The sequence below is a fragment of the Varroa destructor genome, unplaced genomic scaffold (genome assembly GCF_002443255.2).
Source record: "Varroa destructor unplaced genomic scaffold, Vdes_3.0 BEIS01000001.1, whole genome shotgun sequence".
Lineage (NCBI taxonomy): Eukaryota > Metazoa > Arthropoda > Arachnida > Mesostigmata > Varroidae > Varroa > Varroa destructor.
Genome location: NW_019211454.1, coordinates 2892165 through 3036343, shown reverse-complemented (window position 1 = coordinate 3036343; position 144179 = coordinate 2892165). Strand labels below are relative to the sequence as shown.

Here is a 144179-nt window from a genome sequence, read left to right as displayed (position 1 = left end):
AATATTTGACAACTAGAACTAAATGTGACTAAATATATGCAGGTACCTGTCCTACGCGTCTTCGGAATCGATGTAGAGAATAAAGGTCGGAAGGTCTGTGTGCACATACATCGGGTCTACCCATATTTGTGCATAGCCATGGGATCCGATGTGCCCGACGATCGGCGCAAGAACACCTTTGTGGAGGCTTTGGAGAAAGCTCTTAATGAACATGCGAAAGTGGCCAGGCACCGTGTTGTCGAAGCTACCTTCTTTAAGGGACGAAAATTTTATGGGTAGGCAAAGCATAGTTAAGCTACTTATCTCAGGTAGACGGTAAAAATGACTGTGGGATGTTCACTATGGGCGCACAAAATCAATACAAATACACTATGTTTGCGACAAGTAGCCTTTTATTGTTATTTTCAAATGCAAAACTGTTCAAGCCGCATTGATTATCTATAACATGTAAGTACACAATATGCCCATCGAAAACTCTTCAATGAAAAACAATTATTTTGAAGCTTCAACGTTCTTCAGATAAATTTACATTTCGTATTTGATTCACATTGTATAAGTGCCAATAGTCCATGTCTATTCGTGGATGCAAAAATGATTAGTGAAGAGCCTCTTTTCCCTCGACTGGTTGACAATGCTGAATAACCTATAATTGATCTAATTGAGTCATCCTCTTCGTATTACAGCTACCACGCTGATGAAGAAGTTTTCCTTCAGATAGCGTTCAGTGATCCCCGTACTATCAAACGTGCATCAGAGGTTATTACTTCTGGACAAGTAGGAAGTCCCATGCCTGTTTTCGAGGCTCACATTCCCTTTAATCTACAATTTATGATAGACAATCAAATACAGGGTATGAATCTTTTGCATATCGGTAAATGCCAATTTCGAATTAATAGTGAAAAACCAACAGGAAGTGCAAGTTCTACACTTACAAAGCAAACGTGCTGCCAAGTGGAAGTTGATTGCGTCATCGAGGACATCTTGAATCAGGTGGAGGAGGTGGAAATGAACCCGGGTTTACAGGCAATTTGGCAGGATCCGCGACTCAGCGAAGTCGCACAGTTGGATACAACAATAATACAACGCGTTATAGTCCCAAGCGAGAGGGAACTTTCGTATAGAAAACTGTTGTGGAAATTTCTCGGTATACCGATTGAAGAACAAGAAAATCTTGCTGAGGGCATAAAAAATGAATCATTTGATGCACCCGATAAGGCCGAACATGAGATTGATGCAAAGAAAGGCTTATCTCAAGAAAGCCAGGTGAAGTTTCAGGATACTCTCCTTGATGCTGCGGCAGATTTGCTTAATGGAGAAGCTGATTCAGTACTTTTTCAGGGACCAAGCGCTGATGATGATGAATCGTACGAGCGAGAATCAGCTGAAATGTCTCAGATTATTTCGGAGGATATACTGCAAGATACTAACAGCTTAGAAGATTCATCAGTATCAGAAAAAACACCTGTCTCTACATTATTTTCGGATACTGAAAGCACACATACAGAAAATTCTACCCAGTCGTTTCTGGCGGAGCTTGCTGCAATGCGTGAGGACACGGAAGGTTCGCCAGTCAGGCACGAACAACAGGTACAGATTCAAAGTGACAGTAGTGTTATCTTCTCTGATGAAGAGACTCTTATCGAGGTGCCCGCGAGTGATGAAGAGAGTGTCAAAGAAGAAGTAAAGACTAAGGAGCCTTCGATATGCGGAAAAGTAAGGCTTCTTGATTTTTTTCTATATCCTTTTCACACAACGTTTGAAGTGAATTTAGCACGAATATTAACGTTTTTATTTTGTTGAGCCCTAAGCCTTTCCATATTGATACTCGTCCCGAAAATATAAACCCTAATTGCGAGATCCGATAGCTGAGTATGCCTTCAGGTTGAGACCTTTTTTTAGATCGAATTATTGTACTAACTGTCTTCTATGTATGAAGGAAATTTGAGTGTCTTTACTATGATGATCGACATTAAAGCACACCGTAAGTACGTGGTTTTTGCAAGAACTTTAAAAGATAGTACAGCACTACGAGTTCACTTGTGCTATCTCATCATTGAATTTTTTGCTTAAGTAGTTTATTTAGCGATTGAAGAAAAATATGCAAGGTGTCTCTTTTAAACAATTAACAGAATGTATCGATAGCAGCGCAAAAATCTGTAATATATAGCAAGGATGGCTAACAATGTTGGTGTAAAAGGCGTTGGATATCCAAAGAAACTCCATGTAAATTGAATTTTTTTTTCGCAAATTAATGTATTTCAGATTGAGCAACCATCGACTTCGGGAATTAGCCACTTGACGACCTCGACTGCTCCTCCCAGTGCTTCCCTCAGACAATCGGAAACAGCATTGGTAAAGCTCATAGATAACGACGTCTCCTCTGATGAAGAAGCTATGGTTGGCAATATTACTATAGCCACAATTAATGAGGACCAAGAGACTCCCACAAGGTCACCTAAAAGGTGGGACGTTCTAAAAGACTTGCCGCAGAAAAAACGTTCTGCAGCCGTTGAGGAGATCCTGCAGTGGTTACGACGTAAGAAAAGTCGAACTTTCGGGAATACTGAAGGAACAAAGCCAGATCAAACTATTAGTCAGCATTCATCAAACGACACGCTCACGCAAGACCTTCGGTTTGCGTATAGTTTTGGGGGGACTCCAGAAACGACTGAGAGATACTACGAGATGATTACATCGTTAGTGTGTGAGGTTCATTGTGCGACAAGGGGTAACCTAAAACCGGATCCTGCGTTCGATCGGATACTGGCAGTAATTTTCGCACTACACAAAGACTTCCCGGGAGAAAGTGACGTTATACAAATAAAAATTATCTATGACGGGTGCGTTAGTGACACAGCATTACGAAGATCGTTACTTGCAGAGATTGGCATAGTTAACAGTGTAGAGTTGTTTAGGTGTTCCAGTGAAATTAACCTGATTATGAAGCTTACGGAACAACTGGCTAAATGGGATCCAGATATTATTCTTGGGTACGAAACTGATACTCTATCGTGGGGTTTCCTTATTGAACGGTGTCTAGCTCTACAGATGAATCCGAAATTACTTCTGTCTAGGGTAGCCGTTGAAGTATCAACTGAGGAGTCTGCCTGTCAGCCACAAGCACAACCGCCAGAGTTAACAGCTGGCGTAAGGTTCGATTCAGATAAGGAACGCTACTTTGAGTCTTGGGAGTATCGACTCACTGGCCGAGTCTTGTTAAATGTGTGGCGAATTTTACGAAAAGAACTGTCACTAACAAGTTATAGTTTTGAAAATGTGTACTTCCATATACTACATCGGAGAGAATCTAGAATTGCTTGGAGAACGCTTCGAGAATGGTACGAAGACGAATTACTTGCTAGTCGCAGTCTTGCGTATTATGTAAAAAGATGCGTCGGATGCCTGGAAATGTTATCCAAGCTTGAGATTTACACAAAGACCTGTGAAATGGCTCGAATTTATGGCATCCAGTTTTATGAAGTACTAAGTCGGGGCTCACAATTTCGAGTAGAGTCCATGATGCTCCGGTCAACGAGACGGGATGGCTTCATTGCTTTGTCACCTACAGTACTTGACAGAAACCTGCAGCGATCGATGGAGTGGATTCCATTGGTTATGGAGCCGCATTCAAATTTCTACACAGACCCAGTGGTAGTGCTAGACTTTCAGTCACTTTATCCATCTGTGATGATCGCTTACAATTACTGTTTCTCTACATGTCTTGGAAAAGTTCAGGATATAGTGAAGGGAACCCAGTCAATCAAGTTTGGTTGTTCAGATCTTTTAGTTGATAAGAACAAGCTATTACAGCTTAAAGATGATCTTATTATTTCACCCTCAGGGTCTATTTTTGCAAAACATCACATCAGAAAAGGCATCTTACCTCAATTGGTCGAGGAAATTCTTAATACCCGTATTATGGTTAAGAAGGGTATGAAGAAATGTAAAAGCAAGTCGTTTCATCGCATACTTGACGCGCGTCAACTCGGACTAAAGTCGATTGCCAATGTCACGTATGGTTATACTGCGGCTGGCTATTCAGGCCGGATGCCGTTGGTTGAATTGGCTGATTCTATTGTAAGCAAAGGTAAAGAGTCTCTTGAGACCGCTATCAAAATTGTCAATACAACGCCGGAATGGGGCGCCGATGTCCTTTACGGTGATACAGATAGTATGTTTATCTTGTTAAGGGGTCGTGACAAAGCTGAAGCCTTTAGAATCGGCAGGGATATCGCAGATCGCGTTTCAGCTATGTTCCCGGATCCGATGAAGCTCAAGTTTGAAAAAGTCTATTTGCCTTGTATATTGGAGACTAAGAAGCGTTATTTTGGATACATGTTTGAAAGCGAAGATCAGAACGAGCCAGTGCTTGACGCCAAGGGGATTGAGCTCGTTCGCCGTGACGGCTGCAAGGCTCAACAAGTAATTTTGGACAAAGCCATTAAAACGCTGTTCGATACAAAAAACTTCGATGCGGTTAAGAAGACAGTACAGAAAAGCTTTGAGCTAATGCTAAAGGGACATTTTGGGCTTCATCGATACATTTTTGCAAAAGAATACAATGGCGCTAAGTACTACCAGAAAAACAGCTGTGTACCCGTTCTAAAGGTGGCGCGTCTGCTAAAGATGGATGACCCACGTGCCGAACCTTTAGTTGGCGAACGAGTTCCGTACATCGTGACGCAAGGTTGGGATAAATCGCGGATAATAGATCTGGTATCGCATCCGGATCGTCTGATCCAAGATTGTCGATTGAGACCAAATATAACGTACTATATTCTGCGAGTAGTATGCCCTGCACTGGATCGTGCCCTGCTCAAAGTCCGAACAGCGGAATGGTATCACCAACTACCTAAAAATCTCCGAGTGCCGTCAAGTAAGGAAGGCGTAAAAAAAACTATGGTTCATGAATACTTTGACGTAAACCGCTGTATTATATGCGATCGTTCAGAACCGTGTGTGAATCGGATCTGCGAGGGCTGCCAGTCAGATAGTCAGAGGGCTGTGTATGTGAGCCAGAGCAAAATGCGTGACCTAGAAGATGATTTTAATCGAATACTAGCCATTTGCCAAGGGTGCACGGGACGGCAGGACGTAGAGAATTGCATCTCGCTTGACTGTCCAATTTTCTTCCGAAGAATCAATCTTCGTCATCGCCTTGAAGCTGTTGAACAGCTCAAACTAGTACAGTACATGTTTTAAAGTTGAACATTCGGATCTCGGGTTTTTTTATGCGCTGCAATACACACTATATTGTTAATACTGAATCGTAATAACTGGGTGTCTGCACGATCTTTTAGATATAGATTTTGCTAAACTGAACTGTACTTCAAGTTGTTGAGTGGTCAACTAGATTAAAAACTGCGTGAATGTTTTACGTTTCTACTTACTGCTCCAGATGCTTGGAAATTACCTTTGTTCTTCTGAATGAAACGCGTAAACCTTTATCTTGGCCTACCTCAGTTATGGGCCGCGTAATGTATAGTCGGTCACGAGTAGACAACTGTCACTGTTTCTTCGGTTTTGGGAATCCTTTTATTACGTTTATTCTTTTGGGATCTCTTCTTTCTGATAGGCAAAAACCTCGTTAGCTTCAACAAATTGAACAGTTTATCAGATTGGCTATACTTTTCCTCGACTGCAAAGTTCGGCAATTTCGCAACAAATTACCTCGGGTCGCTAAAACTTGGTACTTATATCTTCAATAACTTTTTTTTATTGCCTTTTTGCCTCAATGATATTTTTGTAAATAGCATATCAAATACCCTAGTAAGTCGAATATGTAAATAGGCTAGGTTCGTGTATAAAGATAACGTCTGTGTAGAGAATAAATCATTTTTGTATTGACTCTGTTTGTTTTAATGTATTGCAGAATATAACGTTTATGGCACCAATTAATGTTTTGCAAAATATTTGCATTGCATGCGCTTCCTACATATTGAAATGCAGCGACAGTTTTCGTGTTTAATTTGTTACTTTTACCGAATCTTATCGTCTATAAATATAGCATTCATTTGGTGGCTTTGAAATAATGCTTTTGATAACTACTAGAGTTAAACAATGCTGTCAACCGAAATGTTTCTATTGCAAGGATAGTGATAAAATTGTTGAGCGCTGTTCAATTTATTTTATTAGTAAAAAGAGCAAAAAACAAGACAAAGGATGAACCACGTGGTCTACCTGCTTAGTGTAAAATGAAATGCCGCACAATATTCCGGGTAGATTTTTTAAATGTCATTCATTTTATGCACGCGGCAATCATACTACTGCGGCGTATGCGTATTTTTTTTTATCTTTCCTGTAGGAATTATATGAAGAATTAGAAAAGTATAGAAAACTGATATTATCTTAATCAATTGAGTATCTGCTAACTGGTACACCTCTAAACGGATATAGATCACCTCTAGACCTTCTTCATCAAAGCATAGCTACAACTACTCTGCTGTATATATGACAAGGTTTTATGTTTAGGTTATGGCATTTCACGAAACGCTGCACGCACTATAGATGGGCTCTATCCACTAAAATGGTTCTTTGCAAAATGGCTTGTTCTATTAGTTTACGGCATCCTTCCGAATATCTCATGTGTGATTTTTTCTAACATTTGGCTCCCCATTATACATTTTTATGAATGAGGTATTGCAAAACCTTTTCAGCAGTATCAACTTCTTTTGTCGTCGTAAATGATACCATAGAAGCAGGATATTTTTTATCTGCTCTATGTCAACCTGGCACAGTCAACAGCAGATGGTTTTATTGAAAAATTTCTTTTCAATAATACTGTCGACTAGTCTCTGTTACCTTCATACCTTTTTTGAGCGATAGAACGTATTTTATTTTTTTAAGGGCAATGTGGCTGTGGATTATGTATCCCTCGCTATACCTTTCGGTTGTTGTGATCTTACAAATACAGTGTCTGACGGAAGTTGTCTATATGATTCATTTATTAAAACTAGACAGGCAGCAAATATACTAAATATGCTCTCCACACGTAATAAGCTTCCTTGTTTATTAGGCCAGTAGATGAAATCAATTTTACTATAACGTACGCTGTTAAAATAACTGAAAGCGCATTCCAGGTTTATCGCTTACAATTGAATAAAGTTAATTTACTAACACAATAATTACGTCAATTACGGTGCGCTCAACAGTAAGTAGAGGCGTTATATATAATATTATATGATATATATAATATATTATATATACAATATTGTAGTGTATAGTGCGTTACGTATTATATGGTCTCACTCAATATTCGATGCGGTAAACCGAGCGTGATTGATAATAGGCGTAAAGTGCGGCAGAAATCATCATTTTTTTTATTAAGTGTACCTTAAAATTAGCAAATTAAACAACTTAAATACTTGTCACTGAGTTCCGGCTGCGTATAAAGAAGCAACCAAACGTGCGATTTTGTGGAGAAATATAGCTGTCACCACTGATCAAGCTAATTCAGAAAAATACCGGAAAGACAGCTTCCAGCCTAGGACTGTCTAGGTGTCTTATCGTTTTGCGAAGGTACTAATAGCCTGAAAGGCACACGTGCGTTTAGGTCGAACTCAGGGCGTGTCACCTAGATGCTAATGAAGAGCTCAGAACTGGACGATCAGAAACGTTGAACGTAACACTGACGTTGCTGGTCAAAGCGTGTTAGAATTGAATGAATTGCACTCGTTTCATTTTGCCTTATTGTCATTGATCTTGAATAATTGTAATAATATTATAATAATAATAGTCGTATGTCACAACACACAATCTCTCGACTAACTTCTATTAATAAAATTATTTAGGGTGCCAAATATCGTCCTTCCTTTATTTATTCTGAATTCAGTAAATAATTAAGTGTCTAGATTTCCTTTAATTTTCGAGCTTCACATAAGGAGAGATTTGCTTCGAGTGGCATGGGACGTGCGTTTCTAAAGCGAGGAATGTCGTGATTAACGGGTATACTGTAAGAGTGTTACGCAAAGAAGGGATCAGTAAAATTCATAAACCTTCCTTACAACCAAAGACTACAACGATGCCAAAAAAATGTCAAGTGAGCATAGTTTGATATACTGCACCACTGAGTAAATCCAATTACAAACGTAAAGCTTACTTTTCTCAATACGTTAAATGGCGTCATGATTGGCACCGTGGCCTTAATATATGTGATTATGCATTTCCTGTTTATCTAGAAAACCCTTCGATGCGTACTCATCATTACAGCTTTGAGCAAACTGTTGAGACTTCTTATAAATTTTTTATCATTTGTTATGGTGACATAACTACACTTCCATAATTAAGTGCGCACAACTTGGATTTCGACAACGATCCGCGGTTAGCCAAGTATGATTTATCAACGCCATGATAGTAAATGGCACTTGACAGGAGTACTGCCGCTATTTAACTATCGTATACATGTCTGTCGTATACAATATGCTGTACTATACATATTGTGTATTAGCTATTGTACTAGTGTTCATAGTTGTCAACGTTTGATCTCGTCTGTCTAGTCGGTTTTTGGTGGGTATAACGACTGCCACTGCAGCCGTACGGTGCTCTTTGTGTACTGTGGTCCCCTTTGTATGCGAATTTTCAATTACCATTGTTTTGCTACAAGTTTTTATTATCAAAATATTAGTTCGTGAAAATTGTTTAGTTCAGAGTTTACTTGCTGAGGAATTGATTTTTGTCTCGATGATTACCTCATGTATTTTTACTCGGGTCGTGAAAACGAGAGTTTCAAGTATCGCAAAACCTTCAGCAATACTATTTCACAAAATTGTATACGCTTTAGGCAAAACAATTGAAAGTGCTATTTTAATTAGAAAATGTCTTTTTCTTTAACTAACATTGGGTATTTATTGCAAGCTTGTTAAGACCAAGCACTTTATTCGCGTAAACATTTAGTACACATCGTGTCAAGCTCTAATCAAATCTGGTTGCTCTGGGTATCTCGTAGACAACATACGTTAGCTAAGGCTTTATACCTTCCGTCTTTATTTTCTTCTACAGAAGACCAATTTTCTGCTTTAGGATTGAGGGTACTTATGTTCTTTGCTTTGCTCCCTTTGGTGATTCTTATCTGCGATTAATGACGCTGCGTCAAAGCCAATAAAAAAAAGTAAAACCAAAAATTATACTAATAAGTATTCCTCTCTCACGAAATCAAACAAATTGGGTTTAATCTTTTGGAATGCGTCCTACATATGTTAGCGAGAAACGATATCCACTTGTCTTTCAAACGTGTATTGAGAAAGCGTGTGTTCCGAGTGTAGATGATTTTCGAATTGGACACATTTTTAATATTACTTGCACGTTGTTTATAAGCATAGGAGGGACCTTGAGCTCGCGCCTGAACGTCAATAAAACCGACTATTTAGTGTATTTTATTTCCTTAGGAAAAGTATTTGTTGCGTAGGAATTCGAATAATGAAATAAAAACATTTCAAGGTTTTTAGAAACATTTACAAAGAGAGAAATTGGCTATTTAGTCTAAATCCTATTCTAACTTTCAAGTCTTATAGATTCGCTTCTGATTTTCAAAGGGTACCGCACAGGGAAGAAAAAATACTGGCCTTATTAGTTCACTTTAATGCAAACGCAGTGCTAATGATATACCTAAGCACCGTAGACGAAAACGCACACGTTCGGCGTAACGGCTATTGTACACCCCGTATCGTTAAAATGGACAAAAACTGGCTTCATTTATACTGATGAGCAGGCTCATCCGATAGTAAATAATGTTCTATGGGTTGCTATTTTGTACTGTGTTATTCAAATTTCAAAGGAAATGCATTAGACGAATCAAATGACGTTGAGCCGACGTCAGGATTCGGTGTTCAAACGCCCGCATTATATGTTACGTTTTAAGTGAGTGAAAATTGATTTAAGCACCTCAATTAAACAACAATTAGCTGTACTCTCGGAACAATATCTACGTGGTAAGAGATCATTCTGTTTTCTATACTTATACAATGACCAATGTTAAATATTTGTATAATTAGTTTTATATTTTAGCTGGTTACACCAAAAATTAACAAAACTGCATATTCTTCAATAGTGCTTATAACTGGACAACCGATATCGGCTACGCAGACCTCTAGTCTTATCGATTTTGCAACAAAACGTGCTGATATATGAAGTTCGATTGGAAGTCGTCACCTGAAAAAGCTAATCGTTGCGTAATTCATAATTGCAAATGACAATTTTCAAGATAACGGAAAGCTGTCGGCAAACGCAATAACAGAGGGAAAAGTTTGACAGAAACATTTCTAGTGTTTGAAGAAAAGACTTCGGATCAAAAATACGTACGCTTCATAGAAGATACGGATAAGGACGTGGAGCAGTAGCTGTTTATAGCAACAAGCGATTTCCCATGAAAAATCACTTTATATATAGATTTCTATAAATGATGTACAGCTTTTCATATTTAGTAATGCGAGACTATTAGGCTAATACATCTGTCTAGCATTGGTCCCAAACTGGGATATTTGCTCAAGTGGAAAATGGAGCGGAAGATCTGTAGATGAGATACATATGAGACTATCAACTTAACTTCTTGTCGGAAAAGTAGTATTAAAAAATACATTGAAAAATTTTATCACAAATATTTTGATGGTTAAAGTGATTCACAAAAATTGTAAATCTATTAAAGTCGTTGCTTGGTTTCCAATGAATGTAAGTCCAATTCAGCATTCGGCGATGAGAAGCAATCCAATGCAATACCCAAAAGTGGTTACTCTTCGAACGTTTGCTGTGTTATATATGCATCTGTTCTGTATCTTCCAGCTAATCACAATAAGATTGTGCATTACCTATTTAGTCTGTGCTAAATAGGCATATAAAAGTGTACGGTATTTACGTTTCCCATGCTGATTCTGTGAGAATAAGCAAGTTTGCAAGCGCCGCTGAACTTCTGTATCTAATAGAATGACAATAAATCCAGTTGAAGTATTGATACCAATGAAATGTACGTTTAAAATGTTATTCCATGAATAAATTTGCAGTTTACAAGAAAAAACGAATGTTAAAATGAAAACAAAGGTGGAAGAAATGCTTCGCTAGGTCTAAATTCACTTTTGTACGCGCTCGTTTGTATAAGAACGTTAGGTGGAGCTCATCTGCTGCTGACACAGGTAATTTCTAGATCGGAAACGGTACATCGCACTTGTTAATTTTGATGTAATTCTTGTGTAATTTTTATGTCATTGTGAAATTTTTTCTTAGGATAGGCTCGCTGCTTGTCCACAGTGTGGTCTAGCGACATCTAACGTCAACTACAAAAGGTTTACCTCTGCGCTCAAACACGTTTTTAGCCCAGTTGGTGGTAATTGAACCAGCCTTACGCCATAGACAAAGTGTGAGCGAATTTTTCGTGCCCGATCAACTCAGCCGGGGTCGCAACGCTAAAGCTTAAAAAATTCGTATCAGTACGTCGCGCGTGTGTTTGAGTGAACCGCACACACAATATCCGCAGTATGCTCCTAGCCACACAGCCCCAACCCCCATGAACTGTGCGAAGAAACCACAAGCAAGCTTACAAGGGATGAGAGCCAGCTTCATTGCACCTTTATGTCCCACTTGTATTTATCACACTATAGAATAGTGTCATTTTCTATGTATCTTCCCAGGTTACCTCAATACGGTTAAGTGACGTTAGAAATAATACCACTGATAAAATACTGACGTCAATTACCCTAGGTATTCAGCCATTCTACCTCTTAACCGAGCCATGTACATTGAGTGAACACGTAGCGTTCACGTGTGCTTGGAGCATTTCGCCTTCTCGTTTTCAAGGTACACAGCACGTTCATAGGCGGGTCGATCCGCGACTAAAGAGCTTTTATTCAAACTATTTGTCGCTTCGCAACGTTGTAGCGTATTTGGGATAGGCTTGCCTTAAGGACGCTTTTGTAAAATCGCGTACATTGACCCCCTTCTAGAGCACGTGATTAATGCCAATTTCCATTGAGGAAATCTACGTAAAAAACTCAATCAGCTCGTTGAACTAGTCGGAGATACGTATTCCAAAGAATATACATCGCCTTAACGTTCCTACCTCTGTCCGACCCTGTTCGTGAAGTAACCGGCTGTCATTAGCAGCACCATTAAGTATGAATGGTGATCAAACTAAAAAAACTCATAACTGATCAAATAGATTTCTGTATCATTCACGAATTTCGGTAATGTTAACCCCGCTAAGATTATTTATAATTATGTAGCCATAAAAGGTAAGCGAAAATGGTCGAAGTTCTGTCAAGGATCATCTAGTAGTCGTACGTCTATTTTAGCTACTAGCCGCGGCAAAGTGAGATAACATACAGCCATCCATGACAACAATACGAGTATAACGCTACTGCTCGTCGGGGATGAGGGAAACAGTGGCGGCGATGATCACCTTCAGCATAAGAAAGCGTAAGCGTGCCTTTTATTGTTATTAGATAGCTTTTTGTTATTCGTTGTATCGGGCGGCCTTGTCAAGCTCACACAGAAATATCCGCTTGGATTTTGCTCAAACGTATAATAAACAAGCGAAAAAGATAGAACGCGTATCCGCATAGGAAGGAACCATCGTCAAACAAACCGTAGCAACGAAACTGCATCTCTACCGACAAACCGACTGCCACAATCACCAGCCGTGCCAGCTGACCGGCCAACCGACCGACCGACCGACCCGTGATGGATGATGCTGACGACGACGCCAGTGATGGTTAATAGTCGTCGTAAAGGGGTTCGAAAATGACGTTGTTGTAAAGGTGATCGCGGCGGTAACTAGTCTGTCGATTCGCGCGGCTGCTGTGACAGTAGCAAATTGTGACTGACCGCCCGCCCGCCCCTTAGACCATCAACTCGTACCGGACGCGTACCGTTCAACACATATTCGTGTTATTCCGAAAATTTTTGAAACACATAATGCTGAATAATCCACATAATATTATTGGAGTCAACTGTTTCCTCATGAAAAAATTCACGCATATATGTAATTGCATCCGATTAGTTGTAACGTATATATACACCGTGCTACTTTGCTATACTAAGTAGAAATTTTGTTCGATTTTGCCATTTTGTTTGCGTCAGCTATTACTATTACCATCAATATGTGATTCTTAAAAATGCAAATTGCACACCTGCCGTTCTTGAATGCAAACACAGAAGTACACATAGCAACAGCCCTTTGTTTCTCCTATTTCCTATGGTTTTGCTCACTAGTCGATATTCCGTAGCCTACTATCGATCATTATGATTTGCATGATCAGGGCTTTTCATATAATAGTTCTAAGGCCACACTGTTCTGAATAGGCTCCAATCTGGGCCAACACATGCGCTCGACCTAGTACGCCTTTTCCTTTTTGTCTGAAAAAAAAAACAAATAATTCGTCATTATCGCTTTTTGTGGCAATGCTCAATCTGAAATTCGTATTTCCAAACTGGAAGTGATTATAACGATGTTAATAACGATATTAATAAGAATAATTATTCCTGTCATTATAAACATGTAACTAGAAGTAGAAGGTAAACAGTTATTAGGTTCATTTAATATATAACAGTATTTTGATGAGCAGACATATATCGGTCGTCCCTGTTACCGGTGAGACTTTGATTCAGTTTACCAATTTTGCCGATTTGGTTAATGATAATCTTGTCATTTGAACTGACCAGTGAAAGAGGCAAGAAGTACACGATTTGCGCACGGTGCCTTAACGTTCGATATAACAAAATTTATAGCGGATCCATCTTCAGGATAAGATCTCGTGCGTAAGGTACATTAAGAAAATTCACCTAAACATATCCGATAATTTATATCCGAGAATCTCTGGTAGTGTCTATAAAAATAAATATGTTCATTGCTTGAAATGAAAAAACATGGGGATTCGTTGAATTTTTCAAGTGTTTATGATCGCCAAGGAAAACGCTACCGTATCGCCTTGCTGAGCACGCCATATTAAGCAGTGATGTCTCATGAACTGTATTATATGACAATTAACTGATGAACTAAGCTAAACTGAGAAATGTCTGAGTGAAAGGTTTTCAAAATATGTACGAGCGCTGATACAGCGCGTATTTATTACTCTAGGAAAAAAAAACTTCTCAAATTTTTCACCAATTTTAGTACTAGAAGAAAAAATAAATTTGAGTCCTGCCATGCGTGACAAGTAAAAATATTCTCGTCATCAAAATAAGCCATCAGTGTCTTGATAGTCTCAGAATAATCAAAATAATTCAGCAGGCCTTTCATTATGTCGTCGGTGCACTTATATATCGCACGTTTTTTATAGAACGGTTGGATTTATGATACATCCGTTAGCATATATTCGGACACGGTTACGCTTTCAAGTAACTTCATCGACGTTTTATTCTGCACAAACCTTTCGTTCAAGTTTTTCACCGAATTAAGTAAGCTATAATTATTAATGAGGTTCGATAGGTCGTTTTAGAATCATCGTATATTACCAAAATGCGTAATGCAATCTAATGTTTTCGCATTCGGCTCCCAGCCTCCAACATAAGTCGTACATAAGGCTCAGGAATTCAAACGTGTCACTAAGTTCCATTCTATATTTGTTGATTCAGTTACCTAACCTGAACCAGCCTAAATAGGCATATTCTGACTGATGACTTTGGAAATAAAAATATAATGGAAATTCGCGACAGTATTACGAAATAACACGTTTTACTTCAATTCTACCAAAATTGACTTCAGTCCCACTTTTAGCCATCTCCATAACATCTCATTATACTATTGTGCACTTCAATGACAGACTACAAGCGTTATAAAGAAAAAATACAGCAACGCTAAAAATGAGACTTTTTTTTTTTACCAGAGCTATATAAATAACTTTCTTTATTCACACAAGTTGTCCAGTCTGTCTCGTTAACGAAATTTTACAGTCGGTCGACACCAAACTTTATATAACTAATTGAAGTACGTGTCTCCCGAAAGTAGAAGTCGATCCAAGCCTCGTTGTTTCAACTCTGTTGACATACAATGCAAATACTAATGATTCTACCTCACTTTTGGTAAATTTAATGGCTTTTGCTAGAGCGGACAACAATTTTTACATCTGCACCTCCTCATCGCTTTCAGGGCTCCGAAGTCTTTTTTACGCCATTGGCTTAACCTTTACCTGTTATTCTAACTTGAGCCTCATTTTTTTCAGCGATCTAGATTTCTGCGAGCTCGTGTTATTCGAAAAATCGATTGCAAATTTCGTCTGCACGCACCTAATCGAGCTGGGGGTACAGTTAGTGTGGCCAGCTGATCAGCTGTAAATGCCCGATATTCAACGATATTATTATCATCATCAACGTCACCATTTAGTATGATCACAGAATCGGCAAATGCTCGTGCTTCTAGTTTATAACAGCGCATATACTTCTGCTAACAAAGTACAGAGACCTTTTGAAGCCATAGCTGGTCACTGACTGGTAAATGAATCAAGGATATAATACATAACAGATCGCGTTCGTTCTGCCGTGTTTTTATTTGTGCATGATTCTGGGTTATGTTTGAACGCGATCTAGTACCTTGATCATTGATGCTTGCAGGATTTCTCGTCTCGAGTGCTCGTTATTCGGCTATTGTTTTTCGGTGATTGTTAGGCCACTGCGCTTTGAATTAAGGCATACCAATGGCCGAAGTTGAGTTACGGGTACCTGAAAAGATGGCCTCGGAAGAGGTCAAGATGGATCTAGACGAAGAGCCTCAGGTGATCAAAGAGATACTGAGCGACTATACGAAAGCAAGGCTTGCAGAAAACCGTAAATTAGCCGCGAACGATCTTTACAAAAAGAAAAAATATATCCAAGCCTTGTTACTATACTCTGAAGCTATAAAACTCTGTCCGAATAACGCTACTCTGTACAATAATAGGGCCGCATGCCATCTAATGCTCAATCATTATCAGGAAGCCCTCAAGGACTGCCACAAGGCGTTAACCAATGACTCATCTAACGTGAGGGCCCTAATACGCGAAGCTAAATGTTACCAACTGATTGGAGACGTCTCAGCTGCACTCCGATCGCTAACCCGAATGCGCTTAGTGGAGCCGAACAGCACGGAATTAGCCAAAGAGCAAAAAGCAGTCGAAAAGCTTCAAGATATTATTACCGAAAGTAACAAAGCCTACGCATCGAGTGACTACGAGAGATGTATTTATTTTATGGAACATGCAATTGCTTTGTCCCCAGGTTGTGGCAAGTTTAAATTAGTTCGCGCTGAATGTCTAGCGCATCTTGGGCGACTAACAGAGGCGAGGGAAGCTGCGCTTGAGCAGATGCGGCTAGATACTTCGAATGCCGACGCATGGTATATCCGTGGCCTGGCACTCTACCTTGAGGACAACCTTGACAAAGCGCTGAAGCATTTTCAGCAGGTAACCCGATTGGCTCCGGATCATCCGAAAGCCGCACGCCTATTTAAACTGTGCAAGAACCTTCGTATGGAAAAACAACAGGGTAATAATCTCTTCACAAAAGGAGCGTTTCGGGAGGCATTTGCGGTTTATTCAAACGCACTTAATATCGATCCCACCAACAAACTGACCAATGCAAAAATACACTGTAACCGTGCACAATGTTCAATGCGGTTGGAACGTTATAACGACGCCCTAGTGGACTTCAATAGAGCGATTACCCTCGACGCCAACTACATCAAAGCGTACGTCCGCCGAGCCCAATGCTACCTACAGTTGGATATGTTTGATGAGGCTGTACGAGACCTCGAGCATGCTTATCGGCAAGATAACTCTACCGAAAATAAAAGACTGCTTGAAAATGCCAAATGCGAGCTGCGAAAATCCAAACGTAAAGACTACTACAAAATTCTCGGCATCGGTAGGAACGCCAATCAGGACGAAATTAAAAAGGCGTATAAGAAGGCGGCCCTTAAACACCACCCAGATCGGCACGCTCGTGCCACCGAAATCGAACAACGCGACCAGGAAAAAAAGTTCAAAGAATTAAATGAAGCGTACGGCGTATTATCGGATCCACGAAAGAAGTCACGATATGACAGTGGCGTAGATATGGATGATAATGGTTACGAAGGAAGCCATGTAGTTTCCCCTCATGTGCATTCGTTCCACACTTTCTTTAATAATGGTTTGTTCGCCAATTTCGGGGACTCGTCTGGGGGTTTCCAATTCCACTTCTTTTAGGACCGCCATCGTAATACGTACTGCAAATAAGAACGGTTCTGTTGCATTACTTTGTTTCTTTAACGGCATTTTCCTATTGGAAAAACAGGGATCTCAGGCCACCCTCCAGGGGCTCTTTGGCCTTTAAACTGCGGCTGACGAATGTCCTGATCACCTTAGCTATTTCGAAAAGGCTCGAGTGACGTGCTGATATTTTCGGAGCCTTTTCAGATCATGACGCATCAATCTCTTCGGCCTCAATGGTTAATGATTAACATTCCCTTAATGGGCATTTACGACGAGAGCACTTTCAGCGACGGACGATTTATGTAGTTAAAAAAAAACAGTAGAATTTTGCTTTATATTAAAGGTTTACTACGTAACCATATGGTATGGAAATTTCAATGGACGCAAGCTATTTTGTTGTTGATCAGACTGTTGTTCCAAAGCAGCATTAGTGATTATATCGAGGTAAACATGAAAAAGTTTAAATAATGAACTTACGCAAAACTAGTTACTACCATTAACAATGTATGAACTGATTTCATGGACTTTTCCGTGTTGCAAACAGATCATTGTGGGCGCAAGGTGGATTTTGCAGGTTTGGAACAGCCATCCATCTGCGGTGGGGTTTAACTGATATTTGGGTTAGCAAATCGCTTGGGAGTGTAAGAAATACCTCATCACAGCTACGTCAGTAAGGAATCTTTGTAGAGCCGTTGTTTGTATCATCGGTAAGATTCTAGATCAAGCGAACTGCCGCTCATCATGAGCGTCATCTGCTTTAGCAAACACAAACGCCAATGCGTTCAACGAGGATAATGGTTTTCAATTAACCTGCCAGCAGTACCGCAGGAAGGGTGTCGTACTGGCTACTGAATCTACGTAAATGCGCAGGAGAGACCGAAGCTGTATTGTATAATGTAATCATTCGATCACGTCCAAACGTGATCTCATTTGATCCTATGCATCTGCGTAGTGATGAATATTAACGTTGATGATGGCACTTGGTGCAGTCAGTTCAATTGACTCTAGTTATCCATGAATGATCTTTTATGTTTTTGCTTTTAGTGACTTACGTGGTGACTAGTTATTTTTTTATTCGGTGAGGTTTATTGCGGATGTTTATGGCCGATCGTATCTTTCGTGTGTAAATAATCAATCAGGTTTACTTTGGTCCTATTGTAGGCATCGTCTCGGGCCTGATAACATGAAGCGAATCAATGAATTCGTGATGTACGGCAGCCGAATTTAATCCCGCTTTAACTCTGTCTCATTCCTATGTTTGTTGTGGTAAATACAAAATGAACACTTGTTTTGCTACTCAAGATAGCAATAGCAATGATTCTATATATCAATAAAACGCAAAGGGAACACAAAACCGAGTAGATTACCATCGTAACATGCTATACAACAGGAAACGTCTGTCAGAAACCTGCTCGTTAGGAACGTTCCTAAAATCAAATCAGTAGTTATTATCAATAGCTGTTATCTACCTATAAATAATGATGCTTGCCTCATGCCGCCGCCGTTTCGACAACCTTAACAACAACGACCCTAAATTAGGTGACAGCGATGTTAGCCGAAAGTACGTCGCCTACTCAATCGGTTATGTATGATCGTTATACAGCTCTTGGTCGTTGTCGCTGTTAGCGGTTTTGCGGCCGCCACTATTGCTATCGATTGATAAATGCTTAGTTGAGATTGTAGAAACGACGGTAGCGAGCGACGCAAGGCGACTGGATAAGCGAAATGCGCTACGCAGAACACGGGTCGACAAGCGTCGAGGCGTACAAAAATAAGGTCGACTCAGTATGTGCGAACGTTTTTTAAAACTTAACAACGAAGTTGTGCTATAAGTTGAGCCATCAGGATGTTCACCGGAAAGAGATACGATGACAAACCGTTCGTACTTTACACTAATAACATAAATACACAAGATATGTTGCAGCGACAGGGGTAGGTTACATATTGAGTCATTATATATATAGTCTAGAAATAGAACTTTATCGAGATAGAATTGAATTGAGAAGAAAAGAAATGCGCGTTTATACGGAAGAAATCGGCTGTTTTCAGATGTTTATGGTCGATATCTTGGACGTTGAGGTCGGCTTAATTTTTTTGTTAACATTACATTTCTTACGCACTTTTTTCCCCATAGCTTTACTCGAATATTCTTGAAAGTTTAATAGGTACGAACAAAAGTTATCAGGTTCGCCAATGATAATGCAATTAATTGATATTGAGATGTTAGCAGTAAACGCAATCGGCAAAGAAGACACCAGAACTACCAATAATATCAGTTCCGATACGTAACGGTTCTCACGTATGGCACACGCACCCACGTTTGAAAAAACCCTTTGCTGACGGGACTGATCGCGGATGTGAGCATGCCAAGCCCGACTTGCAGGGAACAAAGCAGAATACATGTGCAGCGCCGTAATCACATGGTGTACGGACCGTCATTGCACCCCTAATACTAACAGCTCCGTATGTGCATAAACACATCCGTTTGTAATAGGGTACCTGTTCTAATCAGCGCGGTACATCTGTTAATAATTACATTCGTTTAATGGATCACATTCGATCTTTTAGAAAACTAATTGGGGTTAGGACGGGGCAAAAGTCATCGCAAGTACGAAAAGAACACGGAAAGCGGAATACAGACGAAAGACGGTTACCGAATGTGTCAAATGCAAGATGGAATTAACTGAATTCATAATTGAGTTAATCAAGCGAATTTATTACTAAATATTGACGAAAGAAAGATTGATCTCCGTGAGCTAGATAGGTAAACCCATCAAGATACGTGCTTATTATGATGTTTTCGTGCATGTGTGAGTAAGATGGGCATGATTTGTTTCCTGTTATTAAATTAACGCGAGTGTTTAGAAATCGATCGGCTGATTTGTCGTTGAAATTAGTAACAGCAATAATAATAAACACAGTTGTGGTAACTGTTTTCGTCGTTATTATTAGTACTACACTTTGATGCAGGTTACAGTGTGAGTGTTTTTCCTAAACATTTACTGATGCTGTCGATGCTAAAGAAGGAATTAGTCTGGTTTCAGAAATAAACTGGTTTCGGTAGAATTTCTCGTGCAGCTACCTGGACATACCATCAAGCCCTTTAGACGATAAACAACCCTGAAAGAACAAGAGAAACAACTCTCGGTTGTTGACGAAGATAAGTCGAGAGTAATGCGCTGGACCAGTATGTGGGGGCCTAAAATACTCTTGTCAGTCGGCTAACAAGCCTCCTTATAAACCGCTTACGAGTATCCGGTCAAACATTACATTTTACCTTTGATCGACCTTATATTTCGCGCGCGGCTTGCATTTGGCATTTAGTAACGTTATGTTAGCGCCTTTTTAGGTAGATATAGCGCGGACACGAGGGCAAAGACGCAATGCTCTATTAGCGGGTAATTATACTATTAAGAAGTTCCCGATGGTCTAACCCGATGGGTTAGACCATAAAAAGTAAAAAAAAAAGATATTTAATTGTAAACAGTGATTTTGTTCGAAGATCCCGGTAAGCACCCGGTAAGCCCGGAAGATCAGGTAAGCACGCAAGCGAAAGGTGTCTACTCGTACCCGTTACATTCTTTACGACAAGTCTTAGATGAAACCTATCTTTAAAATCACATGCGTTAGAACAGGAACATAGCTAACCCTGGTGTGTTTTTGTCCCTTGGCCTATTAGTGACTTTGCGTAATTGAGGTGACTATCTGTGCGGCTCTCGTCGTATCTTGCACAGTTGACAGACTCTGACAGAGGACTGCAACGCTCAATACTGTGGTCTTCGATTCAGGTCAACCATCATCGGAGAAAATCGAGTCTTCCTTTTTAACGGATATATTAAGTATATTTGATAACGATTTCGGCTATGATCACTCTTTCTCGGGCCAGAAGCTATTTACTTTTGACACTAAATGGTTCAGGTTCGATTTACAACCGATCGATGTCAGGTCATGCCTCTCTTGCACCGCTCTATATACATAGGGATACTTTTTTTGGTTAGTTATCTCCTGCTTGTTTTAGCATTGTGGAAAATCTGTTCAGAAATCAAAGGATAAGACCCATTCGACCTGTCACACATAAAGCGACAGCTACATAATCCAATAGAAATCCAATATAACTGAACAGTGTCAAATAAATTTGCATGGTACAATATGTATTTAATCTGCATTAAAACTATTATCATTGTCATGGGTAGATCCGTAAATCAAATATGTAATCATCAGATGTACTACGATACAATGGTCACACGATTTGCGCATATATATATGGGTATAAAACGAGGTGATCAGTGCGTACGCAGTATGTGGCGACAACATTTTCACTATTCGTACTGACCGGCCTATTCATCGTTTGGCCTGAAGGTCTTTTGGCACACAGGTACGGTTCGAGGCAGTAAATTCCACGCTGAAAATTACCTTCGTGTTTCGAAGTCGTAAAATGAACGTTAGCTATTTAGTAAGACAGACGCAGCTATGCTCGTTTATCTATCTGTATATATATATATACATGCCTTTGTTGTTACGTTATCTGAAGCAAAAGGTGAAACATATTATAATTATATAACATATGATTTTTTACCTCGCAAAGGTACCTACTCGCAAAGTAAAAAAGCTTTTTTTAGCCCGTGTTTGTTGACAACACGTCAAACAACTAAGAACCTAATAGGATACGGAATATATTACATATGAGTGTCTGTCGGAGACCTTCTCCGCGGTCACAGTCATGACTACTTCCTCTTTCACAAAGAGCCCATTGACATGAAGGCTGTCTACGAAGTGACGCGGATAGTCGTTTCGTTTAGTAAATATATAATAGCACAATTCGAATATTTATAGGTTTGTGCTGAGGGGCTGCCAAATACCCGTGGCTGTTTCACGCTGGAATCAAGAAACGAATTCAATTAAATCACAGTGTCCTACGTTTCGTACGTCGAGGTCGCTGCGTACTCGCCTCCTGTGGCCTATCTTTTTATCAAATTCGATGCATACTCGTACTTAAATTTGCTGGATTAACGGGCAACGACAATTTGACTCAATGACGATGAGCAAGTAACTTGTTGTTTCTGTAATAATAAAAGGCACACACATGTAGAGGCTGGGAAAATTTCTCTTGGGTGACCATAGATACTGACTTGGTCTTTGGTAGCTAGTGGTCGTACATCGAGTTTCTACACGATTTATTAGCGCTGACTATGATCTAATACCAGCGAACGCCCGTCCGCATGGTGTAACGTTTACGGTGATAACGTTCACAATGAATGGGTAGAAAATCGTATACGAAACTGGTATTGCTTAAGTGGCAATAGAGTGTAGTCCTGTAAGCCATTATTAACCCAAAACAACGAGCCGAATAATTTATATGTCCAGTATGTGGTCCCCGCCGTTCAATATAATAGCGGCACAGTTTTCTTTATCATACAAATATTCAGTACAAGCCGTATAGAGCTGGGTGGTCTTCATTTGTGTGTTTAATTAATTTCATTTTCGGTGTTAATTTGCCTGTTCAAACCGAGCTCGAGGTAAGATCGTCGCTAAAAGCCGACAACTAACGCAGATCAGAATATACCTTTATATTACTGTAAGAGACCATATACAGAGACAGTTAGAGCAAACGATCCTCATTCTGGCTACCTGTTTACCTAACCTATTCTTAGCTGCCGAACAAAGGGCTAGTTTTAAGGCATCGTTAAATCAACAATGCCTAACTAAGGAGTATTACGGCTTCTTTTAGTTGCTCATTGATTCAATCAATTTGCTTATTGAACACTGTTATACTGAAACGGATCGTGTATCTATTTATATCTCTATTATCAGTATCGAGTAATGAAGCAGTCTATCGCCTTAAATTTCCTCTCCGCATCCAATCAGCAGATGACCTTAGCCATTGTCACTACGTAGTAAGTAAGATTGTAGTTTGCCTCCCTTCTAATTTCGGTCGTCTGGAAATAGTTTCATGTAATATCATCCATCGATACAATGTTTTCCTGCCGCTAAAACGGATGCTTTGCCAAAATCTTTACGCTTGACGATTTGATCCCTTTCCTCACACATGGTCGGCTGATGCAGTGACACCATGATTTTTCCTTACACAGACACAGACACGTATATCTATGATTCTTGAATAGAAATATATACGGAACATACAGCTAGTGGTTTCTCACTGCACAGACAGGGATTTTCATGCTGGCTTACTCCTTGCAGGATTCACGTAAACCTATAGTGCCGGACGATTGCGCCTAAACGGATTCTTCGTCTTGTTACCCGTGACGTCATATCAGCATTGTCATTTTTTTTTGACGCGGTTACTGCAAACTCGACAATGACTATATCAATTTTCAGTCGGGCTTTGGCCTATTCATTACGTGTCGAATTTCTGAACCTCTGCGCAACGACAAATATAAATACATTCGGGCGATAGTCAGACAAAATACGATTTCCGGCCTCCGATGTCTCGATATTACAGTGAAACGATAACGTTTACCAGATAAACGATTCGTGGGCCTCAAAAAAAGCATCATTACTAATCAATGTCAATTCTCCTTTATGCCTTTCTTGCTGTCGTTGCTTGTCGAGCAAATACCTATTGCACGTAGGACACGTGGCGTCGGTCGATGATCTTCAGTGGAACAACGAAGCCTTTGGATCACCAACAGACTGACGTGGTCTCGTTCACGAATCCGCACTTGGGTTTCTGGGCATACATTTCCGCTCAGAACTTCCTCGATTTGACTCTTATCAACGCAGCCGTCTAGCCACTACGAATTAAACCCTACCGGACGTATATAGTAACCGTTGCCTAATAGCCCTTTGGTCCAGGCAACGTTTTTCAGCTAACGGTCATTCTAATGAATACCGTTCAGCCGTTAGATAGTGCTTTCATCTATTCATAGTACAAACGACAGATACGATACCTGCGTAGTTTCTTTTCCGTTGACCACACTTTAAAGTTTACACTAACTAACTCAATTATATGTCAATAGGAAATTTAGCTGAACGACGTCGTCGTTTGAAATAGATTGATCTCTGCCTCGAAAGGTAACTTCGCTCTTGTCATTGAAGATAGTACCAGACAGGCGTATACATATTGACGACGATTCTTCTCAGTAACGATATATATTAACTCGAACTGAGGTAGTCCAGTTGCCTGTTTCCAATTAACTGAGAACCTGAACTTAGCTGTATTCAATCCTAACTAATTTTTAATTTTGGTGAATAAATTGCATCCTTAATTAAAATCACCACAAACATTAAGAAAATTCACTGCCTCGTATAACATTCGCTTTCGAACCGTCCATTGCTTCGTCGGGAAATTTGTTTTCTCTACAAATCTCAATTATAACCTGATAATTATATATTAGAATTTACCTCATTCTAGTTAACCATAAACTATAATAGAGTAAACCATTTTAATCATTTATTGGCCCGCTCCCAATGTTCAATACACATGTATAGAAAACTAACATCTACTGAATTAACGATGTCTTAATTGAAAGATGAAAGACCCTTTAGTATCGCTCATAGTAAAGTACATACGAGTACTCAACGCGGCATGCAATTGTTTTAGTCGACTACTTCTCAATTTATCGCCTGCTTTATTAACAGGGTCTTCAATACGGTATACAGTCCAATATAAAATTTGGCTTGGCGGTTTTATAAGTACTTACTAGCATGATGGAATTCATTCTAGAGCAAAAAAAAATAAGGAAAATACAGGAATGTAAGTGGAATTCAAGAGAGAAGGACGTCTAGACTTTGGTTGGACGGTGCGATCACAATATTTTTCAAAATATTGTGAAATCAAAATATTTTTTTTTGAGGATTTCTGTTTTAATAGAAATATCGTCGCCTAAATATATCATCATAGATCGAATAGAAAAAATCAATAACACAGAAAGTGACTTTAATGTCTGTTAAACGCTGACCAATAATTGCCCACTCAGTTAAGTAACTTCCTGAACATTCTGTATTATAAGTTTATAATTTGAAACTAAGTAGTTTAAAAATGTACGCATTACTCGCTTTCCTCTTTGTTCATTGTTTTTTAGTACAAAAAGACATCATATAATTTTAACGCGATTATTGCTCAAAAGATACGGGGTCAACATCCCCAATATTATTTAACATCTCAGACTTTGCTTCTAAGTCGAACCGATAAACAAAAGACTTTGGCCTAATTTACCTTTCGGTCAGAAGTTGCGCATAGGTTAAAATTTTGAAGCTTCTAGGACGTCGCTGCGAAAGGTGCGATGAGGTGCGCAGGCGCCTCTAACTGTCGTTGATAGCTTTTTCCTTTCCTAGGAAAAATGTTTCTCTTCATTTTCAGGCCTCCAATAATACGATGTTTTTGGTCGTGTCCGTGATTTTTTCTATACAAGCTCGTATCGTCTGTATGACTCGCGCCATCGATAAATTTACAACTTAGTAAGCCTTGATTATCTCATCTACCGCCCACGTTTCCGACAACCACACGGTGACCTCCATCAAAAGGATTATCGGGAAGCAAACGAAGACCGTGCAATGATTAAAATCCCTCAGTCAACTGAAACCGGAGTAAGCTTTCTCACAATCTGCTCAAGGAGTTAGTTTTGAAAAGGGTGAATAAGCCTCCTAGTGATGAGTCAACCCAACGTTGGTTTATGAGGTAATAACTTGGATAAGCGCACATAAAAGTCAGCGATGCTTAGACGATGCTTTGCAGCCAGAGCCAGAGGATGCACAGAGCTCACACTTCGTTGCGGGTGGCTAACCTCCCTGAAGCGGTAGGGAACCTGACCAGGGTGACTCCGGCCTGCTGATCCTGCGACACTAGCCGGTTCCTTTTAAGCCTGTGATCCTTAGTGAACCTTGAGCTGAGAAATAGTGGATAACGGTCTCTACGAAAACAAATCTAACTGTCGGGCTGATTCTTACACTTGTCCCACATAAGAGAGACTTAGTGTTTTGGTCGTACATAAACTGTAGCACTCAAACCTTCCATAGAAAAAAACACACATATAGTAACCGATAACTGTTTACATACAAAATTTTTCTTTGATGCCACACGGTCGTTCATACTCCCATCTTTTAGTGTTCAAATAATCTGAACGTTCCGGAGCGTGCACTAAGGAAAATTTCAATACGGTCACTGTTACTATTGTTGTAAATCAGTATCACAATAATGTGGAAAGGTGTAGAACCATAATAAAAAGTTGTTGTACCTGGCACTTCTATCTTCTTTGCGTTTGGCAGAACTGTGATCCATGGAAAGGTTGATGATTGTCTTTAAAGGGAACTTGTTCGTGTTGTTGCATACGAAACGTTCAATAGTATTTGCTGGTTGCACCAGTGGTCTTTACTGGAGCCCTTCGGGAACAAAACTTGCATCAAAAATGTTTATATCATACTTTTTAAAACGTGAAGGTGAGTTAGTTAGCGAAAAATCTCATTCCATCTAAAAAAAAAAATCCACAACAAAAACAATCACTTTGGACGCACCCGAGAACTTCGAAGAAACTCCAGTTTTAACGTTCATTCCTTAATTAGATCGACTGTTTGATTCATCGCACTGACCGTCAAGTCGTGGTAAGAGTAATATTGCACACGGTAACTATTTGGTCCCGAACATGTGGAAATTATGTAACAGGCAGTTGTAATGTTTTACACTAATCGAGCAGCTGAATCACCAGATGCTACCTTCTTATAAAATTAAAAAAAAATCCGTCTACGGCAAAATCAATCAGTAAAATCTTGAAGGTTTTTTTAAGTTGTTTCTAGTAAGATTTACTTTTCTAGACAAATAGTTTTTGTATCAAACCTGTAACTTTACAGAATAATTAGGCAGGCCGTCTGTGTACAAGTGTCAATACTGGAGACCAATAAGTTATGTGACTTGCAAATACACCCCAATTCGTTCAGTTCTATGATAAAAACTCGATGTACTCACTGTGAATTGATCATTGAAAGGTAACTGCAATCTTCTAACTAAGATTGCACCTTGCAGAACATTCAATGGCATTACTTATCCTATTGTGTTTTACCAGAGGAAAACTGGCTCTATGCCACAGCGATGGAGGCACACCTGGTGTTAATTATTTCAATATTAGATATGAAAGTTCCCAAACGGCTTCAAAGCAAATGAAATAAGTTAGATAGAAATCTTAAATGCATATGTCCTATTTCAATCGAATACTTGACTGGCACTACAGAAGAATCATTGAAGAAAGCGTAATCGCTAAGTCTCAAAAATCCGTGCTTGGCTTTAAAACAGTTAAAAAAAATCTCTTTTTTCGAAGTAAATCAATAGTGATGTATACTTGTTCAGAAGTCTCTGATTTTAATGTATGGGTACCCCAGTAATCTTACGGATTTAAATCGGGAGAATAAGCAGGTTGGAGTCAACGCTAGATATTTTTTCACTCGATCTAGAAAGAAGGCCAGCACTGGCAATGAAATCTGGTATTGCTACCAAGTAGCTAGATCGTGTACCTTTTATTGCTGCGCTAACGGTCTATGAATATTCAAGATGACGGGTTCTATTCGTTGTTTCATTTCTGACGAGCATTTCTTAGCAACAGATGTTCCTGATGTCCATTGCAAAGATCACCGTCACTTACCCGACGGTGTCACCAAACTCCCCTGGACGACACCATTCTCTCGCCAGATTCCCTTATGGTCTGGGATAGAGATACCTTTCCTATGGCGATCGTATGTTCCAATCGCATGAATTAATTAAAGTTCTACACATCACACGTGCATTATAGCACACGTATGCTAGATTTGCTTGGATGGGGATGCGCTTTTTACTCAGTTTCCGTATTTTCAGTGTTTGAATTATAATCCTGTAACACATTGTATGTGAAATGCCAATTTTTGGCCGTTAGAGTTTTCAGCCTCTCCGAGTGCGGCAATGTGTCCTTGTCCTGCTGGTCCCGACATCTGGTCATCCACTTGTTCTACACGACAGTCCAATCTGCGTTCTTAAAATACCTACACCATTCACACACTGTGCTTTCGCTCAGAACTTCCTTGGCGAATGTCTTCACCAATCTTCGATAAGATTTTCCAGCGCCGTGTCCTTCGAGGAACGGCCCGATTTATAAATTGAGATTCATTTGCCGAGACAATGCTAAAGTGATGCACTTATTTCAGCAGAAAAACCTTTAGAGAGCTATTGACTAAATACATCACTTGGTACTTTGAAGCAACGTTTATCGAGACCGTGCGTAAAATTCGAAATACGTGTAATACGTGGTAACTACGATGCCTTAGGTTCAATAGAGATTATGGATCGCCAAGCATCCGCAGATAGTTGGCGCATACATAAAGAAATTAACATATTTTTCTTTAAGTGCGATAAATTCTCGGTATAATTTGGGCTTCTTGTAGAACTAAAATGTTTATTTTTTTGATTTTTGGACACCTTACATGTTATGATGACATAGATGACAAACCAATACGAATTCTTACATTGCGATGACATTTATAAACTTGAATCTTAATAGTTTAGTGGTACAAAACTTCTATTTCGTGACATAAGAACACGTCAAATATGTTAAGGTTGTACTGGCTGTCGCGTTACTCTCTAGTTTTACTTCTTTGATGATGACTTTCAAGGTTTCCTTCGCCAGCTTAGTGAGGTTTTTTGGGGTACTGGTTTATCTGATACTCTTTCCATAAGCTTGAGCGTCTGTCTTCCGTGCAACTTCCGTGCAATTTCTGCCTGTACAAAGTATCAGTTTGTTACTATTGGTAAATTTAAAGACAACTACGAAAGTCCCGTATCCTTAGAAAAATATACAGTGGATTCGAAATAATCCACAGTAACTTATTTTAAAGAAACACTTTTAAATAAAATAAAAGCATACATTTTTTATTATCTAATTCTATCGAAAATTCAGTGTCCATGGCAAACACTCATTTTTTTTTGTCATCGACTAGCCCAATTTACGTTCCTAAAGTCATCATGAAGTAACAGGATATTTCAGGCGATTCATTTGTTATCACCGCAAAATGGAACTTTATTCACGTAGTTATTAGTTAATTATTCCACGTAGTTAATTATTCCATAGTTGAGTAATATTTATTAAGTGAATTACTAACAAAGTGCACACGGTGTTCTCTGACGGCAAGGGAGGTTGGAGGTTGCAGTGGTGTTAATCGGCGTTGGAAAAAGCGCTTATTTCTGTAACAGTAAAGTTTAGAAGATGAAAGCCGAAATCTGTGGAGCACCCCAGACCAAGGGCGAGAGCTGAAACATCGCTGTAGATGGTCCTGATTTTTACAGGTCACATCAGATCCCCAACAGTTTATTTAAATCAGTCTTAGTATTGTAATTGTAGTTATAGTTAAGAAAAGTTAATAACCATCGGTATGGCGTGTAGCGCGTCAGTCTCCCGGATGTATATTACGTGTACACTACCTGAAGACACCAGTACCTTTAAAGGATATTCCATGAGAATCGAAGTATAAAGCGAGGGGGCCCGTACCTAGCCATGCAAGGCGGCGATTCGGGTTATCGCCTCTACGCAGAATCCGGTTATCAGTTATAATGGAAAGTTGGATCTCGCCAAAACTTTAGGCTGAATATCTAACTATCACTTAGATAATGGCATAGCCATGGGGAAAAGACTAGCATGCATAGATGATTACATAAGATTATAGAATGTAAAAAATTATTTCCATAAGACTATACATTTAATTCATTGGGCGAACATCAACGGAGTTGACTGGCGCTTTTATTGGCCAGACTCAGTGTGGGCAATAGGAGAATACATATGATAAATCATGTAGCCTTTTATTGCGCACATAATTAATCGTCTGAAAGTCTTCCAACAATTTATTTGAAACAGACATTTTTAATTGCTCCCGCTGTGAACTTCAACGAAGAAGCAGCAGCAGCAGCAGCAGCTTGTACAACAAAAGAAAACTGCTATTAGTAGCCGTCTGACGTGCAGCAAGGCGAGCTACTACGAACGTAGAAGTCCTACTTTGCAAAATGGCCTCATTAGCTAATAGAGAATACGAAACAATTAGATAGCTAACCAAAGTTGGTTCTGTCATCACCGGATCTTAAGATGCTCCGACGCGATCCTTTAGGTCTGGTCAGACACATTCTAAATCAGATAACAACAAGCCCTAGTAGAAAAAAATCGAACGACTTCCAATTTAAATTGTTGTCTTTCACTTACTCGTAATTATCGTATAGTATAGGCCGTTAGCGGGACTTCAACCAGCTACCCCTGACTCAGGCTGGATTCGACACTGCCCAAAACGTGCATAAAATGCGAGGCAGATAACAATTTAATTAGTGAAACTTTTTTCCTTGCTTAGTGCAAAAGTGTTCAATTTGATTTGCACCATGCCCGTTTTTTTTTTCTTTCTTTTGAGAAAAACTTGCTGATTTACCATTAAAACAGTGTGTGTAGAATTTTAATATAATAATATGTAGTGAACTTAACATGATAAATCTTGGAATAACTCTGTCGTCTTTACTATACGCACAAGCTAAGAATTGCTTTTTATATCAGTTTGGCCATATGACATAGTGAACCCCAACAGGTTAGCAAATCGTGCCGTTAAATCAATGGCGGCTCGTTCATTATACCTAATCAAGACTTACGTCATTATTAAAACAAGCGACACTCTAACGGGAATCTATCGATAGACGATTAAAAGAAATACAACTTTTTAGTTATCCGCTTCAGGTGTTTACAGGGGATCGCGGAGACAATGTCAATGTACGACCATTAACCAAAAACCATGAAAATCCGCTAGAGGCCGCAAGGCGTACAACGTTGCGAAGAAAACGACGACGCATCAATTCAAGCTTGGACCAACCCAAAAACGATATGCCTGCAAAGGCGTCCATTGGCTAACACTACTATTATTAACATCGGTCACCTATAAACAACGTTAGGCAAGTAAAATGTGCTCTATTCTTAACTTTTATTACTTAGTGGCTGTTTCTTGGCCGGGTATGAATGCCCTGGGTGAGCGAGCGTTTCGAGAACTTGCCTCATCTACGTCATATATGACAGAAAGCGTGACAAACAACAAAAAGACTTAGACCGTAAAACGATAGGTCTCGCTTAACTTCGACTATTCGCTAACGAGAGTTGTGCACTCACCTCGCTTGTTCGTTCTATCGACTGAATCCGGAACTCGACGGGAGCGACGACGACCTTAGGTAAAACAATATCCGTTTAATAGATTGACTCTAAGCGGTCTCAAAATAGCAACAGCTGTATAAAATGTCGAAATGGAAAAAGGTTGAAGGTATAATAACAAAACCGATATAAATAATAAGCTCATTGAGCGACACCGCTAGTTGACAACGCGTGGCCTTATTGTATGTCAAAAAAAAAAAAAAAAAACATGAAAACGAACAGTTTTAAAAGTAACTAGCTATGGAAAAGTAAGTTTTTCTGCTAATTCTTATCTAATCATGGCTAGTGCTAGTTACATGGTTGTTTCAAGCGAAAAGCAGTTCTATAGCATGGGCGGGTAGAAGGATTGAATGGTATGAACGAAACACAAAAATGAAAAACGGGCTGTTGTTTTTTCAACTCAAAATCGAACAGGTGGAGACCATTTCTCGAGCAATGGCCTACCATGCGAAATTTGACGACAATAAATTAAGCAGTACAATGGCCCGTTGGGTCGAGTTAGAGAATTAGCTGCCAGAAACCGAAAGAGCCAACTTTGCCGAAAGATAAGATAGAATGTACGAATTAGGCTGTAATATGTTCTCAGTGTTAGCCAATAGCCTACGTTCAGCTACGTGAGCTGAGCCATTCTTGAAGATACAAATATGAACAAGGGAAAGGCAAAAGAACATTCTCACATACATTTAACATGTCCACTGAATGCTTCTATACGTTATAGGAGCTGGGTTTTGTCATAGATTTAAATAGCGAAACAATTCGAGAAAATTATTGACTAACTAGTAACTTTTGTCAGTCAGTAGAGTTATGCAATACCTGCTATTAGGGGAACCATTGGTGCGGGGGTACTAATGGTGCCTCACATTATCCTTATTTAATAAGACACCATATGACGAAGTGACCCTTTCGAAGCCAGCTTAACGTTCACGCGAGTTGAATTGAATGCGCAATTGTGAGTGTTCTAAAGAAGCGAAATTTAATTAAAAAGGTCACGACTCATTTGATTCTATAAATCTTCATTATGAAGATGGTGACTATTACGATCGAACTTGTGGGCCATGTTAAAGTTATGATTGAACTTTTGGCACCTTAATTAGCCCTGACTCGTACGGCAGGCCATTTTGCACTGGATTATATCGATATTCTCATACGTATCATTGACAAAATGGCCTTCGGCCTCCATTTTCTCTAATTCTGTCAGTTAAACTAAGACGAAGCGCCTATTCTATTGTAATTACACCCTCAGTCCGTTTGTTTACCTATTTGCATATCGCATGGCGACGCGCGGCACATCCAACGTATGATCGTTGCGGTGATGCTAAATAGCTATAGCTGATTAGATTTTACATCGTCATCATTGAAGCCATTCCTAACCTGAATAAAGTATTGCCTACAGTGGCAATGGCGTGGGCCCGATGTTATGTTGAGGACAATGTACCTATGTGCGTATATCCCCACATAATGAATAAGATGAGATGTAGTTCACGGCGGACGGAAGTAATTGATAGCTTTTCGTCTACTTACGGACTGGCCGGCTAATGTCAGCATATTTGCTCAGTTCTTTACGCTGTCTTCCTTAACCCCACCACCGCCCCCGTTTCCATCGTATGTCCACGCCTCGGTCTTTGCATCTCGACAGGGGTCTAGCGAGCAATGGGTAAGTCGCCTGTCATATTAGCTTGGCCACTAATTGATCGGCAGCAGACTGTTCAGTCGGCCGTTGTCGTTGGATAGCCGCTGCTACGGCATTCTGTCATCATTGTGTTTTGATTGCTCATGCTGACACCTGGTACGACGCTAAAAGATGAGAGGACTAGCTGAGAATCTACCTGAAGGGCAGGACATGTGAAGTGGACAATACATGGTCATTTTTTTTCGTACTACAGTTTTTACGATTCGTACACGTATTCACGTACTGTTTTATGCAGTTCCCCATTCTCAAGGTCGCTGATCACATACGCGACAAATACTAGCTAAACCGGTCCATACATCTACCACTAAACTGCAGTAGATGTATTTAGTAAAGGAACAATCAGATGCTACTTAGTGGAAAGTTCGTATTGGCAATTAGATATCCACGAAAGGCCACAACTTAATCAGCTCAAATGGCGAATTCAGCTGCAGTCAACTACAAGTGTACGTAGGAACCCAATTTTATCATTTTTGCGTATGTATTTATAATGTATCTGCAACGATGCTTAGAGTTTCGTGTAGTGTTCTGCTGCGTCTTCGCCGTGTCATACGAACCCATACGATAGCTTCAGAAGGCGGCAGGCACACTAACAATAAGGTCACAGGTGTCGCAGGACCAGCATATTCTATCCATATAGGCAAGTCATGCTCTCGCTGCTTGACTTCCGCTGAGTCACTAAACCACTTATATGATTGCAATGCTTGCAGCAGGACCCTTAGCAAAGGCCACAGCAGCTGATGATGATGATGAGTTGAAGTGGACTACTTCAGTTGCTGCCGCTGCTGATGTCGTTTACGCTGACCGGATAGCGCTCCATGGCAGCGATGAAGAACAGCGACCAAAGTAAGACGCTCTCCTCCTTTCCCGTAGCAGTGAATTCTCGTGGCATATTCACCAATATTAATAACAACGAGCAGCTACGAGGACGACGGCCCTGGCTGTATGTGAGGGATTAAAAGCTGCGCCCCTGACGGCAACAGGGTAGCACAAAGAAGCGTGAGAGTATCGGGTTTTCTATCGTAAAATCTGCCCTCTTATACCATTCGAACGCCCATATTTCTCTGCCGAATGAAAAGACTGGTTATTGTCAAAAAATTAACTACAATATTGCGGCGCGCCAGAACAGTTGTGGCTAGCTATAGTGTTCAAGTCTCCGTGATAATGCGAAGTTGAGTTTGTTTGAAAACGTACTTTAAACTGTCGCAGCAGATGATCCCATGATGGTTGGATGTATGCTTTTTACTACTTTTGTTGTCTGTTTCAGCCAATACTACCCGGCGGTAGCCCCCGCCGGTACGACGTAACGGAAATATCGTGTAAGAGTGAATGTTGTCGGGCACGCCTGGTTAAAGGCAGGACATAAACACAATATTCCAGTACAAATCGTAAATAAAAGGGATCCAATATTCGACAGCTGGATACGCGCCATTTTAAGTTTAGAATATAAGGTATCTATGCTGTTACAAGAAGATAGCTCGCAGAAAATATCTGAGAAAAAGATTTAAGAAATCGAAATATATTGGCTGGCTTCAAATAAATCTATAAAGTGGTAGTTCCTTCGTAGTTTTGTGCAAACCCTATCTTTCTTTGAATAGAAGACGACTTTTTTCGTTTCTCCATATTTCAGCAACCTTCATTCACCTCGTTGTGATTAAAAATTGTCTTGTATAACCAGGTCGAACCAAGTCCTATTCTTCTTTTTTCTTTCGATCATTATTATCATTTTGTAGTTCACCTTCATTCGAAACCTAAAAATTGTTCCTTAAGAATTAAAAAAAAAAGTGAAACAACTCTGAACGCATTTTCTAAAGAAATCATGCTCATTAGTAAGGGATTAAAACTGTTGGCTAACCGGCAACTTAAGCTACAATCGACCTGCATACCTATTAATACATTTTGTATAGACCTTTGAGAAGCAAAATCCTATACATGAAATTTCTTAGCTAACCTAGCCAAATATGATGATAATAAAAAAAAGAGTACTTCTCGAAATGTCTAGCGTGCTCAGGTAAACAGGACAAGTCAGCAGAATGGAAATATCTGCAAAATAAATAAATATAAAATAAATATAAATACTAAAGAGGGTAGGATAGTACTTGTCCGTAGACTCTTATTATATAATATAGTTGAAATCCCTTGAGAAAGACGCAATTCTTTAAAAATAAATTCCTGAAATTTACTACCATAGTTAGTGTCAGCTGCAAAAGCTTGCTACAGGGAATACCTGAAGTAATTTAGTTACTTGGATGGACTTCAAGATACTTCAAGGATATCTGATTCATGATGCAATATGTGATATTTGGCCACCTGACGACGACGACGACGACGATGATGATGATGATCTGTATCTGCAATGTGTTAATCCAAGAGCGAAAATTCCGTTCAGGGAGAGTACCCTCAAGCCGTACCCAATAGCCGTATCCTATGCCACGTGTCGCAAAGTGTCTGTTTTGTTTCCGTGAGATACTCGTCATTTAACTGCAATCTTGGCCGCTGTCAACTCAAATATTGTAACGTAACACAGGCATACTGCGTCACACGATCTAGAGTAATTTGTCAGCCGGTTTAACTTCCTGAAGAATCGCCTAAAGATCAGCTGAAACTGGATTATCCTGTCGAAAAAGCGCCTTGGCAAATCAATGTGTCACCGTTCGCATGGCTGCATCTTTCTCATGACAAGCAGCGATATTAAGTTTTCGCTAGAATGCAGAAGTACTACGCGCCACCCCTCCTTGGCCTCTTCGGTAAAGGATGCCGTCTTTGAAAATGAATTTGCAACCTCCACTCCGTTGTTACGATTGCCATCACAGGCCTCCGTCAGGACGTGACAGTGTCACCAGATTTTCTCTCTGGGTTGTGATCCCTATTTCACTATCAATAGAGCCAACGCAGCATAGGCCCTGTGTGCTGAATTGCCTTGAGATAGTTATTCTTTCGCTCTTTTGCTTTCCATAGACTGAGAGTTAGATCTGCTCATATCTACTTAACTAGCTCCATTGTGCCAGCATGCACTGCAACTATTATTACACTTTTCGAGCACCATCCTGCCATTCGAATGTTTCCGTGCCCCGTTAGTTTGTAGGGCCAAAGAAGACTGTATGTTTTGGCGAGTTTTAGAAGAGTGTCTGCGCGATATTTTTATTCATTGGGTACAAGTGTCGTTAATCGTATTCCGTTTTCAAAGAGTATCTACCTCTCTAAGCTCTCTGCGTTTTATTAGTAAACCGGCTGATCTACAAGCTGACTTTTCTTTCTCTACAGATTCATGTTAGTCGTAATTATGACCCGTTACAATAATGTCTTTTTTCCACCACTAACAGTTTTCCCCATCTAGCTCATCCTTAACGCTCACCGTATCTGTCGTCGATTCATTCGTCTCGTATAGGAAAAGATGAAACTTATGTCTATAATAGGTGCCTGTCTATAGTTCAATCCATAGCTGTTAGCAATATTGTATAGTATACCGACGTTTCTGCTCAGATCAGCGATGAGTATGATACTGCATCTACAGGGACCTTTCGGTGGCCAACGCCAATAGTTAAATTACGTTTTGATTACGTTTTGTCTAGGAAAGTTCTCTATAGCTTCCCACTCGATATGACAAGTTAGGACGGCGCACTTGCGCCTTCCTTTCAGCCTGCCTGCCTGTCTGCCTGCCTGCCTGCCTACCTGCCTGTGCCAACGATCTGACGACGAGCTTTTGCCTTCGCTACTACAATGGTTACAACATTTTTCAGCCGACATGTAGTATTGATGATGTCTATGGTGATGATGGTAATGGTCATGCTAGTGGTAACAAGGAAGAAGCTGCGGGTTCGTCAGCTTGTAGAACAAGATAGGTCCGAGAACTGCAAAGAACCTTACTTTTTACATCTCTACTAGTAATGTTATAATTACTATTCATTGTAGTTGTCATTGTTGTACTAATGATTCATAAGGTATCAGTCAGGCCTCAGATGAGAAATCGAACAAAGAGGGATCGTCTTATCTGCTTGCGTTATTGTTGCTACCATTGTTGTTATTGTTGTCGTGCTCGTACGCGTAGTTGTAGCTTTCTGGTAAATTGGCAACGGCATCTGCGCTACCTCTGATATAGGCGTACATAATACAGTCTAATATAACAGACAGCGGATGATTCTGAGCCGATTCAATGTTGTATTATTATCATTTGTTGACTGTGTTACTGTCGCTGACATCATTACGAATGGTAGACTGTAAAATTAGGAAAGAAGGCCGATCAACTGCGAGAAAAGTTGTTTTTTTTTTCTCTCATCTAAAATTATTTCATTTTTTCCCGTCCAGTCGATCTCGTCCGTTGCAGTCTGGTTTGGCATTAACTCTTAGTTCGATTTGTTCCTTTCAATAAAGGCTTGGCACTAACGTAAGATCCATTATTGCAGTTTAATTCATACACAAATTATATATAATAAGAGATGGTAACTCGCGGAGTTTTGTCCTTTTTCTTACAGTTTAATTGTTTATCGTTTTACGTCATAAGTTGAGCAGATTTCTGATTGTTGGACCGTTTACCGTAAAGAGCACTATAAGGGTTTGGAATGTATAGTTGCCGCTAGATCATGCGGCTTATATAGTGGAATGCTTTCAAATAAGATTTTCATTGTATTGTTCCTCATTTTCGTATTTCAATATTTGGCTTATTACTTACTTACCCTCGGGATGCGTTTGCAATAAAATATGCTATGGCAAATTGAAAACTGAAGTAGAAGAAAATAGAGATTTTCAGACTAAGCTAAAAAATGTTGTGGCCCGTTCAGTGATTTCCTCGATGGCCTCCCTTTTCTCTTCCGGAAAAACATTTGTTCTGGTGAGTTTTGTATTCACTGTAATCGGTTCATTTTGAAAGAAATCCGTTCAAAGCCGTTGTCAGAAACAGACCCATTTAGTCGTAGGTCGTTGTCCATACGAGAGAGGGTATACACGTCTATCTACCGAGCTTTATGGGCGAAATTTCTTAGTGCCTCATTTATGACTCTTCGGTTTTGCGCCGAAAGCAATTGATTCTTTGTGTCCATTATTTGCGACTCAGAAGAACTCTCGTAACAAATGTATGTCCTCACATATTGATCTCAGCATTGTAATTGTTTTAGATTTTATCCATAAAAGTTGAACTATAAAAGCTATAAAAGACCATAAGAAACTCACGAGTGAAAAACGTGGTTTACCGGGATCTTTGACGATTCTAATTGACTCCTGCTGAAAACTATATATATATATGTATATATAATCTATATATAATTGGTACTACACATAACTGATGATGGTAGCGGATTAAGGCGACGTCCCTTATGTTGTATACAACCTGTGTATATATATATATATATATATATATATATATATATATATATAGCCTGAAAAATCATTTCTATTCCATTTTGAGGCACAATTTTTTAAGTAAAAATGTATTTAATTAGAATTAGTTTAGGACAGTCAACACTCGAGCACTTTTCTATTACCAACATATAAATTTTGAAATTGAAACGCATAAAAAATATTTTTTGCCAATTATTTCCTGGTCAAAATAAATTATCGAATATCGTTAGGAAAAAAGTTCAATGGCAATATGATTATTCACTGAACGTTAGTGATAAGTTTAATTGACAAATATATACATTTATTTCTAATTATCTCCTTACTAATTTAAGGCGATAGGCCCTACTTGTTAATACGATCATTGATAGTACGTGGAGCATTTACATAATGACACGTTCCTGTAAAGCAATTGTCTTCCTTCAGCTGAAGCGTTATCTCATTTGATCCCCTTTAACGCAGCTGACTCCCATAACCTCGAGGTATCCGCGCAACAATACCTTGTCCGAGCGAAAATACGCAGTGAAAAAATTGCACGAGTTGACCGAGTTGGGCTCTAGCCCAGATGGGAACACGAGTCAATGGGAAGTCTTCGTCGGCTTTTGAGCGTTACAGGACCAACAGCAGCTGAGACGCTGCTACCAATATTGGCATTGACTAATCAGCATTACTTAGCATATAATATAATTACTTTATTAATTATTATTATTATTATATTTATTAGTTTATTATATTAATTAACTATTATTCCTATTAATAATTAAAAGAAATTCTTAATGATCTGGCCTGCTGTGCCGTCGCAATTCAAACAACCGCTTGCTTCTATTAAAACGAGACACTTTTTACAGGCGAGTCATCTGATTCTTATGTGGGCGTATTGAGATAAATGTTTCAGCTAATCTATCTATTGAATCATGAATATGGTTCCTACGTTCGGAAAATAGAAAGCTGTCCTCATACGTAGTATTTCACGTCTGCACAAGAAAAAAAATAGTCTGGCTTTTTTCTTTGCCATATACACACATACAATTACTTACGACTTGACCGAGTAGGCGCTCACAGGAGGCGGCGGATATCCCCGTTTTCGACTAAGCTGTACTGGTATTTGCAATTACGTCACCAACGTTTTTATAGACAGTAGTGCCATACACACAAAAATTTCAAGGGCGGTATTCCTTCTTGCAGTTCCGACTCTGAGATATTTAAAAATTTCCCGCTATAGATACGCCTTGCCATGTTCGTAGTGAAAAACTGCCTCAGACACCACGAAAGAAAAGCTTTGACGACAGCAAATCAAATGTGGTAGTCAATTGGATGGCTGGGCTCCTATGAGGATGTGTTATCCACAACGAGTGCGAAACAGTAAGTCCTAAACCAATAGGTCCAACCAATATCCTATTTGTCTTAAATCGTTTACTAGCATTTTCTAGCTATATAAATATTTGCACCCTGGCTTACGTCCAGAACATAGCCATATCTCTGTAATCGAGAACACGTAAGCGTTTATGGGGGAAGGGGGTAATAGATCTTCGTGCCGATCTGCGTTTGTTAGCATCAATCACATTTGCTTATGTAAATTCGGTGCATAGCATCATTACTTTCTAGCTCAGCATCGTCGCGACAATGAACTGGTATGAACGATCCGTTGTCCATATCGTCCGTAATGTCTGCCATATTTCTACTATTCACTTAGCAGACTAATGAAGACCTGTCTCATTGGCGATGATGACGAAAGCTCGCTGTGCACTCTGCATCCGCAATGAAGTGTATCTCACAAAACATACGTCAACAAGCTTAAATAGCCCGACATTATCTTCAGCCCGTGGAGGTCATGTTTAAGTAGAAGCTTAGTCTGCGTAACTAAATGCACAAAGTAATGCAGAGCTTTTACTACATTGCTGTGATAGTAGACACAAATTGTCACCGGTTGGAAGAATGTTTTACCTTAGAATTTCTGCAGAAAAGGCCATAACGCAAAACATTTCACGTAATTATGCCAGGCTAAGAGGAATAAACGCTATGTAGTGCGAAGCATATACTATATTTCTACATATAGATTCTATTTACTGTTAACATTATGTTTACACTCTAGTTTGCATAGAAACGCAAGAAACGCTAACTTGCTTCATAGCAGGAAGCAGCGGTCGCACGAACGGCCATAATAATTAACGTAGAAACAGCTGGATGCAAACCAAAATAAACTCTTCGTTGCGTCTTTGGAGCGTTGTGGTCGCCATGGCGTCTGTCCATTGAATGAGAGAACGCACCGAGGATTCCCTGTTGAAGCAACGAATCGTCCACCGGCATCCGGATCAGTATCGAATGTTTCTGTGTTTGGCGAGTAACTGAGAGACGGATCCGTTGATCGAATCGTCAAGGTCCGCAACCGTCGAAAAGGAAGTTTAATACAACTGTAAACGTCAAAACACAGCTATCAGAAGTATCTTAGGTGACAGCTATAGAGAAAGTTGTGGGTTATTCAAATGGCACACTCATTCCTATACTCAGCTAAAAGCAACTCAACATCAGTCATATACATTTCTACGAATCAAACAATTAACTGAAGTGTACGTATTTTAAGGGAATAGTAATAATAACGCTATCGACAACTCTTTAGATTCGAAAATGTACCTGTCCGGAAAAATATGGCATAAGCCCTATATATATATATATAGGACTAAGAGGGACGTCTGCTCCTTTGAGGAGCGTCAGTACAGACAAGTGCTTGTCCTCCTATGCCATCAAGGTCCTTCTCCAAAGGGAGACCCTAATACGGAAGGGCCTTTGCTCTCATAGAGCATTTGACGTCCTTTAATACGAAGCACTAATTTAAGTTAACTTCTTTATATTTGAAGCGTTTAGAGAACGACTACAATTAATCTCATAGATTACAACAGTTCAATTATTTCGGAGTACATGTTTCAGTAATAAGACTATGTTGTTCTGTGACAATAGGACGCATGCTCGAGTTCCGTGGACGATTCGTCAACAGTTGAACGATAGGGTTAGGTAATCCATCGAGGATAATAATTTTGAAATAAAATTTTCATCATTTACGCCATAACCAACCTTAGGCGAAGGCAAAACTTACGAGTTCATCTACTGAACGGTTTCAACTCGAAAAAAAACAATTGCATGCTTTGAATGTAGTCCAAATATAAGAAATCACTATATTAGATATAGACTGATTGCGCACCCTGTAGCCCACCGATTTGTGATGCATATGAAAGTGGTGACTAAAATACAAAATGGGTTTTTTTTTTCAGTTTAACTCTCCGAACCTCAGCGCTAAAATGCTGGCCAAAACAAAATGCATACGAATATACGTACAGTGGTGTTGAGTCCTTTTTTTTTTTTTACTTTGATAGTGGCCTTTATGGAACGCGCGTAGAGCAACCGTATTTAAGATTTACATATGATGACTATGAAAAGAGAAGACAACGCCCTCGCTTGATGAGCGCCAGCCCTTGACAAAGGACGCTTCGAAATAGGTGGGACGCAATACGTAGATTCCAACGAAACGAACATGTAGTGTCATAAGGCGATTGTTCGATAGTGGTCTTTTCAAAACAATCCACTTAGAAGACACCGTGTCTACATCAGATTGACTATCAACGAGTAACGTCATAAAAATAGCGCTTCGGCTGAGTTTGCAGTTTGGGCTAATTAATGCAAAACGACTCAGATGCTTTTAGTGGCCTTCAAATAAGCCTGAAATGATGCTACGCGTCCGTACCCCAGGCCAAAGTAACCTGTTGTCCGACGAAGTGATTTACTTCAGATCCACTGGCTGAATCGAATTGCGTTAGCAAACCTCAACAGAAATGTGAAGTTCATCTTCAACGTAGCTGAAGACGCTATCGGCCGTATAGCGACTTTATAAGCCATTGTTTCTCGTGCGCACCAGGCAGTTCGGCTATCTAGTCACATTTATCAATTTGTTTATTGGCAAAACTTATTATAATGCTTTCTCTTATCTTGATTAGGATCATGTGTCTGTTGGAAATGGCAGCTATAGAGATATGCACAAGTACTCTGTGCCATCTGCTAGCAGGAGGTTGTGGTTGATGATCAGCACGGAGCGTTCAGACGACCTAAGTACTCGCATCCACTAGTAACCTGCCCATTTCTGAAGATCTTGGCTTCTACCGTTCGCCAGTGACAGAAGGCAAGACCTGAGCGATCTCAGCGAGTCCCCTATATAGCGTACTACCATATTGGCCAACTTGTGCATTTGAACGGTATGATGTAGATGGCATTTCGCAGTCCTAGCCCAGAATAGCATCTAACCATGTATTCATATCTCACTTACCTAAATGAAAAAATATGAAGGGTAAGTACTAAGTCAGCCAGCCCTCAGGCGGCAGACGAAGCAAAAGTCAGCGGTCCACTAGTACCATTTTCTGTAGACACTCTTCTTTTTCCTAACAAGTATTTCTTTATCAGACGAACATCTCGTAGCGATAGTCTTTCAAAAATAAAAATGTCCACTGAACGTTTTTTCAGAAAACGTCATTCGCTTGCTCGCTCCTCTGAACGATGTCTGAGGATGACCTTTTCAACACCCTTTTATACACACTTGGATAATCGAAATAATAAATAGTAGCAGTATATTGCAATTGCCATTTGTGTTCACGCTAACATTAGGGTTTGTTGCCCACTTCGAAGTCGTTGCCATCGACGGACCCGGGTTGTAGATCACAATCAGCTTAGTGCGTGCATGTCTGTGTATGGGCGCGCATCTTTTTCTTGTTACTTCAACCATTGTTATCTGGGTGTTGTAGGCTATTACGAATAGGTCATTATATTAGGATACATAGATTCGTATACAGGACGATTATTCGGCTGCTTCTTGTCATATGACGCAGGGTGAAATGGTTAGACAGACGACCGTCGGATGACGGCCAGGTCACATTGCTAATTTATTGACATTTTGTTGTTGTTGTTGTTGTTATCATTATTGTTATTGTTTAACAATGTAACATGTAATCAGTGTTACCGACTTAAGGTCCCGCCCCCATCGCATTGCTGCTTCCAGACTGTGCAGGTAGGTCCTCAGTTGCCTGTCTGCCTGGCAAGAAAACTTTTGGCTTCAAACAAGAAAGACATCGGACCCTCCGATAAAGTCTGTTAGCTGACTGGCTGACCATCGTATAGCTTGAGTAAGTAAATGATCAGATCGGACCATCTAAATGGCAGTAGGGCGAATGAAAGGCGACAGTTAAACCGAATCTTGTCGACGTTGCTTCCTCCTAAATGGTACAACTAGACCTTTCGATTGTTGTCTACCCAACGCTAGCGCACAGGGAGCGGGATAGGAAGGCATTACAGTGAGTTTTCTTTCGCGTACCAGCTATAATATTATAGAATCTAATGTTATCATTTATGCAGATCTGCTGCTCAGCTGTCGCCCTCTACTTTCCTATTGCCTGCACACTGCGATGTTTGTGTATGTCTATGGTCGCACTGACTAGTGACGATACCGGAAAAGACACATAAAATCAAGCTACAACCAATGATCGTCCTATCCCTAGAATCAAAGGCGTTTTAGTTTTAAACTGGTTTGCAGCAGCAGCAGCTATCAAAAAGGAAACAAGACTAACCAATACGCAAGAGTACAAACGACGCAGTAGATCTTCGGAAGAAGTAACGGCAACACAGTCAAAAACATTACTACTCGTTTTACAGAGCAGGGGGAAGTTTAAGAAAAAATTATAAGCAAAATTCCCAAGCATATTTACATAAACAGATATATGCAAAATGACGATGCTGTATGTCGTCTATGCATAGGGAGAGACGTCCGTGTACGTTAGGATAGAACAGCTCGATTTCCATAAACCGTTCGTCGTCTCTGGGTGCGCTTGGTCTACAGCAGTCCCCTTCTCACTGCGGTAGTCGTTGGGTGTCCAATGGTAGTGTGGTAGGACAGAGTGCCGGCACCTGTTCGTTTTCAGGGAAGTTTTGTCACCTCAGCTCCATGTGTTTTTGTAACAAATTTACCCGTGTCACGCTTCGTAACATTTGTGCTAGCCATCGAGTCGCTGCGAGTGAATAAGGTTGATGGTGATGGCAGTGATCTTATAACTAATTATTTTAGCCAAAGCAAACCAGGCGGGGCACTAACGCTAAATGATCTAGGAGAACGGACTACCGTCTCAGACGCCATCACAACTTGAGGCCAGCGAATATCACCTACTTCGTACATGACGGTAATGTACGCACATCAAAGTACGTTGAAGGTCTGAAGCGTGCTATTCAGGCATCTGCCAATGATGATGACGTTCTCGCGGCTTTGAGATGGCGTGAGGTGACATCGCGCAACGTTTCGTGAACGGAACAGGACTCCACGCGCACGACGATTGTCATATTTACGTTGGACCTGTAGCTGAGATTCATTTTGTCGTGTTTTTTTTTACGTAATGTAAGCGTCGTTCAAAATAGCATAGGGTGACGGCAGTTTTAATCACAGTCTACTTTATAGTAGTCTATAAAATACAACAATGATGTCACTATTGATACTGGACACGGCTGTAACTTCAATCTTTATATAACCTTTGCAACGATATAATGTTAGGTTAGGATTGGACAGCAATAGCTTGACAAACAAAACGAACGGTCGGAAGCAATATGCTTCGTCATTTTTTTTTAGTGGGTCACTAGTTTTATCGCATTAGCTAGAACATGCATGACTCTTAGTTGCCACAACACATTAACGAGTTAGCTTTAGCTGGACAACATTGAAACGTACACAAATATATCGCTTTGTACGTGTGTACGGTACGTAAGTGCCATACCGAAATTTGCGAGATCGTTTTCTTTTTTCCCCTTTATTTTGTAGACTCCACATCTAGCGCATCTGTCCATAATTTTCAAAAATCATGAGTCCTGTGCAAATTTCTCGGCGTTCTCACATTTTTACGTATTCGTTTCCAGCAATCGCTCCGCCGCCCACGACTTTGCTCATCATTGATTGATTGCCAACTGTTACGTGAACATACAATCGGCTAATTCACACTCCATCATTGACCTCTCAACGATAACCTATTCTGTATTGTCACGAGACGAAATACATAGATTACCCGCCTCCCTTCCCATCATCAAGCCCTATTGATTACACTAGATTAGATGTGTTCCATTACATTTGTGTGGAAAGCTTGTAGAACTATGGCACACGTAGAAATAAGTTCAAAAGGATCGAACGGGGAGCGTCAATAGGTCTGCTAGACATTACAAAGTAAATTCTAAGTTGGGCTGTCTAATACGACCAAGTTTCTGAAACAAATTGCATGTATCACGATTCATGGTTAAACGGGACAGTTGTGGGACTTTGTGAAATTGAGGAACATACGATTGAAATGGGGATATCAGTATCGAAATGTCCAAAAATAAGCTGTTTGGGTTAGGTACGGAAATGGTCGAAACTCAAGCTGGACCATTTTTTTCTTGCGTTTCTGTCCATAATTTTGGAATTGGCATTACGTTAGTACGTGAACGGATCAGGTGGAACAGAAAAACATAGGCAAGTGGAGTAAAAGAGTCGAGAAGCCTTCTGGAAGTGTCCAAGAAATAAACCGAATTCGTCCTGCAGGCTAACGGAATTGGTGCGACGGGATAATCGACCGCTGAAGTCGACGAAGGATCATGCAGTCGTAGGATATGAGGTTGATTGAATAAGAGAAACCACCCTCGTTGCAAAAGGATAGCTACATAGATTTTGCTCCCTTCCTGTTGAACGCATTTTATTTCGCTTATATAAATGTATTACATACGTTATTATATATAGTATAGTAGTAACCTTCGACGTATCATGTTGAGCCTATTTTGCAATGGATTCAACTCATCTTGATGTCATACGTCGTATATATATACGGAAAGCTTTGCATTGTCACCTTTTTCCGAATCTATTGAAAACGTCTGTTTTATCGTTTACAACATTCGACTATCCGCAAGACTTCATTTTCCGTTTCTATAACAGACAGACAGACAGACAAGTGCTTATTATATTTTGTTATTGGTTCCTTCGAAGTATATAACGCTATAATTCAATACTTTCAACATGAACTCTTTAACGGTATGAAGTGTGAGTAGTACAATGTTGTGGATAAGCGCCGTCGACCGATGACAGAATGCCCATTTTGTCAGAGTTCCTGTGTCGTGATTAGAGAGATGCCTGATCTCTTCACCATCAGTAGTCACCGATCGAATCCATAATACTAGACTATTATAGAAGGAAGCAATAGGTGGCCATTGATGGGACCGCTCTAGCTACATAATGGCACGCCTGAAGTGAACATTTATCGTTGCTGTTTTTTGTTTGTTGTAGATTTCAGCTAAATATATAAGTGTCGTTCATGACGATTATGTTTTCTTTTCAATCAATCCAATCACTGCGGTTACCTCTTCAATTAAGAATTAAAGCCACTCATTTTCGTCCGAACATGTTTTTCTATCCGTAAATAATTTTCAACAGCGATTGTCCGCTAAGAGGTTTCGCTAGATAATGACTCGTTGAAATATCACTAAATAGCACCACATACAAAAAAAAAGTGCAGCGCAATTAAACTTTAAGCTTACAGTAAGTCTAAAAAGCGAAAACAGTCTCAAAAAGCAGCTTCTCTGTACGACCCAATTAGCATATGGTATTCTCCTTACCAAAACGGTGGGTTAATTTCTGTATCAGGAACCCAGTTGTATAAAAATAGCTATGTCGAAGAATTCTCGAGCTTTTTTTGTCTAAAATTTGTCGAAGGTGTTCAAGTTTGTTCAGATTTTTAGCAGCTGCATAAAAATTAGCAGTAACATCAATCAAAAGTCAACTTCTTGCCAGAAAAGCTTTTTATCTTAGCGGGGATTCATTGAGCTCGGATAGGTAGAATAATAGCTGACTCGCGCTCAAGTCCCCCCAAAGCACCACACCGTTTTCAGCCATCGTAATCTTTTTGCTTTTTTCTAGAAACAACTAACTCTCACCGTATTCAAGGGCAGGGAATGCGCGCAGGCCTTTACGATAAAAAGCCTGTCAAAGCTTGAACGTACATCCTATATAGCCTTATATTCGCGGGCTGCCTAAAATGAAAGTTTTCTAACAGGAGGATTCTAGCTGGGTCGAGCCAATCGGGTGGAAGGGTCGTAGACGACACCGTTCGCGTTTGCAGTGATACGTTATATATCTGTCATCGTCCTATAGTCGCTACGTGTTTAGAAAAATCGCCTGGTTCTCGATTAGGTGTCAAGCAAAAACAGGTACTGACCGAGATTTTAGGCAGAACAGAAGTTAGGCCAGCATTTTTTCTCACCTCTGCATTTCTAGTAGGCTATGTGATTAGGGGTTTTGACTATCTAGAATTGAGTGAGTTATTGGACAAAAACGAATCATGTGATTAGTCCTGATGTAACGAACCACTTTGGGCTTCAGAGCACACATGACCTATTAAAACAAAAAAGGCTTTTTGAGAGCTGTTACTATTATAGTCTTTTTTAAGTATCATCATTCTGTCATTTACAATAAACAGTTTCTCCTGTCATAAAGTGTAAATTTAACGCGAGTGTTTATTAGGCGAATGCTAAGCCACCAATGTTCAAAAAGCTCCAAATATAACAGCTATCCAGACCTACGGGCAAGACGATAGCGAAGATGTGTGTGATCTATATAAATATGTACTGTGACGTGACGAAGACAACTAACGTTTGTATTTTAGAGGCTAATAGCGTGGCAGAGAGAACAAAACTGCTATGAGCTTTCAGGCTAGCGAGTCGAAGTCAGCAGAGTGTTTCCGAGAGACGCGGCCCTAGCGAGGTAAAAAAACTTCAATATCTTTGTCTTATTATACCTACTGTCACATTAGTCGGTGAAAATACGTAAAGATTCCCTTTTTCATCTTATAATGATCGTTTAACGTACGCCTACTATGATTACTGAGTTATACTAATTCTTATTCTGCAATTGGTATATATTCTGCAGAGCTTTCAGGCGGACAAAACTGGTGGAATCCAGGGCTGGTGGTTCCGTGTACTCTCAAGAAAGATCGAAGCCCCGCAGGTGGTGGTCAGGTGGTAGAGGTGGGCTGACAGTTTTTACGAGTTACAGTGGATGCCACCGGCGTATGGGTGATAATTAGGGAATATATATTAGTTATTAATCTGCCTACAACCAAAAAGGTGAGGATAGCATGTAGGTTAGAAAAACGTACTGCTTTCGAGCTCTGAAAACTATGAATCAATTCGCTCGTAACCGGGAAGCTTCTCCCAGAACGGCATAGACTATAAATGAACAAAGTTATTCATTCGTTGCCTGAATGCGGCTAGCTTTCAATAGGGCTGCGTCGTATGTTATAATGCGTCTCAAGAAGCCACGCGTGTTGTGGCGTTGAACATTGAATTATAATAAATGGCTTGCCGGTCACAATGTGATTATCGCCAAGCTGAATATATACGTATATATAAACAAAGTGTCGTAGAATAACAAACGCGTTCTGATTATCACTGCCATCACGTTCTTTGCACAATAAATAGTAATTGTTAATTTACCTCCTTTGTGCTTGTTGCTAAAGTTTAAGTTGACGTTTATTCCTGCTGTTCCACTTCTTGCCTTTAAGTACGTTAGTAAATAAGCAAACGAATTTCAATTTGAACGCGGTGCGGCTGACGTACGCACCAAATCAATTGCCTAGCCATAAAAACGATTGTCTCAGCATCGTAATGACGTTTGTACAAACGCATCTATTGATGTTTGCCTAATATAATTATGTTTGGGCTGTACGTAAAACGGTAACGTTCATTTTTAGTCAAAACCGTGTCTAGACTATATTATTATTCATCTGCGTCTTTGCCTTATATGTAAACCTTTATACTTATTAACTTGAAGTTAAATTTACTTCGCCGAAGCGTAATTAATTATTTAATAATATTTATCCACAGTTCATGGCCCTCGACAGACTCTTACGAAGATAATAGTGGTCATCTCATATCATCAGGCATTCTAAAGACGAGAGTTCAATTCCTTCGTTTCGTATGTGGAAACGTTTTGCTCTTTTTTTTTTTTTTTTTTCCCGAATAAATGTATTTATTTAGGTAGTGCTAAGTGTACCAGATGGCTGACGTCATATTTTACAGACATTTAGCCACTTGTGCGCCCCATCTTCGAATGGCAAAAATCTGCTACTCGATAATTCGGTTAAAATTTTTTATGTCTGAAGTCGTTGCGCCGATCGCAATGGTGGCCACCTGCATAAGCAACTAGTTAACACCGACATGTCTGGCTTTGATCTTAACATATCTGATATTAGTAAGTTGGTGTACACGATTGAAGGTAATACAACGAAATAACTGACGACTTTTTCCCGTCATCACTAAAGTTGGCGTTTCAAAATATAGGACTAGTGTTTAGGAGACCTTTGATTGCGCTCCATTCTTTCACGAAGCCTTTAGGACTAGCGTTAGAAATCTGTGATACAGTACCACGCAAACTCCAGGCTGCCTTGTAGCCGCACAGCTAGATGTGTTCTAGGTCAACCTTCGTGTCCCAGCAGTGTTTGTTTGTTAGCCTCAGGGACACGTGTTAGCCTGGGTTCGAATCTGGACGCAGACATGCATTGTTTCGTGTTGGGACCAACTGTCTAAAGTAGTGACGGCTACTTCGGAACGGCTTGGACGCTAGCATTAAACGCGAAGAACTGGATGAAGTTACTGGGCATGCTAAAAGCGTGCAGGTTTGATTGTATTGTTCTCTTTACACAGTTGCTTGTATAGAAGACGTTCCTTTTTGTTGCGTTGCGCGCACAAAATAACCTTGTAGAAGGTTCTCAGTACATTAGTTCCATATTAGTTTGTCGCTGTAGTTTCTATCGCTGTTCGGAATTCGTCTATCCATCTCTCCCTGTATTCTGGTCCCTAACGTTCCCGCGCCCCTATGCCCACACCTTCTTTGATAAGCCTGCTTCTCCTAATAGTATACTAGTCTACGATCTTCATAGTTCTTGACCCTGAATCGAAAAATATTGTCATTTTCTCTACAGGGCCAGTAATTGAAATCCAGATTTCCAGTTGTCAACGAATGATACGCCATAATAGTTCAGGTGTGATTGTATTTTCTACGAAATTTACAAGGCGTCCAACACGTACCGGATATACGTTCGCATGAATTGGTTTATAGAACATGGATACTATATAAACACAAAAAGATAAAAATCTATAGTAATTCTGTTATATAAATTTATTCTTCTGCTAATACTAATGTAGGGGCGTGCTGCTCGTTTGGGTCAATTGTATTTGCTTATAGTTCGGTGTGATATCTACTGTATAGCTTCACAGTTTCCTTGAAATACAATTATACAGAATTTGTATGGGGCCCATTGCTTCTTCAGCGACATTGTTTGTACAATTTTTCATGAACAGCTACGCGATATCTAGTTTCTGTTTGTTTGTTGCTTATCATTCTGGGCTTCTGTTTTAATAGTAGGTACAACGTTATAATCATGCCAACCCAGATGCTGTAATAGCACGGATAATAATCGCTTCTAAGTACAGAGTATTTTTCATCTCCTTGACTGACGCCTATTTGCGGTCTGTCTAATTCGTCGTCTGCTACTATACCATTAGTAATGCTCAGGATCTGAGAATATGCCCGCCGTAATTCAAACCGAAGGCCAATTTAGTACCTCTCCCCCACCGTCGTTCGCGGCACCCTAATGAATTTAGGCTACTGAGTGTCATCTGGTGAACTTCACATCAAAGCCACGTTTACTACTACTACTACTACTTATGCAATTATCTGTCGGGATGTTTGCTTTGCTTAGATAATTCGCTTTTTGTTGTTTTTCTACATCTTCTTATTGTCGCTGCCGCCGTTAGCGACCACATTTTATTGGTGTTTTTGTTTTCGCAAACGCAGCTCGACATCTTCGTTTAGTTGGTCGCCTCCGGTCCAGACCCCATTAATTGGACAAAGCGAAAAGCGGCTGAAGCACGGATCTACTCGAATAGCTACTTCGACAAAACAAGCGTTCGCCAACATTTCTACCACAGTTCGTCCACCCATCCTTCAATGCCCGTTTGTTTGTGCATCCCAGCAATTACATGTGTGAAGCTTGGTGTCGCCATCTACATGAATACAAAAGACGAGCTCGTGTGCTGTGCCGACTGCGCTGCACTGATATTGTTCGGGGCTCGACATTTTAGAGACTCATAAAGGAGCGAAAACGAGTTGGATACAGGCGCTGACCCATGGGTCGTCAGCGCATGCCAGCACCGACGGCCTCGCCCTTTTTCTCCATCTAGCTTTCCAGCGTTATGGACGTTGTCGCATGTTGACAAATCCTTCAATCCGTAACAGAAAGCTGGTCGGAATTAATGCCCCTTTGTAATTATGTTTCTGTTTGGTAGCTGACGGGGCGCAGTGTTTTCAGTTTTTGCTCGTTCATCGCCATTCGGTAAACACAATGTAATATCATCCTATTCTCACTGTAGCATCCCGCCTGGCCTTGCCCCTTCCCCGTCGGAACGTCGCACCCTGACCACTGCGCGTAACTATCGCTTAGTACGGGAGGTAAGGGCAAAAGTAAAAGCTCTACGAACGGCAGGATTATCAGGAATAAGCGCCTGCCTATCTAGACGACGTCGAGAGCTCTGAGGCAGACCTTTAGAACGTCATTTTATATTGTGATCAGAAAATTGTCGGGTAATTCCTGTTTTCACTCGGCTAGCGTAGCGACCGTATGTGTGTTTCGCAGAAAAAACGAATACAATTTCACCATTTGTACTACATAGGTAGACGTACATACAAACCGTACATATGATCTGGTTAAATATAGCGCCCCGCCTCACCGCTCTTCTAATCTTTACAGAATAGCGCCGACTGGTCCACCGACAAAAACAAATGGTGATGCAAATAGATACAGCCTGTAGGCAGTGCGGTTTCGTAAGTAACGGACGCGATGGAGACAATGCGTTGACAAACAGTCGATAATAGGGCTAGAAGCGAACGCCAACCAGCTCAGGTCAATTACCTCGAATTACGGAATATAGCGGTCCACAGAGATGCTGCACGGATATTTAACGGGAAAAGTAACGCCTGTAAACGCCTTTCTTTAATATATTTAATTTAGGCTCTAGGAACTTCAACAAAATCCATCTTACTAGCCGGGTGTGAGCAGCCTGCGATTTTTTTCCTACATCCGACATTAAACAGCAGACGTTGTACCACTGTTTCATTTCAGATAACGGATGTACGCGTTGGATTGGATTACCTACTCCATTTAGGTAATGTTAATTAACGATAGTTTTTTTTAATTTTTACTGAAACACCCACAGGTATGAGCTTTGTGTTGTTTTTTTATCAGCGAAATTCATGCAAAAAATTCACAAACACAAAAAAAAGGCCGATTCACAACGTTCTAGACAACACAAAAACAACTAGTCTACATAGTAAAAGCATCAACTATAGCAAAGACCATACATTAGGAAATTGGGAAATGTTGTGTGTACTGGAAGCCCGTAACGCCGCAAAATAAAAAATATTTATCACTCAGATGATTGCGGCTAGTACGAAGGGTGTACCCTTTTTGTGGACAAACAAGACAACAAAGATCTACCATTGTTCAGTTAACGAAAATCACCATGTTGCGGTATATTGAATTATATCAGCACGAAAAACATAGTGTTTTTTTTACAGTGGCCACTGGCGGCATATTTGTTTGCCATCCGAAATCGGCCGGGGACTATCGGCTTTGCTGTAGTAGTTACTGTAGAGTGATAGAAAATTTTAAGGTATACTCGAACATGAGCGTAATATGGATACGCAATATCCCTATTATGTTCCTGCATGTCCAGAAGGACCATGATCGGACCTCGACACTTCCCAGTCGGCACTCGGAAGACGATTTCTCGGATCGACTTCAATTGCCGATTCACCCTCAACAGACTGCGGACTGATCGCGTTCATGCATTCAACGTAGAGCTGTTGATATGTTTCTTTGGAAATCGCCTGTTTCGAAGAAAAACTGATCGGTAATTGAATGACTAAACGATGTGTGTCAGATTTAGGTAAAGCTGATGGCAACGATAGGTTATAATGTCGGGTCGTCGACAGCTTCGGCAGTCCGACACAGATACTTCATCTAATCGATTAACGTAGTGATCAATGTCAGCCAGTGATCGATCCTGACATTTGATTGAAGATAACTCCGTGAGTTTAAAAAAAAATTTAACATATCTACATATGAACTATTTATGTAACTCTAAAATTGACTACCGAACCGCCTAGTTAAGATTAGAAAAGTTATGCAAGATGTATATCTAGACCCTCGTCTCGTTACCCGAGGCTTATCACGAATCAAACGGACAGATAATGCCAAGCGAACCTTATCGGCTGACTGATGAAAGTATCGATCAGCCATGGGTGAACGATACCGGCTCGCGTTCGTTCATAGCTTAGTTCTCAGCTGAACTTATGGATAGCAAAAAAAAACGACCATTATGGCTCATTACAGCCTTCGAATTTGGTCTTTATTCAGTAATACATCAGCAATCGATCGATACTCCTATTTTGATTTTTCAATAAACACCAGATTTTTATCGTGGTCTAGTCGAAGCATGATTTGGAGTGCTTTCGTATCCATATTACGTTTATCAACACGTTGGTCCGATCAATTCGATTCATTCGTGGCCGATTGCGTGTCTGATTCGGTAATTGACTTACATTTTCTTCTGATGATATTTCATACAACGGCGAACACTTTCGTCTTATCGTTCTAATCGCTGCTTTCCTTTCTAGGGGATGTTGGAGACCCGACGGAACTTTTGCGTCTGCTAGCAAAAAAAAACGCGGCGAAAGAAGGACACGTGTATATCGTACCATCGTAATCAATATGTAGATCTACAATATCAGGCTGCAATGCTATCATTTGTGGCCCATCGTTTTAAAATAATCCGTACGTAATAGGGGCTGGATTTTTCTGGCCAGCAGCGTAACTTTCGTAGAAAATGGAAAAACGCCGTTGAGGGTGTCAAGACATTCGCTTGGTCGTCTTGGTTCCCCGAACGTCATTTCCACAACTGTTTTTGTTAGACGTATATTTTTTCCATAAAAAATTCAAGCGATCCTAAACGGGTTCTGAACAATAATGCGCAATGCAAACAAACGCTCGAAACGTCCGAACTGTGGCTTGGATCCACTGGAAGAAGGAGCCTTTAGAGACATTTACGACTTCACTAGCCATATGTTTATTAATCAGAAGTTGGAAAATTTTGTAAAAACGAGGCCGTTTAGGTACAATTTCCCAAGGCGCAACGGATACAAATAGCCATAGATTTACTATACTACACATAGGTAATATATGTACAAAGCACACAGAAGCGCTGGTTACTTTACGACGTCGGCACATTATGAACATGTTGAATAACCACGAGCAGAAGCGATTGTCTAAATCAAATTTACGACTCAGACATAGGAAACGCGAAACTAATGTTTTTATGGTTTAGAATGCATTCTGCTGTGATCCTTCTGATACCTTTCTCTGATACCCTTTGATACGTTGGCGGCAACAACAATGAAAGGAAGCGACTCCGTTATTGTAGGACGTCCCACCAAAAAGGACTGATAATGTTGATATACGTGGCGTTTGTCGAGGAGAGCTAGCAGGCGCCTTTATGGCAGTGGCGGTGGAAGGCGCCAGCGACAGCGGTGTCGGTAAACGAGAAAATGAATTTATAGATGTATTGATCTACACATGTGTACCGTGTCGTGCTGAAATAGAAACGAGTCCAATAAAGATCAACTAGGCAGGATAACAACGCAGGCGTAGCGGAGCTTGTTCAATAGTCACCCATTAAAGGCGTAAACTACCGCACGCTGCCGCCGTACGATGGACAGACAGACGTTTAACTATACGTAGGTGCCATGTCTACCTAAGTAAATCGATTGATACCATATGTATTGTGCTAGTGCAGCTCGCAATGGCGCTCTACGCCACAGATAGGCTAACAATGCTATACACATCGCGTGCGCGTATGTCCAGTCTATATTTAACAAAATACTGTATTACATCTCGTTTCTGTTTATTGCGATCAGCCTAGAATTACGGGCCTTAGGCCCATCGGCAATGGCTGTGCGACGGTTTCATTCCAGCAGGGCAATGGTAAACCAATCAGTATAATAGTGTACATTTGGACACGAGTGAGCGTTTGTAATGCGTGAACACGTTGCAGTTCCTATGTGTTTTATTATCCTTACGTCAAACACCTGTCGTGGCCAGACCAAGGCACAGATCTTACGTAAGTGATATTCCCTTTGACTTCTAAGCGATCTTACATCGATTCGGTGTGACGAATCGCAATTTTATTGAGACCTTCCTCATGTATATACACGTTTTGTTACGTAACGTTCTTGCGTCGACGCAACGTTCTTGGCCAGCCATAAACGCCTACTGATGACTTTGGTCACTTTTCAATAAAGAAAGTTCGATGAGTTGCGTGGTACAGTTGATAACGGCAGAGCCGGCGTAACTGATAGCTCAATGCGCCCATGTTTTCTGAATAGCATCGAAATAATTCTGAACGTTTAGCGCCGCAATCAGTACAAACGGATCTTTACTTGGGAAATTATGACATTAAACAGAATCGACAAAAAAAAAAGCTATGTATCAATGCAGTGTAAAAATAAGACGTAGTAAAGGGAAGAGTTGATATTAATCCGCCCGTTGGTTTGACATTGCCGTCGCTGGGTGGTAACTTCTTAGATCCTAGTTGGACCTGTTCTATGGCGATAGCTTCCGTCCCAGCTTCCTATTTTTTATATATTTTTAGATTTCCTATCGTACAATAAATACTTTAACACGAAACCTACCAGCAATGGTCAACTTTTTTTCCTGAAGTTGACCTACTTAAGTGAAACGAAAGTCAACATTTAACTGTAAGTATCGACAGTTTTAAGATGTTAATTAAGCATTGAAGACATGAAATTAATATGCCATGTAATAGTATATTAATATATATATACCGTCACGGTTCCGGCCCCCACGATAAATCACATACGCAGTTCGAAGGATTGAAGTGCTTCCGGCAGTACACGTATACCGTGAACAGGTGTCATGCCAATAAACATAAAGCGGGAGAGTACTAAGTGGCTCGAGGCGCGTGCTAGTTGTTTCACAAGCCATAACTGAAATTATCTATGCCAGACGCGAACAGTCAACGCCAGCGTCATCCTTAAAGCATAGCGCGTTGTCAAGCTAACAGACGTAGACACATCGCCAGACTATTCATTGAAGTGGAGCCGCAGTATTGTTTTATTCGTTACAGATAGCGCCCATCAAGTAAACCTTTCTGGAATGTTCAATACGCGCAATTATAACCGAATCACCTTGTTGACACCGTTGGCTTTTAGAGAAATCTGAATATGTGAAACTTACTTAGGTTCCACCGTGACCTTTTCTCTGTACATTTTGTTTAGCGTATGCATATATTGGGCGGTAAGGAACGGGCGTTTGAATCAGCGACCCTTTCAAAGTTCGAGTCACCTCGACTCGGCTATTAGCTAGCCAAATTAAAGCTTCAAACGCTTTTATTTCTGTCTCCAATGGCTGAGATATAGCGCCATCAAGTCGTAACGCCATCAGCATTGTCGTGACCATCAACATAGGCATGTTGTCAAGGCCCTGGCATTTGTTTTAACTAACAGGAGTTGGGCCAACCCGTGATAATTACCACTGATTGAAGAAGTAGTGATAATGCCAATGGGGTACTAGTTTAACCTTCTTCGACGCGAGGACGGCGCCGTTCGTAGAATAAACATCCGTTGAGCGGTTGAAGTAACTGTTTCACGATGCGATCATGCCCTAGCTAACATCGGACATGCTGTGAAGCAGTGCATAATATTTATCATGCATAGTTCGGTTATACCATCCCAGTCCCCTTTATATAGACAAGTACCATTTTCAGCTCGCGCATGCGAGCCTATTGCTGCTCAAACAGATCGCTCACAATAGGTGGTTATTGTTGTGCGTCTCCCCTGCGATCGAAGGCACCCGTATAGGCGTATCTCCATATCTTACGAAGATTTTATCGAAAAAAAAATCCCGTTACGTTATACGGACGGTATCGTGTAAATGTTGCACATCTTTATAGATTAACACTGGGACAATTGTCACAAAAGAACTAGTATATATATTATCGCCTGAGCCCTCTATAGATTTCGAAACTTCCGCTTCTCTTTCTGATGATTTGTTTGCACCTATGGGTATACGAGTGGTCATGAATGAAGAAAAAAAATCACCTTAAAGGATATTCGTCTTCATGTCGAGTGTATTCTCGATCAAGTAGTAACTCATCCTCAGCCGGTCGTTATCCATATTGAAACGGCTAGCCCCCTCCCGGTGTATGCCTAAAGCCAGCATATGGCGTCATCTATTAGAAAATAGACGAAGCTGTCTTGTCTTAATTATGACGCCATGGACGATAGTACGGAGAAAAGTGTGAGTTACTGTCTAAGGAGCTATCAGTTTGCAGCCGAGGTGATGACGGCGCTGGTCCTGTTTTAACAACGATGAATGGGTGATTAAAGAAGGTTTTATGTACGTTGCTAAACAGATAGCAAGCATATGTCCTTTGCACCTGCCTGTCAAGCTGGCCATGTCTAAAGAATGACCACGTGAGATGGTTAGCGGCGATCGGTGGGGTTTTTATGTATCTTAACACACAACAAACGTTACGCCACTGTGTTAGATGATAGTATCGATTTGTCCTGTTATAGGAAAGCTATGTAAATATTATACTTTCTGTCAAAATGATTAGCTTTATTGTCGAGGACAGCTAAACCTGACGCGCCTTCCGAATTAAGCCGCTATTCCTCCAACAAAAAGGTAACAGTCGTTTTCATATGGACCAATTCGCATTACTGACAACTGCGATATGGCCAGATTGTTGACTATTTAATCATAGGGACTACGTCTAGCATCCTATACTCTATATTTTCATGGAGCATCGGCTTTCACAACGTGACCCTAGATACTTGCGTCGTTAACTATTGCCGAGACCGATCTCATACGTTCTTATCCATGTTTCTTCCGCCGCTGAAAAATGGGTCGTATGAACAAACGAATGCAAATATCTTAAAAATCGTATAATAGCGGAGAAACATTAGAAAGTCGTGATGCGGCGGGAGATAATCGACGATAACCGGGAGCAAACCATTTTTCATCAAAATGCAAAATAAATATTGCTCTGTTGACCCTTTCAATAAACCCTTTGGCACCGGCGGCGGTTACTGCAACAGACACATCAGCGAAAGCAACCTGGACAACTCGCGTGATGTTTCCTTTTTTGTAAATCCTGTTTGTTTTTGTCTGTTGCGCTGAGGTACTGAGATACCGTTGTAGTTTCTTCGGTATAATTTTCGACGTGCTCTATCTTCTTTCGCACATCGATGTGGAAACGTGCGTGGCATATGACCCCACGTTGTGAGAGTTCGCCCAAAACGAGTAATTTATGTGAGATACTTATAACAGGACAATGGCTGGAGTTTTACGTTACATTGCAGCACCTCCTTACGATGCTACACATTAAATGGTAATTTAAGAGGGACTGTTTTTGTCCGGCATACGTTGTCTGTGTATGACGAACTAATCGATAACTTTTTACTGTCGTGACGTGAAAAAATTTCGTTACCTGCAACATGATTTTAAACAGGTCCAATGTTTGTTGTAGATTGCACCCCCTTCATTCTGCTCTGTTTATTCAACTCATCCATATTGTTTGGCGCTACCGACCGATGTTATGTCATCGCTACTGCAGTAAACCTAAAAATATGAATTAGCTATCCTCCCGTACAGCATCAGATGCTCGATGTGGGTAATTAGTAGGACGATCTCATGAGTCCTGGACATTATTACTATCTACGTACTGTGGTCGTGCTAGATTAGAATGGGTCAATAAATTATGCATCACGGCCTGTACGTGTTGACCTTTAGTTGTAAATGCCGTAAATCAGTGAAGTAGTGCGCTTCCAGACAGGTGTAAGCGTGTTTTCCTTTCCTGGGGGGGAGGGGGAGGGGGAAGGGGTTGTTTTATTGAAAATGGAAGTGATTTTAATAGTTAAGTGAATGCTTGGGTTTAATGCCCTCCTTCAGAAAAGGGGTGTACATGTACAGGTAGGCGCAGGCGAAAGCCGTATCGTCCTACTAGTTAGTAGTCTCGTACTCCCTGTTCCTGGACGCATCCAACTCTAACGATTTTATTAGTGTTACCAGCAATACATCATCGTGGCTATTTATTAACGGTGCGCTTCTGTTGTCGCAGCTTGCGTGCCTGTCCTTGCTGATATTGAAGCTTCTGATGAAAACAAGTAATATCCGAAGAGCACTTATCTGATAGGCCATTACGTTACTATAGGTTTGTTCATTGCCCCTCTGCGGGTAACAACAAATAAAGGAATTTGTGTATGAAAATACTAAGTATAGCCATTGCTATAGTCGATAACTACTGCCTTAGCCCCCCAACACATGATGATTATGTGAGTCGATGCAGTAAAGCCGATCGACGACGGACGTATTTGAAGATAATCTCTTGTGATAGTTTTGTCTCGTCTTCATCGCTATTGTAGAAATGGTACAACTTGTGTCGCTCACTAATAGGACCCCTAAAGGTAGGAGACTCTTAGTGTTTAGGCAGCCAGTAAAAGTGATTTTTTTTTCCGTGTAGTTACTTAATAGCGTATAGTTGATTTAAGAACAAAAGAGTTCCTTACAGAACCATGTGAAACGAAGGACAAGCCATGTGGTTAATCTGTATTGTGTGTGAAAAAGTGATTGAAGCTCTAGCCATAATTACTAGTATAGCGTTACAAGCGTATACGTCAGTATTAATAAAAGCAAACACTGCGACATAGTTAGGACACGTTGCTGATAAGGATAAATCTTGGAAGAATTGAAATAGTATCTAAGTATCAATATGGACGAAATAGGCTTTTTTTTTTTATTCAACTGTACTGACTACTTTTCAAACTACGAATTTAATAGAGCATATTCTCTGTGCTTATAATTCCTGAAGCAATTTAAAGACACCTACGTTTATGGTCGGCATTGCCGTGCGTGTTTCAAGTATTATAAAATGCAACTTCCGTTACGTGAGGTGCGTTCATAGGATAATTATTGAGAACTATGTTCATCCCATCCCCTAATTGTCATAGTGTTGTCTGCCAAGGAGAACTTAACTAAATGCTATGATGGTTCTGCCGGCGATCGCCTTTAGGCGTCGTAGTCGATGGCTGGTCTTCAGTTTCACGAAAACTATCCTTTAGCGCATGCGCAATTCACAGGCCGGCCTAAAGTTCGTCTACAAATGTACCAGCATTAAAGCAGCACGGCGATTTCGCTTTCTGAAGATAACATCAATGCAAAATCACCGATGGCTCTGTGCCCGCTCGTATTGAAACAGCCTGACTAGCGACTTAGCGGACAGTACGACGCGTATGGAAAGGTAAAATCTTCCCGCGGAGTTCGACTTCATCGAACGATTTCGAAACTACTGCTTTGCCTCGTTACCTGTAGAGATGTCCTTTGATTTCACAGCATTAATAGAATGTCCCTCAGTAAACGATATTATTCAAGAACACCGATACGCAATATAGCATTTTCTAGTATCTCGTTCAAGCTCGTTGAATACCCACTCCAGTAGAAGAAAGGAAGTGTTTCTCGATAAACTTGTGGTAAATATCAACGGTGTATAGGTGAGAAAGCGGTCATTTCTTATCGTTAACAATCACTTAGATGGTAAATCGGCAAACATATCATATTAGTTGACCTATACGCGGTCTGAAATTCAAGTTGTTATCGTTGTAACCGAAGCAATGTCTACTAACAAACAATTTTTTTCCATATATTTGAAGTTGCAGTAACTTGACGTTCAATACGGCGTCAGCATGATATGGTAAGGCTATTATGGAAGATGCGCGAATCGGGAGTCCTCAGTGGAGAACATGTTGCAAGTAGCACGACGACTGTTGTTATCTAAACTATGTCCTGAATCAAGTATGCCGTCCATCACATCTGACGAAAATCTGTCACCGTTTCTAATATAAAGCAAATGAAGAGGCGATACGACCTCACGAGGTAAAGCGACCTCAGAAATGGTAGGTGGCAAGGAACGTACCCATCTTTGTTCCGGTTGACTACAATAGACGAACGCCTCAAAACGAGTACCAAGCGAACGCTACAAATCGTCGGTGGACAACAAAAAAACATTTTCATCGATGGGAACTCGTTAGTTGCCTTCGTACCGAAACGTACTGTGTATGGGTTTGTGCATCAGGTTCTTTATCCGTATGCACTAGCAGATTTGTAGAATGAATTTCGAAGCATGTTTGACATTGCAAGCCTTTTTTTTCCCACCCTGCGTCCGTAGCCGACCCGTAATCCGTCTCACTATTCTGTTTTCTCTCACAGTCTAGCATACGACTTCCATGACAGTTCTGCCAATGACAGTAATAATGATATCTGCCAGTGACGCTGAAATTTCTCTCAAGAGGCGCCACCAAAGCGTTTTCCAAAGGAATTGCGTAAGGACAAGGCCGAGCGTGAGTACCTCACGGATCCCATACCGTGGTGCCCGAAGTCGTGCACTGCGAAGCAATTCGGGCCTTCGGCCCGCCAAAAATTAAGAAAACAATACGGGCAGGGAAACACCCAGAGATTACGCACGATAGATCATCATCATCATCGTCACAATCATTTTACTAGTTTTCATTGACCATTTTTTAATTCGCTGTACGGAGGCTAGCCTCCTCTCCATCCACATTCGCTGTGTGTTCTTTACATTGTTATCGGCCAGTCCGACGTCGCTTACTCGATTAAATCCGTCAAAGATCTTATATAGAAAAGTGTGTATTTTACGGACAAAGGAACGGAGACGGTCGATCCTCTTTACAACTGTCTACAATACCATGTCTACGTAACATTATCGCCTTATCACTAAGTCGTTGAAATTGCAAACCAGGACGAGGTCGTAGAGAACTATTTCTGTTTCATGCTCCGTTCGCCAAGCTGAGTATTATTGATGGTGTACTAGCGACAGTGGTAAATGCTGGTGCAAGAGCATGCGAAATGTGGAAAGGGCTTCGGTGGCAAGTCATTCAAACGCTATCAGAATAATATAAAGATCCATTGCTTGATTGGTCAAGAGACAGAAAACATTTTTACGGGTCTCGTTTCCTGCTGTTCGTAGCAACTGTTACGCAGTTACGTACTTGAGTGGACGTAGTCTAAGGTTTCCGACAGCTGTACCACAGACACGAAAGCAGTGTCAGTATTGAAAAGATATCACGATAATCGTGGTAACAACGACATTTCCGCACCATCTCTAGTGCCGCCCCGCGGAACTGGGATCGATTAGTGCTTTCTGCGATGTTCTATTACGAAGGACTACACCTTAGCGTCACTTATACAGGGTCCAAGACCTATTTTTATTACAGCTGCATTGGCTCATCGTGTTATTGGTCCTATTCTACTTGTCTGATTCTATTTTCCATTTAAGCATTGGCCGTTTCTTGCTGCGTTTTCAATAACTTGTTTACGGCCACTACAAGCGACGCAACGGCCGACCGCTGCCCCTGCTGCTAGTATCACAGGGAAGCCGGGTAGAGCAGTGACGGAAGCTGGCTACGTAGAATGTCACCACGATTCTGTTAGTCGTAACAACGCCGGCCGCAGTGGTCATTCTTAGCGTTTACACATGATAGTGGATATTGTAGACAGATCTAACAAAGGGTCTACGAGGCGGAAGGGAAAATCAACTGCTAGCCATCTAATTGTCAGGAAAGCACTTCCAGCTCTGTATGTTGTGTCATTTTTATAGGGTTTCGCTTGTCATAATCGCTTTTATATCTCAATAGCTTCGGGGAAGTAATTTAGATAATTTGATGGTGATGATGATGATGATGATGATGATGATGATCGGCCCGGATAAAATCCGTGAAGTGGAGGTCAGTCACTTATGACAACGCAATGGTCAACAGCGGAATACCGCGTACCGCCCAGCTGAGATCTTCGTTCACGTCCCATTCACCAGCTAATCACGAACAAGACGGATTGTTTACTGCATTCAAATGTAGTACGCCTAAGAAGAAACCTGCACACCCCCTTCCCGGCACGTCTAGGGCCCCTTTGTAAACATCTGCAATGGACATATTACATGTTTACGTATTGCAGTCTAGCTAGCTGAGAGTGTTAATAGTCCGCGTAGGACGCTCTTGCCTTTCCTACCTTCGAGAACCATTGTCACCCTAATAATAGCAACCACGAAGTTTCAATGATTATATATAGGATATTAAAGAAAAATACGTTTGTTCATTGAAGGAGACTGGTGACTGTGTTTTGACCGACCGGTGCTTGTCTCTGTGTTATGCTCTGCGTGTTGTGACGCTAAACTTTCAGGGTTTGTATTTTCGTGTAAAATCGATTACTGCTGATACTACAGAACCATGCATATGTATAAACGTCTAACGTTCGAGCAAGCGTAATGCAGTGCCGATATCGTCTTTTATAGGTGATAGCGTGAATTGGACGGTGGGTGACTTCTGGGAGACAACAGAATGGCGCTCTGGTATAATTCGGCTATGAGTTGAGCTACGAACCAATCAGTATGACATGTGATGCTAAACGGTGGAACAATCTACCAAGATTCGTTTTTAATGTGCCTAAAAAAGCTTCCGGAAAACTCAACGTGAACGGAAGAAAATTATACGTCAGTTTAATTGCTATATTGAATCGCGTTGGTGATTTGGCGGTAGCTGGTTATTGAAGTAAGATACGAAAGTAGTATACGATACATCTGCGGTGGTCAGAAAAGCGGGCCACATGGCTGTTCGGGCTATGCCCATGAAGGGACATTAGAAAAAGATTACACCAAGCATCGTCGTTTGTGCATTGTAAAATCCGACTATGGAAGTTCAATAGACATCGACGACAAAATACTAAATCAAGTACCCCTTCACCTACCCGCCCTGTAGGAGAATCAGTCTCCATAGATTATGCCACATCCTTGGCAGTTGCCTGTTCTTGACGACGCGATATACCCAAAGGAAAATCAACTTGACGTGTGACAAAAAGTAATGACATGAGTGAGTGAGTGAGTGAATTTTTCGCCCTGCGAAATGTCATCTGTCACCCGACTAAAATGTAAACGTATTAGTCCTTCGGGTGCGGATCTCCCCTAGATTAGCAACGATTAAAGTGAACCGCCATTTCTTCGTTCAGAGCAATTGCCCAATGAATACCCCTAGCTCTGACTTAATCACCATTTGGCACCACTTTCTGCCTAGCGTTTTTGGCTTTTTACTTCTTTGCACAAGATTATCAACTCGTTAACTTAAGCCAGCCGTGGGTCATCATCATCCATTGAAGCGGATCGGCAATCAAAATCAGCGCGTATACAACAGGCACGATTTCGTGTGGGGCCTCCCCTTTCAACCCATTCGATTGACCGGGGCTGTGTCAACTTGCAAAAGTCAACGTCCACTCACTTCGATGTCGTACGACATTACGCGTTAGCAAGTTAATCACCGTGAGGAGACGTTTGCGGTAGATGGCGCCACTGAAAAAGAAACCCTACCGATTTTGTCTTCGTGGCAGTCACTACTTGACTCATGTGATACGGCCGTTGTTGTGCTGCTTTATCAACGCTAATTAGGCTGTTTGTTTGGGCCCTATTAATGAAACCGTCGTGGCATAATTCTGCCGTAAGGAGAAGAGACGATGGATAAACACAGAGCAATAGGCGCATCTTTATTTCGGTAGCATAACTGGAAAATCAAGAGGAAGAGAAGGAACAGTGCAGCCGAAAGCAAAAAAAAAAATCTGTCTAGGCGATAACTGTTCTCAACATAAACAGATAAACAGGCCGTCAAATTGATACATGTATAAGGACACGTAGAGAGAGAATTGCGCTTGTGCTCGGGAGCCATGTACGGTAGCGTTAGGCGGGCGAACGAGAATCGTGATTGCCACGACCAGCAAGTATGTATCAGTTGAAATATATCAGCTTCTGGGTGCCAACGATATATACGTCGCCGTTTGCTTTTCGTGTTATGTCACATACACTAATCACGCTTTTCGCAGGTCAAAAATGGCTTTTACGTATATTTAGCAGAGGTTGTACCCATTTGACGATGGACCTGAACCTGTCAAATGCGATATTTCACTGGAGTGACTAACGTTCAAATTTTTTTTTTACGGAAACTTTAGGACTTTTAGGACTTTAGGAACTTTTACGGAAAGCTTTACGGAAACTTAGTTTTTGCTTTAAACTATATTCTTTTTTGTCGTAGATGTGAAGTTCATACATTAACTTCCGACAACGTTTCTATTCTTTCCATCACGTTGAAATGCCCTGGTAAGAGTTATTTGCTCATTAATTATTTTGGCGTTGCTGTTTACCCCCCCCCCCCTCGCCCCTTCACCAGCATGTTGATTGGCTTTAAAGAGCAAACGGATTAGACCCACATAATCTTTCCTAACCTAGGAAAATCACAAAATATCTTACTTAATTGGAATTCATTTAGCATGTCTAACTGAGGAGCACCAAATCGGGTCCGAGCTGTAGATCCGTAGATTTGGAAGGACACACCTAGTCTTAAATGAAGTAAGGAATTGTCAGCGAGAAAGGACGTTCCAATACCTTAATTAGTGAAGCGGCCTAAGATGCGGAACGACTGGAAGTCACAGCTGATTCAAATATACACTTCCTTTCTAATTTCGCTATTTGTTCACCCACCGCGGAATAGATAGTGATTTCGATTTTGAAGATAATTTAAGCATTAAATTTATGTAAAAACGTAGGAAAGTGGTCAAAGGTTGGATATTTTATGGGTGAAACACGGCTAGTTTCGTTAAGAAACATCAGAGGTACAAATTAAATGAATCCAATTTAACCTTATCATTATGCTAATAGATATAATAGCGACTTGTAGCCATAAGAGGAGACACTGATGACCTTTCAGGAAAGCCTCTGTTTGCATTGAAGGAAAGCTTATGTTGTATAATTTTCGAGCATACGTTGTTCCAGTTAGCAACGTCACTATATACCCACCACGGATACCGCCGTCTTGTTATTATTATGTTAGTTCTAAATGCTTATAGGCATAGTGCTTGAACGATTTGTCTATACAGCGCGAAAGTATATAGTTCTATTATCCGTGTTATTAGCACCTCAGCGCATACGAAAGCTTCGCCGTAGAATAGCGTTAAGCATGACTAGATGTATCTGTATTTCTGTTGTTTGTACGTCAGTAAACAAGTGTCGGTATATGAAGCTCCATGAATTCTTCGTCAGCTTCTTCGTCAGTAGATTAAGTAAGCAAGTGAAGATGCAATCAGTAGTCAACGATCCATAACGTATTTTTTTCTTTAATGCGCGAGCTCAACCAATATAGTCTTGCTGGTTAATTTACATATGTTCCGAATGGAATCGGAAACGAGCTCGTGAAAGGCGATCACGAATTCGATCGTCAAAAATCGTGGTCTGTATTCGATTTCCAAGCACTTCCTTGAAGTAGGGTCACACGGCTCTGTTAAAGCCTCTAACAGAAACGGGTTTGCTGAGAGTCATCTTGTTTGTGGTAAGTTTTCATCTTCTGTCTGTATTAGATGATATATAACTGACAGGGGTGTTACCGGCTGCCATTATCGTATCATGCGAGAAGCAAGAAAACTGAAAAAGCAAGAAAACAGAAGTTCATAGCACGATGTATAACTTTGTAACCACTACCTTTCAAGTAAATGTATCCTAGAGCAAAATGGCTTTGCAATTATAATTGCGTCTGTTTTTAGTAATGTCTAGGTTTTATCGATCGTGCGAAAATGCCTTGTTTGTCATCAGGATTAATTCAAACTTTTTTACAGAATGATAGTGGGACCTATCTTTTCCCAGCTGTAAACCTACTATTTGCTTCCATGTACGTTGTATGGTAGCTAAACTTGACGATCATCGTGTATATAATAATATTCAGTAGGCTCATGATAGAGATAAATGCAATAAAGCGGCCAAGCGACTCAACGACAAACACATTTCGTCGTGAGTTCATCCTTAAATGAGCCTAAATGAGCTGCGTCATTTCCGAGTGAGTCGAACACCCACTTCCATCCAATCCCAGGACTAACTCAATGCCTGTAATAGATCCACACGTTACTCACCTCATGTTCGTACGCTAAAATAGGACAGAGTCAGACGGACACTTCGCGTACATCAACGAAGCCGCTACTATACCGCACAGCCGCTAGAGCGCGCTTCCGCGACTCAAAATTACACCTGCGTCGTGAAGTTTAGCAAAGCGTAGTGCTGTCCTTCAGCTCAAACGATTTCAGGATACCTTTCAGTGCTTGTTCAATGAGCGGTGCTTGTTCAATGAGCGCTGAAGACTGAATTCCCCGTTTAAACTAATCACGGTGTTCTGAGAATAACGCAGCCAAATATAACTGAATTACCCCAGTCAGATTGATCATTGCTTTTCTATCAAAACGATATCCATCAGAAATATATATATATATGTACATCAGAACAATAAATATACATCAGAAATAAAGATATATGCTTGAGATGGATACTCACCGTGGTGATGTCATTTCTGGTTGAGCTGGAAGTAAATCGCCTTGGAATATCTTAAATTCAACATGCTTTCAACCATCTTGTTTATATATGAGTAACATCGATGAAGAACACTTCCACTTAGGGGACTTTCATCTAAACGCTTACAATGTCCTGTAGTACGTTTATAACCAAAGCTTTACACACATACTGGACTGACTGTCTTTAATATGAGCTGAAGTTCAAATGTTACATTGCGCCACACCTAACTATAATCTGAGTTATAACTTTCTAATCTAAAAGTAGGTAATATTAAGTTTAGCCGCAATTCAACATTGGCGCTTGAACACCATCGGGTCAGGCGGAGAACGGCACAGATTAGCCCGATCAGCTCGCAATAATCACAATATAGTTACCGTTTTGAGTACGTCTCTGCAGTTCACCCTGGATTGAAGGGTCCGATTTGAACATATTATATACAAAGGATTTTTACTTTTTCAAAAAAAGTTACCCATGCTCAGTTAATTTGAAGTAGAAATCAAAGAAAATACTTGCAAAAACCTTCCAAAATGTTGTGCTACGCAGCAACATTTGCAATGAATCTATTTATAGAAGGTTTTTAGACGGATGTAAAGAGAAGATAAAAAAAGAAAAATTGAATAGCAGATACTACTCAAGCAGCTATTGGGACTACATTGGTAATAATAATAACAGAGGTGCTTATGTCAAACAACTTCTCACTTACTTTGGTCTTGGCTCTTTTTCTTTGGAAGTTCAGTAATATAACAACAAAAAAAAGTTGTTCTAAGGATTTTCCAGCTGCCTCTGGCGTTATACTGCGCTGAAAGTTTACATTTCAGCCTGGGCAAAGTACGGGTGACGTTCCTGCCGGTTTTCGAGCGGAAAACAGGATCAAACACAATTTCGTATAATCCTATTTTCCGCCTAAACATTTTACGCATGAATTGTAATATGAAAATGTTAGATAAATGGCACCCAGTGGAGTAACTCATGCGGTATCTTGCCGATATATACGTACGCTGTTGCGACATTTGAGCCCATCTTAAAGTTCAGATGCTGGGATCGGAATGGTATTGAGGTTTGCACTTCGAGCAAATGCTGATGGAACCATTATGCCATCAGCAGCAATCACCGTGGATTCGCTACTGCTGATGTCCACGCAGATTCAACCCACACATCTCTTGCGACGCAAACCGAAACACTATGTAGCTTTATAAACATAGCCTATAGACATGTATCGTAATCGATATATATTGATTATTAGATGTTTCAACAAAGATACATAGATGCATTGTAGCTTTCATTGGGTCATCCATCTTGACACTATAGTGACCGGTGCCAGTTATTTGAATTTGTCGCCAGAATTTTTTTACCATGCATCTGGCAGGACTTTGGTAGGTAAAGTTGGGACATTTTATTTTCATCATGATGTAAGAGCATAACTTTGATGAAGATCATTCGGGCAGATAGGCGGGACGGAGATGTCCCATAGAATAAATACCCTGTTTATTTCCCAAAGCTGACGCCACTGGACTCTTTGTGTGCTAGTTATTTGAACTATAAACTTTACGCCAGAATGCCAACGAGATTCAAAGATCTGAAAGCCACAATTGCGCTACGACATCATATGGAGTATTTCTTAAAATTTGTAAATCAATAACCCATAACCAATGTACTGACCAGAACGGTAATCATCTTGGACAGCTGGGGTAAAAGGAAAAGCTTTGCATTTGCATACATAATTTTAGGTAAATAAAGGCCCAACTTATAATTGTTCCAACTGACACGCTATACACGGAACAGGGTTTGAATTCCAAAAAGGTCATCAATGTTTCTAAGTACGTAATCAAACATTACGGAACAATTCCTTTATAATAAGATTATCGCAGAGCGGAACACAATAGATTTTTGCTTTGAACTGGAAGGAAATTTCAAAAGAAAACAGATAACAATGTTAAAACTGCACAATCTCGTAACTAATAACAAAAAATTTTCAAAGAGTAGATAGGAAAAAAATCTGCATAGACTGTATAGTGTGTGTGTGTGTGTGTGTCTATATATATATATATATATATATATATATATATATATATATATATATATATATACAAATAAGAAATTTCAGATACAAGTTAGGAGGTGACCTAAGATGTAACAGTTACGACTTTGTCAGGTAATGACAGGCGACGCAGCTTGTTAATAAGACACTCTGGGATAAGAAAAAAAAATTTAACTATACTTTGACTATATCTGGTATGTGATTTTATTAAGCGCAATGGGCCGCTTAATATCTTTGTTGCAGCAAAACGAACACAACCTAACCATCTGTCGACATAACCCAATACTCTTGCACTTACTTTGACAAAATTGTGTACTTTCCACTTTTAATTTAGTACACATCATACTAAGCAGTTAAAGCGCAGATGCAATAAAAGATATGTGGCAAATACAAATAATAAGTGAAGGTGTATCCATTGTTTTATAATGATGGATGGTTATTGTCAAGGATAAGCTTGCCGTTCAATGCGCTATATTGGCTGGAAGCCTCAGCTCTGAGAAGCGTTAGTAGATACTTAAGCAGCTCTCGGTGAGCATTTACAATACAGAACGGCCGTTTCGAGCAAATAGCAGATTATGGATTTCGGGACGTTTCCGTCATCTAGCTAAAATATTTACAAAATCCAAAATAGACTCGAAGAGACGCGATCCGTGTGAACTATTTTGAGCGCTAATTGACGGGCAGCTGTCACCGATAACTAAGCTCATTTCGATACCTCAATGTACAAGAAAAACGGTGATTGAGATAGTCCGTCCTTAAATCTGGAGTGAAAAATCTGGAGAGTGGTTTGCTACGGCTTTCAACGTTGACTGATTATAATTCTATTAAAACAAAGTAGTAAAATTTGATAGAACTAAGTATAGCTTTCTGTAGCAATGAAACGCCGTCATTGTCTTAAGTATTTCATATGAAGATACCGTTTGATTACTGATTAACAATTGGATCGGCTCAAAGTTGCAGTTTAAGCGGTTTTGCTTTACAACAAAAGATCAATGGGGCCGCTGCATACTAAAAGTACCCCGCGATGTCAGGAGGACACTGTTTCGCCCAAACTAACAAGACTGCCATAATGTTCAGTGATATTTTTTTTGTCAGAAAAGCGAGTATCGATGTACTAAAAGGTAGTAACTTTATGCGCGTTTATGCGCAGTGAACAGTTATCCTATGAGTTCGATGTTGTCCCAACGAAGCTTCGCAAGGTGTACTTCTTCTCTAACGGAAATAACACTGATATATTCTCAGATTTTGAATAATTATTAATAAAGTACTTTATTGTTATAGAAAATAACACCTTTTATATCGTTCCCAGTACTTCTATTCGTACCTATAGATATTTCTCCGCTCGCTGGCAAAAAGATCTCCTTAAGCAAAGATCAAAGTAAGAGCAGATCGATCGAAAGTCTTACATTATTGGTTCTGTTCAATTGATCATTACTTGTTATGGTATCTGTTATTGAATCTATTGACCCACTATAATAACAATGGCGTTTATCAGCGCTGTCAACTGGGTACTCGTTGTACTTTGCTGTAATTTTTTTTTTGTCTCTGTGGTTGGCTAACGAACGCCTTATCAGCGACAAATGCTTCAGCCACTCGGTATCAGCCGTCACAGAGGTAATTTCTCAGAACAGTGTGAACAGATATTTGTTGATACGTCAGTTGGCTGGTGATAGTTTCCCTGACTGCTGCTTTTGCTACTACCAATGTGTTACGTCGTGACGCTTCGTTAATTGACAGAACGTCTGATAGACTCACCGGATAACTCTGATCGATTATGCGCCTTCACACACACGCATGACGCGTCTATCAGAAACAATTCGCCAGGATCTGGCATTGGCACTTCAATAAAAGCCGAGAGATGCATGTTAAATGTGTATAGTAAAATAAAAATAATCATCACAGGCTAAGCTCTTCTAGGTTAGGTCAACCTTGAGTCCAACTGATATTTAAACTCTATTCATCTGAATGTATTCATCATATATATATATATAGCAGTATTGCGTATACTGACTATGTTCATGGCGTTGGTGAAGATATAGTTGCCACATGGGCATAACATACAATGTGTCCTAGCTAGAAAAATGTTTGTTAAAAATAGTTTCTACAATGAGAATTCCGCTGTCTTCTTCACTTGATCATTTTGACAGGCCATTGGCTGCACTGCTACCTCATGGTGAGCAACAATCCGATTACTGTAGCTGAAATCGGAAAGGCTTCCGCTGGAAATCCTCAAGCCACGTTCGTTGCAATCTTCTTTAACATTCATTGTGAATGAACAACCTAGGCAGTGTGGAAATGTAGCGAAAAAGCCCGCATTTACATCCTCGGCCGTTGATTTCGATCGACGTCTCAATTCTGCAGTCGCGATGCTGTCAAACGTACCCCTCGACCTTTCAGCGACACACATCAAAGGAGTGTCCTAATCTATTGTTCTCCTAAAGGTTTTCTATCTTTCCCTTCATACATGTAGACGTATTGGTTATGCTCTTGGGATGCTATCAAGGCTTAAGGGTTTCTCGTTTCAAGTGTCCACACTTTTTTTCGGTTTGAAGCGATTTCCCCTTACGAACAGATAGAATCTAATGATTCAAACGCGTTTTATTTGTGGGAAGATCTCGCAAATTTTCAAAGACTAGTGACAATTCCTTCTTACATTTCAAGATGCTCCGATGTCCAACGAAAATGGTTGATCCAAATTCATTTGGTGCATACATTTCCAATCTGCCAACGAATCAGCATAAGTTGGCCATTACAATTCCTATACCTGATAACTGAAGATTAACAAAATGTAAAGTTTGCGCGACAGCAACAAAACAACAATCGTAGGAAATATATAGTAAAGCACCATGGATTCCTGTTTTAGTTCGGCAAACGAAGCTGAAATCCTGCAAAGTTTTTTACTCTCAAACGAGAAACAGCATTCTCAGAGTCAACCATCCATACTGTCCTTCTGATGGTAACGACAACAACATCAACACATGAAGGGAAGACCGAATATGAAATTTAAGGTCTTGCTCGCTCTTTTTCTAGCAGCTTAATTCTTAACATTGACTAGAAGCATATCCTGTCTACAACTGAAGACATCGTTTACTTTATAGAGTTTCAGAGACATGGCTTACTACACGCGCATGTGCTAATCTCCCTAAATGAAGCTAATAAACTTTGCCCCATCAAACATGTTGGCCAAATGATCTTTGCTAATATTTCAGAGCCCGGCGTAGATCTACGCCTGTACAGAATTGTAAGCAATACGATTGTTTACACGTACACCCCCCTGAACCATGTATTTCTATTTTGCAACTGAACGATATACACGGACGCTGACTGTCTAATGCAACTGGGGTGACAAAAGACGACCGTCACGAACGGCCAACTATAACCGGATAACGTATTTCGCTAACAGATGCAAATATAATATTGCCACACCTATTAATGCTACCATGACAATATTCATGTGGAAATTTCCAAAGTTATAACGACAGTTACACACACACTTGCAAGTATCTATTCAAAAATCAGATGATATGGTCATAAGCATATCAGTGATTATGAAAATATCTCAGATTATAATAAAATGAATCACTTCGTAAGCGTCAGACTGCGTTCAAGATTGGAGGTATTGTGCTGTCCAAAACTGCACACCTTCTGGCACCGCGAAGAGATGAAGTCGCATTAGTCGTCTAGCTAAAACTAAACAAGTGCCAGCCATAACTTCGCACTTCGTTACGAGAACTAAATAGACACTGTCGATAAAGCTTAATCTTCAAGTAGTCCACTCAATACATACGTCTGCCCTTAAAGGTTTGTATGCAACACAAGTGAACAGGAACCTTCGGCCATTTCGATCACACCTTCACAGACCATGATCGATAGTCGAATTGTGTACCATCAAAAACCACATAAAAATTAGCTATGCACAGGCTGCAATAACACGTCAGTCACTAGAAGTCATTCGCACTTTGTACGAGCGGTCGGACAAGAAGTTGACTTCGAGTTTTCAAACTTCGTAAGTTACTTACTTTGACCATTGTAGGTTAGAACGATCCTGAATTTGCACGTCGACTCTGGACTGTGTTCAACGATCACCTCTGCGAGGATTTTATCTGTGGTGGCTATTCCATCAGATCTTGTTTTCCTCAGATTCAACATTGATTGAGAGCACTTAGCAGTCGATAGAGCAACTTTAATTCTCCCCCACTCGAATAAATGCTTCTGATACCAATCGTCGAAGTGGCATTGGATGATTTAGAAATGTTAGCTTGCAAAAGCAAAGATGGAGGGTGACGACCAAATCTAAACGACAAGCAAGGTGCAATTTCCGAGAAGCATCTAAGTAAGTTAAGAACGCTTAATCCTTGTTAATCCATAAACGTCGTTTCTATGGCCTACACAGGCCTTTCTGTTCGATTGCTACCTGCCGATCAAACGATTTATTCGGCATAAACAATTCCTGTGTTTTTTTTTTTGCCGAGGATTAGAAATATAATACGATACGTCACAACCAGAATATCAGCTTTTGATCCTTCAAAAACTCAATCCTATTAATTTATGAGATCAAAAAAAAACACTATAAACGACAGGCCAATCGATACAACATGGGCAGTTTGGAATTCATAAATTTTAATCTTCCTTTTAACGGCAAAACCGTTGTCCTTAGAGGCGAATTTGCCAGCTGTTGCCAATCAACGTCGAATTCGGTATTCCGGATGGTATTCGGATGACCCACTGGTCGTCTGTCTTCTAGAAAAACATGGAAAAAAGTGAACACCAAAATGAAGAAAGAAGGCTTCATTTTGTTAATTGTTACTGCGAGCAGGCAACGACGTTAGTACAAATAAAAATCCTGCCGATACAGCTTTTATTCCTACACAACACGTTACAGGAATCAGGTACACCCATTAGGTTGAGCATGAGCTAACTACTCGTCCAGCTGAAGAGGCCATATTTCGTAAATCACTCCCCTTCGAACAAGCGAACCAAATGATCTATCGTGCTAACCTCAGACTGAAACACTATTGTTCTGAAGACTAACGGCGACATCATCATCATAAACGTTCTTAAAGGAGAGTGAAAACCGTACGAAAATTAGAGCTCTTTAAAAAAACATCAGTTGGCAATGGTGGATACCGGATTACTAAACACCTACCCTTAATCCACGAAGGGTCCCTCCACACGAACGACGTCATAAAGGGTATTCGTGTAACTGTAAAATGACCCCTATAATTGGCGATCTTTCTTAACTGGCCCCAAGGATATGTGCGCATACAGATCAAATTGCTAATTACTTGATTGCCATGGCTGTTTTTAAGAGTCAGGGACAAATATTCGGCCATGTTGGAGTAACTTAGATAGCTCCGTATTCGTTTACCTCTGCACAAGGGTTCACAGTCAATATCGACAGTTTAGAAAGATGAAATTGCTGCTTCCTTCCTCATGAAGTCACTGAATCTTTGTACATCCGAACATTCAGTATGGCGGTGTTGCAGGATAGACCCAGAGCAGTCAAACTCCGTCGATAATACGCCAGCTCGTGAGAACATTTCTGCGATAAAACGGACAGTCACCCAAATTACCGCGTAGTGATATGTACATATATTAGCAATATTCATGTATATGTCGTTCTTAAAAAATAAAATTTTCATATTTTTTATTATACGATGGTACATATCTGTTTTATCACCTATAATCCTTACGTGAAGAGCTACTATACTAAAAATGCTACATTATTTATATTCATGTTACACAACCGATTTGTACTACATTTACGCGTCCTTAAATAGTATATCACGAGCGATACTATCCTAGAGTTGGCCGCGTTTGCCCATTTCATTAATTACTATGCCCATCCCAAAATATCGCAATATCATACCCGTTACGACTGAAGTTAAATTTTGAAAGCGCTAAAACAGTAGCGTCTGCCCGTGGTATAACATGGTCTCGTTTCTATTCTTTATAGATAAGTTTCACAAGTCGCAAATCACAAATTGTTAGCCTATCTAATACGCAGGTAATGAACATATAGCTTGTGGACCATATTATAATGTGTCCATAATAACAAGGTCACACAGAATAAAAATGTGTAGGCAGCAATTAAGGTAGGCACAAGATGTATAAGGTCACCTTTAACATTAATAGCCGGATAGCCTCTACGTATAGCCTACCTGTTCCACGCAGTATTGATCTGACTTTACTTATGAACGAATTTTAACGGTTACTAGAATTGAAATTGTTTTGTTTTGCCCAGTACTGCTCATTGGCCCTGTAATCGTCTACACCGGCTGATTATTGAAAACTCGGAAATAATTTTCTATCGTCCGGTAAGGTCAACGTTATCTGCTCCGCTGTAGAAACTGCCGTCTTTTGCTAATCAGCTGCAGGTCATCTACTCCACGATATTCGTGTAAGGTCTTCGGTCGACTCCGAGCTTCCATTGAACAGGTTTAAATATGATTGCACCCTCGGCCGTTTTTTAGAGGGCCTGCTGCCCTCTAAAATGAGCTGGTAGATCCAAAGTCCATTCAGTGGTAATAGCCTCTAGAAAACTATTCCAATTTTCTAAATTCAGCTATCGCAACAAGCTGATAATACGAGATGGTCAGATTTCATTTTAATTATATTTCACTGACAAACAACTGTACTAATAACAATGGAATTGAACAAAAGATCGACTAAATAATACTTATTCTGTTATAAAAGTTATATATCTTGATAAATTGCCACACAGATTACGCATGTCCTCAACCCAATTTTCCATTTTGCTCTTAGATGGGCGCATTATGTCGTCGTTGCTTTTGTTTATAACAAAAACAAATAATCACGTGTCAATATTTGTCTGCATAGTAACGAGCGCGTAACAATCGACTAGTGGTAGACAGAATCAATACTTCGCCAGAGTTATCGAAACGCTAGTTTGTATCACTCACTAGTCGTATTCGATTCAAGACCTTATAAAAGCCATCACGAAGTCAGCGACAACCCAGAAGACTAAATACGTCGCTTATAATTTATGACGGGTGTTTGCTAAGAAGAAAAACAAAAAGCCAGCCCGTTTCGCGTGTCTTTCACGGCGCTGTTTTTCTCGGTATCCGCTGATCATCTGTCTGCTCTGATCCTATTGATTAGGCTTAACTGTTTTCGTGATCCATAGCTACCTATGTCCATGCGCTTGTCAACACGGTTAGGTTCAATCGTTCCGCACGTTTCAGATATCACTAATGATACATATAATATAGTACTCGACAAACATACTACATATGACGCTCGTAGGCTATGAAGATCAGCAGCAGTAGCCCAACGATCGCTCGGTCGGTTACGTTAACATGCGACACGCGTACAGATAACGAAGGAGCAAGAAAAGAAGAGTAGTTAGCATCATCATTATCATCAAAAGTCAGAAACAACAGTTGGACGAAGAACTTGCCAAGCGAATTATATTTTAATTAACTTTCTCTCGTTTAGCGCTTTTCGCATCTGATTGTTGTCACAGGGATGTCGCTGGCTATGGCAGCTTTATGTACTTTATAGCGCGGTAGTGATTATGATGACAATAACTGCCTATGAAAATGATTTTGTTGAGTAGGGGGGCTAGAGGCCAAGAAGATATGCCCATGCACCATCTCTTAGGTAACATCGCGGGGCACCGTGGCGTCGCCTTGTTAGCCCTCGCGCCTGTGTTGCCTGTGCTAATTGGAAAGTGAGTGAGTTCTGTAATATATATATATATATAAGAAGATCTTGTACTAAAATGGTAAAAAATGCTCGTAATCTATGGAAGACAAGCTTAGGCTTAACGTTCTGTGACTTAATTTTTAAACGAACTTTTGTTTATTAATGCGCCTTAAATAATCAATCAGATTAAATTTTCCTTATATGAAACGTACGACATGTTAGCATAATTAGGGAGGCCTTCAAAGGATTACGTTACGCTCGTCAAAGGCTGCCCGTATTACCCCATAGTATATCTGGCTGCTTTCTAAAATGGTATTGAATTATTCCAGTATTATACTGAGATGGATTGAAGCGGTTCTACATGGCAATTAAGACTGCGGTACAGAAGGCCACTCAGCCTAATAATTGACACAAAGAGCACTAGATTTCCCGCTTCGCTCAAGTGCCTGCACAGGTCAAAGGCTTGGCTTAAACGTCACTCAATTACGCTAGCAATAGAGTAGGCGAGCTATCATTATATCGCGACTTGTAGGCCTATCCGCTTCCGTTACTACGTCTCAAATAGAATAAACTCTACTCTCAAATTAACCTACATATAGTTTACTTTAGCTACCACCCTCCTTCGTCCCTTGGCGAAAAACCGTAGGTCGATTGCTCGTATCAGCCCGTCAGAGGGTTTCAGCAGACTGAAGTTTAAAAAAATCACAAGTTAAAAATCCTAAAGTAATTTTAGCTGTTATGACTATATATGGCTTACGTAGGTCGTGCATTATGAAACTATGACAGACTGACTGACTGACTTCCTGGGCTATTCTGATGGGAAGTATAAAGACTCACTATTACTTCGAGACGAATTTCCTTGCGAGATATATGTTTAAAGCGGAGATAATTAACGAAATTATTATACATTACTACGTCATACTAGCCCGTTGTTCTATGATGGCTATGGGACAGCCGGCAAAATCAAACATGCGCTAGCTTCAAATATTGCTATAGTCACATGAAAGAGCTTGTATCATGGCCGCCTGCCCGCCCGCCCGCTCGCTTCTCATCCGGTTACAATGGCGTCCTTTTTGTCCGTTATTCCACGTGCTTCCTGGCTAAGACCTCTACGAACGAATTTTTAGAACTTTCCTATACATAGACCACTTATATTCGGCCAGCGACAACAGTAGCTTCGTCTGTGTCAATTTAGCTTGTCAACGTTACAATCGATAATATCTTGGGCTTGACTAGTCGATCGATGATAGCCGGTGCAACTTTTGGCTAGTAAGTTACGGCAAAAATTGAAGGAAGCATAGTAATTGGGTCTTCGTCAGTGTCGTTATAGAAATGGGAAAATGTTCGAGAAAGTAATTTTAGATCATTAGTTATGATTTAGTTAGTTAAAATGTTATCTGCCATGGCAGACGGTAATAGTAATTATGAGTTGAAGTCCATGGAGACTTCTCGCCTCCAGCACAGTGAAGTTGCTGGTTCGTAAAATCGTAGCAGCATCATTATTTAGCAATATAAAAAATATTATATTAAATAGGTTCATTTTTACTCATTATCTAATTATTTAATAATGTTTGTAGAATATTCTTACGCGCTTTGATAGGAAGCCAAAGTAACAATTGATTCTAACTGTTCTGTGAACTGTTTAAGCTGAACCGGAATATGTGTTGCTAGTTCGAATTTCGATATGTATTATTAAGCAAGATAATCCCTAGGGCTGTAGTCCATCCTGCTTTTGGCTTTTGTCAATAGATAAGGCCTAATAAAATTACTTTTAATAAAAGTATCCAGCACGATTATCCGATAATACCACAAGTAAAATATTTGCGAAATACTTCACTATAACTTAACTAAGTTTCCCCAAATATGGACTCTTTCTAGGTTTCAAGGTTTGGGTGAGTTCGTTTCAAAAAAATTGTACTCGTTAGGTGCGCAAAAAGAACTTAGAAGTTTTATATGTCACTGTGAATTCAAATTATTTAGACAAAAATCTGGAACACTTCGTCCAGATATTTGTGCACCCGATTTGGCCAATACGCCCTACACAGACGTATTTTAAGCAACCTAGTCATTTAAGTACTAATGTAATACATGTTATAGATCCGTGATCTAGAGTGGAAAATAGTCTAGACATGTTTATCTCTATTCCATATACAAGTTGGCATATATGCGTAGATACGGGCTAGGACACGCTATGCAACATCCTTGTAAATGAACGGTTGGCCTACTTTGTTTTTACATCCTTTGTGTCGTAATCATGATAAGACTTGCTGGCTCCTTTGAGGTAAACGTGCCCAAATTTGTGGAAAAGCCCAATATGCAAGCTTCTCACAGTATATCACTTCAGTAGCCGATGGTGACAAGACAATTGTTATCAGTGATGATACTATCTACCTCTAAGTCATGGACAGACTTTCTCTCACCTTGATATTTGTGGTTCCTAGTACTTCAATTCAATAGGTCAGTTAGTAGGTGTAGGCGCGAAATCTCAATTTGTTCATTATCCAAGCGCTTTTTTCGATTTTCTTTTCTTGCCACGCAGCTATTCCTCACCTCGTCGTCCTCGGCCTAGAGCTTACGGGCTTCTTGATGGTTACAGTCATGTACAACGCGTGTATGCGGTCATGGCACAGACGCAGCTTCCGTACAGATATATGCACAGAGGTCGTTTATCGAATAGAATATATACGACTGACGTTGCTACGCGTGTAAGCCAACTATTTCGCAATGAATTTTTCACGAAACGTCCCATGATGTCTTTGTTTCAACTTCAATGCCCCACGTTTACTGTAGTGTTTGTGGTATCCTAAATCGACAGTATACGAGGAACAGGTTACGGTGGCGTACAAACCGACCACAAATCCAGCGAGTTGACAAGGGCTTCTGCACATCCCGGCTCCCACAGACAAAGCTCGTTATTTATGCATAATACTTAAATTCGCTTGTATCCTCTCGCTTTTGCCCATTCCGGACTGTTGCAATTTCCCAGCATCCGTTACTTCGTTGGTAGAGATTTTGTTTTCAATTCGATAGTAGCCATCCTTTGAAGCACTCCCAGTTATTACAAACACAGTATTGTTGTGTATATCGTTTGCAATAAATTGGAAACGATATTTCTGCTGATAATTTACTTCGACAATGCAAAATAATGATGATGAACGTAGCCCCAATGAGAACCGAGCTGATGTACCCGATGTATTGATTACGTTCCATATTTTACTTTCTTTCCATCGCTAGGACCGATAAGATATCGTTTTTCGCAAAAAAAATAAAATAAAATAAAAGGAACCCAATTCAACGTGGTCATCTTTCGAGTAGAAAGATTTGAATTGTTTCTACTATCAGAATGTTAAAACAGCAGCCACAGCTTCATGCCAAATCTAGTTACGTAACGAAGAAATGATGGCAAATTACGCGCTTTGGATCCCTACACGCCTATCCGACTTCCAATGAGTGCTCCCTACGGGTGATCCGGGCAACTGTGAGAAGGCAGAAAATTAAAATGAAGCCTTTCGGACAGAAAACGTTTTCAAGAATTTTGCTCTGTTATTAATCTTCAGCAACTTTTGTTTTTATAATTTATTTTTTTATTCACATGAAAATTCCCGCTGGACAAATAACTAACGAGAGAATCGCACATAGAATAGGCTTGGAAAACCTGAGACAATTCTCAACTAGACAGAGGTCTCATCTAATATGATGTAATTTTTCAAGCCCTTTAAATTTAGAAAACTTAGATCATTTTATCTATCACATTAGATCTATGAATGTGTGTCTTTAGCTTCAGAAGAGGCTCCCATCTTTGTGCTACGCATATGTATGTTTGCTATAGTTGTAATTTTTACGCATTTTTTAATTCTGATCAAGATTCTACTGTAGTTAATGGTTTGTGTGCAGATTGTACAACCTGTGTGTTGCATGGCGATGCTATAATCAGCCGTTCCGATTTTATTGCTTTATTATTGTTGCATATCACGCTTCAGACAGCAGTATTGATCCGATATTATACTGTGTATAAACCTTTCTATAAGATTATATATAATAGCAGGCGATATAATAAAATCTGAAACTGGAGAGTGAAAGTTATCATCAATAGCAACGAGTTTATTCGTATTCGATCATTTTGGCCATATCGAAGTTTTACGTAGACGTTGACCGTCGAAACCATGATTTAGGTATCTAGTAAATTTTATAATAGATCTCACATTAGGCATTTGCTTATCGTCGTCAGCTCAACGGGACGGTAATTCCATCCAACAAACAACATGCTTACTTATGACTATATTGTAGGTAGTCACTTACCCGATAGAAAGTTAATTTGAAAGAGTCCTACCTTTTATCTCCATACCTCTATCGAAGCTCCCAACGCATCTTTGAAGTCAAATGCTGATTCTTCAACCCTGACACGAATGCACATGGATTGCCTCTTACTACGCGATCACATAATAATAATAATATGTGCTTCTATGCTACCCACTCGCAGGCGTTGAGCTGCCAGCGACAAAACTTACCTCATCTGTTATAGCATGTACACAATTGAAGGAATGGATAGTTCGGCCGTGCTTAGCTCTGGCACCGGTAGACTTTCGTCAAATCCATAGACAAGGGAGAGATAATAACTATATAAACCGCTCCGACTACGATAGTACAGCGTCATTTTAACGCTGTTTATGAGCATCAAGCTGCTACACTTTCTGGGTACACATTTACGACGCTATCGGTCACTTCTAAGTGGAACCCTCCTTTTCCGATGAAATCTAACATAGAATCATTGTCACTATTAGTAACCAATTAAGACGATGCCCTGCTATGTTATTGAAAAGCCTACTTATGTCTGTGTGTCATTCTTGCCTCCAAAAGAAGGCCAAGTGAAGGATAGCGAAAAAGAGAGGCGTTTGGGGGTAGATTTTTTAGGGCCATAGGTGTCAAGCATCTCCGCTACAACTGCCATCCAATGAAAGGACAGCCGAGACAGCCATAGTGGTCACAATAAGTATTGGCTACTGTCGTTTGGCTACCATTCAGATTGTCATCTCAATTTCATAGTTGCTATTAAATATATCTATGATTTTTACTATTAAATATATCTATGAGTTGTCTGCAGCTAATGGAAACGGTATTTGCAGGTCGAAAAATTCTTGACCGTTTTTCTAGCTATATCTTAGGTAGTATGAGTCGTATCGTGTCGGGTCGGGTCGATGTTGGTGTCGTTCGAAAATTAACCTGGCAGTACTAGACGTGCCCAAATTGCTAGAATGCCCATATCCATACAGAGATAGAGCACCTTGAAGATGAGTAGAATTTCTGAGAAGTTTGCTATATTTTAAAATTTTGTTACTCTAAAAGCACGACTGCTGCCCAGGCCCGCTAACAAATTTGAGCTGTATATGGTCAAGATGCGCCGTAGGAAAAAATGACCTAAAAATGGTTGTGCCGTTTTCGTTCTGGAAATTTCGATGTGAGAGGTGCTCACCGTAGTCTTCGGCCAATTACGAAAATCGATAAATTATTGCGAAAATTGAGCAACGGCGACATGCGAATGGTCATGACATCGTCAAGGAGCCAAGCATCTACCAGCAAACGTTTTAGAACCATTTGAAGAAAGCTGGCTACGAAAGGAAACTCCATGTTTGACGCAAACAAATTCATTCGATCGTATTCCCATCTATGAAATTTTACAGAAACGTAACGAAATCGAACTGGCGCTTAATCACGGACGGTGATGAATGGACAATCGCGCGCAAATAGGAAAAATAAAATCAATATGCCTCATAATCTACCGCAAAGTCCTGACTTAGACCAAAGAAGATGGTGCCATGTATTTGGTGCGGCTTTAAGCAATCGTCCATTATGGATTTTGCCGCTTGGTAAAAGGATTGATTCGAAGCTCGACTGCTAACGACTTACAGGATTACCACAAGCTACTGGAAAAAAAACTGATCGAATCTCGTGAGTAGAAGGGACGTGGTCTTTTACCATGACAATGGCACACCACATACATTTTTAGCTATCCGGCACAAGTTGAAAGAACTTGGATAGGAAATTTTAGCGCATCCGCTCTATAACCGATCTTGCAGCATAAGACAATGGTCTGTTACAGTGTCTGCAGAACCCTCATAATAATGTTAATTTAGTTTTGATGGAGGGATGCAAAATGCAAAGAACTTGTCACAGTTCCTAGCCTAGGAACCACAGAGATTCTACCGTGAGGGCATTATGGCAACGGTAGTCGAAGGTCACTGATTAAACTGAGGCATCTTTAGTTTAGTAATATTGTTTTAAAACACGTAAAAAAGGTATTTGCTTTAATTTTGGCTTAAAGGTCAAGACTTTTTTCCCTATAACTCAACATATGTGATGGTTATCACGGCGGTCTTCGTCACGCGTCCCTGCGAATTCCCGCCGCTGCTGCTGCTGCTGCTGCTATTATTATCGAGACGCTAATGGTGTTCGCGGTAACGATAAATTCTAGCCAGCGTTGCTATTGCGGTGATTATTACTGTTGCTGCTGCGTCTGCGCCGTTCGTGGCAAACCGATGCGACACATGACGCTCAAAAACATCAGGACAATGAAAGCGAAAAACGTACCTGCAGCCTTCTCCGCCGGGCCGCCTTCCCCAAGGTGCCGCGGGCGGCTTCACCGTGGCCAGGCGCGGAAATTCCATTTCACGCTCTAAATCAGACTGCTTTTGCCACCGCCCCCGCCACTTGCATGTTTGGATGTTGTAGGATCTTCTGGAAAGAAAGCTCATCTGTGTGATCAATTTCTATTAGCTATAGCAGACTGGTGGTCATTAGTGGAAACGACGCAACCCTTCTGTCGTCCATATTGCTTAGTGATCGCTCGAGTACTGCGTCATTATTTTTGCCATCGTTCACCTGCTTCTGAGGTGGCTTTCTCCTGCGATTTGACAATTTTCTTTCTCTAGCGGAGCGATCTGAGAGCGTGTAAATTACGTATTACAACAAAAGTAAATGTATATGTAAAGGTTATGACTGACAATAAACGACAAATCTGTGGTGTACGCCATGAGTGAAAACGGAATCAGGAACTTTGCCGCTTGTCACGCATCAAAAGGCGTATTTGACCAAGATGCCATATTAAGACTGTAGCCTAGTTGTTATCACGTATACACGTACGGCAATACAGATACCATTTCTATCGCTTATCGTTTATCCTGCGCATTTTGAATAGCAGTATCAGGAAAGCTTCATCTTATATCTGCGACCAAGAACCACTTATGGAAGCCTTGTCATTGGATACAGAATTTCATCTATGAAGCCTTGTAGAATAAGTCACAACGCTTCCATGGCACATTTTTCTCACTGTACCATTTCTAGAAACAACAAAACACATTCAGGCTGGTTCGTTTATATGCAGTGATAATTTTAGGTACATTGGTGCTTGCCTCGAATCATAACATTGCACACACATGCCCCAATTTCCTAAACTTTGCCAGCACATCACTGCCTTCAATTTCGTGTATCGTACCGACTGCGTATTACGGATAATACGAGTGCCACATAAAGTTTCTATTTAACTGTAGCCAAGCATTTGCCAAAATGGTATTTCGAAAAACAACAGCTTAACAGACCGCCACGTATCATTTGATAACTCGTGAGACGTCGCACGTTCCATAATGTAAAGCAACATTTTTTTTGTTATATTTTAGCGTTCACTACTTCGATAATTGACCAAATCCCATATTGATTTTTCTCTTGTCGAGAATCGTGGTCGGAACATTTGCTTGATCCTTCGCATATATCGTTGTTATTTATCTCGATTTTAATTTTCATTTAATTTTTTTTGTGTATGCGATTGCTGTCCAAACACGTTAAGGGATTTCGCGGCTCCACAGCCGTGTTTCTATCGCTAGACATATTTGCTTCGCCGGCGTTAAGGGTAGCGGGCTGTTTCATCATAAAGTAGCTGATTAAAATGCTGAAAGACGACCGGTTAAAGTAAGTGCCTTTCAGCCGTACACAGCCACAAAAAGTACCTATATAGACTTCAGTGGCGGGAATGTCCTGGTCTGAGTTGGTGACTCTGGGACATCAATTCAATCAATCAAATTTAAATCATGTGAAGTGTCCTTGTAGAGGAGGAAACCTATAGAACATACATTACAGGTTCACAAACGCTACGCGCAGTTAAATGTCTATTTATAAGCTGTAGTTATATACATATATAGTCTATTTATAAGCCTTTTTCTAATCAACATACTGCTCAACTCGTACGAGCGATCTGACGAGAGTACCAATAATAAGTAATAAGAGAGTAGTAAATAAACTGCCATTCGACGGTAGATGGTCTTCTAAATCAATCAGATTTTGCCTGCCAGACGGTGTGTGGTGTACCCGTGCTATTCTAGTGAGAAACGTATTTGTCTGCTAATGTTTGGTTCGAATCCAGGCGTACGCTTCAAACTAGAAGCAACCCAATGTCTAACTGTGGCGACAGGCGTAAAACTCGAAATATTTAGACGGTGTTTGCTGTTCAGTGGGCTTGGCGGGCAAATCCAGTCTTATCTGATTGATCAGTGAAGTCTTGTAGACGGCGATGACCGGCTATGCCCTAAAAGCTGTGTATACTGAAGGATGCGTATGGAATGTCATTACGTTCAAGTTGTTGTCGTAAATGTCTACGAATTGAGATACTACGTTTATCTGGGGTTCATAATGTATGTTCTTTCTTCTATATGATATCTATAGCGTTAAATAATGATTATACATGCATCCTTCATGCAACATCACACAAACTTCTGCGGCGCAGAAGCTTCAAATGTAAGTAGCATAAAATTGACGTTAGAATTCGAAATAAGTTAAATTGCAAAACAACCTAGCTGACAGGCTAAGATGATCACAGACAGGACACGGGATATTATTAAATGGATATGAGGACACTGCACGTATTATGTGTTAAACTTGTCATTGATCAATTGACGATCTGCTATTGTTATTCTACAGCGAGCATGAGATTCTATAGACACGAATAATTTTATTTACTTACGAGGAACGGCTATGGCCTCTACAATATCGTAGACTTCGACGCAGAGAACACCAGCCCACTAGAAGTGCCCTAACACTTCAAACGTGTGCAGAACACCGCCGGCGAAAATCCATCAAGTAGAACAAACATTTTCTACTCTAGCATCGTTGTTGAGCAAATTAAGCCTCCCAATGGGAAAATAGAATAGATATAACCTGATAATTTTATTGTTTCGTTTAGGTAACGGGGGTCAGGGGTTGAAAAGGATAGGTGGACGACGGCGAAACTTTTTGCTGTTATTGACCCTGTCTGCATCACTTAAACTAATAATATATAATTGTACATTTTTTGGTCACGCAAACAGAGGCCTGTCAGACCACCAACGTCCTATTATTAGTTCTAAGGAAAACGTTCTATTATCACCACCGCTGTCATTATCAGTCTATTTTGGCTAATTGGATAAACGCAGTCTGCCATCACTTATCGGGCGGGCGATGTTAGTCACAACGATTCTAGTAGTAGTAATCAGGATCGTTATTACCTATTAGCAATAGTTGCGGACCATACTATTCAAGCTTTTCACTTTATTGGTACGTACTGATCAGAGACATAATAGATAGGGTAAATACGCTTCTACAGCCCTTCTCCGATCTCACTGAATACCCCCCCCCCCCCCGCCCCCTCCGCCATAAAGAGCCATAGTAAACTATTGAAATTTGTTCACGACTAAGTTAGTCCTGAATGATAATTGGCCGTGTTTACATTATAGTCCTGCATGGTCCAATAACGATGCCAAACGGCTAAACAGGAGTTTGCACACTTAGGGTAACCTCATTTTTGAGCTCGATTATGGGGCGGGATAAATATAGTCCGTGTGTTCTGATCGTGCCGTGTACCTTTAAGTCAACATGCTGTTCGTGGTAAGCGTCGTCCCTTTGTCTTTAAACTATTTCAATAAATCTAATTTTGTCAACAATTAGCTGTTATTAGATGCAATTATGTCTGAGCATGTATATATTGGTTGTGAAGTAATAGTAGAACATCGACATGACACCTCATGCCTCGTGGACGGGCGTCAAGCCCTGCTCTGCTCTGCTCTGGATAATGATAAAAATGGCCTTGAGCACAGTTTAAATTATTTTGAATGGATGGCGCCAGCCGTTCGTCACCATTAATCTTGTATTATATGTGTGCTATTATTTGCTAGCAACACGTCAAGGCCTGTTCGCAACTTGTGATGGAGACGCTTTCTAACTAACTAAACGAGTACTCCTTTTTTTTAACTTCAGAGATATTGTTTTGATAGGATCTCTCAAAGGCTCGACCGAATCTATACTTTGAACATGTGGCATTTACATCGGACATATTACGCAGGTCAACGCAGAAGAATCGCGTAGCAAACGATTCTTCAGCAGAAATGCCGCGGTTCACTGCAGACGAAATCAAACGAAAAGTCCTTGTTTTCCAACTGTCCAATTATGTTCACTTTTATCATTTATAATTTTTTTTTCTTAGTGTTAGATGTTTTCTATCTACAATGGCAGTGTGGCAAATGTTCACTCATAGCAGGATACGGAGGTCTGTTTGCACCTTCATCGTTATCGCTCTCTTCAAAGATCGTCACGACATTATCGACAACCGCTAAATACTACTATGACAAAAGCTTGTTATGATTAGCTATCAAGCTGCCAATCATACGGACACGGTAATTGTCACGTCCGACACGTGTTACCGTTTACAAACTACAGCTCAGGTTTACCGTCGACATCCCTGACCCTACCCCGTATTTGTCTTCGACACGTAGATGAACGGAAAGGTAAAGGTGACGATGATACAATAACGTATACACACGCACCAATAGTAACTTACGGCAACAACTGTTCACAAACAAAAGAATAGGACATTCCGACGATTCTGATCAATATCATCCCTATGACGACGAAAATTGTCAAATACAAAATACCGAACATAGTTCAATAGAACATGATTGAATTCAGATACGCCAATCTAAACGAGGTAATCAGGTTATACATATATATATATATATACATGGACCATTTCATATCTGTTAGAGGCTGCCATGTTGTTTGTAGCACCGCCATTTTTACGCGATGACATACGCGTCCCCTGTTCACAAGTTTCTATGCGTGCTTAGCTTTTTTAGATACTTCCGTATTTGATGTGCAACACGAATGTGGAGGCGTACTACTCTCAGGTGTTTTTTTGCCTGTTTGGAACGCTTCCTTTTTAAATTAGGGCCTGTATTTGGTACAGCACTGGCCTTAGGGCTATAATATATGTACACTGTTTGTCATTACGCGAGCGACAAACCATCAATTAATAGGAAAATGATTCACCACTATGCATTGATTTTTACTAATATCTTCGTGACAAGCTCTCCACAACGAGGGTCCAGTGCTCATACTTGAATCCCTATCGTTACCCTAAAAATAAGCGCATGGACAAATGGAAGAAGTGATATTTTCTGAAATCGCTTTCACAAAATGGCTTAAACAGCTTGGTGCCTTTATTATTACTACGGGTCAAAAAAAGACCCAAACGGTACGCGATTACGGTTTAGTGATCTAGGTCCCGAATGATATATAGATTGCATCTAGAAATCGTCCATTGGGCAGAACGTTAGGAATGTATCATGCAAAGGTCAAATAACGTTTGTGCATAGATTCCTATTTGGTTTTTACGCAAAATAGTTTCGTACACTCCCCGAACCTCAAACTTGTGCAGTTTTTTTTTTATCAGCAGGCTAGTTAAAAAACGACACAAACTAGTTGCGCACGCATAAAAAACAGATTTATGTTTACCTATTTACATGACTGAACCGCTATTGTCAATAAAGCATCAATACCAGAGGCATCACAACGCAGCAAATCTATATTCAACAACTGGTTTTTATGGTATTGAACAATGGCTCTCGAAATAGATTTCATCGACTCTTTTTTAATATCTCTTGTTTGCAAACGATTAAGTCCACGATCGTTCATTCACTCGATATTACATGTATGGATAATTGTTTTTTTTATTACTTTTAAATAAAAAGCGTTACATGGCTTTGTTCGCTCAGCGTGCGTTTATAGTTAAACTAGAAAACGCGTCTGCCTGTATATATGCGTGCATATAGTATTAAACGTGTATGATTACATCTCGATACAAGTATGTATTGCGATCGGTCAAACGGCCACGTTATCTGTTCTGAAGCTGAAGATGCTGTACTAGCGTGAAGACAGATGACGGGCGCCATCTGCTGGCATTCAGTTCAGACCTTCGCATGTCGCGGTCGATGGAACAACAGCAACAACGTCAGAGTGACCGCTATGAACTTTTGATGATTCTACTGCAACTGGTCAAAGTCAGGAAATCGTAAAGCAAAGAAAAGTAGAATAAGATAAAAAAATTATGTTGGCACATTTTTGTATTCATTTCACCTGAAACATGACAGCAGTCTAGCATTTACCGTTTGCCGTCCTCGTTAATTTCAACGGTAGAACTTTGTCGTAGTGTTAATTTAGCACGATAACTAGGTTATACATATGATATTATGTATTAGATGCACGCTGGACATGTACGGTAGATTTAAGAACTTCGTTAAACCGCTCGATTCATCCGAAACTAACGGATCATTAGGAAGGAGTCAACGGTCAATCCAAATAAATTCAATTATTACAAGTCGATGCATAACCGCTATTATTGAAGAAAACCCAAATAATTATTATAAACCAAAATAATAATTCTGTTATGTAATCTTTGTGGTCTCGGACGATCAGTGCTGTCCTTAGCAGTACTTGCTTGCTGGCTTTATAAATCTATATATCAGTGTGGCGTCTGTATTGCATCTAGGTTATATATAAGTTTAGTTGGTACCTGATGCACGTCTATAGACTCTCTCTAGCGAAATTGGTACTTGAGCTTTATATTGTATCTTTTATATATATGCTTTATATATCAAATGAATTGCCGCATGACACGTACACCCAGTACAAGTAAAAGGGAATAGTTAAGTAACGCGCGGATCGATGACTACTCGAGTAACTTGTGCAGTAGAAGTGTTTTTTTTTTTGACTGCCCTGCACTACTGAATGCGCTGCACGAATGTTTATTGTGCTATAAGGACAGGTTAAACCGGAAACGCTTTTGATTCGACTATAGACTGTTATTGTTTCTATTCGATTAGTCAACAAATAGCAAAATCATTCTGCATAGCTGCACTCTGGCAATGAAGAATGAAGACTCATTCTCGTTATGACGGGAAAGTCATGTCGCTTTGTAAATTAGATTTACTGTTGTCGAAAATCACTATGCTACAAAGGACGGTTATGGATAGCATGTTCTAGGGAAGAATGTGCATATCAAAAGGAAGAAGAGTCTACATACGAAACTACACAAATCTTCAACGAATTCTTACTTTTTTAACATCTTCTATTCTCTGCTCTTACGATTTGCTTCTATTGACTGTGGCTGGGAGCTATCAAAAAGGTTCTTTTTCGCGATACTGGTAGAACTCGTTAGTCACAAGCCGATCGAAGAAATTTATCGATGACACCTTACCGTTCTAATTGCGAATCAATTCACCTCACAATCGAGGTCCTGAGTTAAGTACGGACGAGATACGCAGGAACGCATGACATCAACTAATGTTGAACAGCGTTTTCCAAAAAGTAGCTGCAGTATCTATTGTTTTTACTTCGCGTCGGTACTGATCAAGACTTCAATGAATTCCGCTAAAAAAATCCTGACCGCTGTGGCAAAGTTCCGCCGAGCAGCTTGTTTGTACTATAATTGGTGATGCGGACACATAAAATCATATATCCATGTTATTCTTTAATCTTTTCCTTTGTGGTTCATTCATAACTGAAGAGCCGCACCGAGGTATCATTCGAAACAGAGCGGTCCGCCGATTGTCGCCTACACTGATCCACCTTTTAACACGGATAGATTATAAATACCTACCTACATTATTAACGCATACAATACAGGAGATTTTATTGATTTAACTTATTTATGCGTATAAAGCTTCCCGTAGTTAGGGCACGATGCCGGTCTTACGAAGACCGGCATCGTGCCCTAACTCCCTGGATTAGCCTTAAAATGGCGCTTCTCGTCCTAAAGAAGCGCAAATACTTTATCGCAATAAGCCAATATGTGTTTGAGATTCGGGTATTTTAGTTATGAACATGGCCGAATAGTACGCAGTGCGGTTTACAGGTACATACGCACACTAAATAACACATTCGGAAGCTATTCTCGGAATGGCTTGCAGATTTTGGTACCGAAAGGGTGTTACAATCAATTGCCGACCTATTTCGGGGTCAGGATCATCCAAATTTTGTGACAAGGAGAATGCCCAGACTCTCACTAGAACGCTCAATAATGTTGCATTCAAATACTTAATTATCAGGAGTCCTAGTTATTTAATTCAGCTATTTCAAAGAATTAGTATTATTCATAAGCGTTTGTACTGCTATCAGCTTGGTCACATAGGGATATTTGTAGCCTAGTAAGGCTATAATGACAATTACCAACGGTGCAACGACAGCGGCCTGTATGTGAAGGCTGGCCTGACATTATAAAGGAAGTTGAGTCGTTTAGCTTTAGGGTCATATTTTTTTTAAATTCAAGAAACTGGTCTAGGAAATAATTAACTTGCTAAGTTACTTAAGGCGACCGCAATCGAGCGGCGTGCAAAATACTTCCTTCTCGAGGAAATCGCGATGTCTACTGAAAGTAACTTAAATAATCATGCTATATTTTCTATTATAGATACATATGTCTATTACTCTTTGATGAAAAATGTTTTCAATTTTAATGTCTAGGAAGTTAATATAAAAGCAAGGAAAACGCGTTTTTGTGATGATTACATTCTCTAATAGAAAAAAAAATCTATAAATACAAATACATAAATTATTATGTTATTATTACAAACACATTGTATATCCGTAGATGAAAACGACGAGCCAAAATGTCACAAGGTCACGATCCTATTTTGCTGACGACTACTTATGGTTCGGACGGAGCTGACGAGCAATTAACAGTTAAGCCAAAATGAATTTCCTTTACGTAAAGCTGGATATACATATATGATCACGACCTTTATTGTTGATGTAACTCGTTTGGATTATATGACCCAATATTTTATATCTAAATGCGATTGCTGCATTCTATTTCTAACCTTGCTTCTTAGCCCCTATTCATAACTTGTTAATGACGTTTGCTTCCGGCCTGGGTAAACCCAACTCTCAATATCGACGAGCATCGAATTGACCTAGCGCTACAAATTTCATCCGATGCGAGGCTTTGCCTAACACTTATACGTAGATTTAATTTTCGCCTGCAACTTCTTTTACAAATTAAGTGGGCTGATTGTTAAATTTGTTGCTTTGTCGCTAAACCCAGCGGAGTAGCTAGAAAAAACGTCGAATATTTTTAACAGGGCGTCAAGCACTAGTAGTGGTGTCTGAAATATCTAATAGGTTGATTCAGGTACGGCGCATCGTATCGGTAAAAGTGTGCAATACTTCTATTTAGTTTGTTCCTGACTGGACCTGCAACACGCCGGCTTGTTGCAATAAAGCCGAGGTCCAACTGGTACACAGTGGCTATAGTAAGAATGTAAAGATATTTGCGATGCCACGAAGTAATTGATATCTATATCATAAACATGACTTTGTTGCCCACACGTGCCTCCATTTTTCTTTTATTATATATTATTTGTTATAAGATGAGTATGTATACATCGGGTCAACGAGGTAGCACCTTATTATGTTATTAACTTCGAAGGCCTCAGTAATATCTATTTGTTATGATCAGAACGAGGAGCTGAAGCTATTGTGATCTTATTTAGGCAGAACTGTGGTAGAAGTTAGACACTTGTCCTTATTTGAGGACCGGCAAAGGTTTAACATGAAAACTTGTCTGAAAGTTCATAGCGCAAATACCCATTTTCCATGATGATATATAATGAATGGAGAGTAATTTACCTATAAACGGATATTTATTTATTATTAGATAGAAATAAATCGTATTCATTTGGAATATAACTGAGTTTCAGGTAGGAATCTAAACCAGAAGCTAGCTCATCGTTGGGATATGGCGACAGTCAAAACTTTAAGATAATAATAATGATAATAGCGTTGAAGTAAGTGCATCTGTTTCGCAGTGAATTAATGTCTTTCCATATATTTCTCAGTGAATGTTTTCCTTCAAGGAAACTCCTATAAAACTATATACTAGGTATCCTATTAAATGCGTTAGTTAAACGGTACATAGATAGTTGCGTGATGGAGGCGTTCCACTTCGATAAATTCTTGATACCGTCCCAAGCCGAGTAAATTTCTTGGCCCGACTGATAATCATTTAAGAGGTTAAACGTAAAAACACATTAAGTTCCGCCTACTTGTTATTAGAGCCGGCCGCTTGAAGTACTCTCTGAAGATTCTGTAAAACAACGTCATAGAAAGGTCAACACAAGCGGATCTAGTTTTAGATTGTTGTCACTTTAGGCGACAACGATCAATCGTGCGCGTCCTCGCAAGTTACAAACGTTAGTTAAATAGGACAACCGTACATAGATAGCCTATAATATCAGTAGAAATGCCGACTAGAACATCACAAGCCAACTAATTCATGTCCTTTTTGAACGTTTTCGAAATTAGGCTCAATGAAAAACGCGTACATGTGTCCCTATGGGTAGTACATTGTAAGCCGTCAAAGCTACGTAAAGTTATATAGAATGGGGCAAAAATCAAATATGGTCCGATTCTATCAACGCGTTCATGTATTGGTAATCGAGAGGAAGCATATGAACATTTCGGGATCCGCATTACGAGTTCAATCGTCTGTCTAAAATAGGGGAAAATAAATGTATAGATGAAATTTTTCGTCCTAGCCAAGGACAAACACTACCAGTTATATCGTCGTTTAAGCGGATTTCCATTGAGTGTCTCGAATATTCTGCTGTTAGTAATAGAAAATGTGAACTCCGGAATTGAAGGACCTCTTTAGTCTAACTTTATGTTCGGCAGCACTTGTGCTCAATTAATCAGTCGAATGCAATCTCCTTATTCAAAAAAGGGGCGTAGCTAGCACAGAGTATCATTTCTCCCTCAAGGACACATTAACGCTGTATTTTATATTGTTTCATTACGTATTTCATTGTAACACTGCTTCCCTCCCAATAATCGACTAATATTCAATTTTTTTTTTTAATGCCTTCAAAAAGCCAATTTTCCAAAAAAAAAAAAGGGCTGTTTACACATAATTACCTCCCATACCATACTGTGGCAACGTTTTTATGCCTTGTGTTTAGTGCTTTGCAGATGGTCCGGGACACTTGCAACTGTAATCATGATAGGCATCGTATAAGGTCATTGTGGTGTCTGGACTTAGAACAGTGTTGACCTGACATTATACCTATATGTATCAGGACACATTGTTTACTGAATTGGTGAAAATCAAAATGATATAAAATCAAAACAGAAAATCTGATCTTATCTGAAACGCATATGGCAAGCGAAGCAATTACTGATTATTCGTAAACTACCTCGTTACAGGTAGAAACCTTTCGTGTACCGTTGCTTTGTGATGATACACTGCGATTACCATCAAACGTCACCCACACGTGCTCTTCTCAGACCAAAAGTAAAACACAGTTCGTATACGTTTTTCATACATATTCGATAGTTTTTTTTATTAGCTTCCAGCTCCACTTCGGCAGATTACGTTGAACCAATCCATGAATGGACACCGCGCTACTGAATTGATAGCCGTCAGACAAGTGATCTGTAGTCTCTCCCAGGCAGTTCTCTGAGCTACTGTCGTCACCCACCATTTGACGTCAGGAAAGACCAAACCGTCGCAAGAACTACATTTCTCAATTCTGATCCAAGCGCGAATGAATTTTTAGGGAAGTTGAAGACACTTTGGGTATCCGTTTGCTAGCGGCCATACCCTTTCGGGACTAATCCTACGGTCCGCTAGAGCCGGTTGGTCCCTCCTAAGTTGACGGCGTTACCGCGGAGGCGACAGCCCCTATATCTGTCTATCGAGAGCCTCAATCAGGTGGCGTGGGGTTCGAAGACGTTCCGACAAGCGTTAGGAAGTTCCAGCGGGTAGTGTTGCGCTTTTGCCCGGCAGTCACCTCTACTTTGACGTCGCATAACCATTGCCCCGTCGTCATGGTTTGAAACTGCCCCACTGCAACCGCGACGAAGGTGATATTGGAGTGAACAGATCCGAAGTAACAGCTTCTCCTGCTGTTGTCTTTTGACTTTGGGTACGTGGCGATCGTCGCAGATACAAAATCAGTTACAGCGACGGCCCTGACAATTACCCAAGACATCAATAGTAGCAACAAGCAAAGCTAGCCCATTCATGACGAAGATGGTCCTGCTGATGATGCTTACGGCCATCATAGTGACAACTCCCAGCAGCTTGCTATGGCCACCGCGCGTAAACTATTATCCCAACGACTGCTCACTACCCGACCGGCGAACTGCGTTTCAGTATTACTTTCGTTGACCCCCTCCCATGTTCCCAAGAAGATTATATTTACTTGCTAACGTTGTAAGTCTGTGGTGTTCATAGGCTGGCCATATGCGTGCGTATGTGTGCATGTCTGTACCTGTAAGTCGCATATAGAGAGGAATGAAGATGGCCGACCACAGTTTGCCGGCTAAAAAATCATCTAGCAATAGACCACCAGTTGCTAATAGCTAAAACGACGCAGTAGGGGTAATGGCTAGATTAAACCACGCTGCTGACTTAAAGTTAATAGCCTATGTATTAGAAGTATATAATACACAATTTTCTTTTTTACCTATAATTCTGCGACTTCATTTAAGGACACTAACTCAAATTAAACAATGAACCTGTACGTAGGTACCTGTTATACTCGTATATGTGATGCAGTACGGTGCTAGCGTTAAATATAGTAATGGATTATATGAAAACCTTTGCTTTTGGAAAACATTCGTTGATGCAACCCGCCGTCGGCCCAATAATATAGCTGGGTCAGTAAATCGAAAATGTCAGTATGGCGTTTCGAGTGACAGAGTGAATGAATTTGTTGTACTATATTTACGCCTCTAAAAAATCGATGCAGAACAATAACGTTGTTGAATCAACCATTATACACCATAATGGCTCATATAAGTACCGTTCATGGTACCTTCAGCTTAAGGACAGCTAATAACTGTTTGCAAGTTCCCTTCTTAAAGCATTTAAAGACATTTATTCGCGTAGCTTTAAAAAAAATTCGAATGCCGGCAAGTAAGTTAAGCATAACAAAGATCCGAACAAAATAGGGAATTGTCACTTTAACGTTAGATGAGGCCAGCGACGCTGTTATACCAACCTTGTCTCGTTAAGCCTTATATAACAGAACAAGCTTTGAGAATATGCGCTGCGGTAACTAGCGGTAGACATCATATTAGGCTCATAGGAGACCGAATACGATCCACCGCCGAAACTTTCAGCGATTAAATAAACGTTCGAGTTCTTCAATATCCAGTAACGTTCGATTAGCATAAAGAGCGACACGCTCTCGCTTTTGGCACAAGTTGTCTACGTAAAACGAGTTCCACCGCTTCAATGAGCAATACTTTATAATTGGTAAACCTGTATACCTCTCAAAGAACCGAACAAGTTCGGTAACATTATCAAGGATCAATCATGTGAAACAATCGGTGAGTATAATCACCTTACCTGAACTGAAACAGGTGCGTCCTACAGCCACTTTTTGTACACTTTTCTTGTGGGTCAGGTACACCTAGATCAATGTTGTTTTTTCCTGTTATTCTTCAAGAGCAACGTTGCAGCCTCATTCCCGTTCTCAGTAAAATGCATGATATGTTAGAATCGATCGTCTTCTTAAGCGTTATAGATAAACACAGAATGACTATATACTCGTTTTGTCCTTTTTTGCTCTTAAAGCTTAAAGACAAAGTCCCGAACATGCACTTCTAAAACCGAACGATTTCACCCATGTAATACGCTCATATCAGGAGCTAGTTAATCGTTATTTCTCAGCCGGCAATTACAACGCAATGCCTCGTTCATCCAAACATGTTGTTTGTTTGTTAACAAACAGCGCATGTTTATCGTTTTACGAAGTGCTAAAGAATGCTCTGAAATTGAAGATTTATGTTTGCCTTAGGGATGTTCATTAGAGTAAGAGTATTGTGAAGTTTGCGAACCTTATCGTCCATCTCATTATTTATTTTTGTCTGTTATGTTTCTCTTTATCCGCCTAAACGCACTTCCATCACAAATTACGTAATAACGCTTTATTTCAGATGTAGGCACTATGGTTCGCCGAAGGGCTGCAAGGTAACCAGGAGGGTTACCTCAGCTCGACACTGACGCAAATGCATTGTCCAACCGATTGATCAAGACAGCACCTCAGCGAATATCTGCTTATATATATAATAATTAGATTTATTTGCGACGCTCACTAACGGCAGCGAACAAACTGAATCTGGGGGTTGCAAAACCTATTTGTACTTTTAAATAATGCTGATGATGCGGTCAAAAAGCACATTGCTCCAGGAAAGTCTAATAAGGTTGAATTATAAACAGTTTTGCATAAATTAAAAGAGCCTTTGTGAGAACAGATTTAACAATACCGTTTTCTCTAATACCAAACGGGGAAAATGCACGATATGAGTAGAAGAAAGAAATTTTTTCTGTGTCTGTGTTCAATAAACTTGTCATCAACAAGAACCGGCGTTATTTCCACAAGTCTCCAACTGTTCCCAACAAAGAGATTACCGGCACATCTAACTGTGTATTGCTACGTACTGTTATCCCTCTTAGAAACTGGCTTTCGCGGTGGCCTGTTTTGAGTCTCTATCGGACAACAGATTCTTCGTTCTGTTTTTTGTCGTACTTTTACTTTCTTATAATTTTTTTTTCGTTTGAATTTGATTCCCTTTTAGTCCTTGCCAGATCTCTCCTTTGGTCAACAAACACCTGCTGCTTTCTTTGGACGTATGCACCTACATAGACAGTGCCTTCGAAGCGGGCACTTCATTGAGCTTGGATGGACTACATTACCACTATGAGCACAAAAAATGTTAAGGGTATTCTGGGGAGTGAGGAATATCAAGGTACCTTAGCAAGCAGAGTCAACTGCAAACTGTATCCACCGCTCGAAACCCTATTACGCCAAAGAAACCGAAGTACTCCTGCAACAGCAACTGGTTAATGTCTTAGTGCTACCGCTGCGCCATTCGCTGCTTCCTTTCGTTTTCCACTTCGCCAGTCTTCCTTATTTCACCTTTCACCCCACATCTGTGTGATGTCCTAGCCCTATTGCTGGTGCTCCTGAAGCCGCTAACAGAGCCGTCGCTGTTGTCGCCCCGTTACATTATGCTATGTGAGGCTTGCCACAGTTCCGCCGCGTTCCCTGCTCGGCTTAAAGAATTCTTCTGCTACTGCTGCTCTGGTTCCTAGTAGTAGTCAAGTAAGTCTCCCACTGTGACGATGACGTCGGCCGACTACTGCGCACCCACGGAAGAAATGACGTAGGAAAGAAGAACGCCGCGCTGACTCCCTCGAGCGGTGCGCGCTTGTGTTTGTAGCTAGCTGTTTTTGCTCTTCTTGGCTGTGGGTTTTGTGTCTCTGTTTGTGTTCACGGAAGGGGGTGAGAGGTAACGAAGACGACGGCCATTGGCCGCCGCCGGGATTTGCCGGTTCACCCTCCCGTTCGACCGTACCAGCCGCGATGGCGGGGGTCGCCGCGGCGGCTGCGGCGATGAGCCCAAGGGGTGAGTGGACATTAAAAGGCTTCGCGCACCTCAGTGCCGAGTCGTCCACACGTCCTTCCACGCAACAGCCGGGTGCCAAGTGCACCGATTTCGTGCCACCTTTTCATGTGTCACGTTCGTCGTGTGTCTCCGGCTTGTCCTCGTCGTGACCACTCGTGATACCGTTGTGTCGTTTTTCCCGTCAGTTTTTTGATACTAGATACATACACACTGTCTCACCAAAAACTCGTTCGGTTTTGTGCGTCCGTTAGTGCATTCGTGCAAATCTCTCCGTCTCGTGCAAAATCCAATTGTTGTCAAGCGTTATTGCATTTCTTGGCAGCACTACTGCTTGTTCAAGCACAGACAGTTGATCGTTTATGTGTGTTACCCCTACACCGATTAAAAGAGAAACAGGCGCAGCACTTGTAAGAGGACGTACCGTCCTGTGGGGAATGGTGCGGAGTCTGCGATAGTCACTTGTGCTCAACAACGACAAGGACATACCAACAAGGATACACTGAAATCAGATCAATTTCATCCCCGTTTCCTGTACTCTACTAGGACGTGTGCGATCAGTCTGCCGACCAGGATACGGCTGGACCATCGAACACTGAGAAAGATGCGCATAGTAAGTGAATGGTCCTATTTTAGGGGTACTTCTCTATCTAATCTTTTCGCAATGTATCTGTACGTATGTGTATGTATATATATGCACAGTTATTCTACGTTACATTGCTTTAAAGGACCATTTGTGGGCTGAAAATTATTGTGACTAAAACGGATTGCATTTTTGCCGACGCTGAAAATGCGATTGATTCAGCGTCACTGAAGATGTTACTGGTACAAACCTGGGATAGCTACGGGATAATATGTATACTAATTTTCCTTTGATGCCTAAGCTGACTTGTGACTATGCAACAAAGAAGTTGATGAGAAATATATTTCATATCGTTTTCTCTGAAATGTAGATGAAGTCCGCATAGTAATGTGACTAGTACGGCTAATCTGCTATAACACTTTAAGCTAGAGCTGTTAGGGTCATACATTCCGAATTTATGTCGAATCCGTTTATGGGACATACACTCACAATCCTGAGCGATCGAACACAAGCCCCAGTATTTGTTACAAAGATAGTAAACAGCCCATTAGTTTAGGTAGATTTGTGCCTCAGTCTGACGGAATTACTACTACCAGCTATGGAACTGGTCAAACATGTAGAGCCCTTTGTAGCTGCAGAAAGACTGATTGAACTCGATTGATATACAAGCATAGGCGAAGAGCGCTGTCTGATGGTCCAGCCACATTGATTACGCTGACTAATTTACTATTGCAGCATTTACGCGGTGACATTTTGCCTAGCTTTTCCTAACTCAGCGACGGACACTTTGCGGTCACAATCAAACTGCTTTACCCTCCATTCCCCCAGAAAGACGCTGACTACCATAGGAGGGAATAGGATTCGTAACTGCCACGCGGCTAATGGAGACGGCGCTGTAAACAGAGTTTGAAGCGATGTCAATCAGGTCATTCTGATGAAACAACAAACCCTAGAATGGCTTCTAGTATTTTTCAATGTGTTTAGCAGTTCGCAAAGAGGAGGTGTCTGTGATTTGGGATAGCAGACGACAAAACGGTTGCAATGTACTTGCTTGAATGAAAGTTGCTTACAACCGCTAGCGAGAATATGATAACGTATAGTGTGATTCACTGATTGATTGAGCACTTTGGGGGTCTGAATCACGTTTACTGATATTTTCATAGCTATCAATAAAACAAGTGAATTCCAGTGATCTCTTCAGCGATTAGTATGCTACGTAGTAACTTTCGATCTCTAGTTTAAACACGTGATCAGTAAAGTTCAAATGCGGTTTTACGGTAAGATGGCGATTTACTGTGGCTACTGTTAGTGTGCATATATCATAGTTAACTAGAGAAATTATCTCACATTTGATCGGGCGCTTTCTTAATCTTTTTTTTTTTTTTCTTAAAAATCTCATTTAACTCAACTCAACGTTTTTCAAAAAAGTTTCAGGTCTTCTTATAAAATAGAAGTTCACATATCGTTGATTGTTCTTCCGATGATGGCGTCGTCCTAACTTGAGAAATCCTTGTATGACGTTTGTAGATTCCCTCACATAACATTGTTAAGGGAACAACATTTTTAGTGCTAATATTTTTTATCCTATGATGAGTTGTTACTTAAATTAACATTATGGCCTATTAAACAAGTAACTTTTCCTATAATTTTGAATTTAATCTGCCTGAATAATTTAAGTACTATACATGCCTTAAAATATTATCGATACGTAACACAAGTATCATAACTTAGTTTAAAGTCACAGGAGCCTTAGTTATTCAACGTCACTAGTGATTATATTATTTTTAAAATAAAGGTCGTGCCTAGATTAAAATCATTTACTATTGGGTATATCATCTTCTGATGCTTGTACCTGCTGCTGGTAAAAACGCACATTTACTACTTCATTGTTATAAGGTGTTTCGTAAAACACTTGGTCCATAGCAAAAAGAGAGATGTAAAAAGTCTTTCAAAATATATTCAATAATACACCAGCAAGTACGGTTGTAATGTCTCATCTTTGCTTTTCCGTTTTATTCTTTTCAGTTTCGTGCGTCGGGGCTATTTCTAGCTCTGATGGCCCCCGTAATGGCCATACCAGAGCTTCAGCAAGGCGGTACTCAGGGGTGGGAACTCAGATCTGTTTCACTTAATGAACTTTCAAGGCTTGGACTGGCCACCGGCCCATCAAATAGGAGACCAATATTCCAAAATATCGATGGTGGTCGCTCTCGTGGCCACCACGACGGCCCTCCACCTCGTTTCCAACAAGTTCACCTTCTTAGTAAGTTTCTTAAGCCCCATTTTGGTCAAGAAGTGGATTTTTCCAATGACGTGTAAGCTAGAGTAGCCGCTGGTATCTATTGTTCTTCTTTTGTTACGACAATAGTTAGATATTGTATAATTTCCATTAGAAAAGAATTACAGCGCCTGCTTAACTAACCACAACTTTATCAGAAAGTTGAAAAGTAGGAAAGCTATCTTATTGGTGCGTATGTTAAGAGCATAGCGTCACCTCATACCCAACTGCGAAAAAATATTTCCAGTTCCGGATCAGTTTAAACATAGAGGTTCATTCATTAATTCAACGTTCATCCTTACAACAATTTCGTTGCTGGTGTTTCATGACCTTTTTAATCGAAGAACTGTTTACAAGATATCGAATAGTAAACATTTTATGAAGTTTCAATGTTTTTCATTATAATTAGCCGTTCAAGTTTTAAAGTGGCAGTGATTACAGTGGGTTCAAACAGAAAGAATCTATAGACAAGTTGAACTATAGCGTGTGGTTCGCGATTAACTTCTTTATTTATTACTCGTATCGTATAGCTCTACATAGCCACACGAGGGTCCTGATAAGCAAAGAAAGAAAGCATACATCGAAAGCAATAACTAGACACAACAAAAAAATCCAAAAGCATTTCGTTGAAAATTTACGCAATCCCCGCGTTTTTAATTATGTTTCACCAAGACGTTATTGCTGACTAGGCTCGGCCGGGAAAATAACAGCACGAATAATCACAAACTGTGAAAAACAGGATCTGTCATTGTTAATGAGTGCTTGATTGTTACTGTTCTTAGACGCGATCTAACCCGCATCAGCGTCGAAACTAATTGCTACCAACAATACAAAATCAATAAGTAGCGCAATTCAGAGTGACAAAGTCGAGATTTTTTGTCGTATGTTATACATTGTGCGTTAATATGTTGATCCTTTAGCTTTTTTTTTTAGAAGCGGGCGCGTTCTTTTTTTCTATCTCGTCTATAGAAACACACGCGCATGGAAGCTACACCGTAAAAGTTGACTTGTACCTCCTGCTCGACAACATGGTGGTGATACCCTGATGACCCCCTATTCGATGGGATCCTTGGCCACGCTTTTTACCCCCATTGGAGGTGTGTATGTACGTCACCCGTAGAGAAACACCCAATGAAACAGTTGGATGGACTGACGGGCGGCAGCTTTATCTAGGACGCAAAACCCCACCGCCCGGTTGACAAACCCTTTGACTAGTTAATAAAATGACGCAAAATATTCCGCAAAAGCGTGCTATATAATCGTGGAAGCAGCCGGGATGACAGTCGTAACAGGTTTAGAGGGCCTTCTACGTTGCAACATAACTCGTGAAGTCGCTTTTGAAGACTGGACTTAGACGAAGAGCCGGAAGCCAAAAAAAAAGTCCATCAACACCATGACAATATAGCACTGCCTGGACAACATCGCTTATCGGACGACAACGACGACAATAATAACAATAGCAACTACAAAACTGTCTAGAAATGTGCCTGTAGAACCTATGACCCTACCCCCGGGGCTATTTTGCTTTACTTTCAATTACCGGAATTGAGAAAACAATATGAAAACGACGGATCGTCAAGTCAAACCAGGCTGTACACGTAGTGACCCTCATTCAGATGATTACTGTCAACACATACCATTATCATTACAATGGCTATTGAAACTCACACAAATACGTGACAATAGCTCAAGCAGGTGGCATTTGTCTAAAACTATTAAGAATTTCCAAAGATCGATTCAATCATGACAACGAAAAGGTTTCTCGCTCTCTATTACCAACTGTTTGTCTCAAGTACCTATGCTTCCTATGTTCGTCTGACATTTGGCGAAACAGATCAAGTTTTGATAGATAAATTATAGCTATGGTTATTTGTGCTTTACATCCGGTGCGTAAGTCCGCTTCAAACATCCAGCTCCCAGCGCAAGACGAACACTATCTACGTTCGTGTGTTAACTTCGACAACTATATATGCCCCTAAATTTAGAAAGTAAACTGGCTACCCACTGTGCTATCCACCCTTGAAGCGATGCCCTCGTTTCGAGTACAGTAAAATTATTGGCTTCAGATATAATATTTCTTGACGTGAGAGGACAAAAGTGGCTCCACTTTCTGAGGTCTTGGCTTGACGCGGCATTCGAAATCAACTTTAACTATCCGATACAATCAAGATGCAGTTATAGATCCATAGAGGAGATATCCGTATTTTGGATAGTCAATCAGCCTGGTGGTGAGAAATCAAGCAGCAAGTAGCAAGCCAGCTCCTCCTCTTTCTCCTTCATCTTTTGTTTTCCTGAACTACCCTCCCCTCCCCTCCCCTCCGCTAATTGATTCGTTTTGGCTAACACTTGTAAGTGGCATTTTACTGCAATAGTCAATTTTCTCTGTTCAACGTACAACTGTTGTTGTTGTTGTTATTATTATTATTGAAGTCGATATCATCATTTGCGTTCGCCCCAGCAGACGTAGTGCCAACGGCAATGACACGGTTCAACGAGAGTAGAGACCTGGTCCGTTAGCGGCCAGCTGATTAATGCCCGTTGCCTTTCAAGTATCAGTAGTAGTGGGGTATGTGGCATCAGCGAAAATGTACGCCTACGTTAAAGCACTGTCACTGTGGGACGGCACTGTGCCGACAAAACGTCGACATTTTTCTGCCGTGAACCCGTAGCTCGCTTCCTTCATATTCGCGTTCGCTGTTCCATTGGTCGTCGGAACATTTGTACGTGCCTTTGCTCGTTTTCATTTTCTTTTTGTAAAAGCGCTATCAGCATTTGGCTGACTTTTTCGCTTGTATGTAAATCTGCTAACATCAATCAATAACAGGTAACAACAACCGGTCACATTGGACAACATCAGCAATAATAGGGCAGTTAAGCAGAGTTGAAAGGTGCAGCGGTACGAACGTCGTAGCCGCCGCCAATAACAACAGCAAAGGTTTATTCCGTTACTATGTTATACGAGTCATGCGGACACGGGGCATCTGCTTGGGGTCTCGAGAAAACGTGCCAGCTTTGGATGTTAAACCCAGAAGTATTCGTCTGAATGACATTTAGTTAGTTTTGATCAGTGCAGTAATAACTGACCAGGTGTTGCGGTTCTTATATTACGTTCCATTTTCCTAATCAGTCGTCAGTGGCCTGCTAACGCTACGGCTTTCCTGCCGACATCGTCGTGACGGTAGCGAGGACATTCAGCCTTTGTTGTGTTTATCGCTAGCGTTACGACTGAAGTCACAATTTTCTAAGGCTATTTTCGTGGCCTTTGTCATGAACGCCTTGCGTAAGAACCACCATACGATCGAAATAATAGCGCTTAACAACTTCGTTTGCTAATGGACAACATAGAGAAGAGACACAACAAATACAAAACAGCAGACGTTAGCGAACATTAACGCGCGTAAACAGAGCGCATAGAACATATTCGTTTATGCATAGCGATGCGCAAATGTCGATAATGCGAATGAAAGGAACACGCTTGCTAACATGTCGCCTTACGTAATATAATATGTATCGCATTGATCAATTCTGTAAGGGCGTAACGGGCAACGATACGTGTTTCTTGCTACCTCTCTTCTTGAAGCTTCAGGAGCTTTAATTTACAAATACTATCAAAGGTTACTAATGACAATAGACCCGATCTCGAACCTAACGCCGATTTTTATTTGCAGTGAAATTGACAAAGAGGTCTTTCCGTTCAGGTACCTCATGCTTCGCAGCTTCCTATCAGTAGCGGTGCCCTTGTACTTTTAGGATCAGTGTCGCCAGAGGAGGAAACAATGGAATACAGATTACATTATGACAACATTGGTAGGCAGTCAAAATGCGACAAATCGGAATGTTCCATATCGGGTTCCAGGACGGTATAAGGCAAGAAGTACTTGTCTTCGGGGGAAGAGAACGACGGCTCTGGCCTATTACAACTAGCTTTGAGCACATCCTCCCTATTGTCCACCTAAATTTATTGTATCGTTAATTGTATCGCCAAATTGGCAGGAGCGATGTCAGCTCACTTCGGTACAATATATGCATACCTAGGATCAATCACTAGCCATATCATGGGTCATCGCGGCCGTTAACGAAAATTTGTACGAAAAACGCAGAGGCATTCGTCTTCTTGCTTCTACCTGTAGTTTTGAAGCATTTTCCACGATAAAACGTGCATCTTGTTTGATTGTTATCGATTGCTTAGTCACCAGTCGTTCGTAGCTCGTGACTGGTCGTTCGGAGCTTACATACAATAAGCACACGCAAGCCGCCCAGGCGTCTGTTAACATAACCCTTTTACGGCACGATAACAACAATACACATCCCTTTATTCCGTTAACAACAGCGAGCATCCGTTTGTATCTTGTCCGGGGGGTCATTTTTCTTCATCGTTCACCATCATTCAATGGATACATCCGTGCCTCCGTATGACCCATCACCACCGGCCCACTGAGACACTGTGAACAAAACACACGTTTTTGCCGTGTACTTTACGTGTAGGGTGTGCACGTTCCTGCACATGTAGAGCTCACCTCTACGTATACACATAAACGTGAGCTTTACGTGTGAAGCGCGAAGCGTGAAAAGCGAAATTTCGTTCTTGTTGTTATCGAGAACTGGAGCTTGCAGAGTATCAACTAAAGGGCTTGGTCGTATAGATTGTCGCCGACCTATCACCTCGTCGAGACAATATTAAAAAGAACTGGCGTTCAACCGGCGCTAGTGATGCTCTTGTCTTCGCCCTCCAGCATTTCTCTACCACCAACCACTCCAGTCGTTACCTATCACACTGCGTTTCGTTCTGTCGACCAATCTCCTCCCCATCGCTCCCTTTATCCTCCTAGAAAAGCTAGGTGTAGACAGGTAGAAGCCAATGCTTAGACTTCGCTTGTCTTCGACGTCCAAGTGAACGTGAATCGGTGCGTCTAAGATCTGCTGGAGGTACCTTCATCACAATAATGGTCATCATTAGAATCGTTCTTTCGCTTTTGCTCGCATTTCGTGCAGAACAGTGTTACTTGTAGACGATAGCTCGAGCGTGTCGGGAGGGACCTGGCTTCGTCAAGCGTATGTATCAGTTGCCGTTGATACTAGTCGACAGCGCCTTTGTCGCAAAAGTAGGGCTGAAAGCTGCGCCACTTGTCGAGTCGCACTATGCAATACAATATTACCGAATTGGAACGTCCATCCATGTTGTTAATTTTGCTTACCGGCAAGCAAGTATTTGGTCCCGTTGACCGCGGCCTCATCTATAGATAGTAAGAGCTTAGATTGTATTGAACGAAATGAATGGAGGAAAGGGAGATGAGGTAGGCCCAGTAACTAAACAACTATAACTACATGAATATAATAAAGTAGCAATACAAAGCCAGTAGTTAGTATCCGTCTGCCGGTAGCCTACGTCGCACGAACGAGGCAACGATGACCTGTGCGCTCATTTTTGTGCACACCGCTACTTCTATTAGCGATGCGGTTACCGGATTCATAATCGGCATTTTAAGAGCACTGTTATCTGTTGTTTCACTCACTAGAAATATAATGAACCTTATTAGGCAAGAAACCCGCCGAGAGCCAGGGAAACGGGGAGCGGGGAAGAAGGGTGACAGAGCTAGCTGTAGCAACTTTCAACAAAGACCACTTTATTACCCTTTACTTGTGTTATTCAACCCATTACACACTGAATAAGATGGGGTAACTGGGCGCATTTTGAATGGAAATGTATTGTAGACTTAGATGGACACATATACCCAAATGTCAATTTGACTTGTATATAACTTCGGAGACAATGCTGGATTTTTTTAACAACGTTTGATCGCTATCTCATCATTAGTCACTGCAAATAAACACAGATTTCATCTGTGGGTTCCGACAACGAAAACGGCATTTGTATACTTAGTTGGCGTTCGCGATTGGGATATATATGCATTAATTGTTTTTCGTCCGGATACGGGAAAAATCATCATAACATCAATATAACATTTATTTACGTTTATTTTGTCTGACAGCCTCAGCGGAGACGGCCGTTTGGTGCGAAAAAATAAAATGCCTATCATCATCAAAAACGTTTCTATAGATGTTCTATATATATATATATACTGTGTCGTAAACTTCGGCATCTATTACTACTTAAGATGATTAAAAGTTGATGCGGCCTAACCGTAACAGCTTTAGCGCAATTTTACAGAAAGTTACTTCAATGAACAGTGGTCATTTTTTTACCTCAGACAGCAGGGGACCATCAAATCGATATGGCCACAGTGTACGGTCAACGCGCTTGGCTTGGTGAGGTTTCGGAAGCGGTGGCAATCAGACCTTTTTTTCTCTTAACTTCCGCCCATTTGTTCAGGCGGATCGAACGTCTGCCCCGATGAGGCCTTCACTGAAATTTTCTTTCCAGATTGCGACGATAACCATAGCTCCAGCACCAACAACAGAAGTGATATTTACCGGTTCCTAATTTCAAATCTTTTAACGGCGCCGTCCACCTTGTGCCACCTGGCGCTCGCGTGTTAAGCATATAGGGCGACAAATCATTCTATTGACGCAAATTGACCGTTGTACTTGTTTGTATTTAAGACTAACTGGCCGCTGACTTCACCCGCAGCCGCCGCCCACCCTCCGCCTAACCGAGAAAACAAACGGCTATTTTGATCCAGAAACTTTTCGAATCAGTAAACAACGCATTAAAGCGTAACGCTTGTTTACTTGACCACTATTAATTGCATTTTCAGAGATCGATTGAATTTATGTCACGACGGCATCTATCAGGACACAACAAACAAACAGGAGAACAAACATATATATATTTTTATAGAATGATGATGTGTTCAGCACTTGCTAAGATTGTGGATATAGTTGCAGGACTAACGTTCAGTTAGCGTATTTCGAGCAGGCGTTGATGCTTTTTTGTTATTTATTATACTCGCGTGCAATGTTTTTACTTTTCGAGTATACGGTGGGGTAACCTATGGCTTTGTTGTCCAATCAGTTTACGATTTGATACGAGGGAATAAGCGCAAATAATCTGCGTATTTTATATGTTTTTACCGTAGGGGAACACAGAAGGAAAACAGTATGCTTGGATCCAGACAAGTGACTTTATTAGATCCCGTTCAGGCCTGTATCTGGCTTACCAGTATTAGCTGTATATATTTAACACCCAACGCCTTAAAGACACGTACATACGCAGAGGGATATGCAAAAGCCAAGCGTGTCTCGTCTATGCCCCTCCGAGGATACCCTGTACACACACAGTTTGTCTTACATTGAAGCTTTTCTTTAATAACACAAAAATTGATATATGTATCTTCTGTCTGTCTGTTTTTTTTTATACCTAACTGCAATATTTAAAGATATGCATTGGCACAATAATATGCTGGCTTTGGAATTTACAAATGGAAGATGCATATCCTTAAGTATTTAGGATATCAGCTTGTCAAAACAGACCTAACCTATTAAGACTTAATTATTTCCTTAACTGCGTGCTAGTCACGATGCTTTGCGGAGTAGTACTAACATGCTAAAATCAGCTAGGTTTAAATATTTGGATTTCTGCAAATTTAGTGGTCGATGCTGGAGGACAACGTCAAGGCAGGGTTATGAAGTCGCGAGCCTCTTAAAAAGTATCTTCCAATTTACTATGATGCTCCTATAAGCAAGCAATGTTTCCGATCATGATGATTATAGAAGCCAATGGAAACATGAGTCAAAGCTAGAATTTTCGATTCCTTATCACTGGTCTGTCTTGAAATCTTACTATTTCGATAAGTTTCAAGGTACGGTCTGCGGAGTCAACATTCGCGCTGCCATTGACTATACGTATACTATTCGCCCAACGATAGGTGAACTAAAGAGAAAGTCCATGAATCAGAAAATGAAAACGTTGCCACTTTTAGAAAACTTGTTGGCGCTTCTATCATTTCTTAAAATTTGCTGAGACAATGACATCATACGACATGATACAATGTTACGTCCTTTGGGTGTCATTTACAGATTTAACAAAAACCCTTAGCTATCGTCGTCGCCTTCGGCTCGGGTCTTCTCTTACGTTCCGCCTTTGTATACCAGCATGTTGTGTGTATACTTGTATAAACATCGGTAAATTAATGCATAACAGAGGCAACAACAAAAACATCTAAAGTAACACGAACGACAGAGGCAAAATGGGTATCAGAAGCGATTGGTTGACCACACTATACGAATGGTAAGTGTCGAAAGCAGAACGTCTTCTGAAACCCACAATAAAACGACTAGACGTCTTCACTTTGATTCAATGTCAGTTCACACATAGACAATAATGTTGGACAACGTTCATTCATGAAATAGAGATAAATGGATGAGTACAAAGCCACGCAGGCTTATAAACACAGGTCAACTTTGCATCATATCGAGGGCCTGGACAAAACAATGTCACCATTCGTCCTGTCCTACCCTACAATTGTTTTGGTTTTGTTATTGCTGGTAGCGCTGCTGTTTTGTGACGAAGATGACGACCGTTCTAGATGTCGTTTAATGGCTAACGTTATAGCTAAGTGGACTGTGGGTATATGATGAGGCGGTTATTCTCGTTCATTGCCGTAACTGCGGCGAAAAATTGTGTTTCTCTATTTACTCATTCACTGTCTGTAGTCACTTCACGCAAATGTGTCTTGGTATGTGGAAGAGTCGTTCAGGACGGGGGTGTTATATTTTTCAATTAGGAGCTGTCTTGCCTCTCCGCACAACGGACCGATCGAAGCGGCGCCCCCTTCGGTTCATTTTAAACTGTGAAATCTCTAGCGACAGATTCAACTGCAAAAGCGCAGGGTTGAACCATCACAGATTATCAACAGCAGCGGCAGTGGCATGAGCATGTGGCGATGGCTGTGGTAACCGCTGTTGAAATAATAGAAAACTGAAAGAATGTTGTTGCAGACGTTATCACATTATCGCGATAGTGGCCGTTACTACGACTATGGTCCTGTGGGGCCATTGCTGAGGCCCTTGTAGACACAATTGGGCCTGCGACAGCAGCAATAACAGCAACAGTCGTTCTCACAAACGATGGTCAAGGACGCTCGTGAATCAAGTGCTACACATTCCATTGGTGCTAAATAAACAAGACCATGGGGCAAACTATTGTTTAGCACGTGGTTATAAACACTCTTTTAATACGCGATACACTACTGGGCCTTTTTGTTCTGATATAACCTTATTTTAATCAATAATTTTGACTAGATTCCCATTGGATGCGCAGTAATTACGGCCTGTCAGGTATACTTGTGGAATAGATAGAATTGTCTATGTTTACTATTATGGTAGAGGAAATATGGTGTTTAAGTCCAATGTTACTAACTACGAAGTTTCACTCGCGTCTTGATCAAAAGTATTCTAGTAGTACCGGTTTTATTCTTTTGAGGCGAAGACCACCTACTGAAGGACTGTGTTATCTTATAAGTGAAGAGCTTTATTTAGCTAATTAGCGGCCAGCAAGCTACTAAAAGCCGCTTTTCGATAATGCGAAAGAGATTAGGTTTTGCACATTTTACCTTGTATATTTTAGTTTACCGGTTATATGGCTGGTTAAGCTGAAAGTCTAGCGTTAATTAGTAACATGAAGAATAGCGCGCCCAGACGTTCAATGAATCGTGTAAGTCAACGAGTATACTCACACCCATAGGAGCCGCAATTATTTACTAGGTTCTGACATGCGAATATAAGTACCGCAAACAAACACTCATATGCTCAGGTTATTTAGGAAGGGGCGCTCCCGTTTCTCTAACACTGTATCGAAATATATATATATATATATATAGGATAAAACGAGCTTTTTACGTAGCAGAACATAAGAAAGAATCCGAAATGGCGCTCGGCACTGATCTTCTCTTCAATAGTGCTTACAATAGAGTAAGAAAATAAAGTTAATAATCTTTTAACTGATTATTAACACCGTACTTATGCGTTTCTAAACTGATTGCAGGTGGCGTGCCTGGGGGACCACGCGGACCTCGTGTTTTCCCTGGTACTAATATACGCCTGGACAACTTATTCGCCAGTGCACAAATCCACCGAAGGCCTCAGGGACCACTTCCGCTAGGGCCTTCTGGAGGGCCCGAACCAAGCCCGAATCTAAGCGGTCTACGTTTACCGCCCGGGTGGCAGGCCATCCAAATTGATGCGAACCAGTTCAGCTCTATTGCTTCGGGAAAGCCGGTAAATATCCCCGGGCTAAGTGCTGGTGCCGTGCAGACTGACACGTCGCAGCCACAACATTTCAACCAAGAAAAACTCCAAGGCTCGCAAGGAATCCGGCTTCTCCGGGGGGATCCTTCTCAAGGCGGACAGCAAGGCCCGCCGGTCCTGCAACTTCCAAATAACAAACTTGAGATCCCACAGAATATGCCAACTTACCAGCATGGTCCGTTCCGTTTTGCACATGTTTCGGAGGAAGTTCAGCTAATTGGACAGAATGGTCAAAAAACAATTGAGGTTCCGGTCGGCACGGGCCACGAACAAATTAAACAGGCCGTACAGCAACAGTCTGAGCCACAGACAAATCCTGTACCAGCATCTGAAGGAGGTAGTATCATCCCAGGGGGATTACCCGCAGCCATCCATCAGTTTCTCAAGGTAAGGCCGATTCGATTTCTGTTGTTAAACTCTAACGTTTTATAGTCAGCTAGGATAAGCTGATTTGGCAGGTTTAAGGAAGTGCTAGCTCACTTCATGTCTTACCTAGAACATAACCGGTTAAAAATTGCATATTTGAAAAATCAAAGCTCATTATAAGGCGGTCCAGTCGCAACAGAAATAGAAAAGACCATTTCCGAACACACACAGACAGCTAGATTTATGGCAGTTACTATAATCCTCTGACAACCATCAGCTTAACACAGATGTAACAGCTCAGCTTAAACAACATAGAATTTCATAATACGCTTCAGATGTTCGAGATCGTTAAATATAACTTTCACTTATTGAGGAATTTTACGAAGCTACCCGTCACAATTACAGTAATTCACGACTATAATTGACTTGAGAAGCACGAGCCAAGCAGTTTACTGGCTGCCTCTGACCTACTAAAAAAATACCTCGACGTTTCTCCTGCCGCCGACAATTTCTCGGCGATCAGCTCTCCGACTTTTACATTCAGTAGGAAAATAGAAAGCATCGTCCTGTTTTATGTCACTACTTCAGAGAAGAATCAGATGCGGTCTCGCTTTTGTCCAGGTGCTCCCTGACAAACAGCTTTTAAGCGGTGGCGATGTTATCATGTTCAGAACAAAAGGAACTCGTTTGCTCAGGCAAAATGACAATTGGGAAGCCGAGTCAAGTAGCTAGCAGTCAGGTCGACAGAGAGGCAGACAGGTAGGCAGGCATCGAGCAGGCTATCTCGAGGAAGAGCGAGGTGAAGGGGATAAAAAAGACAGAAGGTTATAAAAAATTTTTTTTTCTTCGTCGTTGTTGTCTTCGTGTTTTTTCTTCGTGTCTTTGTTATCTCGGACCAACTGAAGCGCTTTTACAGTGCTGGTATCAGGAGTCGACGATTAACTTTTCGAGTCGCTACCTATTCCTGGATCTGTAGATGCTATATGTGCATTTATAGGAGCAAATAAGTAAGTATGTGCCCCCATGTGTTTGCATGGAGAGATGCGATGCGGGCAGTTCTGGCGGTGACCACGGTAGAAATGGCAGCAGCAGCGCTCTCATCATGACTGAACGTGAACTATGTGTCAACGTCAGACGGAGACTTGTTGCGTATGTTACGCCAGGTCAAAAATAATTCTAAATGGGAAAAATTCAGAACTTTCCCTCAGACCTTTTCAACTAACTCTCCTGTACTTTCTCCGTGTGCATTTTATTGTTGACGGTTATTGTAATCGGGCGCTTTGCGTCGGTTTGACCTACTACTGCTGCTTCTGCTTCTGCGATATTTAACTGACAACTGGCTTGTCCCCTTGTCAAGCCTCTTCGCAAAATTTTTTCTTCGCGACGTCGTCCTCATCACCAGAACCGACTTCGTCATCACCATTACGGATGGTATCACTGCCGTTCTTACGGTGAGCGTCAACAAAGACAAAATAATGAAAACCTGTTGCCAGCTCGACCTTGTCGTTGTTGGTGCCACGTAACACGAAAATAAGTTACTTGGAAACAATTATTAACGTTGTTTATTTTTTTTTTATTGTTTTTTGTAACGCTCATTGCCGTTTTTACTAAACGCTCGTCTAGATCTGGAATGTAATATTTAGTATCGTTTGATGTTATTAAAGCATGTACACATGTCGTTTTTTGTACACATGTACACAGGCACTTTTACTCAGTACAATGTATAAAACATGTTGCGCATCGATGACACTTCGGTGACGTCAGATCCGTCGTGGCAATGTAAAGATATAGAATGCTTTCTCCGCCGACTACGGTAAAGAGGAAAAAATCAATCGGGCTGATGTGAGTACGATTGGAGACAGAAGAAGAATAGTAATGCAAACAAATATATCAAATATACATGTATCACAGTTAATCCTGTGTGTAATTAGGGAGGTCGACGGATAAAATAAAAAGGTCCATTGGCGAAAGTAGAATAGGCAACGGTTGGTAAAGTAACCTGAACATAATAGCGAAGCTTTGTTTATTAGTTACTCATGAATCACTGCCGTATCGCTGATTCAGATGGGAATAAGCGAAAAAAACCCTTCATAAATAGATGAATTAAAGCGACAATCTTCAACATTAGATCGACACGTGTTGAATAAAGCCAGCAATATGATTAGGTCTGTAATCAACGTCTGGCAGAGAGCAGCGCTCTGACAAATATTCGCTTTATTCAGCCAGACAGCGACGGCCATAAAATAAGCTTGTTTGCCTTTTTTGGATATAAATATGTGCCAAAAATGCGTTTTACTTATCGGTTGCCCAAAAAAGAAAACGACGCTAATAATATGGCTAGACATTTTATCTACGCTGTGCTATTGTGTCGAAGGGGACACCTCTTATTTCGTATGCGTGAAGGTTCAATTTGTGGAAATCAAGATTCAATTGGCAACGAGACGAATAAGGAATAGCAGTGTGACGTGAGAAGGAACGTGTGACTGAAATTGCTTATGCGTTTTCAAAAAAAAAATTAGCTGCCCACAGCAGATAGGGCAAACTGTATACGGATCGAACCCTGGCATTGCTACGTTCTTCTAACGCCGGATTCGTTGCGGACTACTAATACGAACCGCTGATACAATAGGCCAATGAGATCATCGTCCGTTTAAATGAGGTTGTAAAATTGCCCACTCAGCGGGGTAATGAACGACACTTGAAGCGTTGTGAATAGCCATGAATGTGTGACATGTTCCATTGGGAAATATGCTTATCTCTCCATTATTATTGCTGTACACAGATATGAGTTAGCTGTTTCTATGCCTCACGAGCTATGCACAAAAGCGAAATGCGTTGGGAAAATCTGAAGGTTCTTGGTACCAATACATTGCTTGAAACGCATTGCCCGTAGGCCAATACGTTGCGGGTTTGAAGTGTGGTGATATTCATGCCGGCCAAATACGTACGCTAGGCGTAGCGATAGTGAAGATTAACTAGGAGAATCGATGAAATTCAACTCAGGGATTATTTAAGTATCAGGTAGAGTTACGAATGGGGGCATATTTATCGACAGTGAACTGTACATTTATTATTTTTCGAGTTAATGCTGCAGTTAATTTATGGCTGTCTATAGATAACGTTATATGCGCACCACTTGCCTGGACAATGTGATGGTTTATGCATGCTCTTAAATGTATTATACTACAGGATACTAAGATCGTATGCCTCTCTGATTCGCGAGTAGGGGGTTTTGCCCTCAAACGAATCGTAGGGTGACGGAATGGTGAAAATAGATGACAAAACAAAATTCACTGCTTACGACGCTAATAGAATCCGTGAGCACACAATATAAGCCGATCGAAGGGCTAAACAAATGTCTGAAGCTAAAGTCAATGTGGCTGCGCCTTTATTATGTCAGATTACCTATAGTACATCGTTCCCTTCCACTCGATCTGCTTATCTCTCCTCTTGTTTTTTTTCAGTACGCAACGATCTCCTCGTAAATAAATGCGTATACATATCTATATATTCGTTTATAAATTTTACTATTCAGCGCTACTACGACTTTTTGGTGATTTTTTTGCTGATGTCAGATTTGACCTTTTTCCTGATGTGGCCCCTAAAGCTTTTCCGTTGTCGTCCGCTTATGGTTTGGCTATTTGTCACGTTTATGGCCCGCTTGATATTTGACATGTGCTTACCGCCGTCGTCAACTATTGTTCAGTGAGAAGAAGCAAGCGATTCCCGTGATCTACTTCAGAGAATTGGCCATCTAGACACATAGGTTTTTTAGCGCGCGTTTACTTACGTGAAGTATCCAAAAGTGTAATTACATTTCGGCAGCATCTAGGCGTCAGACAGCAATTTAATTTCGGCGCGCAATTGATGACGACCATCGACTAGACATCAACACGCTCTCCCACACACAAACACAAACGCGTACGCTATTGACTCTTAGTTATGTAAGCAGAGAGAGAGAGAGAGATACGACTTGATGGTTAGACCGGTCATACTCGCTTGCCTTCTATCTACCGTTTATTCCCGCTTCTCTGAAACAGTCTGTCTTTTACTAACACTGGTTTATCCGCCATTATTCATAGTGATCTGATCAGTACCATGACTGCCGGCGTACGAACAAATGGAGACGAGACAGATTGAAACCACATTCACGCTAAGCACGTTGATTGGATCTCATGGATACGAATAGCTTAAAACTGCATGCGATGACCGCTGATTATTTGACATTACAGGGAACAGGGAAAAGGACCCAGGGAGACCTAGATGGGACTGAAAGAAGAATCATTAGTTATGATTGCAGAAGCATTTCGACTGGGGTTAGCTTAGTACAACTGCACCAGGAGTCGGAGGTCCGAGGGCGGCAGGGCTACGTACGAGCAGCTACAAGCGAAAAGAACGAGTGAAAAAAACAAATCAGGAGTGGTTGAATAGGATGATTGGCTCAACCGATATTGAATATGCAGGCCATAGATAAGGCAATAGCAAGGCTCAATAATAAATCAGTTTCACTGAGTCAGTGAATAATATGGCTTCGCCGTAGAGAAAAGTAGTCCGAAAGACTGAAAGGTCCATAAGGTTAAATTAGGCTATAGCAACCAATATCTGTATTGTGTCGATGTCCATTGACATCCATACGCTTAGATATAAGAATGTGCCGTATGATTTGTCATCAGCTTGTTAACCGCTTTCAAGGATGATCGTACGACATACGAAGAGGTGCACGAATAGATAAACACAAGTAGGCGACGGCGGTACCGATGGTCAGATTGTACGGTTCTATGGTCTTCCAGTGGTCTGATAGATGACTCAGGGACCATCCGCAAAATTTGCGGGGTTCAGATGTTTTACTGGTCGTCTATTTTTTTTAGATCGCTCCTGTTTCGCCAACGATACCCGTATCACCGTAACTATAACGCCAGGGTATATTCAGTTTCTGCGTTCTAACCGTTTTGCCTCTGCATGGCGATAGTTGTCTATATCTCGATTCGGGTGGTTGGTCGGGGCGGCTAATGGAGCACCCTTGTGCAATCGAAGTGACCAAATGCTAACAAATAGACTCGTGTAGGCATTTTTCGTTACGAATAGCGAACCGTTAAAGAGCAATGATAATAATGGTAGCAGGACCTTGCATTCGTTGCCTAAACAAACAGGGCCGATGTCTTGGTCATCGCCGATATTCGATCATTAGCAACGTTGTAAGGAGCCGATGATTCTACACAAATAAACATATAGTGCGTGTCTCACAAACGACTCAAAACTGAATGAAGATAGTCTATTCGTTTTATCGCTATAAATGTCTGACACGCAGCTGGTGATTCTGCCCAATGATAAAAGCTCTAATCAAGACTGCTGTCATCTGGCACATAAACGACAATAGCTAGTGTAAAAGAACGCCATACAATTTGAGATTGTTTTCTGTCTGATGAGAAAGTCCGTTAGCTTCGATACCCGGATGCGTTTGGACAGAACCCGAAATCTTCTAACTTTTAGGTGCGTGTTAGACTAAAGATACTTCGGGAAAAGTTGCGATGTGGGTAAAAAGAGACTGACTAGTTAATCCATAAACATATATCTTAGGGAGGAGATATCAACGGTAGATTGAGTATATAGTGGACGGAGTTTCGGTCGTGAGAACGTTACTTCACTTGGATAATGTCACTACATAAGGGCAGTAATTTTTAGCAAGCCATTGTCGAAAATTATTATATTTATTATACAACACTATAGAAATAGGGGTTATTTTACTTCGGATAAATAATTATCATATTGCAATTTGACCAAATCCATGTACCACACTACCCATTAAATGCACGAACGACTGAAAAAACGTTTAGAGTTAAACCGTCGTATTTCGGTATATTGAAATATTATTGTAAACCCGTGAAGGGTTTTAATATTTTTTGTTTTAATATATATATATATATATATATTCTAAATATTTCCCAGCTCTATAATTTGAACCGAAAACCGAGCTTGGCCTACAGTACACGCAACGACTACTTCATCCACGATTGCGACTACGGGTGAGTTTAGTGAGTACGTGGCGCCTGTGTTACAGTTCCTATTCTTACATACAGATTGTTCCCCTATTTGACACATTATAACTTGTAAGTGTCCATTATTCGAAGTTCGTTAATATCACCTATCTGAAGTGTAGTTTGAAGTTCTAGCAACAGTTTTTGATGAAACGATCCGGCCTGCTGAAAACTTATTTGTAAAAGTATTGCAATACGTCATCGCAATTGTCCCAGAGATTTTAAGATACTACACTAAAAATCTATTAACATTATTGAACGCCATCGGCTCGCTGCTGGTCACCCTCCAGTAACCCGAACAGTTAGCAGGAAAATGTATTTTCTATGAAAATGCTTTACATTTCCCAGCGATAGTTGTCTGGACGAACAGATAACATCTGAGCGTAGCAGCGCAATGCTTAATACTAAAAAATCAGCGATTTAAATGTTAGTGACTACAATACTAGCTACAAATTCTGCGACAACTATTAGCGTAGACACATGGATACTTATGTGAGCAATAACCTTCTTTTTCCAAGAAGAGTCATTAATAAGGGGAGATCCCCACTATTTTTACTCATTTTGCAGTCAATTACGACCTGTCGGCGGATCTGATCGAGCCGTTTCGACTTGGTCGCATCTCATCGCAACGCAAGGCCAGTTGGCGATAGCATTATACTGGCCGTCGTCATATATACTTTAGTATAAAAGAATAGGTAGGCTTCGCACGAAGACAGCACAAAGCAGCAGTCTATCGAACGAAGTCGCTCGCCGATTTCGCGAAGTGCGTGTATTGTCATAATACGAATAGGCACGCCTGGACAGTATGGGAAGCAGCTGTGATGGTCGACGCGCCCGGCCTTCCGAGTACCCGTTCTGTGACGGTGAACTCACGTTACCGTATCGGTCAAAGCATGCTCTAGTGACGAGGCTGTGTAATATGTCGTTATCCTATAACAGATGCAACGTATTGGGTAATTAACAGCATCTGGGAATTCAGTCTCTCGTGGATCCCATACTGTGAACGATACCCAACTCTGTGTATGTGCGGAATTTAACGCCGATTTATGCCGATTGGAGAGGATGTCCTAATGTCGGACTCATTATAATAGCCTTAGAGTCAAAGATGGTAGAAAATTTTTACTGTTCACTTTGATATTCATTTACATAGGTTGACAGACCGCAGATTATCGTCTTTGTAAATCAATGTCTCTGAATCATAGCGTCCATTTCCATACGACAAACAAACATACACGTGCGTAGTAATGTACGAAGACATGCTTATGTACGCTAACAGTATACGGGTATCCGTTCCTACACTCGTCGTTGTTATTATTGTTTGCTTCAATGACCGCCTAACCTAATTACTGTCCGTTACCATAGGTGGCGAAAGGTTGCAGCTTTCCTGATTCTAGCTGTTCTCAGCCGCTGTTGACAATATCGCAATAGCGACGAAGGTTTTTTTTAAGTTATCGAGGAAAAATACGGGATAGAATTGACTCGAGAGAGGCAAATGCGATAGAGGCAAAAATAGTTTTCAAACACAACGACGAACGACCTTGTGCAGCCGTGACCTGGTCACGGTGATCGATATCTCTACATTGTAGAGACAATATGACTGTCTTAAGACAAGATATGAACAAGGGGCAAACAGCAAGAATGTAAGGGAACAGTAGGGATGTGATTAAGTGCGAGGACGACATCGAGCGGCAGGGGCATTTTTGCTGACATCACCAAGGCAGCGAAGACAGCATTTGCTGTTGTTTGCTTCGTTTGTCGCAGTTCTGTGTTGTCACCCATTGTAAAGAATCTAAAATGTATCGTTACAATTCCAAACAAAGAAGTGATCGTTGTTCCAAAGGTGAGGTGAAAATTAGCAAACCTTTCGGTCATTCGGTAGCCATAGCAACAATAAAGACTAAAGGTAATCGGTTCAAGTTCGGCACTAGCCTAAGGCACACCTGGTTGACACACGGTAGATGATCAAACCGAACAAACTAATTAACCAACAGGATTCACTTTTTCATTATCGGCAGCAGTAGCATTGATCGTTCAGAGACGAGCAACAAGGATGTCAGATACGGGATATAATTCTAATGAACGCAAAATATGTATCAGGGCATCGTTTCCCAAGAAGACATGGCACATGTTACTAGAAAAGTTTGCACTGCACCTCTTTTCACAAACGGTAGACCTAGCTTCCTTGTACAGCAAGCCTCGACACTGACGTTTAGCTTCGCTTGAAGAACGTCTTGCCGAGGTGCGCAGGCACTCCTTGCTTTCCGTAAAATTGAAGTGTACCCCATCTTGAGGGTATTTCGTAATAAGTCGAAGTGTAAGTGGGATCGCTCTACGTGTTGTCACTTGCAAACAAAATATTCAATGGATTAATACATCTTTAGATGTAGAATAAAAAGTTCAAGTCATTATTTAAACAAGCTGAAGCTTTGATAGTCGGCAACAAATGTATATAATCGAAAGCTGATCAGCTATGTTGTCGACGCTTTGTCATGCTAGCCTTTGCCGAACTCGAAACAGAAGAAAGACTTACCAGTGGATGCCTTTATATAAAATACAAATGTTTATGTATTATATGAGCAAAATCTGGAAAGAACCATTAGAGCTAGACGGTTACATTCAGTCACTTAGGCTTCATCATGGATCAGACCTAGGCTTAGCCTATCTCTAATCCAATAAGCCGCGAATTGTTTGATAGCGTTACACAGGTGCAACAGGCGCATAGTCATCGTGGCAAAACGTACATTTTGCGCAACTCAACAATACCAGACAGCCCTTATCTGTTGCACGCAGCTTCGTTAAAGGTGCGTACGAATGTTTGGTATCGTGTAAAGACAGCGACCGATGTGCCAAGCATGTGTTTAAATACATTCAAATTATCAACAAATCGATTACCATAGCATATGTAATGCTAACGACCAAAGTTTGTCGTGTATCATTCACGACACAGTTTGACCTGCCATAGTCATCACGGTCATGTCGAGTCGCCGAAAACACCTAGCCAGTTATATCATCCCTATTTCCCCCTAGACATATGAATGGAATCTTTGTTCGTTGGACGGGTTCATAATAGTGTCAACGCTGTCTCAGTCCTTTTGCCGATGAGAGATAACCCGTTATAGCATATCTGGCCGTTCCACCACTCAGTCCTAGTTCACTGACAAACAAAATCGACGCCGCCGACCATGACTATCTTCTCAGCGTCCGGTGCTTGGGTTTATTGCGCCATTAGTTTTTGTTTTTGAGCTTAGCTCTAATGATGCCATACCGATTATATATGTACATATATGACACTTGTTACTGCTGTACCTGAGGTAATCTGTATGCTTGTTTAAGCTGTGCTTATTCAGACCTCACTTCCCCTACAATGACATGATGGAAGCCATTCTATATCAACGTTCCATAATGTGACGGTGAATCTTTCAACGTTATGCCCCTTGGGGCCAACTCAAGCTCGGATCACGGTAAAGTCCTCAGCAGGCTTTCATTCTTAGCGGTCTGCAGGGAACGCATCGGTCATCTGTGACTATTCATCTTCGAGATTCATAAAAAAAGATTATCGTAGAACGAATAAAATTAGATGAGTATCCTAAAAAAAGTGACGAAAGAGAGGCAGGGGGACAGAGGGAAATAACTGAACATGTTCAGGCGGGAGTTGGTCGTTTGCTATTGGCGATGGCAGTGTGGGAGGTGTGAATATTGACGGTGCTGTCACGTTGAATATGATGACATTGCCAGCTGACCTCTGTCAGCAACGATAGCGGAACGGGCTTCCTTTGCTGGTATCGCGTTGGTTTTTATGATTCAGTGTTAGCTGCGTTAACCTAAAAAATCGTACAACGATCATGCCACTTATAATATTTGAATGAATACCCACATAGCTATTTCCGCTGACGACCGAGCGCCGCACGTATTTACCGCTGAGTAGCCACAGCCTGAAGTTAGAAACCAAACAATGACAATAAAATTAATAATAATTTAAACAATAAAAATGATATAGTCATATCAAAATACGATGTTCCATTGCTGGAATAGGTGGAAACCCTTCAAAGAGTTAGCATATTCGGTACTCTCTTAGCTCGGTTACGTGCAGCCGAATTAAGTTATCACACAAACATCGTCATTGACAGCAGTACGCGCACGTGCACTGCCAGCTTATATACAAGCCACATCAACAACCGAGTTTAGAAAGGGCCTACCGCTGTTATCTTTCCTTTCGATAGTAGGTATTTTCCTTTTTGGTGCGTTTTACCATCCTGTTGCTGTGTCTGTGGTGATTAGCCGACGTTATAATACTATTAATGCTGCGGGGTTGGGGTATCGTAGGTGAGGCTACCGTTGCCCCCGCTAAACAAAACAACAACTGGTCCCTCACACTGCCTACATATCATAATATTGTACAAGATATTTCCGTCTAAGTGATTCAAACGAAAAACAGATCGATTTTAGTGTTTGGGGCCCCACTGGTGCTTGGCTAGAATGTCATGAGTCATGTATCTCGTGCTGATCACCTAAGCATAAAAAATTCTGAGAAAAAAATGCTAGCCCCATATAAAAAAAACACCATATATATATATATATATAGGGCATATATATATGCCCTTGTCTCTGTGACCGTATCGTAGGTGAGAGCGACTAAGGGGCAAGAGGTTGTGTCGATTGGGGAACAACGTGAGCAGGGTGAAAAACATTGGAAATAGTCGTAGTTAAGAGAACTAAGCGACTTCTGAACTTAAAACGGACGAGACGTAAAAAAACTAAATTGCAAAAATAGTGGCCGACTACAAGAGGTCACTTGCCAAGCATTGCTATATCGGAATTATACCTATATATTGTATAGATGCTGACATTATATCTGACTTGTGTTGGTAACATTCTTCATTTTTTTCCTAGTAATGTGTAGAATGGCAATTTTGTTGTACTATAAGCCCGTAGCGATATCCTAAGCATCTCCTTACAGCCACAAATCAACCTAAGAAAGCGAAAAGGCTCTGCGCCAATGTCGATTCAGTGCACGATGAATATATATATATATATGTTCATAACGTAGATTATTTGTGTCATATACATACAGAATATAAGAAGCGTTTGATATGTAAAAAGCAAAGTAATAATAAAGAGGGATTGCAACATGTGCCGCTGATCCGCTTGGGCTAGGAAGACAATTCCCATAACGTCCCGTTCTAAACACTACAGAATGAATAAGATATACACGCAGTAATGCTCTCTTGTAAAACGGTGACGATCATATTCAAAAAATGCGGCAGGTTGAAGCTAAATAACAAAATGAGCAATCTTCATTTGTGATTCCTTTTCTAAACGGTCATCTGTCAACCAATGAGGCCAAATCGATATACTCACATCCGATATTTCGACATTTGTCTCTTTCGAATAATTTGAATATGCTGTGAACGACGGTTGATCGATCTTAATAATGGATTTCATCCACGAATCGATTAATTACTGACCACAGCGTCGCCACGTTCAATATAATAAGAGTAATCATCACGCTCGATCTTCTTATCAGCCTGCTTCTCTATTCCTCTTTCTTTTTTGCTTCTTGTGGGTTGAGCAAAACCTGGAAGCGTGGCGTCTCCTAATGAACTACTATTCATTGTTATAGCGGCACACGTTCCCTGGTTGTGATGATAGCGGAACATAGGCAACAGGGGGCCAGTCTACGTAAATAACCTGTAACTTCTATATTCTAGTCTTTTCATTGACGCCTACGTAGCACACTGTTCGTTTGACGATAATTTACCGATGCGTGCGCGTCTTGTGACTGACCCTTGCAGATCTTATTGCTCGTCTAATTGTATACGTATGATGTCGTGCCCGCCGTCGACAGTTGCTGCTCCTGATTACTATTGTTGATTCATTGCTATTGTTATTGTTGAATAGATCTAGTAACAGTTGATCCGTTAGTGTGGACCGTTCTAAGTAAGATTGCCGGGGTCACTGTAAAGAACTTGCCAGCGCCGTTGCAAAGCTTGCAATGTTGTACTAGCCGGATCCAATGCAATAAACTAGTGCGGTGCAACAGAAATGCAAGTGCCAAAAAACTGTCGTTTTTGATGATTGTTCGGGAAAGTGCTTTGACAAGTTTTCGCCATTATTGAGCCATTAAAATCCGCTGAATTTGTCGGAAAAGCTTCAGTGTAGGCACTTTACCAATGTTGTTGCTCATGCGTCCTTTTATGTCTTGAAAATTGCTACAGATAGATTGGTGAGAAGTATAGCCTTAGAGGAATTCTCTCATTCAGTCCGCTACAACTTCGAATCACCTTCGTAATACTGGATTCGTTGGAGAGCATTTATTTGTCATTAAAATGCATTTATATGAATTTATCTCGTGATTCGTCTCGAGCTGTTACGATCCGTGCGAAGACGTTTCTACTGGTATAGTTCAGATTGTATAGGTACAGCCTGGTACAATGCTAATTGTACAGTTGTACAGCCATAAAGAATCCAACAACACAAGCATTAATCGGTATGAAAATAACGTTAGAAAAATGAATCGAATTTCGGAGCGACGATTTTCGCGCAATTTTTTTCGAAATTATTCCATCTCCTACTATGACCACTGCTACATTTTATTGCAACCGCCTTCATTTTTGCTACTTAGCTAGAGCTGTCGTCGTTTAAAGCGGCAAATGGTCATCGCACGGTAAGCTAAACACGTTTGAAACAAGTTACTTTTGAAGGGGCCTTCGTGGCTAAGATGACGGTCGAGATGATACCGGTATCGGTAACTTCGTTGCGTCCAGCTGTTATCTTTGGCATATTAAGGCGAATGGAGAAACCGGGGCAAAAAGAAAGTGATACCTGTAGATAAAGCAATGATAATGAACGATGCTGGTAAAATGGCAGTTTTCGGGGGGAGGTGGGGGGTCAGGGTCAGCCACCGGAGGTAAAGGGCATGTGGCCGGGTGACCACTTCGTTGATCGACATTCACATTACAGAACAGTCGTACACAGATTCTATGTATGTACATAATGACGACCCTACAAATTGTGCGGTAGTAAAAGCAGCAAGAGCGACTTCTAAGTAAATGAATCGCACAAAACTACTATCATTTTTTTTTCATTTTGTTTAAGTAAGAACTTCGGAAACACACGCTGACGATCTGCATAGCTATAGCATCGTTGTAATCGTTCTCACAAAACGTAATTAGCCTTAGTAAGAAGAGTTCAAAAGAATAAGTGTTATATATATATATATATATATATATATATATATATATATATATATTTTGTTCTTATTTATATATTTATTTCTAGCTTCGTGAACGCTGGACAGATAAATGTATTCATAAACGAGAAAGGCAAACGGCTTTTTTATGAAGTTTATACATGTTACTTTATTTTTTTTTGCTTTCAATTTTAAGCTTAGGTACTTTCAAAGCAACTGAAATTTTGCTAGTCTCTGTACATAGAAGCAGCATGTGAACTGATATGGCCCATTGTTTGTTTCGCTTCGTCTTCTCTTGCATATCCTCTTCGCCAGGACAACACTCCTCAGTTCCAGCTCCAAGATGAAGAGGAGGCCAAGCCCGAACAAGGGCAGGCTCAGGCCCAACAAGGCGGCCAGCAAATAAATACATCTCCCGAACATGTACAGCAGCATCAAGTCGTTCATCAACGGTCTCATGTGCAACAAGCGCATCCTATATCGGTTCACTATCAGCAGCAACAGCAGCCATTGCCTGTAGGTGAAATTGGACGAGTCTGTATAACGCCTATAAGCGGCAGGGCATAAAAGACAAAGTTGAGCATAGACACAAATCTGAATAGTATGTTCTTGACTTAAACTAAGATTATGAATAAGCCGTCTAGCGACAAGTTCGCTTCCCCAGGCTTAAATCACCAATAAAAGGCCATTACCTAAAAGTGAATTAGTTAAATTCCAGACTTTCGGATTTTTTCGGCAACTGTTTTTGGCTTCGCTATGTGTAACGACAAAAGTTGGCAGCCAATCGACCTTTTCCAATTAAAGCGGTTAAACATAAATAACTACATACAGACCGGTGGAAATAATGTTCCTTAAGAGTAGATATGAAGGGTACCTTCTTACTTAAAATTCTCTGTATCTGTTGCATTGTATAGTACCGCGTGGCACCTAACGCAGGAGTACTTCATATTGTTAGGTTTCCCAGGCACTAGTGCAACCTGCCGGAACCCAAGGAGAATCTAGTCCCATTGGAAACATTCCTCCGGGTTGGAAAGTAATCCGCGTGACGGCTGATCAGTTGGCCGCTTATCAACGAGGCGGGCCCGCTCCCTGGCTAAACTCGAATAGCAATCAAAACATTCCACAGCATCAGCAGCAAGAACATCCCCCGGAGCAACATCCCCAGGAGCAACAGCATTCCCAGCTGGAACAACATCCCCAGCTGGAACAACATCCCCAGCTACAACAACATCCCCAGCTACAACAACATCCCCAGCTGCAACAACATCCCCAGCTGCAACAACATCCCCAGCTGCCACAACATCCCCAGCTGCAACAACATCCCCAGCTGCAACAACATCCCCAGCTGCAACAACATCCCCAGCTGCAACAACGTCCCCAACTGCAACAACAACATACGGTTCAAGAACAGCACCAGGGTAAGGAGCTGTACTGATTAACGCCGTAAAATACCAGCCAAGCGTGTTGCATCTTTTTACTGATTCACTAAACATTGTGATACTACTACAAAACAGTTGTTACACTGGTAAGGACTATAGTCGAGGTAATAATTCTAAGCATGTTCTAAGAGACCCATTTTTTATATAAGCAGTACGAAATTAATCACTTTCGCTATATATATATATATATATATATATATATATATATATATATATATATATATATATTACTCACCGTTATGGCTTACTCGAATAGATTGTTGTCATCAGCAAAATCCAAAGTCATCAGTGATATTATATCATTGTTTAACACCTGCTCCTACTATCGGCTTAGAGGTATAAGTTAAGAAATCTATGAGCTCTAAACCGATAACTACCTTATGCATTGGTTTACGCTTAGTTTATAGTTGTATCAAAATATAAAGATAGTAACTAATATTGCACGAATTGCCATATCATCATTTAATTCCATTGGGTAAATTTGTAAATTAGATTTTACCTGAAATTGACACAGGCTCTCCTCAACACATTGACGTTCCTCCAAGTCCCCCTCCGATTCAACATATTCAACAACAGCAACACGAGCCGAGAGACAACTTCGAAACATCTGGTCCGCCTGCTCATCAAGATTTCCATGGTGCCCACCAACGACATGCACCTCAGGGGCCGCCTGTACATTTCCAGCCACAAAATCAGATTGCACCTCCCGTGAGGATCCCTCCTCGTGCCAACGTCAAGGTTGTTTACTTACCTCTTGGAGGAAGCACGAAGACAGTTCAACATCAACAACCACTTTACCGCGATGAGCGCCGGGAACAGCAACGCCAGCACGAGTAAGAGCCCTCTCTAAAAGCACAAATTCTTCCAAGCACGCGCATGATCATGATCATCATCAAGAAAAAGCATACATATAATTGTGCTTTGTTAGCGTGCACAACTCTAGTAAGCTAGTCTACGTTTGCAGTACGTGAAACGTAGACAAAAGTTTTTTCCACTTTGAGAACGCTTAACTTGTTTAGTTAGCTTGGTGTATAATGTAACATACGGTCTATAAATTAATATTTACCAGTTACCCAGTATAAGAAATAAATAACCGAAAATTGTGAAGACGGAATGTTAGAAGCTAGAAGATTTATTGTTATGCCGACCGTTGACGTAGTCTTCGCCAAGTTGATGGATTTCAGTTGTGTTTTAGTGATTTTTGACGACTTGTCACATATTTACAGATGGCAGTCACCTGTGATTGAGCACGGATCATGGAAGGCTATTACTCCCAAATATATGCAACACAGTTCGAACGGGGCCTGGAGCAAGCCCGCTGCCAACAATGGTAAACGAGTATAGAGGTGGACGTCTTAAGCTGCTACTGCTACTTTGATAATTTCGGCACTGTACATTGTCGATATGATAAATCTATGCTAGCCCTTAACACGTTACGGAGAAGCTGTGTCTTTTATCTAATCGATTATATCTACCTTGGTCTTTTGCCTTGCAATACAGGCGGTCAGGCTTACGCTACGAGCGAACGATATCACCAAAGAGGTAATCATATTGAGGAGCATAGACATGAGCATCCCCCCAGCAATCAACAACGTAGCAACTATAACGGCAGTCACAACGGCAGCAATCCAGAGGGCGAACGTCACAATGGGCAACGGGCCCGCGGACTTGTACCCGGGCAGATTGGCCCGAAATGGTTCAGCTAAACTATTCGTGTATCGCAACTAGGCCTCCTCTGTAAACGAACCATTAAAGAAGGTCAGCAGCGAATGGAAAAAGATGCGCGCAGATAAATTACTATCCAACACATACTCCATAGCCCAATTGACTCATTCATGTATATCATAAAAAATAATATATTCGTCTAAAAAAAAAAGGATTATTCTAAATTTTAAGCGTAAGCAAGGGTCAAGTGTTAAATTTATGGCCACTACGGTTAACTGTCACTCGGCATTAACAGTGATAAACACCACGCTGACAATGAAAAGTCCTTACGGTCTTCTTCTAGATACTCATCCCAGACAAGTGGGGATTCTTCCTTTAAAGCATCTATAGAAATATTCGATACCTTAGAGCTTTCCGCCACAAAGGCGTGTTAAAGTACCAAGGAGTCTACCCACATTTCTAAAGCAACAAATCGACAGAACTGGATAGGACGAGTTCACCAGGATCAGCGCGGGTGGGTGGAAAGCTATAACAATTCAATGAATATCGTATGTGTGCAACAGTGTAAGCTGCGGTCAGTGCTAACAAACAACTTCGATAAATGACATTTTATTTATACATACATATTCACACCCTTCATAATTAAATTGAAGACATTTTTGTTGATCGTAGTTATTAGTTACTTTGTTCGAGTATCGAAGCACGCCGCCAGTGCTGAAGACAGCGCTCAAGTTATTACCAGCCGGCGGAGGCCAATGTAGAACTTGACCGATGCTGCCGTCCCCGCTGCCCATTGCAAGCAACCGGACTTACGTACTTCTTGGTCGAACAAGCGTTCGCTGACGAAACCTTCAGTTAAGGCTCCTTAAAAAAATTATAGAGTATAATTGTCAATAATTATTTTTGCGCCGATAGCAGCACTATTGCGGTTCACTATTTTGTGTGAAAGGCTCACCTAACATCGTCTGTCTAACGTTACCTAACGAATCACACAATTAATTAAATGTACATATTATATGTGCGTCTGTCTCAAGGGATGGAAGAAACATGCCATGACGTTGTATTATTTTGTTTTTGTTTATTATACATAATATATGTGAACTTACCAAATTGGGGATAGTTCATAGATGTATGGATTGCACAGATCGGCAGGATTTCCTGAAAAATGATTCTTACTTTATCGGAAAAGTATCTTCATCAGTGACCTTTCCTAATATTTCCCTTGAAAAAGGTTTTCATTACTTCCAGCTATTGTAGACTAAAGTTCGGCCATAAAAAGGCTGCTTCTGTGAAGCTCGCGCGGCCAAGCACTTTTGTATATATCCACTCGTTGTTTCCGGTTGTGTATTCGAATATCTTACTAAGTTTGATTTAATCAAAATAAATAAGAAATGTTTTATGTTGTTTACATTATCTGTATCGTTTATTTTAACATGGAACTACCATTGCAAAGATGTGTTCCCTTTCAAATACCGTGCGATGTATTGCAGCGTCGATAAACAGGTAGATAAACATGAATAACTAATTATACTGAAAAGTAGGTAAACGTCAATGAATCTTGACCTTACGAAGTTTCTAGGCCCACGAAGCCGTCTTGTTGTAGACTTCTATTATATTCCCCTCATGAGTTCGGTGTAAGGTTCGCATCTACGCATTTTCATACTAATAATTCTTTTTTCATACACCAACATCCTAATCGTCAAGGTAGTATATTTCGGGCAGTTACCGTTGTATACGAAAGCACCTCAGACGGCTATCTAATGTCTTCAATAAACCTTCAGAAGTGTCCAAAGAGGTTTATGTATTTGTATAACTTCACATAAATGGACTTAGGATCACCAGCACAGAACTCACCTTATGATTTAGTTAACTACCATAAAATGTAAGATTTACATAAAATAACTTACCATATATTTTCATACGTTAAGTAAATTAAAAGCTTTGCTTCAACTTTAAATCTATCATTCGCCTTTTTCCGTTTCCAGTCAAACAATCGACCCTGAAGAAAGTGATGGTTTTTAAAATTAAACGTAGATTTTCATCAGCATTTCAATGAGGTCAAGCTTCATAGTAATGTGATGATGTTCAAAGATGGTAATTTACGAACGAAACTGCGAATGGCCAAATTTACTTTTAGTGGTAAGTTTAATGTTAACAGACTTTGTAACGAGGAATCCGAAATGCACGCATCCTTTGAAAACAGTTTAGAATTTAGTTCAGTGAAAATACTGACACAGAGGAGACGACTCCAGAATCAGCTGAGAGATGCGGCTTGAAAGTTAAACTTTAGTTTTTATGATTTTTCACGTAAAAATATGTTTAGTCAGTTAATGCGGCGTAGGCCATTTTATACCAGTAAACAAAGGTACAGTCTATCTTTAAACTGAGAAACATTTTAAGATCATAAGCCAAATATAGCTGGAAATTATCATCCTTAGGGATACATATATTATTCCGACTAAATCCGCGACACTGGATAGTACCTTCAACTATATGTACTATGCAAGACATATCGTTGCGCACAAAATACATTTATTTTCTCAAAGTGCTGTGCTAATCTTCATGGGGTTCGGAAAGTACAAACTGAGAAATCGAAAGATAGTTTGTGATCACTTTTTTTTTTATCTTGACACATAAATTATTGTTACGGCAAAAACGGCGTCACTTACGGTAAGCTTTGACCTTTAGCATTTGGGCCCACACAGAATTGTCTTACGCTGGAACTTATTTCAAGGGCAGCTCCAGCGAAAAGATTTTACAAATATGAAAATTCCAGTAGAACATACTGCCAGTTAGAGGTAAATATAACTTCTCATGAAGCATTTTCCTTACGGAATTGATTATTTATACCCTCTAAAGTGTGTTAGTATAACACGTATGTATTTCTGATAATAAGTTAATTTTAGAAAAAGTCATAGCAACCATAAAATTACTGAAAATGTAACAGTGTACAGGACACGTATCTACACTCCCAATACGGATTATCGATTAGATTGTAATCGTTCCAGAATAAACAAGGAGGCTCCACAGGTGAGTCAATGTAGCGTAGATTCATGTTTCAATTAAACATGTACGTTTTAACTGCAATTCTCCTCTTTTCACGTACCGATTTAGCACCATTCAACGGCTCGTTAGCCGCTGTATTACAATGCGGTCTGAGAAGGAGGTACTGGTTATTATACCTCGAGCTATTTTATAAATGCTACTAACATTTTACATATGTGTTATTCGATATATGTCTCGAGCCTTTAGGACTTGACTGGTCAAAAGGTCTGAAATAGGACTTGGTATCCACGTAAAATAGATGTTGTATCGATATTTGAACTAGGTCTATCCATTACTAGATGTTTTGATTTTTGTAGAGCCAATAGTCCCTGAAAGAATTGAATTTCCTGGAACGACTGAGCATTTTAGACGAAATTGGAAGGTCCCAATTGAGCAACAGCGAGAGAATTTTTGTACAGTTATTTTCTATCGAAAAGTTTTTTAGGAATAGACATCTGCAATGTAGCATTGTCTATGTCAACAGGGTCAATGCTGTCACACACTATATGTTATAGCATCTTGTTAGTTTGAAAAATGACAATTGAAAATAATGAAAGATTCAAATTTTTTCCACCTTTCCAGTCATCCAATCAGACTAGAGTCCACTAAAGAAAACCTCAGAGAAATAATATTTTCACGTCTGCTTGTATTGCCCGTCTAGTTCACTGCAGTTTACAGATGTCGCCATTGTCCGTTAAAGCAGGCAATAAAGAAAGAGATCAGACCAAATCAAATGAATGGTCGTATGTTGGGGCGTGAGAAACATGGCAGGTGCCTTCGATCGAATAAATCGTCAATAAGTGCTCTTACAAGTCATAAAAGATTCATGTGGGGTAGATTTAAAGTTAGAAGCAGTTCGTGCTTTCTGCTGCAAGTTTACCCCCCACCAGATATGCTTCCTCGACTCCTTGTGCGAGGAGAACTTAATGCAGGTTTCTCATTCTTGATACATGTAGGTATTGGGTGAGTAGTAACCCAATAGATCTGGCCGTTTCCGTCCATGTTTCCTAACGAGACATTTGTACGCCTCTGTGTTTCTAAACGCAGTGTGTCTTTGCCCAGGTTCGAACCTACGTCTCCCGAGGATTACCAGGGAAATACGTTTGCTACTATGCCATCACAGGGAGAATGTTGTACATCTACGGGTGATCAAATGGCCAATGAACCTCAGGTTGACCCGAAAAGCCTGAGGTCATGAGAGTATTATGTCGAACTGTTACAGCTATCGTTTCTCAGGACAACCTAATGATTTTAGGGAGTTGGACATAGGTTGCAACCTATCAAAGCTGAGCAAAATTGTACAAGACCATAAAGACCGTTTAAAAGATATAGATATGTTTTTTGAAAATATGTTTACTTTTCCTAAAAATGATCCATGATGATAAAATTCACTGCGTGAATATTTTCAAAAATGTAGCGTAGCAGGTGAACAAAATATACAAGCAGAACTCAAGGCGCACCTGTGAGATCCAGTTAACGCTCGTGTGCAATAAATCACATTTTATCGGTATAATTTCGTTTACTTCTAGTTCAATCGTTAAGCATTTCGCAGCGTTGTCTATATGAAGCCTCGTAAATGACGCAACAAAGTGTAGCAATGAACCTTAACGAGTACTTGACCCTGCCTAATTGTCGTCACCAGGCACTCTAATAACATCCATAATTACAAGAGGATATTAAGGCCCCTTCGTCCGTGCGTCTGAATGTGCCAGCTCAATGCAAACGCATCGAAATCTAGCAAGTAATGCAACGCAGGGTTGAAACGCAATACAGTAAAATATTAATACCGAGGCTGTCCCTTATCTTCTTGGATTTTACCATATCTGGCTTCGCCAAGTCTCTTTCAAATTCTAGGTATTTTTAACTGTAGCAAACATATATGAATAGTATAAAATTAGCGGTAACATTGCAAAGCAATGAATGGTTTTGATTCCATAATGGGTGCTAATTTCATTAAGGTACGTCATAAATGAAATGTCTGCCTATATTTTCTCACATTAAAAAGTGGAACAAACTGTGAGCTCTAAATACTGGTGAGTTTTTTTTAAGCTGATTTTTATTAATCAGAAAGTATTGGTGACCTCTTTACGTGTTTTATAAACTGCTTCGCCTACTTTTGCTTAGGTTTGCAAGTGAGTTTAGCCTCTGCAGGCCTGAACAATCCTATTAAAATATAGGACTCGTCCGTGTGGCCCGGAACAAAAACAAAGCGAGTCTATTTTCGTTGCCTATTAGCTTTTCCACTTCGCGTGCCTGCGTCCAGGTACGCTCGCCGATAAAAAAATCCCCAATTTTTGATCATCTTACAAACCTGGCTGATCTTATCTGTCAACACTTATAACTAATCCTTGCGCTGAGATCTGACCGGTGCCCATTCTCGGGCTACAAAACGGTCCTACACGAGGTCGCATCTAGAAATGTGCGGTTGAGCTATAATACTCTTAGCAGAAAAAAAAAATTTTTTAACATATACGTGTAAGTTTCAGACAAGATCGTAGGAAGGAGTTACCAATGTTTAAGCGAAACCACGTATCGTACCCCTATACCGCGGGAATTTCGAAAACTCACATCAGCTCTCGTCTGGCTATGGAAGCTTACATCATAACGGATCGATCCATACCGCTCCACCGAATCGACGATGGTTCAAGGTCTGACTTTCACAACGAACAGTGGCCGACGTTTACCGCCACAGCTTTAGCAGAAGCAGGTCCCCTTCCAAATGGAAATACAATATTTACTATCTCTTTTGTTCATAACTGACATTCCCGTTCAAATACAGAGCGTCCCTCATCGACGGTACCTCCACTGCAACCGTTTGCAGTCGAAAACTCCTATCGTGGCAGTTTTATAGCAGCAAATAACAAAAAGAAAGCGTCATCTGTTTAATCACCTCCCATGTGAAGTGCCGGGTGGAAGCTTACGATCCACGATTCGGTCTGCCTGGTGTTGTTCCATTCTTGGTCCCTGCTCAGCACAGGCTAAATTCATCGTTGTCCTACATTTAGTTTGCAATTTCTCTCTTAGCAGGGGTGGTCCTATAATTTCGAGTACGGCATGTAATAACATTTGCCATTTTCATTTGGAGGTATCATCACGAAATGATAAGCCAAGATAATTGTATCTCACGGTACACAGCTTTTGAAAAATATCGACTTCAGATGTTCTAACGAATTCATAACATTTAAAGAATATCAATCGTAGCAGTGATAATCGAGTGAGCTTCTGAATAGAGCAGCGTTATGGCAATGCGATAATTTCCTTTTATGAAGATTTTTTGGAGAAGATTTCAGCTGTTTGAATTTTACTAAAAAAAAAAAGTCTTCCTTACAACGAAATATGTCATTGACATCTTTACATCTAACTACCGATAGGTTGATATAAGCATAAGAGCAAATAGAAACGATTAGTTTGTTTTTGCGCCTCGTATTTGTAAAAAGCGATTGCCGTAAAATAGACGAAAAAGAGCTTCTAGATACCCCACTAATAATAATAAGTAATACAGGATTTATAATGCTGATTAATTCGGCGACAGTCTTTCGCGGTCATCTTGTGTTTTACATACATATGACAAATGGCTCTAACCAAAGTCACCAGATTTATATATGCCTTACACCTATTTTGTTTTAAAAAGGAGCTTACATGTAAACACAGCGGCCGTTCTTGTCCGGCTGGGTTTATTTGCAATTCATTGTGCCATGCGTTTTGTTTTATCCTAATGAGATCTCTTCGGCCAAATTTAACCTATCGTTAACTAACTATGTATTCTCTTTAAGGGTCATGTTTCAATTACAATTATGAAATTTCTCATTGCCCCTCTAGGATGCACGTTCCCTTTTCTCTTTTTTCCAGCGTGCTCGCAGAGACATAAACATATGTACGCAACCAAACAAAAAACAGGAAATCAGACCACAAGCAGACCCAGTTTTTGGGTTCCCGTTGCACTACTCTCAAAACTGTGGACGATGACATGTGTACTCGGTTGTTGCTGTTATCGTAGAATGAGATGAAGGAGGGGCAAACGAACAAGAAAAGAAGGGAGACAATCTTGGGACAAAGCAGCGATATCACCCCCGCTTGGGATTGACGGACACTACTCACACAGACCCACACTGTGCCGTGTTCCGTTTGCATCTTCCTCTAATCAGGTTACCGCCCGTCTATAACCCCTCTGCTTGTCTTAGTCGGCGGACGGGGCCTGAAAGGAGTCCTTGTTGACATATTCATGCCCGGTTGCTCGGTTGTTTCATACATCCGTTCCTGTCTGTCCTTTTCTCCTGTCTATATTCTCAGCCCTACCTATCCTCCTTGTGCTTCTGTTCAGTCCGCTCACTCATTTCGACCGCCCCCTTGACGCAGAGGTGACTGGCAGCTCGCTTCAATAGGAAGAGGAAATTTACCCCAATTCGATGGAAAGCTAGACATAGATACGAAGGCCCAGAACACTCCCGAATCGGGCAAACCGATGGCTGATGGAAACAAAGCCTTGCGAAAGTCTGTTACTGCGCCACAAGGGTCTGTGGTAAACCCCAAGTTAGTTGATAATATCCTTCAGAAATGCGTGCAAATAGGATACGATAATCCACGGTTTGTTATCGCCTGTGTTCGGATGTGGGAAACATGATGTAGAAACAAACAAAGCGTTACTAGATAGGTACCAAGGGGTAGACGAAATGGGATAGACTTGCTTAGCGGGACGTTGAGCTTAGAGAAAAATAGGGAAATGGAGGTTGTCAACTTGACGCCAGTTAACCCTTTTGATCACATTGAAGACGAACAAATTGAAAGCTAGAGATAAAGAGGTAGACAGGTTAAGGAAAGGACGAAGACAACCATACTGATGTGGGTGTCCTAGATGAAGTTACGTTCAATAAGTAATGATATATAGATAAGCTTAGAGAGTACCGAAAAAAATTGAACCCAAGATCCTGTGATTTTTATTTGCACTTTTTCTTGGATATATTGTAGCATTATTACCTCGTGCTATGTACGGTTTAGCGTATGAATGGATGGGTATTTTTAGATAATATACACCTTATGTATAAAATACTAGAAGGAAGACCCAATCGTCTTCCTTTCGAGATGATCATACTACAAGGCTATTCAAGTCAGATCTTTTATATGTGATTCAGATATAACGGAATGATATCTTTGAACGCGATCGATGTATGAAATACAACAATCGCAATATTCCAGCTGCGAACTAATCAAGTATTGCTTTATGGGTAGTTTTCTTCCATGGGCCCAAAAAGAGATTTTTCTAAGGGGCATATTTGTTCATTATCATTACCATTCGCTTCAACCAATAAGGCAGACAGCTTCCGTACTAAAAATATTCCTACATATATTTTTGAGCGCCTCTACAGCAGGTGCGAAAAAGACGACGTTGTCGTGTCGGGGTGTAGTTCAATGGATTCAAATCTCCTGGCCTGTCATGACAGTCCTGCATTCGTTTCCTTAAGTGAGAAAAACGTATGTCATCTTGGGTAAAGACGTATGCTTTACCCTGATTCGATGCACTCGCCATTAACGGTTTTACATTAGCTTTAGAATGTCCAAATAAACTTCGTCTGTGTTTCTGAAAGGAGTATGACAGCATGATAAGTACTCGCCTTCCACAACACTCGGAACGTAGGTACTGGCCGCTGCGAAATCGGTTCTGCCCACAGCAGAAAAATATGAAACTGCAGAAAAGGCACGAAAGCCATTGACTTCAATTTATATACCCTCGTTAGTAAAATGTCGCAGACTGACAAGCATGTTACTTTCGCGTAGGACAATTTTGAAAGGAAAAAAAATATTCGATGAATAACAACAATACAGAAGCCGTTGGGTTTTATGGACAATTTTTTTCAAGGACCTATATATCTGCAGAAGTCTAGTTAATAACTAGAACTTACCAATGTGTCAAAACTGGCAACCTGTTACCTTTAAATTGTCCATGTGGTAATTGGTCTGTTATTTCAAAAAACACTTTTCACGAGTACAATACTTAACGAAGAAAAAGAAAATAGATCTAAATCTACAGGAAAAAGCTGACTGAACTTCGCTGCACTGGCCCCTACTATCATTGATGGTTTAAATTATAAACTGTAAGGTTCCGTAAATAACCCTAAAATTAATGTTAAAATAATAAATTTTCATTTTTGAAGAATATTCGTTGCCGCAGTAATATTAGTTATAATGAAGGCAAAAACGTCCACTTATAACTTAGTTAAGTCAAAACGAGGTAAGTAATCTGTAGAGGGGTTCTATTAATTTACTAGTCCTTTGGCAGAATTAACTTGTTAGGAAGGGTCCATAAAATGAATCTGTTTCCTCTCAGAGAAACAGAGACGTAGACTTAACTTTTTGGGTCTGACACGGAAATCTCCGTCCATCGTACGCTTGTTGTTGAGAACACGGCTATAGGTCTATGTCGGAGTTGCACTGTTTTTCATCTTTTTCTATAGACCAAAGGGCATAGAAGAGTGGTTACCGTCGGCATGAACCTCAAAAGACGTATCTAACTGAGGACTTTGAGTAAGCTAGCTCAGGGCGTTGTTATAGAAGATTACTCCCCGACTCCGTCAAGTGGCGGTAAGATCCATGGAAGGGCCAATGAAGGGGGAAAAGGTGTGAAACGGAGAACTTGGCAAGAAATAACGGACAAGGTTAGGTGACTAATTTGCATCAATTACTACACCATTTGCTTTGCGAAAAGCCCCACTGGCCGAGATTACCTCGTGAAACCTAAAAGCGGCTTTGTTCAAACGGAGTGAGCCAATGGTGCGGCTCGCTTTGTGCAAGGCACAAGAAATGATAACCGGATCAACCTCGCAAAGATTCAACACGCGACATTCGAATGATGTTTCAGAGGCCAGCGTCGCTCCAAAAACTCACGCTCCGGTTCTATGCTTCTGTTGACGCTACTTCGCGTTGGTTGCCAACCGCGCGTCTCCATTCGCGACATGCGGAGGCATTGTCATGGAGAGAACAAGGAAGAGGGACATACTCGTCCACACATTTCTTTGTCAATTTACGCCGACAAAAGGCTTTTCTACTGCACCATAGTTGTAGCAAAGCGGGACAGGGTAGCCGTTGTGACTGAGAAGGTCCACTGACGAACCAACTCGGATAGGGGGTTCGGTACAGCGTGGCAAATTGGGGACACAGGTGGAAGACTGGGGTCGGCTGAGCCTCAGCGAATACGAAGTGGCGCGACAAGGAACCTAGCGCCGGAAAAATAAATGAATCAGCAAAAAGCGCGCGAAAAACCTGACGCCACAGGATTGAAAGCAAATGCTAAGGTTACGAATGATAGCTTGTCGTCACGTCAATGTTATGCACTTAGACGCTCATTCTATACGTTCTACTATCTAAGAATCATGTTTTTTGTCGGCTGAAGATGAAAGCTTTTTTATCACTTTCGGCAAAAATTACATTTTTGCCATCAACAGTGCGCACTTACTTATGCGATAAGGTAAAGAAGGCCCGGCGCGGCAGGCGCGGGTACTTCACAGGCGACTGTCGAAAAACGACTCCGGACCGAATTGTACGAGAAGGAACAGAAGAATGAAAGGATCGACCAAAAAAAGTGCGGGACGAAAAGGAGTCTGTAAAGAAGAGAAAGATAATCAAATGAAGTACAATGATGACTTTCAGACTGACTGAGTATCTGCCAGTAGAGATGATGGATGTTACCGGGATGTGCGACTTAAGCGAGGCCGTGCTGCCGTCGCTGCTGCCCCTGCTGATTATTATGCTGACGTTGCCGACGCCGAAAGAGACGAAAAATGTGTGAGCCAATGCAAGTGTAAAGACCCTGGGTGTTTCGGGACGGCATGCGTAGGAGAGCGACGCTAAAATGAAACGAGTTACGCTTAACGGCTATGGCTTTGGGCGTGGCCTTCAGATTCTACAAATTCAGCGCGTTCTGTGCATCCATTGCTGTTATTGAGACGCTATGAAGGAAAAAGAAACGTGTGTGATTTGCTGCGGCCTGTGGTGCTCAGTGAGTTGAACTGTTGACGATTATATATTATACGTAAATAATGAATAAGGGCTTATCATGGTTTAAGAGTAGGTCTAGAACGCTTTTAAAGAAAACCTTTTTTCATGAATACAATTACATTAATTTTGTGACGAGCAACGACCAGCTATGTTCTATAGTTCTTTGTATTTTTTTTTTACTTCTTCCGTTTAACGCTACAAGGAATAACATTATTTATAAATAAATTAGGTAGAGAAGGCTACTAGAAAGACCCTCGATTCAGTTTCAAGGGTAGCCATAAAGATGAAAATTCTAAATCGCCGTTTAAACGATCCACCACCGGATGATCAGTCGGACCATGTTTCAAAGGACGTCAATATCTGTGGAACCAATAGTTTTCCTGAAGACGCCTGAATCTTATTGTGGATTAATTAGCTATCAATAATTGATTACCTTTCCTTAAAATGAATAGGTTGTTAGCCTTTTCCTGTCGCATTCTAGCCTAGTGCTTCCTTCCTGCCATTTGTCGTTTTATACGAATCACAAGATATAGCCCTGACATCGTGGTCCAGAGATGCCTTGCTGCAAAGAACAGCATTTTCGACATTGCCGTGCGTCAAGCTCAAACAGCTCCCAAAACAACCCGAAGCCAATATGTCGAGGGTGACCAAGGTTACACAACCTAGGGAAAGGGTGCTTATTTAAATTAAAGAATTGCATCCTCAACCTAAGGGGCTTACTACACTCGATTGTTTGAGGTTGACGAGAACTGCTTTGAGTCACTTGCATAGGAAGATAATTATTAGATAGATAAGCAGATATATTTCATTCCTGAGCGTACACAGAAGAAATACTCTTAATTGATTCTACAGTCTTCAACAAAAAGTTAATTCGTGAATTCGGCTCTTTGCTGCTTGACAACCTTCTAAAGCGAAGAAAAAGCTCTCCAACGGTATCTAACGCTCGGCCATTAGCAAACGCCGCATTGGAAAAACGAAGGAACAAACGAGGACGGGACAGGGCTTAGTCAATAATCTAACAGTAACACGGTAGCCCAGTATTTTATATTTACACAGAATATATATATATATATATATATATATATATATATATATATATATGAAGTTCCCATAGGGTTAAAAAAAATCGACTTCGACTTCGCGAAAATGTTCCCATGATAGCTCAGTGGGTAACGTATTTTCTAGCTAATCCTAGACACACTTTGTGGTTTGGGCCTTGATACGCTTCGATTCGTGCTGAGGGCTGGTCGTCTGTTTGATGGAACGCCTAACGGCGATATCGGACGTAAAACTTGAAACTTAGCGAGACTCCTCGGAGATGCTTCACCGGCCAAAGATGTTCCAGCATACTCTTACATTAGAGTGACTTCTGTTTATGGAACTCGTGTAAGTGTTGAAGCTCGAGTGAGTTATAGGGCCGCCCATTGCGCATAATACTTTTTTTGTCTGCCTGAGCGACTAAACCACTGACTGTTTTTTTTTTAATCTTTCTCTATCATTTTCCTTTTAGTTTGATCATTGCAGGGTAGCGGCCCAGATTTTTCGGGGTTCCGCATATTCTCCAATTCCCAGCGCAATAATATTTCTCTAATCTTCAGGCTTTGTCCGTCGCATTCCGCTGGCTCTTTTCCGCCACGAGTCATTCCTGATCGATGATCTTCTCCGCTCATTTTCGCCGACTAGCAGCTCTGCTCGTTCCTGCGGTCACCAGGGAGTCGTCAGAAGTCGGTCCCGTATGAGACAACACACCAGTACCCTCATTTCGGGTCTTGGGTAGCCAATAAACCCAGCCAAAATCGGTCTGTATTTCCACATGACCATGTTTACTTGAAGCAGACGACACCAATATGAACCAATGGAGAATAGCTATAAAGCAGACGAAAACTATTTGGGACAGTGAACAGTTTCAGCTAAGCTTATCGAGCGGCACTTGTTATTATAGCGTGCTAAGAAGCCTGTGCTGAGTTGTAACAAAAGCGACTAGGGGAGAGATTGCCCAGTTGATGATGCCGGCCACTCATAAGAAGACGGGACGGGAAAGATTTCCTAGCGGGAAAACATGTGAAGCAGGGAAGGCCGCCAGAACCACAGAGCCACGATTGCTGCTCCAACTGGGATCAAGGGTTGTGACAATTGCTGGGGCCAAAGTTGTGGGCGCACAGGACTGCTGGATTCAGCTGGCTTAATGTGATTTGCTTTGGTGTTTATACAGTGAACACGCACCAACCGGCCCCAAAAAGGTGTTCACATTGTAAGTGGCAGAGTCTGGCCTGAGAGTCAGCCAGTCTTCTTGGCCAGCCGTTCCCTGTTTCGCTGCCGCCTTCCGATGGATAACGTGCTCCTTGTCGAAGTCCCTAAGGATGCGGTTGTCTAAAGCCGAGAAAAAGGCAGGGCCTGCTGGCCTGATAGCAGTCAGCTTGGCTGGTTCGCCTCAAGTGCCTCGGGCGGCCAAGGGGAAACATGCTTCTTTCTTGCATCTCACTTGTCCGCCGTCCTCTGCCACTTTTCCACTAAGAAGAAAACGCTTTTGGGATCTGTAGCAGCCTGACCGAACATGCTTTCCACCAGGGGCTGAACATGTATATGGATCTCTGGGAACAGAGCCTAACGATTCACACTAACAATTGCCTATATATTTATCCGACGTGTAAATAAGGAATGACAAGGAAAAAACTACCAATGAAAGGCCGATCATTGTATCTTAACTAATGAAGAAAGACGCAGAATGAATTTGATTAGCGCTTCTGAACGCAGCTAAACTAAATTTAGCCTGGTTCAAAAGAATCAGCCCAGGAATTCAAAGAGTCCAAAACATTTCTCAGAAATTCAGATCGTCAACCTATGCCCTGAACAGCAAACACCTAAGATTGAACCGTTGGACTGAAGTTGAGCCGCCGACAATAAACTCACTGAACATCCATTGGCCAAGGCTACTTTCGTGCTGTTTTAAAGCTCGCTTCTCTGAAGGTTCTCCTCCACAACGCCGTCATCTAAAATCAAGTGCCCTCGAGGCGCTTGTCGGCAAATTGGTCAAAACATGATAGGTGCCGCTAGTGGGCAAAACGGCCAAGATGGAAACGCTGACCCAACCTGAGAAAGATCCTACACACCCACAAGTGCGTGTCCTATGCCCCCTTATAGACTAACAGGCTGTCAGATGCCAGCTACCTGCACTGCCATAGATTATAGACCCTATTCTTTATTTTCACGTAGGACACGATAAAGCGCGCGTAGTTCATTTGTTACGCATGTTTTTGGCCTTTCTTTCTAGTACATTTTTCTTTTTTAATGGTTTACACATCTAGCTAGCGAACAGGTACGGCCATACAAGTGTATGTATTATAAATAATATATGCTGTATACAACCTGTGGCACGTACAAATTAATGCGCAGTTTAGATGATAAATTTCTTTATGGATTATACCGGAGTATAAGGCTTCACACATTGACGGAGGTCACTTGCACTGAGAAACTCTTCGACTCGCATCGTAACGAAGTAGATACTACTTGCCTAATTTTTCGCCTGCTTTTGACACTGCTGATTCAACGCTACGTAATGGCTTTGTTGAGTTAGCTACTATGGACGCCCTGGGGCAGTGCGAGCACAGTTCATACCTTCAGCGTAGGAGTTGAGGCATAGGCCTTTTAGTGACGAAGGACATCCCGTAGTACTCGGTCTTCCAATGCGCGATTTTGTAGCTTGCTTTGTTGATTCGTAAGATAAGGCGCTATGAACATAATAAAATCGCAGCATTAGCAGCGTCTTAACAGGTTCACAGAGTTTTTAGCTGGTCATTCGTGTTAGCGGATATTTTCCAATTAGATACGTTTAAAATATGAGCTGTTCATTTTATAAACAAGCGTTAGCTCAATAGCTTGTATCTCCCTTCCTGTAGCATTTGTTTTTCTCACCATGTTGTCTTACAGGAATAGCTGTCTCGGCGACAATATTTTTCTTTATTAAGTTCAACTTATGATAACGTATAATAGAAACAAGACCGAA

The 144179-nt window shown here is 40.7% G+C and overlaps 2 protein-coding genes, 5 long non-coding RNA genes and 1 pseudogene across 19 annotated transcripts in view; 4 read left to right on the top strand and 4 right to left on the bottom strand.

Moving 5' to 3' along the window:
- Positions 1–5847, top strand: part of PolZ1 (DNA polymerase zeta catalytic subunit) — a 7425-nt gene extending 1578 nt beyond the window's left edge. For both annotated transcript variants that reach the window (XM_022817220.2, XM_022817219.2), the window contains exons 3-5: positions 43–275; positions 684–1713; positions 2263–5847. In XM_022817220.2, the coding sequence (XP_022672955.1) occupies positions 43–275; positions 684–1713; positions 2263–5202 (4203 nt within the window). In that variant the 3' untranslated portion in view covers positions 5203–5847. The remainder of the gene's footprint in view (positions 1–42; positions 276–683; positions 1714–2262) is intronic.
- Positions 5848–11067: 5220 nt separating this feature from the next.
- LOC111242992 (dnaJ homolog subfamily C member 7 pseudogene) lies at positions 11068–20007 on the top strand (annotated as a pseudogene). The gene is made up of 2 exons (XR_015327114.1): positions 11068–12399; positions 15144–20007. The product of XR_015327114.1 is annotated as a dnaJ homolog subfamily C member 7 pseudogene (transcript).
- Positions 20008–52238: 32231 nt separating this feature from the next.
- LOC111249925 (uncharacterized) lies at positions 52239–54363 on the top strand. 2 transcript variants are annotated; one of them, XR_015322918.1, is made up of 4 exons: positions 52239–52376; positions 52520–52562; positions 53133–53309; positions 54076–54363. It is a non-coding gene; the product is annotated as an uncharacterized LOC111249925 (long non-coding RNA). The 2 variants fall into 2 exon arrangements; XR_002673125.2 differs by lacking the exon at positions 53133–53309.
- An 891-nt stretch (positions 54364–55254) lies between these two features.
- Positions 55255–130550, top strand: LOC111249894 (uncharacterized). Of its 6 annotated transcripts, none has more exons than XM_086982389.1 (9): positions 55255–55574; positions 60613–65305; positions 101990–102227; positions 112186–112835; positions 126354–126554; positions 126994–127456; positions 127992–128310; positions 128704–128807; positions 128978–130550. In XM_086982389.1, exons 2-9 carry the CDS (start codon positions 65252–65254, stop codon positions 129181–129183), a joined length of 2235 nt encoding a protein of 744 aa, XP_086838515.1. In that variant the 5' UTR covers positions 55255–55574; positions 60613–65251; the 3' UTR covers positions 129184–130550. The 6 variants fall into 6 exon arrangements, with proteins under 6 accessions (XP_086838515.1, XP_022660094.1, XP_086838507.1 ...); XM_022804359.2 differs by lacking the exon at positions 55255–55574 and having other exon boundaries at positions 59418–60773; positions 61189–65305; XM_086982381.1 differs by lacking the exon at positions 55255–55574 and having other exon boundaries at positions 59418–60773; positions 61183–65305.
- LOC111249913 (uncharacterized) lies at positions 56299–74666 on the bottom strand. Of its 3 annotated transcripts, XR_015322919.1 has the most exons (4): positions 73971–74653; positions 67896–67920; positions 67481–67737; positions 56299–66998 (listed from the first exon to the last, which is right to left on the bottom strand). It is a non-coding gene; the product is annotated as an uncharacterized LOC111249913 (long non-coding RNA). The 3 variants fall into 3 exon arrangements; XR_015322920.1 differs by having other exon boundaries at positions 67481–72672; positions 73971–74666; XR_015322921.1 differs by having other exon boundaries at positions 67481–68045; positions 73971–74652.
- On the bottom strand, positions 75157–86784 carry LOC111249918 (uncharacterized). Of its 2 annotated transcripts, none has more exons than XR_002673121.2 (3): positions 86627–86784; positions 84205–84351; positions 75157–75493 (listed from the first exon to the last, which is right to left on the bottom strand). It is a non-coding gene; the product is annotated as an uncharacterized LOC111249918 (long non-coding RNA). The 2 variants fall into 2 exon arrangements; XR_015322933.1 differs by lacking the exon at positions 75157–75493 and adding an exon at positions 81548–82016.
- On the bottom strand, positions 92504–121601 carry LOC147758137 (uncharacterized). Its single transcript, XR_015322927.1, has 3 exons — positions 121380–121601; positions 121002–121191; positions 92504–94054 (listed from the first exon to the last, which is right to left on the bottom strand). It is a non-coding gene; the product is annotated as an uncharacterized LOC147758137 (long non-coding RNA).
- LOC147758136 (uncharacterized) lies at positions 126415–128983 on the bottom strand. 2 transcript variants are annotated; one of them, XR_015322926.1, is made up of 3 exons: positions 128626–128983; positions 127977–128338; positions 126415–126552 (listed from the first exon to the last, which is right to left on the bottom strand). It is a non-coding gene; the product is annotated as an uncharacterized LOC147758136 (long non-coding RNA). The 2 variants fall into 2 exon arrangements; XR_015322923.1 differs by having other exon boundaries at positions 127977–128323.
- Positions 130551–144179: the final 13629 nt, after the last annotated feature.

Excerpts from the sequence above, each read along its gene's own strand:
- LOC111249894 (XM_086982389.1), top strand. The coding sequence starts at position 65,252 with ATGTACGGTAGCGTTAGGCGGGCGAACGAGAATCGTGATTGCCACGAC. Across the intron at positions 65,306-101,989 it reads GTGATTGCCACGACCAGCAA|TTTCGTGCGTCGGGGCTATT; the intron begins GTATGTATCAGT and ends TATTCTTTTCAG. Across the intron at positions 126,555-126,993 it reads AGCAACAGCAGCCATTGCCT|GTTTCCCAGGCACTAGTGCA; the intron begins GTAGGTGAAATT and ends TCATATTGTTAG.